The 144179-nt window shown below is 42.7% G+C and overlaps 3 protein-coding genes across 4 annotated transcripts in view; 1 reads left to right on the top strand and 2 right to left on the bottom strand.

Annotated features, from left to right (window-relative positions):
- Positions 1 to 6959, bottom strand: part of nup133 (nucleoporin 133) — an 85614-nt gene extending 78655 nt beyond the window's left edge. The window contains exon 1 of the mRNA XM_060899091.1: positions 6692 to 6959. Within this exon, the coding sequence (XP_060755074.1) occupies positions 6692 to 6816 (125 nt within the window). The 5' untranslated portion in view covers positions 6817 to 6959. The remainder of the gene's footprint in view (positions 1 to 6691) is intronic.
- A 27038-nt stretch (positions 6960 to 33997) lies between these two features.
- Positions 33998 to 104739, top strand: kif16ba (kinesin family member 16Ba). Of its 2 annotated transcripts, XM_060899089.1 has the most exons (31): positions 33998 to 34344; positions 38056 to 38125; positions 38298 to 38411; positions 46569 to 46685; positions 46988 to 47085; positions 51514 to 51623; positions 51727 to 51869; positions 53184 to 53352; positions 53565 to 53696; positions 55386 to 55561; positions 55671 to 55736; positions 56195 to 56254; positions 56437 to 56556; positions 56840 to 56891; positions 58300 to 58437; positions 61085 to 61167; positions 62464 to 62552; positions 68997 to 69050; positions 73619 to 73820; positions 74195 to 74412; positions 74509 to 74890; positions 75194 to 75442; positions 78577 to 78917; positions 79982 to 80140; positions 80227 to 80332; positions 85077 to 85124; positions 90784 to 90828; positions 92208 to 92330; positions 92548 to 92637; positions 92727 to 92810; positions 103435 to 104739. In XM_060899089.1, exons 1-31 carry the CDS (start codon positions 34298 to 34300, stop codon positions 103594 to 103596), a joined length of 4047 nt encoding a protein of 1348 aa, XP_060755072.1. In that variant the 5' UTR covers positions 33998 to 34297; the 3' UTR covers positions 103597 to 104739. The 2 variants fall into 2 exon arrangements, with proteins under 2 accessions (XP_060755072.1, XP_060755073.1); XM_060899090.1 differs by lacking the exon at positions 85077 to 85124.
- A 3503-nt stretch (positions 104740 to 108242) lies between these two features.
- On the bottom strand, positions 108243 to 133976 carry ndufaf5 (NADH:ubiquinone oxidoreductase complex assembly factor 5). The gene is made up of 11 exons (XM_060899576.1): positions 133563 to 133976; positions 130618 to 130658; positions 130110 to 130173; positions 129977 to 130024; positions 128037 to 128140; positions 127839 to 127878; positions 112725 to 112922; positions 112550 to 112610; positions 112370 to 112453; positions 108753 to 108835; positions 108243 to 108596 (listed from the first exon to the last, which is right to left on the bottom strand). The coding sequence occupies exons 1-11, from the start codon at positions 133854 to 133856 to the stop codon at positions 108489 to 108491; spliced, it is 1125 nt and encodes a 374-aa protein (XP_060755559.1). The 5' UTR covers positions 133857 to 133976; the 3' UTR covers positions 108243 to 108488.
- Between the last annotated feature and the right edge of the window lie 10203 nt (positions 133977 to 144179).

Genomic DNA, 144179 nt, shown 5'->3' with positions numbered 1-144179 from the left:
AGTGTGTTCATTGATAAGCTAACGCAATCTAAAAGTAGACATACCATCACACTGCCCTGGCGCTGTGTACAGTTTACCTTCTATGGTTTGTGCACTCACTATTTGCCATTACTTTCTCCAACCGTTGTTACGGATTACAGGGAACGGCCTGGATTTAAGAGACAAATACATGTTCCTCTTGTTTTGAACACTTATTTGTAGGCAGTGCTTAATTTGTAAAGTGGGAGGTCCCGGAGCGCAGAGGATGAGCGGCTCCGGTGCGGAAAAAAAGAGGGGGGGAGGGGGGCGCGGCGCTGCGCTGCGCTACGCTTCTGGGCATGTTTTGTAATAACACTGCAAATTAAGTTCATCTGCAGATATTTTGTGGATGTCGTTTCATGAGAGAAATCACCAACAAGACAGATATCAAAATCAGACATTAACACTAAATAAACTTGCATTTTTTTGTTTAATTATTTGGGGGGGGGGGGTTGTTACATAGTCAAAAGAGGTGTCGGATCACCGGATCCAGTGTAAATAGCTGCCGGAGCCAACGCCCGAGGTTCCGGAGCGCGCTCCGGCTTGCTCCCCCTCAAATTAAGCGCTGTTTGTAGAACACTGCCTCTGATCTGTCCTACAGTCTACCAACAGCAAAGGAACACAACGCTAGCTAATGTCGTTAGCTAATAGCTACTACAGAAGAACAAAGAGGTTACAATGGGTTATTTTAGCCTATTTGGTTACACACTCGCCGCCACAGAATGTTAACAGCAATGTAATGCCTTTTCTGGCTAATTTTATTCGTCTTACCTCCAACAAAGTGGTCACTACACAAGCGCTGGTATGCCGAGGGCTGCCAATCTGTTAATGGCTGCTATCCATCTTCTCCGTCAGGATCCGATAAAATGATAACCCTTGCCTTGTTTGTTGATGGTTACTACATCCAGGTGCACAACAATATAGTGGCATGATGGAAGTCTTGCTGAAAGTAAAAACTTTCTTTGCTGCCGTTCCTCAATGCTGGCTGTGGTAAACTACTGGTAGTACATGTCCAAAATGGTGGCCGCGTTTGTCGTGACGTCACGTGAAAAGGGTCTATATTGTTGTGCACCTGGATGTAGTAACCATCAACACACAAGGCAAGGTTTATCATTTTATCGGATCCCGACGGAGAAGATGGATAGCGGCCATTAACAGGAAAGATTGGCAGCCCTCGGCATACCAACGCTTGTGTAGTGACCACTTTGTTGGAGGTAAGACGAATAAAATTAGCCAGAAAAGGCATTACATTGCTGTTAACATTCTGTGGCGGCGAGTGTGTAACCAAATAGGTTAAAATAACCCATTGTAACCTCTTTGTTCTTCTGTAGTAGCTATTGTTGACTAGCTAATGTCAACAACATGGTAGCTAGTATGTTACTGTAGCAATGTTTACGTTCAGTCATTTGGATGACTGTTAAAACCTTTCAGTCTCAAGTTTTTCCTTTACTGGATTTACTAGTTTACTGTAATTATGATCCAGCAGCTATTTACACCGGATCCAGTGTAAATAGCTGCCGGAGCCAACGTCCGAGGTTCCAGAGCGCGCTCCGGCTTGCTCCCCCTCAAATTAAGCAGCGCGCTCCGGCTTGCTCCCCCTCAAATTAAGCAGTGCGCTCCGGCTTGCTCCCCCTCAAATTAAGCAGCGTGCTCCGGCTTGCTCCCCCTCAAATTAAGCAGCGTGCTCCGGCTTGCTCCCCCTCAAATTAAGCAGCGCGCTCCGGCTTGCTCCGGAGCAAGCCGGAGCGCGCTGCTTAATTTGAGGGGGAGCAAGCCGGAGTGCGCTCCGGAACCTCGGCCGGAGCACTCCTGGAGCAAGCCGGAGCGCGCTCCGGAACCTCGGACGTTGGCGTGTACGTGTATAGCGATGGGTTTTTAACGACATAGGTATACAGATCATGTGGGCCGAAGTCAGGTAAAGACGAGGGCTTCGTGTACTTCCGTACGTCAGTGAACAATCCTGGTGGAAGCAGTTAAACGTCGTTCTCTAAGCCTGCTAACCTCAACTTTTGCAAATACCTCTCCCTCTGCTCGCCCTGTAAATGCTCTACGTCGCCGGATAGTGAAGGTGTTTTCTGCATCTCGCTCCTTTTTTTATGTTTTTCGTTTGTCGCCTTCCTCGCATTCAAACCAATTCGAGCCGAAGTCCACTACATGTCCAAAATGGCGGTCGCGTTTACGAAGGTCACGTGACTGAAAAGGGTCTATATCTCAGAAACTAATGAAGGTACAAGCCTAAAATTTTGAACACTATTTACTGGGCACACTGACAATATTTCCAGAAAGTAAAGTATGAAGCAAATCTGAGATGGTCAGTGGCGAACATTTTTCTAAATCTGGTCATTTGGGGTGTAATTACCCGTAGTCGTATGGTTCCTCGTAAAATTAAGGATCAATTTCACTCGTGATTTCAAAGTTTTGAAATTACTTCGAAATCACTCGTGAAATTAATCCTTAATTTTACTCGGCCCTATACGATTACCTATACTTAACAATACTTCTTGGGACCAGAAGAAATTACAGAGGGTTTTTTAACATATAAAGTTTCAAGTGTGCATAAATTTAAAACCTTTGCCTATGGCCTTTAACATGGTGCAGTCTTGGGCTGAAGTGCCCTTGAGCAAGGTACCTGACCCCTAACTGCTCCCCGGGTGCTGTAGTGTGGCTGCCCACTGCTTTAGGTGTGTGTTCACTGCTTCAGATGGATTAAATGCAGAGGATGAATCTCACTGTGCTTGAGTGCGCATGCGACAAATAAAGGTTTCAAAAAAACGTATTCTAATTTGTTTGCAATACACCATAGGCTTACGTCACATGCCAAAATAAACACTTTCTCCCGTCTTCGCCGTCCTAAATTTCTCCGAGAGCAGTTTAAAGTGCATATTCTGGACCAATTTCATGTTTTTTATATGAAAGTATGTCCCTTTACACACTCATCCAGAAGGGTAATTTTGCACAAGGCCATCTGTCTCCAGCAGAAAAAAATAAAACGCGTCTGGAAAAATCCCAAGGGAGTCTGGAGCCAGATTCGTGACGTCACCTGCGGAAGCGCCAGCAGGCTGCGCGAGCTTTGCACGGTTTCAGTGCACAGCCTGTGTAGACCAAGCGCTCCCGTTTCTCTCTCATTGTCCGGTCTTTTGGGAAACGATGAGTACTAATCCCATCATGATTGGTGTTGCTACACCCTCCTACGATACATCTGTTAACCATTTTAATAATTACGCGATAACGTTGAAGAAATTTGCAGAAAACCACCAGGTCGTTTTCTCAGAAACAAACCAGCGCTGACGTAGGATTCAGAGGGAGGCGTCCCGCACGCGACGTCACGAAAATCAATGTTTGCCGGGAAATCCAAATGCCAAGTTTTTTCAGAGGCGGACCAATTCGCCTCAAATGGCTTGATTTCAACTGAATTTTTCTGGTATTGCGCAAGGTTTAAAAAAAAACAAACAAAAAAACACAGAGAATGCAGAATGTTACAGATATTTGACCAAAGTTTAATATAAAGTAGGAGAATTACATTGATCTTGCTCCTGAATTTACCCGTGATATGCACTTTAAGAACTGGTCCGACTTCCTGAATTATGGATTTTTGTAGCCTGGCAAGCCAGAGTAAATGTGAATATTTAGTCTGGCCTCGATCCGTAGACATTTCCGAAGCGGGTAGGAGGAACAACCCGCTGTCTTTCAAACTGTCTCTGTGCGTATAGGCCAACGCTCTGACCAATCAGCGCAACAGTGACTGTGACGTAGTCAGAGCGACAGAAAGCAGTGGGGGAGGCCTTGAAATAAATAATTTTTCAAAATGCGTATTAATTAATAAACAGGTTCTAGATATTAAGAAGTTTGGAGATAATGACCACAAGTTTGGAGTCTGTACCACATACACTCTTATTTTTTCCAAGTGTTTTTCAAGGGTTTGCTTAAACTGTTTTTGAGAGTTTTTATTTAGTGGTGTTTGGTGAAATAATTTCCCTTAAATTTAAAATAACGGGAAAATAAGAAAATCAAAAAGTAATGTTTCAAAGCTGTTTATTAATTCTTCGTACTGCACAAACTAGCCCCATCCTTTTGGCTACGAGCGGAGCCAGCTGGTAGATCAGACTTTTGCCATAGCCGGTCGGCAAACCAGAGAAAACGTCCTTCTTGAAAAGGAATGAGCGGAGAGCCTCTTCCTGCTCATGTTTCAACGAAAACTCCAAGTCTAATTCTTCTAAAACTGATTCCAAAGCGGAGTCAAACGCGCGCTGTTCACTAGCCGTAGCCATCTTTCCTGTTGCGCAGCTTTGTCGTCACTCCTGCAAAAGCCCGCCCAAAGAATCCAAACAAAAACCTTGCGTTGTGATTGGCGGGCACGATTTGATGCCCGGGGTGTTTGTTTATATGGTGCGAGGCTAGACCCACTCGCTAGGCAAAAATATTTTGGCCGCTAGGCGGGTGGGTCTAGTTTACTAGGCTAGGATTTTTGCGTCATAAAGGTCAGATTAAGGAGGCATCAGTTTGATTCCTGGGAAGAACTTCTTGAGAGGAACCAGACTCTAAAGGAAACCGTTCTCTTCTGGGTAAACTCGGAAAGAGGGATTATAAATCATTACTGTATCCTGTAAGGACAAATAACACTGTGTGTGTGTCCCAGGATGTTCAGTGAGAGCAGATTGTGAATAAGAGTGCTGGGATGAGCAGCAGGACAGTTTTTATGATCACAGCAGCAGCAGCTCTTAAGCACAAATCTGCACTATCCATTGTGCATAAACAAGTGATAGAAAGTGATTCATAGTGCAGGTCACTGATAAAATGGTCACTGAGTGCAGTTACACAGCAGGAGTTATCTAAAAATGAGTGAGAGTGTAATGTGTGCGTGTGTGTTTATGTACAACCCCGATTCCAAAAAAGTTGGGACAAAGTACAAATTGTAAATAAAAATGGAATGCAATGATGTGGAAGTTTCAAAATTCCATATTTTATTCAGAATAGAACATAGATGACATATCAAATGTTTAAACTGAGAAAATGTATCATTTAAAGAGAAAAATTAGGTGATTTTAAATTTCATGGCTCAGGTGGTTAAGGCGCCATACCATGAATGCGGGCGACCCGGGTTCGATTCCGGCCCGAGGTCATTTCCCGATCCCTTCCCGTCTCTCTCTCTCCCGCTCATTTCCTGTCTCTACACTGTCCTATCCAATAAAGGTGCAAAAAGCCCAAAAAAATATCTTTAAAAAAAAAAAAAAAAAAGTTGGGACAAGGCCATGTTTCCCACTGTGAGACATCCCCTTTTCTCTTTACAACAGTCTGTAAACGTCTGGGGACTGAGGAGACAAGTTGCTCAAGTTTAGGGATAGGAATGTTAACCCATTCTTGTCTAATGTAGGATTCTAGTTGCTCAACTGTCTTAGGTCTTTTTTGTCGTATCTTCCGTTTTATGATGCGCCAAATGTTTTCTATGGGTGAAAGATCTGGACTGCAGGCTGGCCAGTTCAGTACCCGGACCCTTCTTCTACGCAGCCATGATGCTGTAATTGATGCAGTATGTGGTTTGGCATTGTCATGTTGGAAAATGCAAGGTCTTCCCTGAAAGAGACGTCGTCTGGATGGGAGCATATGTTGCTCTAGAACCTGGATATACCTTTCAGCATTGATGGTGTCTTTCCAGATGTGTAAACTGCCCATGCCACACGCACTAATGCAACCCCATACCATCAGAGATGCAGGCTTCTGAACTGAGCACTGATAACAACTCGGGTCGTCCTTCTCCTCTTTAGTCCGAATGACACGGCGTCCCTGATTTCCATAAAGAACTTCAAATTTTGATTCGTCTGACCACAGAACAGTTTTCCACTTTGCCACAGTCCATTTTAAATGAGCCTTGGCCCAGAGAAGACGTCTGTGCTTCTGGATCGTGTTTAGATACGGCTTCTTCTTTGAACTATAGAGTTTTAGCTGGCAACGGCGGATGGCACGGTGAATTGTGTTCACAGATAATGTTCTCTGGAAATATTCCTGAGCCCATTTTGTGATTTCCAATACAGAAGCATGCCTGTATGTGATGCAGTGCCGTCTAAGGGCCCGAAGATCACGGGCACCCAGTATGGTTTTCCGGCCTTGACCCTTACGCACAGAGATTCTTCCAGATTCTCTGAATCTTTTGATGATATTATGCACTGTAGATGATGATATGTTCAAACTCTTTGCAATTTTACAGTGTCGAACTCCTTTCTGATATTGCTCCACTATTTGTCGGCGCAGAATTAGGGGGATTGGTGATCCTCTTCCCATCTTTACTTCTGAGAGCTGCTGCCACTCCAAGATGCTCTTTTTATACCCAGTCATGTTAATGACCTATTGCCAATTGACCTAATGAGTTGCAATTTGGTCCTCCAGCTGTTCCTTTTTTGTACCTTTAACTTTTCCAGCCTCTTATTGCCCCTGTCCCAACTTTTTTGAGATGTGTTGCTGTCATGAAATTTCAAATGAGCCAATATTTGGTATGAAATTTCAAAATGTCTCACTTTTGACATTTGATATGTTGTCTATGTTCTATTGTGAATACAATATCAGTTTTTGAGATTTGTAAATTATTGCATTCCGTTTTTATTTACAATTTGTACTTTGTCCCAACTTTTTTGGAATAGGGGTTGTGTGTGTGTGTGTGTGTGTGTGTGTGTGTTTGTACCCCGGAGTGAGGGAAGCTCTGCGCGGGGAGAACAGCAGTCCTGACGGCGTGTTGATGCTTTTCCTGCCGCCGGTCCTCGCTGTGTGTCGGCGTCCCGAGCCTGAGGCTCCGCGGGGAGTAAACATCCTGATTCACTCGCTTACTTTAACCACGAAACTCCCTTTAACACCGAAAATATAAATATAAAATCACGCTGAATCATGTACCGGGGGTTAGCTTCTTTTTAGCATGCAGCGCGCGCACAAATCGATGAAAGCGCGCACACGATTTACGTCACTCTCAGAGGGGAAAACGTGTCGCGGAAAATAAACGTCACTCGTTAGTGAAGCGGAAATGGACACAATTAGATGCTGAGATTAAAAAAAACAAATTTTACAGAACTTAGTATAGACATTAAACAGTATGTCACCACAATTTCTAGCAGCAATAATAAGAAGGCTGTCAAAACACAAACACTTTTTGTGCTATATAATGTTATGTTTTTATTATCTGTTTTTTGTTTATTTATTTTGTAATGTACATCCCCCTGGCGTAGTTGCACCAATGCTATTGTATTGTATACTGCTGTATACTTGATTCATCTCATCTCATCTCATCATCTCTAGCCGCTTTATCCTTCTACAGGGTCGCAGGCAAGCTGGAGCCTATCCCAGCTGACTACGGGTGAAAGGCGGGGTACACCCTGGACAAGTCACCAGGTCATCACAGGGCTGACACATAGACACAGACAACCATTCACACTCACATTCACACCTACGCTCAATTTAGAGTCACCAGTTAACCTAACCTGCATGTCTTTGGACTGTGGGGGAAACCGGAGCACCCGGAGGAAACCCACGCGGACACGGGGAGAACATGCAAACTCCACACAGAAAGGCCCTCGCCGGCCACGGGGCTCGAACCCGGACCTTCTTGCTGTGAGGCGACAGCGCTAACCACTACACCACCGTGCCGCCCTCTTTTGAAGATCATCCAACAAAAAAAATGTTTTCGAGAAGAACAAAATTGTGACATTAATCTTCATTTTCATCCTCATCTCATTATCTCTAGCCGCTTTATCCTGTTCTACAGGGTCGCAGGCAAGCTGGAGCCTATCCCAGCTGACTACGGGCGAAAGGCAGGGAACACCCTGGACAAGTCACCAGGTCATCACAGGGCTGACACATAGACACAGACACCCATTCACACTCACTCACATTCACACCTACGGTCAATTTAGAGTCCATTTTCATCCTATATTTTCTAAAATTGTTCATTTGGTTAATAGTCTTCCGATTCCAGCTTGTAATCCTTTGGATGATCCTTTTCCATTCCGGGAATCCCGATCTCCAAAAGTTGACTTGGATTTAGTCCTTTATAATAAATACATAGGGCCAAATTACTCAATTCTGATTGGTCAGTCAAGGAGGGCTTTTTTCCTTAACACGAGGCCGTCTTTCTGAAATGCTATTGGCTAGTTCGTTGCTTGGTTATGGTTACGGTTACAAAAATTAGCAAATTTTGTCAACAAAATGGCTGACTCAGCAATGCCGCGTTTCGCTGTATTTGACGAAGAAATGATAAACCAATTGAAAGCTGCAAGTGAAAATGAAAATACCAAAAAAAAGTACGAATTTTTGGTTTTCCATGTTTAAGAAATGGGCCGCAGAAAGACAAATAAACGACTTTCTAGTGGCATATGAATGCTGTGAGTTAGACAAGGTGCTATCGCTGTTTTATGCAGAAGTGAGGAAAGAAAATGGGGAAAACTACAAACCAGACTCTCTTAAAGTAATGCAGGCTTTTGTAAAGAAGTTCCAATAAAATTTTGTAAACCACTTTCAAAATCCTCGTGTCGTGTCATGATGAAAGACGCTTTAGAAACTGATTCAAACATGCAAGATAGTCTTGCGCCCTGATTGGTTCAGAAAACGTGAATGACAAATGTTGTGAACTTGAATGCAAGGGAGTAACTTTGATTTTGACATTGGTGGGGACACAAAAGTGATCCAAGGCAGAGCTTCCGAAAGGTGTTTTTTTTTTCCATTAGTAATCATAAACCTAATGCTTAGGGAGTTGGTCTTTGGATCCCAGGGTTGCAGGTTCAAATCCCACCCTTACATCTCCATCCATGGCTGAAGTGCCCTTGAGCAAGGCACCTAACCCAACATTGCTAGAATCTGATGATTTATTACTTTTACACCACACAATTCCTAATTTGTGCACTGTAAAAAATGTCCGTAGAATTAACAGTGAATTTATGTAAAATCATGACATAAAAAAACTGTAAATACAAAAACAATGAAGCAGTGTGTAATTTACATCAATATACTGTAAAACTCCGAACCAAATACCACTGTTAATTTAACAGTAAGAATGTTGAATTGATCATATTTTTTTGTAGAATTTACAAATTGTTGTAGTTTAAACACAGACAAACTGTAATACTAAAACAGAATGTGATAGTTAAAATTACATCATTGCCCTGTTAAAAAAAATTTAAAAAATGGCCACTGTTGTGGCTCAGTTGACTAAGGTGCCATACTATGAATCCGGGGACCTGGGTTCTATTCCCACCCAAGGTCATTTCCTGATCTCTCTCCTGCTCATTTCCTGTCTCTACGCTGTCCTATTCAATAAAGGTGAAAAAAGCCCCCCCCAAAATAACTGTCTAGTAGATCATTGCTTGTAACCATTTTGAATCATTGTTTATTGTACAATGAATATCCGTAAAATTAACAGTTATGTATTGATTATTGTACATTGAATACCTGTAAAATTTACATTTAGTTATCATTAATTGTACATGGAATCCCAGTGAAATGTACAAGTTATTCTGTAATGTTGTTTACATTTCACTGTATTTTTAACAGGATTATTCTGGCAACCACAGCTGCCAGTGTTTTTCCGTAAAAACAACGGATTTTTTTTTACAGTGTGTTTAAGCAGTCATTCTGTCTCTTCCACAGAAATACATGAAAATAAGAATTAAAAACTTTAAGCATTTTTAGCATTAAATATTGGGGTTTTTTTAAATTCAATATCTGTATTGTTTGACATTGGAGGGGGGGGTGTCTCAAAATTCACTGACTGCCTTATTGAGACACTCATAAATAGGTGCTACTGGTGGCATTTTCTATTCTGTAATTAAGCTCAAATTTAGTTAAAATGATATTTGGATATGAGTGATTCCACGCTTATGGGTACTGAAATGGGGACATGAACTTATGGCCCTTTTCCACTACCCCTTTTCAGCTCACTTCAGCTCGCTTCAGCCCGACACGGCTCGCGTTTCGACTACCAAAAACCAGCACGACTCAGCTCGTTTCAGCCCTGCTTAGCCCCTAAAACTCGCACCGTTTTGGAGTGGGGCTGAAGCGAGCCAACCCGTGCCGAGTGAGGCTGGGGGCGTGAGCAGACACTCCCCTGTGCACTGATTGGTGAGGAGGAGTGTCCTCACATGCCCACACACGCCCCGCGAGCGCGCTGGGATCTGTAAACACCGCAAACCCGGAAGAAGAATAATTATGAATTATGAGAATTTCTGAAGCCTTATGCGCCTCGCCTCATCTATACGCTCTTGCCAGTATCTGTCCGCGTTGTCGGTGACAACAAGCCACAGCACCAAGACCAGCAACACTAACGACACCATGTCCTCCATGTTTATTGTTTACTATTCGGGTTGTGAGACTACCGCTTAAAAGATCACTGAATCAGTGACATACAGAGCATCGTGCACGAGTTCGCGGAGCGCAAGGCTCGTCGTATGCCCTTCAAATAATGCGCGCAGTAGGCTATTGATGTTTTATTATGAGCCATGTACAGTATGTCGCCTAATGTTTTTTTGTTTCTGAGTTACATGTTCGTTTGAAGGACTTAATGTACAAAATAACATAGTTGCACCCCGTAGTGTTGAAATTGGTAAACACAGTGCATTCAGTGAGGTTTGCACCGCCCTCCTTTTATTTCTGACTCTTCCTGTCACCGTTGCAACCTCTGAGCGCTCATTCGTATGCCCTTCAAATAATGTGCGCAGTATAGGCTATTGATGTTTTATTATGAGCCATGTACAGTATCCTAATGTTTTTTGTTTCTGAGTTACATGTTCGTTTGAAGGACTTAATGTACAAAATAACATAGTTGCACCCGGTAGTGTTGAAATTGGTAAACACCGCAGTTGCGGACATTTTGTAGCCTAAAATGATGTTATGATAAGCTTTAATAAAGGGCCCGGTCATTTGCCCCGCCCCCGGCCCGGCTCTGACTTGTTCCGCCACTGTCACTGATGTCACTGTTTGCGCTGCTTAACGACATCACGTGACGTCCACCCACTTTCGCTAACTCCACCCAATGTGTCCACCCACTTCCAGCCAGCACGGTTCAGCGCGGTTGTAGTCGAAATGCAACTCCAACAGCCCCACTCAGCTCGACTCAGCTCGACTCAGCACGGCACGGCTCAGCCGCATTTGTAGTGGAAAAGCGGCATTATTCACCTAAAACCATTTCTTTTTTTACCATCAGGTCACAAAACATGTAATCTTTAATGAATGATATGTTAAAAGATAACTTTAATTTTCTGAGATGTAATAAAAACATATTTATATGCCAAAGTCAAGCCTATGAGTTCCAAAATGATGTCTGTTACATTACTTCTGTTACGATTGTCCATCTCGCGTCTGTTACAAATTAATTACAATCTAGCTCTATACCATGTTAATCTTATTGAAAGAATGTGTATGTTTATTCTACTACACATGTTTATTAATTATATTTGCTAAAACATCACCTTCCTATGTTTCAAAAAGTAATTCTACATTGTTAAAATTGAGAATATATAGGGGAGAGTGGGGTAAGATGAGCCACTTTTTACATTTTTCATCATAACTACATGTTAAAGCCATTTTTGCTTCCAGTCTACACACCATACCAAATTTCAAAGTGTACTGTTACTATCTGAGCAAAACATAATTGATAAGCTCTTATGGTTAGAGTGATATTACCTCTTGAAAAAAAAATGTCAAGTGGCTCAACTTACCCCATGCACGGGGTAAGATGAGCCACTGTGTGGGGTAAATTGAGCCAACACAAAACATGTTAGGTTAACAAAGTAAACAACTTTTATTATTAGAAATGCAATCAATGAATCAAGTCAAGTCAATCAAGTGGGGGATAGGGCCGTTGCATAGAGAAGGGGAGATGAAGAGAGAGGTGATAGAACGAGATGGGATAGGGAGGGATAGATAGATGGATAGAGAGAGAGATATGCGTAGATAGATAGAAAGAGGGATGGTTAGAGAGGGAATGAGAGATATACTATATTATAGAAATTACTAAAACAGTAGAACAGTGCCAAAAGAATCTTATTTCTTTCAGTAGGTTAAAACATTGCTAAAACATGCAGCAATCATTCCATCAATCATTCAATCATTTCATCATTATTCAATGTTCCAAGCGTTCAAATGGCAAGGGAACACCATTTGCCTCTCCCTCCGTGCTGTCCCCCCAACAGTAAAGGGGCGGGGCAATTTTTTCACAATATCCTGTCTTGACAGGACAGCCTCATCTTTCTCTTTGAAGACAAAGGTTGGCTTTCTTGCAGAGCCATGGCATGACCGGCTTCTTTTGAGAAATCTTGCCTCTATTTCGAAGACATCCAATTTGATTATCTGGCCAATGAAGAAATGCACTTTCTTCTTCCCCGTGTATTTTGCCACAACATAATCCCCCACATCTAACAACTGGTCTTCCTCATCTGATGTCATATATATATATATATATATATATATATATATATATATATATATATATATATATATATATATATATATATGTGTTGTTGTCATATATGACCAGTAAATGTGAAAACTTAAGTGTCATCCATATTGGGTAAGCTCAGCCACCAATGGGGTAAGTTGAGCCAGTGGCTCAACTTGCCCCACATCTAATGGCTCATCTTACCCCATGGCCACCATTTTGTAGAAAAATGCTAATAAAGGGGATTAGGCTAATCAAAATTATTTTTATTAGCATTCATATCATAGCTTAGAAAGCCACTAACTTAACCCTAATGTGTCTAAATATTATTCTACTTTTGTCTTCTCTAAATCATCTTCACTGTGGACAAACATGGAATTGACTTAGAAAGCACAAAAACACATTTTTATAAATATGTCCCTCACCTAGTTTGACATGTGGTGCTCTTCTCCACAAGTGTAAGTAAATGGTCCCGGCCCCCTTTGAATGTGGTCACATGGTCACATTTGTTTACTGTTTCTTAGAAACAGGGGGTGGCTCATCTTACCCCCTGGCTCATCTTACCCCGCTCTCCCCTATGTCCACAACACTTCTGTTACGTTCTGACTTTGGCATATAAATATGTTTTTATTACATCTCAGAAAATTAAAGTTATCTTTTAACATATCATTCATTAAAGATTACATGTTTTGTGACCTGATGGTAAAAAAAAGAAATGGTTTTAGGTGAATTTTTAAAAATAAGTTCATGTCCCCATTTCAGTACCCATAAGCGTGGAATCACTCATATATAATTTAGTGATTGTCTATTATAGCATGATTATGATTACATTAGTATTGCATTTGTAGTATACCCCCCTTTTTTGTCTTTTTGTTGCCTGTTTCTGTGTTCGTAACGTGTGTTATGATTTTCACTGCAGATGTGCTTGTGACGTCATGTTCATGCTGCAGTTACCAATATTCGTCTGTAGGTGGCAGTAAAGGACCATGGATTTGTTGTATCTAGCCTAGCCTAGTAGTAGTAGAAAGAGGTCTCTGTAAAACGGTGAACGCAGCAGCCTCAGTGGCTGTCACGCTGTTGATTCTGAAATGCAAGTCGCACATCTGCATGGCCATGCAGTAGCCTACATCTGACTACTTACATTCTGTAAAACCACTAGGTCTATAAATTTAACATTCATTCATCGAGGATATTATCTAACACCAAGTTACATTGCTCCAGCATTCCTTTTCTCTGCAGCTATGCAGTAGCCTAGCTCTGATGCGTCCTGTCACATTGCTAAACCTGCCTAAGGAGCCGCAGCAATACTTTTATGAAGGGTTTCCATACATCAAAAGGATTTTGTTGAGTTTTTAAAGCTCGACGGAAACCCTGCACTTACATTCTTGACTTTGAAGAAGAATGAACGAATGTCTCGTTTCTTGGGAGGGGGGCCGTCATCCATGATACTCAAGTCAGCATGCGAGTCGTAGGGCAAGCATGCATGGACATCGAAGTCCAGCTCAATTTGTAGGCTGACGGAGAGTGGGGGGTGCGTGGGGTAGGTCAGGTGTGTACGTGTGAGATACGGGGGGTTGATGGGCGGGTAGTCACGGCTGCTGTGGGAAGTGTGCTGCTTTTACAGCAGATGGAGTGACAGCTGGGATAGCCAACCATGTAAGTTAGCGAGAAACAGGTAGCTAATCAGAGAATGTATATCTACGTTAGAGGGGGGATTATTAGCAGTGTCATACATTTAACCCTTTGTGTGCCATATAATCATTGCTCAGGTTAGGACATCGGTTTTATTGATCGTGATTACACAGTAGCGGCTGAATATTGGTAGGGACACGTCCCTAGCGTCCCTACCCAAAATTACGCCCTAGCTTGAAAGGCTTCCGAAGTATGAATTTGGCCCTATATATTATAAACAAGTAATCATATGGTTCCTCATAAAATTAAGGATCAATTTCACTCGTGGTTTCAAAGTTTTTCAAAACTTCTAAATCACTCTTGAAATTAATCCTTAATTTTACTCGGCCACATACAATTACCTATACTAAACAAGAGGATAGTAGTTTCTACATGTTACACTCGGCATTAGAACACATTCAGCTCGAATACAATCAACACTTACTTACTGATGGTTCAAAAAAAGATTTCGATTGTGCATCTGGCATTGTAATTCCAAGTCTAAACATTCAAAAAGACTATAAAATCTCGAACGGTACTATTTTTAGAGCTGAGTTACTAGCAATTACAAAGGCTTTGGAACTTCTTATTGATAAACCTCCCTCTCAAAGTGTGATATTTGCTGATTCCTTGTCTGTCATACAAAAAATTCAAAAGGAAGATAATGACGTAGAATTATTAGATTTCCGATATCTTATCTCATGTACCAGTTTAATCTTAATAGGTGTTGAGGTTGTTTTTTGTTGGATTCCAGCTCATGTGGGTATTAAAGGAAATGAAATGGCTGATAAATTGGCCAAAAGATCAGTAAATAAAACCTATTATGACATTCATTACACTTTTACCACTTCTGATATCACAAAACATATCAAAGATGTTATTTTTACAATATGGCAAGACAGATGGGAAAATTCCCAAACTGGTAGATTCTTCTACCAACTTGAACCAAATATTACAACACACACCACATATTCTAACAAAAACAGAAACAAACAAAGGATAATTACAAGACTTAGATTTGGAAAATGTCTACTTAATGATACACTATTTCTCATCTCATCTCATTATCTCTAGCCGCTTTATCCTTCTACAGGGTCGCAGGCAAGCTGGAGCCTATCCCAGCTGACTCCGGGCGAAAGGCAGGGTACACCCTGGACAAGTTGCCAGGTCATCACAGGGCTGACACATAGACAACCATTCACACCTACGGTCAATTTAGAGTCACCAGTTAACCTAACCTGCATGTCTTTGGACTGTGGGGGGAAACCGGAGCACCCGGAGGAAACCCACGCGGACACGGGGAGAACATGCAAACTCCACACAGAAAGGCCCTCGCCGGCCCCGGGGCTCAAACCCAGGACCTTCTTGCTGTGAGGCGACAGCGCTAACCACTACACCACTGTGCCGCCCTACACTATTTCTTTAAAAAAAAAAAACTCCAATCAGTGTACAACTTGTGGTGTAAAAGAAAATGTCAAACACCTGCTTCTAGATTGTATCAAATATCCAAACTCTCATGATAAAATTATTCAAAAAATGAGAAATAAACAGTTAGAAATTAATATTAAAAATGTACTTTTACATAAATAATTTTATGATGACATTTATAAGTTTATTACTGAAAAAGAAATAAAAATTTAATTTTTGAAAAAAAAAAAGAAACTCGTATTTAATGTTTGTGTTCTTGGTCACAATATGAGAACTAGTAGTTCCAATCCTTATAGGACGCCAAATCACTTCGAGTGGGAGCGTCTCTAAAAGAAGCAGAAATGGAAGCAAAACACTGAGCCCAAAGGCAATAGCTCCATCACATTAAAAAAAATGGTTTTAAGAATTGGACATACAGGACTCAAATAGGGGCGGCACGGTGGTGTAGTGGTTAGCGCTGTTGCCTCGCAGCAAGGAGGTCTGGGTTTGAGCCCCGGGGCCAGCGAGGGCCTTTCTGTGCGGAGTTTGCATGTTCTCCCCGTGTCCGTGTGGGTTTCCTCCGGGTGCTCAGGTTTCCCCCACAGTCCAAAGACATGCAGGTTAGGTTAACTGGTGACTCTAAATTGACCGTAGGTGTGAATGTGAGTGTGAATGGTTGTCTGTGTCTATGTGTCAGCCCTGTGATGACCTGGCGACTTGTCCAGGGTGTACCCCGCCTTTCGCCCGTAGTCAGCTGGGATAGGCTCCAGCTTGCCTGCGACCCTGTAGAACAGGATAAAGCGGCTACAGATAATGAGATGAGGACTCAAATATTCTCTTAACAAAATAAGCAAACACCCAACCGGAAATTGTGAATACTGTAGCCATCTGGAGTCAGTAGAGCATGTAATACTTCACTGTAAGAAATGCAGTTCAGAACTTATGGCAATCCCTTCACAATTGGCTATCTTCCAAATCCATAAGTTAAGATTTCTTTAGATTTCCATCCAAAATATTCAGATGGGTGTGATTCTGAAACATTGAGTTTCTAGTGAATAAGCTAATTACAGTTGCAAAATATTACATACACAAATGTCAATCTAGAAAGTGCTCTCCATCATGTTGTTGTTGCTTTGTCTGTAGCCACTTATCCCATGCGGGGTCGCAGGGCGAGCTGGAGCCTATCCCAGCTGGCCATGGGCGAGAGGCAGGGTACACCCTGGACAAGTCGCCATATCATCGCAGGGCACATACATATCGTAGAGACACAAACAACCATTCACGGTCAATTTAGAGCCACCAATTAACCTAATCTGCATATCTTTGGACTGTGGGAGGAAACCCATGCAGACACGGGGAGAACATGCAAACTCTACACAGAAAGGCCTTCGTCGGCTGCTGGGTTTGAACCCAGAACCTTCTTGCTGTGAGGCAACAGTGCTCACCACCTCTCCATCATGGTCTGTACTTAAACAGGAATTATCTTTGTTTCACAAATGTCTCAAGAAAATAAACAATGCCCAGGCTAAGAACTTGTGCTCACTTATGTTGTCATATCAGTTGTGCTAACCCCTTGTTATATTTGTTTTCTTTTATTTATTTTATTTGTCTTACATACAGTGGTGCTTGAAAGTTTGTGAACCCTTTAGAATTGTCTATATTTCTGCATAAATATGACCTAAAACGTCATCAGATTTTCACACAAGTCCTAAAAGTAGATAAAGAGAACCCAGTTAAACAAATGAGACAAAAATATTATACTTGGTCATTTATTTATTGAGGAAAATGATCCAATATTACATATCTGTGAGTGGCAAAAGTATGTGAACCTCTAGGATTAGCAGTTAATTTGAAGGTGAAATTAGAGTCAGATGTTTTCAATCAATGGGATGACAATCGGGTGTGAGTGGGCACCCTGTTTTATTTAAAGAACAGGGATCTATCAAAGTCTGATCTTCACAACACATGTTTGTGGAAGTGTATCATGACATGAACAAAGGAGATTTCTGAGGACCTCAGAAAAAGCGTTGTTGGTTCTCATCAGGCTGGAAAAGGTTACAAAAGCATCTCTAAATAGTTTGGACTCCACCAATCCACAGTCAGACAGATTGTGTACAAATGGAGGAAATTCAAAACTATTGTTACCCTCCCCAGGAGTGGTCAACCAATAAAGATCACCTCAAGAGCAAAGCGTGTAATAGTCGGCAAGGTCACAAAGGACCCCAGGGTAACTTCTCAGCAACTGAAGGCCTCTCTCACATTGGCTAATGTTAATGTTCATGAGTCCACCATCAGGAGAACACTGAACAACAACGGTGTGCATGGCAGGGTTGCAAGGAGAAAGCCACTGCTGTCCAAAAAGAACATTGCTGCTCGTCTGCAGTTTGCTAAAGATCACGTGGACAAGCCAGAAGGTTATTGGAAAAATGTTTTGTGGACGGATGAGACCAAAATAGAACTTTTTGGTTTAAATGAGAAGCGTTATGTTTGGAGAAAGGAAAACACCATGCATTCCAGCATAAGAACCTTATCCCATCTGTGAAACATGGTGGTGGTAGTATCATGGTTTGGGCCTGTTTTGCTGCATCTGGGCCAGGACGGCTTGCCATCATTGATGGAACAATGAATTCTGAATTATACCAGCGAATTCTAAAGGAAAATGTCAGGACATCTGTCCATGAACTGAATCTCAAGAGAAGGTGGGTCATGCAGCAAGACAACGACCCTAAGCACACAAGTTGTTCTACCAAAGAATGGTTAAAGAAGAATAAAGTTAATGTTTTGGAATGGCTGAGTCAAAGTCTTGACCTTCAACCAATTGAAATTTTGTGGAAGGACCTGAAGCGAACAGTTCATGTGAGGAAACCCACCAACATCCCAGAGTTGAAGCTGTTCTGTACGGAGGAACGGGCTAAAATTCCTCCAAGCCGTGTGCAGGACTGATCAACAGTTACCGGAAACGTTTAGTTGCAGTTATTGCTGCACAAGGGGGTCACACCAGATACTGAAAGCAAAGGTTCACATACTTTTGCCATTCACAGATATGTAATATTGGATAATTTTCCTCAATAAATAAATGACCAAGTATAATATTTTTTCTCTCATTTGTTTAACTGGGTTCTCTTTACCTACTTTTAGGACTTGTGTGAAAATCTGATGATGTTTTAGGTCATATTTATGCAGAAATATAGAAAATTCTAAAGGGTTCACAAACTTTCAAGCACCACTGTACCTTTAATCCACTCATTAGAAGAGGTGGGATTTTGGTTTTTGATAGAATTGATAAATGTATTGTAGTGAGTTTGTCGTTGCATTGTATTCTTTTGTTTCAATAATAATTAAAAAAATTCTGAAGCCCGCGGTGGGGGGGACGACACGACGACTTCACGGTAAGAAATGTGAACGTGAGAGAAATGAGCTTGATAAATCTCTCAGAATGGTTAATCATCACAATTTCACTTTACCTGGTTTATTAGGAAGAGCATCAAGTCAGATGTATTGTTACATTATCACATTTCTGAAAGATTCAGAATTAGCTAAAAGAATATAAGTTATTTTGTTTTTTTTCCTCCCTTGTAGCTCCTGTTCCACACTCCAGCCCAGTCGGTGACCGTAATGCGCCTTTAAGTTGGTTTGCCAACCGCCATAAAAGAAGAAGAAGATTTGAATTACAGCAGGGCATCTGGCAGGGCTGCTCCGCATCTCCCTATTTATTCATTCTATGCACACAACTACTTTCCACCCATATTAAAAACAGCCCATTAAAAGGTATCTTCATCGCAGATCGAGAAATTATAATTAGCCAGCTGGCAGACGATACTACATTATTCTTAAAAGATGCTACCCAAGTTCCCACTGCTATCCAAACAGTAGATCTATTCTCTGCAACTTCTAGACTAAAGAATTTCCTCTTAAAGACTGTGACACTCCCCACATCTGCAACATACCAATCAAAGACAAGCTCAATTATCTCGGGATGACCAAGTTTATTTCTATAGCACTTTTAACAATAGACATTGTCGCAAAGCAGCTTTACAGAATTTGAATGACTTTAAACATAAGCTAATTTTATCCCTAATCTATCCCCAATGAGCAAGCCTGTGGTGACGGTGGCAAGGAAAAACTCCCCCAGACGACATGAGGAAGAAACCTCGAGAGGAACCAGACTCAAAAGGGAACCCATCCTCATTTGGGCAACAACAGACAACATGACTATAACATTAACAGTTTTAACATGAAGTCAGTTTCGTTGATGTTATAAACTCTTCATTGATGGAAACTTGAGTGCAAAACTGTTCATGACAACTGCAGTCCTAAAGTTAGCAGGTCAACTGTAGTCCTCAGCCATAAAAGCATTACCGTAAGAGTCCAGAGCGTCTTCCAAGCATCTTACCATACCATTGTGAGAAATCAGGTAGATAGATGCTCTGAAAACTTTAATTTAATTATTGATAAGACAAGGAAAAAAAAAACTTAACCAATGGCTTCAGAGAGATTTATCCTTGAAAGGACGTATATTGTTTATCCTTTCTGCTCGATCTTTTGGACAGTCCTCTTTCATATATACTGGTGCTTGCCTTTGGAATGGTTTACCTGCTCATATACAGTCTCAGTCCTCCAAAAGTGCTTTCAAACATCTAGTCCGGACCTTTTTATCTCAACAGCTTTTAGAGGAAGAACTCAACCCTTTTGTTATGTCATAATCTAACTAGTTCTTTGTTATTATATTGTCTTTGTCCTGTTCATTTTGATATTTGTTTACTCGTATTTTGCACAAAGTACTTTTGTACAGTATTATCTTTTTACATTATCATATTTATTTATATTTATTTATACTACTCATGTTATTTGTTATCAACATATACAGTATATACCATATTTTTCTTGATTTTAATTTTACGTTCTATATTTTTCCTTCATTTTGTCACTTGATTTTATGGACCACAATGGAAGTAAGTGTTTTCACTTTCTTGTGTCATCCATGTATTTTTAATGTATTTACAATTGTTTGTATGTATTTACGTTGAATTTACTAAATAAAATCAATCAATCAATATTACTGACAAAGGCAGAAGGATTATCCCGTCTTACATATACAGCTACCCCCCATCTGTCGACAAGCAGCTCTGTAATGCCATTGATAAGTTACTGTTCAATTTTTTGGGGAAAACAAGATATATATCTCTCATCTCATTATCTCTAGCCGCTTTATCCTGTTCTACAGGGTCGCAGGCAAGCTGGAGCCTATCCCAGCTGACTACGGGCGAAAGGCGGGGTACACCCTGGACAAGTCAAGTCAAGTCAAGTTTATTGTCAAATATGCTATCCATGCTCGACATACAGCACAGATGAAATATCAGTCCTCTCTGGCCCACGGTGCAAACTGGCAATGCAATAAAGTCGCCAGGTCATCACAGGGCCAACACATAGACACAGACAACCATTCACACTCACATTCACACCTACGGTCAATTTAGAGTCACCAGTTAACCTAACCTGCATGTCTTTAGACTGTGGGGGAAACCGGAACACCCGGAGGAAACCCACGCGGACACGGGGAGAACATGCAAACTCCGCACAGAAAGGCCCTCGCCGGCCACGGGGCTCGAACCCGGACCTTCTTGCTGTGAGGCAACAGTGCTAACCACTACACCACCGTGCCGCCCCCAAGATATATATATATATATATATGAGAAAAAAGTATTTTGTTATGAACACTTATGATTCTGGTGGTCTAAACTTTCTTGATTTTACTGCACTTAATAATACCTTTAAGATTGATAAAACAGTTTCTACATAATCCCACATCCACATGGAACTTTACACCCAGGTACATTTTCTTTACCATTGGAGGCCTTGAATATGTACTCTTGTGTGATTATACGTAAAATAGAGAAACTTCCCCTAATCCTGTCCAATTTCCATAAACAAATGCTCTTGGCATGGTCATTAATTTATAAACACAACTTCTCCCCACATAGATGCTTCATCTGAAATAATCAGCACATTAAATATAAAAATAAATCCTTATTTTTTCAATCCTGGTTCAATAATAACATAATTCTAGTAACCCAGCTACTCAGTGATAATGGAAAACTGCTAAATTATTCTGAGTTCCTCCAAACATTTGGTATTCCTGTTACCCCTTATGAAAATCTACCATGGTTTACTATGGTTTTACGATGGTTTTTATGTAGTAACCATGATTCTACCATGGTATCTCATGGTTATTCTAAGTACTATGAACCAACCATAGTATTACTATGGTTCATCCATGGTAGTAATCATGGTTCTACTATGGTGTTTCATGGTGATTCTAAGTACTATGAACCAACCATAGTATTACTATGGTTTATCCATGGTAGTAACCATGGATCTACTATGGTATTTCATGGTGATTCTAAGTACTATGAACCAACCATAGCATTACTGTGGTTTATCCATAGTACTGCAGTAGCTGTGGTAGCATCATAGTTGTATGTGTAATAGGTCATAGTAACTACGAAATTAGTTTAAAAAGAGATAGTATGGTTTTTAAAAGGATGCACTAACTGTAGTATTACCATGCTTTCATCCAACAGTCAATGCTGTAGAGAAGGATCTCGATCAACAGCCCAGATACATTAACATTTACTTAGAACCTAAAAATTTAAGTGAACATTGAGGTAAAATGCACCATGGTTTTCATGGTTACCCAAAAAACCATGAAAACCATGAATAACTATAAACCATGGTAAAACCATGGTTAGTTTTCATAGTAAAACCATGGTTAATTTTTGTAAGGGACCCAAAAAGAGTTTGCCATTGTAATGGATGCCATTCCCTCTGGTATCCTAACCCCTTCTAAGAGGGGCTGAAAACCAGTTTGTTTATCATCTCTGGACCCCATATTGACCTCAGTGGGTCATGGATGCTTCTCTGTCACATCCAAGAACAATAATCGCAATATTTGTGCATTATTCCAGGCAGATATCACCACTATCCCCTCTGTGGTTCAGTACTGGACTGGTCTTGTTGGTGACCTGAACCGGAGCAGTGTGTGGAACCTCCCATACAGATACTTCCTTACAAACAAAGTAAGGGAGGTGTCTTTCAAACTGATTCATAGATACTATCCTGCCAAGCATTATCTGGTTAAGTATAAAAGAGACATTTGTGTGGACTGTTCATTGTGTGAGACGGACCCGGAAACAATAATACGCCTGTTCTGGCAATGTCCCTTTACCATCACATTCTGAGTGGTAAGATGGCGGTCAGATAGCTTCACTCATCTCTACAGCGGGGAATGGGCGCAGAGCCCTCCAGATTTTATTTAGAGCTCACTGAGGATAAATAATAAATGATATGATGTGTTTATTACTTAAATAAAAAGTAGATTAAACATTTACTATTTTTGCTGCGGTCTTGAGTTAAAAAAGGACACTATTTATAATAAATACAAATAAAATCACTTAAATAATTCAAACAACACAGCTAGTCGCATCTACAGGGAAGGTTTCTCCTTTAATACTTTGACCTTTCCCCTGGTCAGATAAGGTTTGCACTGCTGAGTATCAGATTTCCTCAGTTCTCTACTGTACACTTGTGTTAAAAAAAAAAACAAGACAAAAACCCTGACTGTGTTTTGTATGCAGTGCCTCCTACAGTCAGAGTCCTGTTTCTACAAAAAACAGTGTAGACCCATCCATGTGCCCCCAAACAAACACAGCAACTTACTATTCATTCATTCATTTAAACGATTTACTTGCTTACTTCTTTAGTTCCTTACCTATCTACTTAAAATTAAAATTAATTAAAATAATTGAGATGGACTGTGAGGTATTTTGGAGCTTCTTCAGCAGGGATAATTGACCATCTGGAGAAATATGTATTCAGACATGTTTGTTTGTTTGTGCTACTTGCTTGCTTACTTACCTAACTACTCCCTTACTTTCTGAGTTCTTTACTTCCTTACCTACCTACCTATGCACTTGTTTACTTATCTATTTCCTTATTTTCTTACTTCTTACCTACCTACCTACATACTTACTTGCTTACCTACCTACCTACCTACCTACCTACCTACCAAGCTGTTTCCTTATTAGCCTACTTCTTACCTACCTACCTACCTACCTACATACATACATACATACATACATACATACTTACCAAGCTATTTCCTTACTTCTTACCTACAGACATACTTAATTACTTCCTTACTTACTCTCATACTTACCTACCTACCTACCTACCTACCTACCTACCTACCTACCTACCAAGCTGTTTCCTTATTAGCCTACTTCTTACCTACCTACCTACATACATACATACTTACATACCTACCTACTTACCAAGCTGTTTCTTTATTAGCCTACTTCTTACCTACCTACCTACCTACATACATACATACATACTTACATACCTACCTACTTACCAAGCTATTTCCTTACTTCTTACCTACAGACATACTTAATTACTTCCTTACTTACTCTCATACTTACCTACCTACCTACCTACCTACCTACCAAGCTGTTTCCTTATTAGCCTACTTCTTACCTACCTACATACATACATACATACATACATACATACATACATACATACATACATACATACATACCAAGCTATTTCCTTACTTCTTACCTACAGACATACTTAATTACTTCCTTACTTACTCTCATACTTACCTACCTACCTACCTACCTACCAAGCTGTTTCCTTATTAGCCTACTTCTTACCTACCTACCTACATACATACATACTTACATACCTACCTACTTACCAAGCTGTTTCTTTATTAGCCTACTTCTTACCTACCTACCTACCTACATACATACATACATACCTACCTACTTACCAAGCTATTTCCTTACTTCTTACCTACAGACATACTTAATTACTTCCTTACTTACTCTCATACTTACCTACCTACCTACCAAGCTGTTTCCTTATTAGCCTACTTCTTACCTACCTACCTACATACATACATACTTACATACCTACCTACTTACCAAGCTGTTTCTTTATTAGCCTACTTCTTACCTACCTACCTACCTACCTACATACATACATACTTACATACCTACCTACTTACCAAGCTATTTCCTTACTTCTTACCTACAGACATACTTAATTACTTCCTTACTTACTCTCATACTTACCTACCTACCTACTTACCAAGCTGTTTCCTTATTAGCTTACTTCTTACCTACCTACCTACATACATACATACTTACTTACCTACCTACCAAGCTGTTTCCTTATTAGCCAACTTCTTACCTACAGACATACTTACTTACCTACCTACTTACCAAGCTGTTTCCTTATTAGCTTACTTCTTACTTACCTACCTACCTACATACCTGCTTACTTACCAAGCTATTTCCTTATTTGCTTACTTCTTACCTACCTACCTACAGACATACTTACCAAGCTGTTTCCTTATTAGCTTACTTCTTACCTACCTACATACATACATACTTACTTACCTACGTACCAAGCTGTTTCCTTATTAGCCTACTTCTTACCTACCTACCTACAGACATACTTATTTACTTACTTACATACTTACCTACCTACCTACATACCAAGCTGTTTCCTTATTAGCTTACTTCTTACTTACCTACCTACCTACCTACCTACCTACCTACATACCTGTTGACTTACCATACTGTTTCTTTATTTATTTACTTCTTACCTACCTACCTGCTGACTTACCAAGCTATTTCATTATTTGCTTACTTCCTACCTACCTACATACTTCCTTACTTACCTACCTACAGTGGTGCTTGAAAGTTTGTGAACCCTTTAGAATTTTCTATATTTCTGCATAAATATGACCTAAAACAACATCAGATTTTCACACAAGTCCTAAAAGTAGATAAAGAGAACCCAGTTAAACAAATGAGACAAAAATATTATACTTGGTCATTTATTTATTGAGGAAAATGATCCAATATTACAGATCTGTGAGTGGCAAAAGTATGTGAACCTTTGCTTTCAGTATCTGATGTGATCCCCCTGTGCAGCAATAACTGCAACTAAACGTTTGCGGTAACTGTTGATCAGTCCTGCACACCGGCTTGGAGGAATTTTAGCCTGTTCCTCTGTACAGAACAGCTTCAACTCTGGGATGTTGGTGGGTTTCCTCACATGAACTGTTCTCTTCAGGTCCTTCTACAACAGTTCGATTGAATTAAGGTCAGGACTTTGACTTGGCCATTCCAAAACATTAACTTTATTCTTCTTTAAAAATTCTTTGGTAGAATGACTTGTGTGCTTAGGGTCGTTGTCTTGCTGCATGACCCACCTTCTCTTGAGATTCAGTTCATGGACAGATGTCCTGACATTTTCCTTTAGAATTCGCTGGTATAATTCAGAATTCATTGTTCCATCAATGACGGCAAGCCGTCCTGTCCCAGATGCAGCAAAACAGGCCCAAACCATGACACTACCACCACCATGTTTCACAGATAGGATAAGGTTCTTATGCTGGAATGCAGTGTTTTCCTTCCTCCAAACATAACGCTTCTCATTTAAACCAAAATTTCCATTTTGGTCTCATCCATCCACAAAACATTTTTCCAATAGCCTTCTGACTTGTCCACATGACCTTTAGCAAACTGCAGACGAGCAGCAATGTTCTTTTTGGAGAGCAGTGGCTTTCTCCTTGCAACCCTGCCATGCACACCATTGTTGTTCAGTGTTCTCCTGATGGTGGACTCATGAACATTAACATTAGCCAATGTGAGAAAGGCCTTCAGTTGCTTAGAAGTTACCCTGGGGTCCTTTGTGACCTCACTGACTATTACACGCCTTGCTCTTGGAGTGATCTGTGTTGGTCGACCACTCCTGGGGAGGGTAACAATGGTCTTGAATTTCCTCCATTTGTACACAATCTGTCTGACTGTGGATTGGTGGAGTCCAAACTCTTTAGAGATGCTTTTGTAACCTTTTCCAGCCTGATGAGCATCAACAATAATTTTTCTGAGGTCCTCAGAAATCTCCTTTGTTCGTGCCATGATACACTTCCACAAACATGTGTTGTGAAGATCAGACTTTGTTAGATCCCTGTTCTTTAAATAAAACAGGGTGCCCACTCACACCTGATTGTCATCCCATTGATTGAAAACACCTGACTCTAATTTCACCTTCAAATTAACTGCTAATCCTAGAGGTTCACATACTTTTGGCACTCACAGATATGTAATATTGGATCATTTTCCTCAATAAATAAATGACCAAGTATAATATTTTTGTCTCATTTGTTTAACTGGGTTCTCTTTATTTACTTTTAGGACTTGTGTGAAAATCTGATGATGTTTTAGGTCATATTTATGCAGAAATATAGAAAAATCTAAAGGGTTCACAAACTTTCAAGCACCACTGTACTTACCTCCTTACTTACTTACCTACCTACATACCTGCTTATTTACCAAGCAATTTCCTTATTTGCTTACTTCTTACCTACCTACCTATCTACCTACCTACATACAGTGGTGCTTGAAAGTTTGTGAACCCTTTGGAATTTTCTATATTTCTGCGTAAATATGACCTAAAACAACATCAGATTTTCACACAAATCCTAAAAGTAGATAAAGAGAACCCAGTTAAACAAATGAGACAAAAATATTATACTTGGTCATTTATTTATTGAGGAAAATGATCCAATATTACAGATCTGTGAGTGGCAAAAGTATGTGAACCTTTGCTTTCAGTATCTGGTGTGACCCCCTTGTGCAGCAATAACTGCAACTAAACGTTTCCGGTAACTGTTGATCAGTCCTGTACACCGGCTTGGAAGAATTTTAGCCCATTCCCCCGTACAGAATAGCTTCAACTCTGGGATGTTGGTGGGTTTCCTCACATGAACTGCTTGCTTCAGGTCCTTCCACAACATTTCCATTGGATTAAGGTCAGGACTTTGACTTGGCCATTCCAAAACATTAACTTTATTCTTCTTTAACCATTTTTTGTAGAACAACTTGTGTGCTTAGGGTCGTTGTCTTGCTGCATGACCCACCTTCTCTTGAGATTCAGTTCATGGACAGATGTCCTGACATTTTCCTTTAAAATTCGCTGGTATAATTCAGAATTCATTGTTCCTTCAATGATGGCAAGCTGTCCTGGTCCAGGTGCAGCAAAACAGGCCCAAACCATGACACTACCACCACCATGTTTCACAGCTGGGATAAGGTTCTTATGCTGGAATGCAGTGTTTTCCTTTCTCCAAACATAATGCTTCTCATTTAAACCAAAAAGTTCTATTTTGGTCTCATCCGTGCACAAAACATCTTTCCAATAGCCTTTTGGCTTGTCCATGTGATCTTTAGCAAACTGCAGATGAGCAGCAATGTTCTTTTTGGAGATCAGTGGCTTTCTCCTTGCAACCCTACCATGCACACCATTGTTGTTCAGTGTTCTCCTGATGGTGGACTCATGAACATTAACATTAGCCAATGTGAGAGAGGCCTTCAGTTGCTTAGAAGTTACCCTGGGGTCCTTTGTGACCTTGCCGACTATTACACGCCTTGCTCTTGGAGTGATCTTTGTTGGTCGACCACTCCTGGGGAGGGTAACAATGGTCTTGAATTTCCTCCATTTGTAGACAATCTGTCTGACTGTCGATTGGTGGAGTCCAAACTCTTTAGAGATGGTTTTGTAACCTTTTCCAGCCTGATGAGCATCAACAACGCTTTTTTTGAGGTCCTCAGAAATCTCCTTTGTTCGTGCCATGATACACTTCCACAAACATGTGTTGTGAAGATCAGACTTTGATAGATCCCTGTTCTTTAAATAAAACAGGGTGCCCACTCACACCTGATTGTCATCCCATTGATTGAAAACACCTGACTCTAATTTCACCTTCAAATTAACTGCTAATCCTAGAGGTTCACATACTTTTGGCACTCACAGATATGTAATATTGGATCATTTTCTTCAGTAAATAAATGAGCAAGTACAATATTTTTGTCTCATTTGTTTAACTGGGTTCTCTTTATCTACTTTTAGGACTTGTGTGAAAATCTGATGATGTTTTAGATCATATTTATGTGGAAATATAGAAAATTCTAAAGGGTTCACAAACTTTCAAGCACCACTGTATATACATACTTACCTACCTACCTACCTGCTTACTTACCAATCTATTTCCTTATTTTCTGACTTCTTTATTCCCTTACCTACCTACATACCAACCTACCTACTTACGTACCTACATACATATGTACTTACCTACTTACTTACATACCTGCTTACTTACCTAGCTAGTTCCTTATTTTCTTACTTCTTACCTACATACTTCCTTACTTCCTTACATACCTACCTACCTACTTACTTAGTTACTTAATTAAAGTATCAAAGTTTGAGATGGGCCTCTAGGTGTTTTGGAGCTTCTTCAGCAGGCACAATTGAACATCTTGGGATCTAAATATTCAGAGACGTATTTTTGGTTGTTATTTTAATAAAATGCTCCCAGTGTGTCCACTTCAAATTTACAGACATAATGCCTTTTTTTACTTTGAACCTATAAATATTAACAAAGAGTTATCTATTAATAAGCAAAAAACAAAGATATTTGTTTACAAATGAAAAGAAATTCATAGGCAGGAAAAAATTATTCAGACACCATAAATGAACAACATTAGTACTTTGGTGCAAGACTGTTGTTGGAGGTTACAACCTTGTGGCATCTGCAGTAAGCAGTAATGAACTTTTTGCAGTATAGTGGATCAGTGATGGTCCATTCCTTTTGGCAAACTGTCTTCCACTCCCTGAGGATATGAGGATCCGTCTGATAGACTCACAGTGTCAAAATTCTTTTCTTCTTCTTCTTCCTGTAAGAAATCTTGAATTAGTTTAGTGGTTTGTTTGGGGTTGTTGTCTTGTTGGAATGTCCATCTTCTCCCCAGATCCACTTTCTTGGCTGATGAGATTAAATTTTCCTCTAATATGTCCTGGTGCATCGCTCCATTCATGTTCCTTGGTGCAGTTTGCATTCAGTTATTATTATTATTTATTTTTTTTGCAGCACTTATATCTAGAACTTGATTTATTTTTATGTAATGTTTACATATTTATATTTTTAATATAGTTCCCAGATACTTTCCCCCATATAATTTTCATTTATCAAACATGGTTTTTGTTTATGCTTATGAATACATACAGTGCCTTGCAAAAGTATTCATACCCCTTGAACTTTTTCACATTTTTCCACCTTACAACCACGAACTTAAACGTTTTTTATTGAGATTTTATGTGATAGAACAACACAGAGTAGCACATAATTGTGAAGTGAAGCAAAAATGATAAATGGTCTTCAAAATTTTAAACAAATAAAAATCTGAAAAATGTGGTGTGCATTAGTATTCAGCCCCCTGTCCTCTGATACCTCTAAATACAATCCAGTGCAATCAATTGCCTTCAGAAGTCATCTAATTAGTTAAAAGAGTCCTACTGTGTGTAATTTACTCTCAGCATAAATACACTTGTTCTGTGAAGGCCTCAGTGGTTTGTTAGAGAACACTGAAGAACAAACAGCATCATGAAGACCAAAGAACTCACCAGACAGGTCAGGGATAAAGTTCTGGAGAAGTTTAAAGCAGGGTTAGGTTATAAAAAAAATATCCCAAGCTCTGAACATCTCAAGAAGCACTGTTCAAGCCATCATTCAAAAATGGAAAAAGTATGGCACAACTGCAAACCTACCAAGACATGGCTGTCCACCTAAACTGACAGAGCGAGCAAGGAGAGCACTGGTCAGAGAAGCAGCCAAGAGGCCCATGACCACTCTGGAGGAGCTGCAGAAATCCACAGCTCAGGTAGGAGAATCTGTGCACAGGACAACTATAAGTCGTACACTCCACAAATCTGGCCTTTTGGGAAGAGTGGCAAGAAGAAAGCCATTGTTGAAAGACAGGCATAAGAAGCCATGTAGGGGACACAGCAAACATGTGGAAGAAGGTGCTTTGGTCAAATGAGACCAAAGTTGAACTTTTCGGCCTAAATGCAAAGCGCTGTGTGTGGCGGAAAACTAACACTGCTCATCACCCTGCACACACCATCCCCACTGTGAAACATGGTGGTGGCAGCATCATCCTATGGGGATGCTTTTCTTCAGCAGGGACAGGGAAGCTGGTCAGAGTTGATGGGAAGATGGATGGAGCTAAATACAGGGCAATCCTGGAAGAAAACCTGTTGGAGGCTGCAAAAGACTTGAGACTGGGAAGGAGATTCACCTTCCAGCAAGACAATGACCCTAAACATACAGCCAGAGCTACAATGGAATGGTTTAGATCAAAGAATATTCATGTGTTAGAATGGCCCAGTCAAAGTCCAGACCTAAATCCCATTGAGCATCTGTGGCAAGACTTGAAAATTGCTGTTCACAGACGCTCTCCATCCAATCTGGCTGAGCTTGAGCTATTTTGCAAAGAAGAATGGGCAAAAATTTCAGTGTCGAGATGTGCAAAGCTGGTAGACATATACCACAAAAGACTTGCAGCTGTAATTGCAGCAAAAGGTGGCTCTACAAAGTATTGATGCAGGGGGGCTGAATACTAATGCACATCACATTTTTCAGATTTTTGTTTAAAATTTTGAAGACCATTTATCATTTTCGTTTCACTTCACAATTATGTGCTACTCTGTGTTGGTCTATCACATAAAATCTCAATAAAAAATGTTTAAGTTCGTGGTTGTAAGGTGGAAAAATGTGAAAAAGTTCAAGGGGTATGAATACTTTTGCAAGGCACTGTACTTTTTTGGATTATATTTATGAGTCCTCCTCTCAGTCTTTTACGTCCTGTCGGACAGTCTGTTCGGTGCCAATGGTCACGACCATGGGCAACTAGCCCAGCTCGACTCTTACAGAGCTTGCCGCAGGTTTCACAGATGAATTCTGTTGTTTGGCAAGGTTCATGTCTCTTACGTCTTCTGTCAGACTCCTTTGTCACCAGATCATTTTCAGTTTTTTTGGCGCCTTGGTGGAGCTTGTGCCGCCAAGAAATATGATCTTGGGCGAGGTTCTCCCAATCAGTTCCGATGTTGAATAATTTCAGGTTGGGCTTGCAAACGTCAACGAAGTGAAGCTTTGGACGCTGCCTGTCGCGTTTCCCATCTGTAATCTGACCGTACAAAATTTGGTGGGGGAGACGAGAGTGGGCCATGCGGGACATGTGGCCCAACCAATGCAGCCTACGTTGTTTCAGGATTGGATACAGGCTTGTGGTGCCACATCTTTTGTGGATCTCCAAGTTTGGAACTTCCATGTAACCCCACAGATCTTTCTGAGGCATCTAAGGTGGAAGCTGTTAAGCTTCCTTTCAACGTGAGCATGAGAAGCCCATGTCTCACTACCGTAGAGCAAAGTGGACAGTACGCAAGTTTGGTATACGCGGACTTTGGTATGGATTGTAAGATACTTGTTGTCCCAAGCACGACTTTTCAATTTCCGAACAGATCGGTAGCCTGGCCAATGCGTGAGTCAACTTCACGGTTTAGATTTCCAGAAGATGAGACCGTGGAACCTAGGTAACGGAAGTCTTTGACTGTGTCGAGAGGGCTTTCATTGATGGTGATGTGAAGAGGGGGTGCATTAGTTGAGAAGGCAACCGTCTTCTTCACACTAATTGTTTGACCAAATTTGTCACAGATATTGCTAAATGCGTCACACGTGCCTTGTAGCTCGGCTTCACTATGAGAGCAAAACGCGGTGTCATCAGCGAACATTAGTTCGCGTATCAGGACTGTGCTGGTTTTCGACTTTGCCCTGAGGCGAGCAAGATTGAAACGTTTGCCATCGCTCCTGGTGCTGAGGACGATGCCTTCAGGGTTTGGAAAAGCGATATGTAGCAGAGTGGATAAGAAGATGCCAAACAGAGTTGGCGCCATCACGCATCCCTGTTTAACTCTGCAATTCACTGTGAAGGCTTCTGATAGGTCACCATCAAAATCTACGCAAGCAGACATTCCGTCACGAAATGCCTTGATGATAGCTAGGAGTTTAGGTGGACAGCCTAACTTGTGTAATACCAGACACAGGCCTTCACGGCTAACCAAGTCGAAGGCTTTGGTTAGGTCTATGAAAACAGCCAGCAAAGGTTTAATTTGCTCAATGCATTTCTCCTGAAGCAGATGGAGAGTGAAGACCATGTCGATGGTGGATCGATGCCTTCGGAAGCCGCACTGAGATTCAGGATAAATTCTGTCTGCAAGAACCTGTAATCTCTTCAGAATTACACGGGCGAAGAGTTTACCGACCAGACTGAGCAAAGCAATGGCTCTATAGTTGTCACAGACTTGTCTAGACCTCTTGTTCTTAAAGAAGGTCACCAGCTTTGCGTCTTTGAGATCCTGTGGGACGTGGCCTTCACGCCAGCATGATAACAACAGGTCGAGCAGGTGTTCTTTCAAGAAAGTCAAAAGACACCATGTGTATAAATTTGAAGAGTTTATTTGCCCAATTAAAAGGTTAAAGTGTATATGTATATGCAAAATGTGTGTGCATGAGTCACGCCAGTGTGTAAAAGCCACGTTCATACCTGCAAACTGGAAGAATGTAAACCAGTGTTTATCTCATCTCATTATCTCTAGCCGCTTTATCCTGTACTACAGGGTCGCAGGCGTGCTGGAGCCTATCCCAGCTGACTACGGGCGAAAGGCGGGGTACACCCTGGACAAGTCGCCAGGTCATCGCAGGGCTGACACATAGACACAGACAACCATTCACACTCACATTCACACCTACGCTCAATTTAGAGTCACCAGTTAACCTAACCTGCATGTCTTTGGACTGTGGGGGAAACCGGAGCACCCGGAGGAAACCCACGCGGACACGGGGAGAACATGCAAACTCCGCACAGAAAGGCCCTCGCCGGCCACGGGGCTCGAACCCGGACCTTCTTGCTGTGAGGTGACAGCGCTAACCACTACACCACCATGCCGCCACCAGTGTTTATTTGTTTGTTTATTTATTGCAGTAGCTCGAGATGCTCATATGCCATTAGTCCCCTTTAGTCCAGACTATTTTCCACCCTGTCCTGTGCCTCACCTCTGGCCTCTGTTACAGTAGTTTGCTTGTGGTATTGGATGTTCCTGTTCCTCTGTGTGTGTGTGTGTGTGTGTGTGTGTATTGTGGAGGAACCTGTGGACCACACCCCTGACTATTTACCTACATGACAACACATTATAAACCCAGTATAAATGTCAGAGTTCAAATAGCCTTGTATTATTATTATTATTATTATTATTATTAATAAAGAATAATATCTGAGAACCCATGCCACCATGCACGAGAGCCTGTGTATGATTTCGTGCCCTAAATATGCAGTTTTATGACGCACACTGCAGGGGTGGCACCTGTAGAGGCGTTTCATGATGAACTCTTGAATTATAACTTCATTAAAGTGTTCTGTTCTGTTCTGTTCTGTCCTGATTTCCTGCACTGGATGAAACAGTGAGCTTCCACTCCCTCTGTAGGGAACTCAATATGGGTTTGAGACACAGCCGCAGTCAGACAGGCTCCGGTCCGACATGAGGCGGTAATGAGAGTGTGTGTGTGTTTTGAAGCGGCGCTGACACACACACACTCCAGTAAACAGAGGCAGGGAGAAGCTGTGGAGCGCTGCACTCTCTCTCTCTCTCTGTGTGTGAGCGGAACCGGGCTGCGCGGGTTTTACCGGGGAGGACAGGCAGGGCTGCGGCTGGAGGGAGATTAGTCCTCTGTTTCCGGGAGGAGGAGGACAGGGCGCTGGGTCATGTGCTGAGGAGCTGAGCGGGAGGAGACTGTCTGGAGCGGAGAAACACCGGGATGCGAACATGGCATCGGTGCGTGTGGCGGTGCGCGTGCGGCCCATGAACCAGCGGTGAGCGCGTGACTCTCAGTCCCTTTGATTTTCACCGCTGAGATGTAAATGAGGGACCGGACAGGACAGGGGGCTTTACCTAACACTGCGCTTCCGGGGAGCGCGTGCGCCTTAGGTGGAGTGAGGACTGTAGAGGAGTGAGTAGTGTGGAGTGGGGTGAGTAGAGGAGTGAGTAGTGTGGGGTGAGTAGAGGAGTGAGTGGAGTGAGTAGAGTGGAGTGAGTAGAGGAGTGAGTAGAGGAGTGAGTAGTGTAGAGTGGGGTGAGGAGTGGAGTGAGTAGTGTGGGGTGAGTAGAGGGGTGAGTAGAGGAGTGAGTAGAGTGGGGTGAGGAGTGGGGTGAGTAGAGGAGTGAGTGGAGTGGGGTGAGTAGAGGAGTGAGTAGTGTGGAGGGTGAGTAGTGTGGGGTGAGGAGTGGAGTGAGTAGTGTAGAGTGGGGTGAGTAGTGTGGAGTGAGTGGAGTGAGTAGTATGGAGTGTGGAGTGAGTGGAGTGGGGTGAGTAGAGGAGTGAGTAGTGTGGAGGGTGAGTAGTGTGGGGTGAGGAGTGGAGTGAGTAGTGTAGAGTGGGGTGAGTAGTGTGGAGTGAGTGGAGTGAGTAGTATGGAGTGAGGAGTGGAGTGAGTAGTATGGAGTGGAGTGAGTAGTATGGAGTGAGGAGAGGAGTGAGTAGTGTGGAGTGGGGTGAGGAGAGGAGTGAGTAGTGTGGAGTGGGGTGAGGAGAGGAGTGAGTAGTGTGGAGGGTGAGTAGTGTGGGGTGAGTAGAGGAGATAGGAGTGGACTGAGTAGCGTGGGGTGAGTAGAGGAGAGTGGAGTGAGTAGTGGTGAGTAGAGGAGTGAGTAGTGGAGTGGGGTGTGTGGAGTGCGGTGAGGAGTGAGTAGTGTAGAGTGGAGTGAGTAGTGTAGAGTGGGGTGAGTAGAGGAGTGAGTAGTGTAGAGTGGAGTGGGGTGTGTGGAGTGCAGTGAGGAGTGAATAGTGTGGAGAGTAGAGGAGTGAGGAGTGGAGTGAGTAGTGTGGAGTGGGGTGAGGAGAGGAGTGAGTAGTGTAGAGTAGAGGGGTGAGTAGAGGAGAGAGGAGTGGGGTGAGTAGAGGAGTGAGTAGTGTAGAGAGGAGTGGAGTGGGGTGTGTGGAGTGCGGTGAGGAGTGAGTAGTGTGGAGAGTTGAGGAGTGGAGTGGGGTGAGGAGAGGAGTGAGTAGTGTGGAGTGGGGTGAGGAGAGGAGTGAGGAGAGAGTAGAGGAGTGAGTAGTGTAGAGAGGAGTGGGGTGAGTAGAGTGGGGTGAGTAGAGGAGATAGGAGTGGAGTGAGTAGTGTAGAGTGGGGTGAGTAGTGGAGTGTGGTGAGGAGTGAGTAGTGTGGAGAGTAGAGGAGTGAGTAGTGTAGAGAGAAGTGGAGTGAGTAGTGTGGAGTGGGGTGAGTAGAGTAGTGTGGAGAGTAGAGGAGTGAGTAGTGTAGAGAGAAGTGGGGTGAGTAGAGGAGTGAGTAGTGTGGAATGGGGTGAATAGAGTGGAGTGTGGAGTGGAGTGAGGAGAGGAGTGGAGTGGAGTGAGGAGAGGAGTGGAGTGGAGTGAGGAGAGGAGTGGAGAGTTCCCTCAGCAGCAGTGCAGTGCCCCTGGGTGGGGCAGCAGGGGGCATTTAGGATTTTACCCAGGGGTGATTTTTCACTGTTCAAGTCAAGTGGATTTTAGTTTATCATCTGGTTTTTTATTTTATTTTATTTTATTTATTTCTCCTCCATCTCTTTCCTTCCTTCCTTCTTGTTTTGTTTGTTGTTTGCTTTCTTTGTATGTTCCTTGCTTGTTCTCTCTCTTTTGCTTTCTTTTCTTCCCCCTTTCTTTTTGCTTTCATGCTTTTTTTGTATTGTGTTCTTTCCTTTCTATGCATGCATTTTTTCTCTCTCCCCTGCTTTTTTCTTGCTTCCTATTTACTTCCCTTTACTTCCTTTTTCTTTTTTCTGTTTATCTTTATTTTCCTTTCTTGTTCTCTTTTCCTGCTTCCCTTTCACTTCCTTTTCTTTCCTGTCTCTCTATTTTCCTTCCTTCTTTCCTTTTTTGTTCCTTTTATTTTTCCTGCTTACTTTCCTTGTTCTTTCTTTTTTCCTGCTTCCCTTTGTTTCCTTCCTGTCTATCTGTCTTTCCTTCCTTCCTTCCAATTTTTGTTTCTTGTTTGCTTTTTTGTGTGTTCCCTGCTTGTTGTCTCTCTTGCTTTCTTTTCTTCCCCCTTTCTTTTTTGCTTTCATTCTTGTTTTTTGCATTTTCATTCCTTTCTGTGCATGCATTTATACTCTCTCCTGCTTTTCTTTCTTTCTTCCTCCTCTTTCCTGCTTCCTATTTACTTCCCTTTCCTTCCTTCCTTCCTTTTTCTTTTTTCTGTTTATTTTCCTTGCTTGTTCTCTTTTCCTGCTTCCCTTTTACTTCCTTTTCTTTCTTTCCTGTCTATCTTCTATCCTTTCTTTTTTGTTCTTTCTTTTTCCTGCTTCCCTTTGTTTCCTTCCTGTCTATCTGTCTGTCCTTCCCTCCTTCCTTCCATTTTTTGTTTCTTGTTTGCTTTTTTGTATGTTCCTTGCTTGTTCTCTTTTGCTTTCTTCCCCCTTTCTTTTTTGCTTTTATGCTTTTTTGCATTTTCATTCCTTTCTATGCATGCATTTATTTATATTTCTCTCTCCTGCTTTTCTTTCTTTCCTCCCTATTTACTTCCCTTTCCTTCCTTCCTTTTTTGTTTTTTTCCTTGCTTGTTCTCTCTATTTCTGCTTCCCGTTTCCTTTCCTCCTTCCTTCCTTCCATCCATCCATTTTTTTGTTTGCTTTTTGTATGTTCCTTGCTTGTTCTCTCTTGCTTTCTTTTCTTCCCCCTTTCTTTTTTGCTTTCATGCTTGTTTTTTGCATTGTGTTCATTCCTTTCTATGCATGCACACATATATAAAATATTTCTCTCTTTCCTGTTTCCGTTTACTTCCCTTTCCTTCCTTCCTTTTTCTTTTGTTTTTTCCTTGCTTGTTCTCTCTTCCTGCTTCCCTTTTACTTTTCTTTCTTTCCTGTCTCCATCTTCCTTCCTTCTTTCCTTTTTTCTTTCTTTTTCCTGCTTCCCTTTGTCTGTCCTTCCTTTTTTTTCTTGTTTGCTTTTTGTATTTTCCTTGTTTGTTCTTCCTCTCCTTTTATGCGCATTCTCTCTCCTCTTTCCTGCTTTCCTTTTACTTCCTTGTTCCCTTACTTCTTTCCTTCCTGTCTGTCTGTTTTTCCTGTTTTTTTCGTCCATTCTGTCTGCGCTTCCTTCTTTCCTGTTTTTCTGTCATTCCTTCCTTCCATTCTGTCCATCCTTTGTTACCTTCTGTCTTTGATTCAACTAATAAGCTAATTAACAGCTCTTAGAGTTGAAGTGTGTGTGAGAGAGAGAGAGAGCGCGCACGAGTGAAACACTACACCGTGTGTTCTCTCAGGAGTTCTGTCCAGGCCGTGGGTTTGGATCCTGCTCTGTAGAACTCTAACCCGCTGGACTGAAGCGCTGCATGACTCCTGTATCAGATCAGTCCTGCAGCAGTGACGCGTCCCGTCGCCTGAATAAATCCCGACTCGGTTTCCTGGGTTTTATTTAAACTGTGATGTACAAGTGTTATTTTGACTGATGGGTCCCTTTAAAGTGCCGGGGTGGTGTTTATAAAGCCGCTGCAGCTCTTCGTGACTCATCTTCTCAAAACCGTGTTTTTGTTTCTCCTCCGCAGGGAGAAGGAGCTCTCTGCCCAGAACATCATCAAGATGGAAGGAAACAAGACAACCATTACCAGCTTAAAAGTAAGAAACCCACATCGTGCCTCGTGCTGCTTTTAAAAGATGAAATAATAAGACAGAATGGTTCCATGTGAACAGCACCAAAGTCTTTATCACAGTTCATGATTCATAATTTAAAAAAAACAAACAAACAAACTGATTTTGTCCTAAAGCTTGTCTTTCTCATGATCTCCAGATCCCTGACGGCGTGACGGGCGACTCAATGAGAGAGAAAACTAAAACATTCACGTATGACTTCTCGTACGACTCGGGCGACCACACGAGCGCCAGATTTGTCTCGCAGGAGAAGGTGATTTAAAATAAAATATTTTGTTCCTAAAGTGTGATGTTGCTTCTCACTCCGATAAAACATGACCGTGTTGAGATGGGGTTTTAAATGTCTTACTCATGGCACTGGACTTGAACTTGTGCTATCCTGGTTATAGACAAAGTTCTGTTCATTTCCTCGGGACAACTCAAATTATCCTGAGATATTCTGAACTGTCTTGAGGGGTTATAAAATGTTCTGAGAGATCCCAAGATATCTTTTTTTTTTTTTTAAAGGCATCATGAGATGTCCCTGAGATAGTATGAGCTATCATGAGATATTGTGAACAATCCTGAGCTATCCAGAGACACCCTGGATTCTCCAGTGATCGCATAAGCTTGTTTTTGAGATACCTCATGGTACGTCATGCTATCATGAGAACCCAGGGTAGTTCACAACATCTCATGATGGGTTGTGGTATCTTGTGCTATCTTAGGAACAAGCTTATGCTATCTCTGGAGAGCTCAGGGTATCTGTGGAGATATTGTGAATTGCCCTGGGCTCTCCAGAGATAGCTCGTGGTATCTCATGCTATCATGAGAAATGGTGAACTAGCCTGGGCTCTCCAGAGATACCCGGGGCTCTTCAGAAATAGCATAAGCTTGTTCCTGAGATAGCATGAGATATTGTGAACTAGCCTGGGCTCTCCAGAGATACCCGGGGCACTTCAGAGATAGCATAAGCTTGTTCCTGAGATAGCATGAGATACCACAAGCTATCATGAGATATTGTGAACTAGCCTGGGCTCTGCAGAGATAATTTGGGGCTCTCCGGAAATGGTATAAGCTTGTTCTTGAGATAACATGAGCTACAATGAGCTATCATGAGATGATAACATGAGATACAACAAGCTATCATGAGATGATCTGAACAATCCGGGACTCTCCAAAGATAGCATGAGCTACCACGAGCTATCATGAGATATTATGAACAATCCAGGGTTCTCCAGAGATAGCATAAGCTTGTTCTTGAGATAGCGTGAGATACCACAAGCCATCATGAGATATTATGAACAATCCGGGGCTCTCCAGAGATAGCATAAGCTTGTTCTTGAGATAGCATGAGATACTACAAGCTAGCATGAGATATTGCGAACTATCTGGGGCTCTCCAGAGATAGCATAAGCTTGTTCTTGAGATAATGTGAGATACCGTGAGCTATCATGAGATATGAAAAACCCTGGGCTCTCCAGAGATGACATGAGATACCACGAGCTATCATAAGATATTGTGAACTATCTGGGGCTCTCCAGAGATACCCAGGGCTCTCCAAAGATAGCATAAGCTTGTTCTTGAGATAGCGTGAGATACCCGGGGCTCTCCGGAGATAGCGCGAACTTGGTTTTTGAGATGGCATGAGATACCATGAGTTATTGTGAACTATCTGGGGCTCTCCAGAGATACCTGAGGCTCTCCAGAGATAGCATTAGCTTGTTTTTGGGATAGCATGAAATACCCTGCGCTATCGTGAACAGTCCTGAGATATCCTGAGATACTGCGAGCTTATTCTTGATATATCATGAAGTGTCCTGAGAACTCGTGGTGTCTCATGAGATCTCAATATCGATCATGAGATATTGTGAACAATCCTGAGATATCCAGAGTGATCAGTAGTTATGCTGACTTATCCCAAGCTATCTCGAGTTCTATCATGAGATATTCTGTCTTGAGATCTATCTGAGATATTTAACTGAGAATGCTTGATGGACTTTATGAATCAGAATATAAGGATAAATTGTTGTGAAGTTGATTTTTTTTTTGTGTGTGTGTGCAGATTAATATATCCTGGCCTTCTTAATGAGAGGACGCTTTCAGGATATCTCAGGCTCTTAGGCCATTTTTAATTAGTTTCTCACAGTTGAGGGTTTGGGGTTTGTTTTTTTTTCACTGTGATTGAGTTGTGGCCTGTTAATAAACTGCGCTGTCGTGTTTAACAAAGTAACACAAGCTGTGTTTAAAAGCATGGTGTGTGTGTGTGTCTATACCGAGGCACTGAGAAGCTGCAGAGTGATGTAGATTTATACACTGTTCATATGTTTAAGAAATTATTTAAACAGTCCAGGAGCATCTCTACATATTTATTCCATAAATAACACCAGGAACTATGAATATTAATGAATATGCAAATTAGAAGGGCGGCACAGTGGTGTAGTGGTTAGCGCTGTCGCCTCACAGCAAGAAGGTCCGGGTTCGAGCCCCGTGGCCGGCGAGGGCCTTTCTGTGCGGAGTTTGCATGTTCTCCCCGTGTCCGCGTGGGTTTCCTCCGGGTGCTCCGGTTTCCCCCACAGTCCAAAGACATGCAGGTTAGGTTAACTGGTGACTCTAAATTGACCGTAGGTGTGAACGTGAGTGTGAATGGTTGTCTGTGTCTATGTGTCAGCCCTGTGATGACCTGGCGACTTGTCCAGGGTGTACCCCGCCTTTCGCCCGTAGTCAGCTGGGATAGGATCCAGCTTGCCTGCGACCCTGTAGAACAGGATAAAGCGGCTAGAGATGATGAGATGAGATGCAAATTAGAAATGCGCTCTTGTCCTCCTGTCATCTCAAATACTTCGCTAGGTAGATATTATTTGCATAATTTTCTTCTCAGTAGCCAATTCTGATGAAATATTACCATAACATCTACGTTAACGAGCCTGGAACACTGATGCTATGGCTAAAAGCTTATGCTTACCAGATCATCTTTTATCTTTAATAATTTGCATATTAAATTATGATGGTCAAGTCAGTTTGTGACATCACAACATTGTGCTAATATATAGCCCCGCCCACAAATCGGTTTTTAGACAGAACTGTTCAAAGTTTTCCCCCTTTGCCCTCAAGGGAAGCCATGGCCAAATGGTTAGAGATTAAAAGGTCACTGGTTCAAGTCCCTGAACCAGCAGGACTGGCTCAAGTGCCCTTGAGCAAGGCGCCTAATCCCCAGTTGCTCCGGCAAGAGTGGTGGCGTACCTTGTGTCTGATTAGCCTGAGAAAAATTGATGTGATTATCAGTTCGGGCATTGAACCTGACCATGATTAACAAGCTCAAAGTTTCAAAAGGGGGGAAGAAATGTGAATAAATTTGACTCAAAATGGCACCAGGATGAGAGTCCAAGCGGAGATAATTATTCACACATCATGGTTTTTGAAAGCAGGGAGACTTTAAAGCTTGTTTTTTTTTGGAAACGTAAGCTAACTGAAATCGGAGATGGCTTTCTTGCTGTGGCTTTAACAGAAAGTGGTCGATAATTATTAGGTCTGTTCTGGGAATGTTTGTTCTTAGACTCCTAAATCAGCTTACTGTTTGGTCTCCTGCCTTTGGGTCATGGCTGCTTTAGTATGAATGTAGGTCAGAGTATGATATACTCTACGTTGATCCTGTGGGTGCCACCAAACTGCACAGTTCAGTGTTTTCCTGCTTTAACAAAACACACGTGCAGATTATCAAGGAGAATTCGGTGTTTGGGAACAGGGAAATCCCTGAAGCTTGAAGCAACTGACATGGCTTTGGCGTCCAATTTTAATTCTGACCCTAATCTTCTCCTTAACCTGGCTAATTCAGGTCTCCAGGAACATAAGAATTCGTGCGTTAGCTATGTTCGATTGCTAACCTTTGGTAGATTTGGCCACCAAAGAAGTCCATTTCTTTATCTTCAGTCCAACACCAACCCTCCTGATCACGAAACCTTGGCTATTCCTGGGTTTCACATGACATCACTTCCGCCTCATTAGTTATTCAGAACTTTAGCTGGTGGTCTACTAAAGCTCAGTTGACAAAGCGTTTGTACGGAGAAGGTGCATTGCTAGCGTGAAAAATGCCTTACGCTTGCGTTGTTCGAACCAATCAAACCGTGAAACTGATGAGTTTCTTCAGGGTTCTCCGTGAACTAATAAAAAAGGCTGAACAAACACAGGATTTCATAAAAAGATGTCGAGAAAGGTGGCTTTCGAACCTCTCAGCGAAACCGAAGGGAGCCGAGCCGAAGCATGTTCGAGTTTGCAGTGATCACTTGGTGAAAGGTTTGTATTTCCCTCTCAGCTCTGTCCTTAGTGTTTTCCAAGTACTTTTCTTGCTACCGTATGTGTTGTTATTTTATGGTACTTTTTTTTAGTCATGAAGCGCTAAAGTCCCCAGCTGTTTCTTTGTTTCCTTCTCAGAAAGTCCATATGTATGAAGGTCGTGACAAAATTCTTCCCCAGCCGTACAGTTCCAATGCGCCATGATCTCTTCTCCGTCTTGTTTAGAATAGAATGCCTTTATTGTCACTATACACATGTACAATGAGATTAAAGCATCTCCGATAACAGTGCAAACAGCGTGTAGAGAGAGAGAGAAAGGGGGGGAGGGTGTAAGGGGGGTAAGGTGCACAGTCCTGAGGTGTATGTGTTGTGTTACACATTAGAGTAAGGTATTGCTCATTGCACATATAAAGTATTGCACAGAGAGTGTCACATTATAAAATAAAATATTACACATTTATGAAGTATTGCAAGGTAAGGTAGGTGCACAGACTACCTTATGTAGTCTACAGTATGTGCTGTGTGTAAGGTGCACAGTCCCGAGGTGCATGTGCTGTGTTGCGTTTCACATTATGGAGTGAGGTATTGCACATTATAAAAGTATTGCACAGAGAGAGTCACCTTATAAAGTATTGCACATTATAAATTATTGCACGAAGAGAGTCACATAGTAAATAAATAGACTATAAAGTCAGGGCATATCTGAGTTCAGGGCGGTTATGGCTTTTGGAAAGAAGCTGTTTTTGAATCGATTTGTCTTTGTCCTGATGCACCTGTAGCGCCTCCCTGAGGGCAACAGGTCGAACAGATCAAAGCCAGGGTGGGAGCTGTCCTTGATAATGTTCTGAGCTCTGCTAAGGCAGCGGGAGGTGTAAATGTCCATCAGGGAGGGGAGAGGGCAGCTGATGATCTTCTGTGCTGCCTTAACTACTCTCTGGAGCCTCTCCCTGTCTACAGCAGTGCAGCTGCCGTACCATACCGTAATACAGTACGTCAGCAGGCTCTCGATGGATGAGCGGTAGAAGGTCAGCAGCAGGTTGGAGTTTAGGTTGTACTTCCTGAGGACTCTCAGGAAGTGTAGCCACTGCTGAGCCTTCTTAATGACTGCTGTAATGTTCTCTGACCAGGAGATGTCGGCGGAGATGAGGACGCCGAGAAACCGGAAGGTGTGGACCCTCTCCACATACACGTTGTTGATGTAGAGGGGGGCTAGGTCTGTGCTGTGCTTCCTGAAGTTAACAATAACAATGAGCTCTTTGGTTTTCTTGGTGTTCATAGCAAGGTTATTTTCTGAACACCAGGCTGCCAACTTCAGGACCTCCTCTCTGTAGGCTGCCTCGTCTCCGTTTGGGATGAGTCCGGCCACTGTGGTGTCGTCAGCAAACTTGACGATAAGGTGGTTGTTGTTGTGGGTCGCAGTACAGGAGGGGGCTCAGCACACAGCCCTGTGGAGAGCCGGTGCTCAACGTGTGGGTGGAGGAGAAGTGGGGGCCAAGTCTCACAGTCTGGGGCTGGTTTACTAAGATCCAGGTCTTTAAAGGGGTTTCTGATGATCTTTGTGAATGATTTAGCTGAGAGATAAGAGCCAACACAAGTGAGAATCAAGCCAACTGTTGTTTGTTTACACTTCAACTTGCAGCACTTCGTTGTAAAGATGTGAACGAAAAGCTTAAAAACGTACTTACACTGGCAAAAACAATCCAGGATTCATTCAGCAGCGACTTGATCCCGAGGTCCTTTACCCAGCCACATACAACAAAGTTGTAAGCCTCTGTACTCTTCCACGCGTTCATCTGTTTTGCGGTGTAGAAGGATGTCTGCAACACCAGATAGTTCAAGATGTCGGGGAACTCGACTGAAGGGTAGTTTTCGATATCGTATGACACATCTTTCTTTTCCAGACTGTAGGGGTCGATTCCATTGCACACAGCAACCTTCTGAATATATCTAAAGCCAGCAGTGGCTTCTAGATCACGAGCGTACTCTGATAACTTATCACTAGATGTTTGCATTACAGCAGCTGTTTAGACCACCAGCTATTTCACTTCTGGTAAAACTGCTAAGAAAAGTTACGTGACTGAAACTCAGCAATATCAGTGGTGTTTTCAGCTAATTCGCTCATTAGCTAACGTGGAGTGGCGATAGCAAGTCAGCCTGACGAAATACTAGCTAACGATATTAGCAATTATTCCATCCACATTCATTGGATATGAGCAATCATGTGCTCTGATTTGGCTACTCTACTACTAGGCTATTAGTTCATATACCACGAGTCGAGAAAAACAAAATGGCAGCATGCATCAAGTCACATTGATCACTTTTATCAGGTATTTAAAAGAAACAAATAGCTAAAAGAGTAGTTTTGTTGTTTTTTGGTTGTTTTTTCCCCACCCCCAATAGCTCTTGTTCCACACTCCAGCCCAGTTGGTGGCAGCAATGCACCTTTAAGTTGGTTCGCCAGCCGCCAAAAAAAAAAAAAAACCGAAGAAGAAAATGACGGCGCGTTACTGAACCAACCGAGGACGAAATAAAAACTCAAAAACAAAACCCCCCAAAGTACAAAAAAGCGCAACAAAATATGGAATGAAAGTATTTGATGGTAAGAGCGTATCCCCCCCCAAGAATTATCGCATTTTTCACAAATTGCTCTTGTCATTTTGCCGGTTTGTTTATATTCTAAGCGGAAATGATTTTGTCAGATGTTTTGTACAAAGATTTTATTTATCGAATTTGCAGAAAAATAAAAATGCTCTGTTTCTCAAAATCCAGTGAATGTAGAGAGAATAAAACGGTTATTCCGCTCAATCTCGTTGTACATGGATTATAACTAACTCGGTGCTACACGCCTCGTCAGCTATCAGCTCATGTACGACTCGATTTCGTGGAATAACTGTTAAGTATTAGCTAGCTGGGTAGGTCATATCCATTTATACGCCCACTAATTGGAAAGGTACCAATTCCACCAGAAATGGACGACCAAAGATAATAACATGCTAAGCAGAACCAAAGATTGGTCTCAGACTTGTTAAAAATCTCTTCTGAATCTGAAAAGCCATACCAGTGTTCATTCTTGTCTTGTTTTGTCCAAATCCTTTGTAGTTTTGGTCAAACATCAGACTTCTGTTATTGATTTTTATAAGACGTATGAGTAACTCCTCTGTAAATCTATACTTATCTCCTCGTCTCCTACTCCATCACTTCCTGTTTTATTTATAGTCTTGTCCTGTCTCAGGGCAGCAGGAAGCAAACGGATCTTTTTGTGCATCGTTTTGTCTGGCGAATTTCATGTCCAAGGGGCTGAATATTAAAACAATATCGGGCTTAAAACTGAACCTTGTGGAACACCATATTTGTTTTTTGTTTTGTTTTTTTGTTTAAGGATTTTAGCAATCTTCACCATACTGGTAATGTCCTGTCAAGTAAGTTTCCACCCTGTTCTTCAAAAAACAAAACGGAAACATATCAACAATACAGTGCCCTCCACAATTATTGGCACCCCTTGTAAAGATTAGTAAAAAGGGGTTATGAAAAAAAATCCCACCTTTTGGTGAAGTCGCCTCATCTCGCGCTGAAAAAATGAGAAGAATCCAGCTTTTAATTGATTTATTCAGAGGAAAACAAAGCTGTCATCCAGAAATATTCAACAAATACACGTGCCACTATTATTGGCACCCCTGCATTTAATCCTTTGTAGAAACTCCTTTGGCAGTAAAACAGCACTGAGTCTCTCCTGTAACGTTTTATAAGGTTGGAGATACAGAGCAGGGCTTCTGACTGAGTCTATTCCTCTTTACACAATCTCTCCGGATCATCCAGGCTCCTCGAACCCCTCTTGTGCTCTCTCTTTCCTCTTCACAGGTTTTCACTGGGGTTCAGCTCAGGGGACTGAGATGGCCAGGGCAGAAGCTTGATTCTGTGCTTCGTGAACCATTTTTGTGTTAATTTGGGCTTCGGATCATTGTCCTACTGGAAGATCCAATGATATAAGGGGTGCCAATAATTGTGGAGAGCATTGTAGGTTATTGACAGACTGACTGCTTTGGCTAGAAACACTGATGCTTCTAGAAACCAGACTGAAGTATATCATCCTAGCACATGTTGATGAGTGAGTACCTGTGGATCGTGTGTGTGTGTTTAGGTGTTTAAGGACCTGGGCTCCGATGTGCTCAAGGCAGCGTTTGAGGGCTACAACGCCTGCATCTTCGCATACGGACAGACGGGTTCAGGGAAGTCCTACACCATGATGGGCAACCAGGTAAGAGAAGTAACCTGTTCCTCTTCTTGCAAATAATTTTACATACAATAGCTATTTTAAATGCCTCTCTGGGTTTTTTTTTTTTAACTTCTGTAAAATCGCACATAAAAATCACACCCTGATATTACAAGGTTCTTATGCTAAATGGGTGTTTTATTTGTTTGCTACCTTTGCCTCGTGTCTCCAGTGCAGAACTGAATTATAAACCAGTGTTAAACACCAAACATGTCTTTGCTGGTTGTCTATATAACTTTTTCTGTAACGCTGCTAGCTCTCTTGCTCTGTTTGTGTTTGCACCGCAGGCAGATGTGGGGCTCATCCCAAGGATTTGCGAGGGCCTGTTCACCCGGATAACTGGTATGACCCGTCGTGATGAAGCCTCCTTCCGTACGGAAGTCAGGTGGGTGAAGCGAGGCTTGGAGAACAACGTTTAAGTCAGAAGGCAGCCGTGAAGTAATAAAGTTCTTGTGTAATGGATGTATTTGGCCTTGCTGGTATGTGATCTACAAACCATAGTTCTGGGTGATCTGTGAGACCTGGAAGTTAGAGAACTGTAGAGGAACTGGCCACTTTTTCAACAGCTTGAGATCTGAGAGTCTGGGATGAGTATAGCACTAGAAGAAGAAGCCTTGTTTGTTCACTCAACTCCCCTCACGTTTTTCCTGCTGGCCCTGGGAATCAAACCAGCAACCCTTTGGGCCCAAGGATGCTTCTCGAACCTTCAGGCCATGGCTGCTACCAAATTCCTTCTGGCAGCAATGGGCTTTGAACCCACACCTCCAAAGACATCAATCCATCCATTTTCTGCCACTTATCCGGGTCCAGGTCGTGGGGGCCTAAGCAGAGCCTAAGCAGAGCAGCCCAGACTTCCCTCTCCCCAGCCACCTTTACCAGCTCTTCTGGGGGAATACCGAGGTGTTCCCGGGCCAGCCGAGAGATGTAATCTCTCCAGCATGTCCTGGGTCTGCCCTGGGGTCTCTTCCCAGTGGGGCATGCCCAGAGAACCTCCCCTGGGAGGCGTCCAGGGGTCATCCTAACAAGGTGCCCAAACCACCTCAGCTGACTCCCTTTCGATGTGGAGGAGCAGCGGTTCTACTCGGAGTCTCTCCCGAATGACCGAGCTTCTCACCCTGTCTCGAAGAGAGAGCCCAGCCACCCTGCGGAGAAAACTCATTTTGACCGCTTGTATCTCCAATCTCATTCTTTTGGTCACTACCCACAGCTTGTGACCATAGGTGAGGGTGGGAATGTAGATGTAAATTGAGAGCTTTGCCTTTTGGCTCAGCTCTTTCTTCATCACAACAGACCAGTTTAGCATTTGCATCACTGCTGACGCTGTCCCGATCTGTCTGTCCAGCTCCCGCTCCCCCCTACCCTCACTCGTGAACAAGACCCTGAGATACTTAAACTCCTCCACTTGAGGTAGCAACTCCACCTTGACCCGAAGTAGGCAGTCCACCTGTTTCTGGCTGAGCGCCATGGCCACGGACTTGGAGGTGCTGATCCTCATCCCAGCCGCTTCACGCTTGGCTGCAAATCGTCCCAGCGCATGTTGTAGGCGATAGATCGATGAAGCCAACAGGGCCACATCATCTGCAAAAAGCAGAGATGCGATCCTGAGGTCACCAAACCAGACACCCTCCACCCCTCCAAAGACACTGGAGCTTAAATCCAGTGCCTTAGACCGCTCGACCATGCACTATATTGTTAAGTAGCTAGACGGTTAGCTTGGCAAAAACAATGAAACATTAACAACATTTCTAGAATGATAGAATTTTATATACAACCCTATTATAGGTTATGCACAACATTTTCAACAACATTTCCATCCCCCCTCTCTCTCCCAAAAGAAACAAACAAGAAACCCAAAACGCTGAACTTGTACAGTAATATAAGTGACATTCTATCCACATTCACTGGACATGATCAATCGCACGGTCGAATAGCCTAGTAGTAGAGTAGCCAGTCAGCTTGTATACTGTGAGTAGAGAAAAACAAAATGGCAGAGTGCATCAAGTCAAATATAACACATTATCAAGTATTTAAAAGAAACAGAAATGGCTAAAAGAATAGTTGTTTTTTTTCCCCACCCCCCAATAATTCCCTGTTCCACACTCCAGCCCAGTGGGTGGCAGTAATACACCTTTAAAGGGCTGATGGCACGTTTTTGACATCTTTGGCGACGTTTTATAACATAAAAAGTAATTCCCAATGATCCATATATTAATTCACGAAGGCGCCTATTTTACAAGTTATGATAAAAAACGCGGCTATTTGGGCAAATTTGACGGGGCTGCAGCACCCAGGAGACGAAAGAGGAGGAGGAGCTATATGACGTCAGCGAAAGAACCTTCCTCCTAACTTACCAGTTTGTTGTTGATGCGACAGGTGTTCAGTTTATCATTATTATTATTATACATTATTATAATATTATATATAGTTATTATGCCTTCGCGTTGTGTTGCCGGCTTTTGCTCCAAAACCCACAAGGATGGGGTAAGTTTATTCAAGTTTCCCAGAGATCCCGAGCTGCATGCGAAGTGGGTGAAGCAAGTCAGGCGCACTCGTGACAAGTGGGAGCCCTCACCAACATCCATCCTGTGCTCTGAACACTTCGATTTGGATTGTTTTGACACCCTTCCCAGCTTAAAAGAATCTCTTGGGTGTTCAGTTCAGCACAAACGTGTGTTACTACCATCAGCAGTGCCTACAGTATTCCGGAGGGGGTCTACTAGTAGCTATGCCGGATCCAGCAGTCGCCTGGGACAAGGCGACTCCTCCAAAGACAGTCCTGTCAGAACATGTTGAGAAACGACATAAGATAAAGGTACGTAGAGCTATAGAGTGCTCCGACATGATGCTAAAAATAGTAACCATGCGGTCTGCGCGGCCATCTTGGAAGTGACTCGCTGCAGAGCGCTCATAGAGTACACATCATAGAGTACACATTCATGATAATCATAAATGTAATCATAAAGTCGGCGTGATATCAGTCATGTATTTGCTTGTGAAAGCTTGCGCTGTCTTTGATGGTGTTGGATGGTTTGTTTACGTCTTAGTACTAATACAAAAAAAAACCTGATCTATGGGTATGGGCATCATATCGCCTAGTCTTCCTCCTCACTTGCTGGTTTGTTGATGTGACAGATTTGTAGTAGCAGTTGTAGTATTTTGCCTTTGCATTGTGGTCTCTTATTGCCAAGTTGAAAGAATTTGTTTCTCAAAGCGGGAAAGCTAACTTAGCCAGACAAGTAGGCTACAGATTATCATTTGCTTACGCTGATGTAGGTTATCAAATATTTTGCTTCATTCAAGGATAAAACTAAGAAGCCATAAACTAGAAGACGTGCCTGCCAATATTATCCTAAATGTATCACGGATCAGGCATAGTCGTAAGCTTATTACGTTAGCCGTTTGCATGCTCCATTAGGAACTATGTATTCAGTGTAGCATACGGCTTACATGATATAAGCAGTGTTTACACATGCAAGACAACAATACACAATATTAAAATATTGATTCCGTAACATTTTGAACAAATACGGGTTGACCTACCAATCCTTGTTATGCAACCTTGTGGTGTTCAATGCTGGGCTGTCTGCCTGTCCGCTGTCCATCTCGGAGTCGGAGTCGCTCTCGGATTGCACAGTAACAGGTTCAAACCTGTACGGTTGGATGCACCCGTGTTCGTCATCACTTGATTCTTCCGATCTATCCCACTCGCAACACAATTCTAGACTCCCAGAAGAGGAAGAGCTAGAGAGTTCACTGGCGTTTTCGTGCGCCATTTCCATTGAGTAGAACAGCCAGTGAACCGCAGCGTGTTCTTCCGCTGACGTCACAACATGGCCGCAAGCCACGGACCCAGTTTTCTTGCGCTGTGCAATTAAAAGTTGGATATTCGTGTAACAACAGCTTCTTTTCACGCAATTATAACAGAAATCTAACATGTTTGCCATGTTGTATAGTTTATTTAAGAAATTGCATAGAGTCATGTTCGTGTCATCAGCCCTTTAAGGAGGTTTGCCAACTGCCGAAAAACCCTAAAGAAGAACTTCATGGCGGAGCGTGTTGCTGAACCAGAGGACAAAATAAAAACTCGAAAACAAAACCCCAAAAAATAACTAACAAAATATGGAATGAAAGTATTTGATGGTAAGAATGTGTATCTTTTTTTTTCCAAGAATTATTGCATTTTTTTTCACAAATTGCTCCTGTCATTTCACCGTTTTTTTAACATTCTAAGCAGAAATTGTCAGACGTTTTGTATAAAGTTTTTATTTATCGAATTTGCAAAAAAAAAAAAGAAATAAAAATGCTCTGTTTCTCAAAATCCAGTGAATCTGGATAGAAAAGTTATTCCACTCAATCTCGTCATACATGGATTATAGCCAACTTGATGCTACATGCCTTGTCAGCTATCAGCTCACGTACGACTCGATTTCATGGAATAACTCTTAAATGCGTAGTGGGATCAGCGGTTACTTTCCTTATTAAGCACATTTAATGTCCTGAAAAATCAGTTGGACGAGTCCCGATTTATTTTGTAGCGGATTCGTTTGTTTCTGCACATTTTAAAATTTTAACGTAATGAATTTCCTGAAATGCACAGTAACCTTTTGTTTACTTGTTAAAACGTTAATGGAGGCTTATGGATGCGTAAGTCCATTTATGGTGTTCCACAAGGCTCTGTTTTAGGGCCGCTGCCTTTTTTCCTGCTGCAGTCTATTCTGCCTTGCTGTGAACATTCGCTACGTTGACGACACAGCTGTATGCCTCAGCACCATCAGATATCTTTTGACTTTTTCGTTATTGTTTTTAAATGTAGTTATTTGGAGATCTATAACGAGCGTGTGCGAGACCTGTTGAGGAGAAAGATGGCTAAGACGTATAACCTGCGAGTAAGAGAGCACCCTAAAGACGGCCCTTATGTTGAAGGTAGGAAATTATTTTTTTTTTAAACACAATTATTCGGTGCTATTGTTGCTGTATATGAAAATGTGGATGTCGAGGGTTACAGTGTTGCTCTGTTGGGTCTCAGACCTGTCAAAGCACCTGGTTCAGAACTACAGTGACGTGGAGGAGCTGATGGAGGCAGGAAACATCAACCGCACGACGGCTAGCACCAGCATGAATGACGCCAGCAGCCGCTCGCACGCCATCTTCACCATCAACTTCACACAGGTATCCAACTTTTAGTGAAATGAATTTCTAGCTAGCTAGGTTTTTAAAAAAATAATTGTTAATAGGCAAGCAAAGAGCTTTGCTTTGGGGAAAAAAACAAAACAGTATTTGCATTATTTTATATGCGTTATATGCTAAGTTAGCTTGATTTATATGACCTATCTAGTGCTACGGCAAGGGTTTGCCATTAGTGTGTTCGCAAAATATAAATAGTTAGGTAATAATCATAAAATATAAGGTACCACATATAGTTAGCTGGCTGCCTTTACATTAAACAGTATTTTTTTTTTTTTAATGAAGGAAAGTTTATAATTCATTTCATGCTAAGTTAGCTCGCTCTAGCTAGCACTAGAACAAAGGCTTGTGATTGGAGTATTTAGTTAAATGATAATCGCTAGCTGGAAGCCCCGTGACGACAAGTATGAAAAACAGCTAGATGACAAGTTACAGTGCGGGGTTGTAATGGAAATTGTTAAACATAAACCTCTGTACAGCTGGGGCGGCACGGTGGTGTAGTGGTTAGCGCTGTCGCCTCACAGCAAGAAGGTCCGGGTTCGAGCCCCGTGGCCGGCGAGGGCCTTTCTGTGCGGAGTTTGCATGTTCTCCCCGTGTCCGCGTGGGTTTCCTCCGGGTGCTCCGGTTTCCTCCACAGTCCAAAGACATGCAGGTTAGGTTAACTGGTGACTCTAAATTGACCGTAGGTGTGAATGTGAGTGTGAATGGTTGTCTGTGTCTATGCCAGCCCTGTGATGACCTGGCGACTTGTCCAGGGTGTACCCTGCCTTTCGCCCGTAGTCAGCTGGGATAGGCTCCAGCTTGCCTGCGACCCTGTAGAACAGGATAAAGCGGCTACAGATAATGAGATGAGATGAGATCTGTACAGCTAGCTAGTTTGGTGGTAAGGTATAGTCACACTGTAAAATTAAGCATTTAATTAGCTTGCATATGGGAAAGCTGTGGCCAAATGAGAAGCAGCTTTGGGACCGAAAGGTCACCAGTTCAATTCCCTGGAGCCTGCTGCTCAGGGTGCGTTGTACATTGCTCTGGGTAAGAGCACCTGCTAAATGCCATTAATGTAATATCAGAAAGTATTTCGCTGTAGAATGTGGATGGCGAAGAGTTAGTTTTGTAGAAGTGGTGGAGGTCTCTTAATGGGCCAAGTCAGTAAATTTAAAGACAAGAAGTGAAGTGTTGGTCAAAGTCCTCTAAAATAAAATAACAGCAGGAAGAATCGAACAGCAGTGAAATAAAGCAAAAGAAGACTAAAGCAATAAAAAGCATCAAAAGACTGTGTGTCTCTCTCTCTCTCTCCAGGCGAAGTTCGATACGGAGATGCCGTGTGAAACGGTGAGTAAGATCCACTTGGTGGACCTGGCGGGCAGTGAGCGAGCCGACGCAACGGGAGCCACCGGGGTTCGCCTCAAAGAAGGAGGGAACATCAACAAGAGCTTGGTTACCCTCGGCAACGTCATATCTGCCCTGGGTAAGGGCAAAATTTTAATCATGAAGGAGCCGTCCCGTTTTGGAGCTTGTAGCAACCTACAACTGTGATGTTTATTTATTCGCTATCGCTTACTGTTTTTTATATTGAGGTGGAGCTCGGATACGTGGCAGATATTTTTATAGTGATGAACACGAGTAGACAAGCGTCTAACACCACTACCTTGCTAACTCTGTCTCGGTCTGTCCCTGTAGCTGATATGTCTCAGGACAGCGGGAACGGCCATCTGAAGAAGAAGCAGGTGTTTGTCCCCTACAGAGACTCGGTCCTCACGTGGCTCCTCAAGGACAGTCTGGGAGGAAACTCCAAGACCATCATGATTGCAAGTCAGTAGCTCAAGACACAAGTGGACACGCATACAGTCGTGCTCTTAAAGTCTATTTGGATAAATATATGACTGAGATGTACAGCCAGTAGCCGACACTAAATTCTGTACCATGTTTGTTGAAAATGAATTTACATGTCGCATGCTCGGCTTCGGTCTCGCTTTGTGAGCAGATTAGCGGTGCGAGATGCCCCTCATGTAGGTGTCCAGGTATCCAGGCTTTGGAGTTATTGTTTTCTCTAGTGTATCACACTAAGAAGAGTGACCATTCAATAATTCTTGGACAAGCTTTGAAGTCTAGAAAAAGAATTTGTTCTCCTGTACACCACGGTAAGAAGACAGACATTCTAGAATTCTTGGGCAAGCCTTTGGCTCCAGAAAAAGATCCTGTTCCCCTGTACACCACAGTAAGAGGTATTCTAGAATTCTTGGGCAGGTGAGCTCTAGTAAAGGAATTATTTTTCTTAAATACATCACAGTAAGAGGAGAGGGATTCTAGAATTCTTGGGCAAACCGTTGGCTCTAGAAAAAGGGGGGGACTTTTTCTCTAGTACACAACAGTAAGAGGAGAGCATTCTAGAATTCTTGGGCAAGCTTTGAACTCTAGAAAAAGGTCGTGGTTTCCTGTACACCACAATAAGAAGAGGTGCATTCTAGAATTTTTGGGTAAGCTTTGAGCTCTAGTAAAGGGAATTTTTCTCTAATACATCATAGTAAGAAGAGAGGCATTCTAGAATTCCTGGGCAAGCCATTGGCTCTAGAAAAATTACTTTTTCTCTAGTACACCACAGTAAGAGTAGAGGCATTCTAGAATTCTTGGACGAGCATTGAACTCTAGAAAAAGGTCTTGTTCTGTATACCACAGTAAGAGGAGAGGCATTCTAGAATTTTTGGGCAAGCTTTGAAATCTGGGGGGGAATTGTGGCTTTACATCAACTCTAGAAGAGATGAATTCTGGAGTTCTTATGTAGCTTCGAAAATAAATTTGCCTGGACATCACAGCTCTGAACTCCATTAAAGAACTTTTGCTTGTACATGACGGTGAGATGAAAGGCATTCTAGAATTCTTGGGCAAACTGTTGGCTCTAGAAAAGGGGGGACTTTTTCTCTAGTACACAACAGTAAGAGGAGAGCATTCTAGAATTCTTGGCCAAGCTTTGAATTCTAGAAAAAGGTTGTGTTTTCCTGTACACCACAATAAGAAGAGGTGCATTCTAGAATTTTTGGGCAAGCTTTGAGCTCTAGTAAAGGAAATTTTTCTCTAATACATCATAGTAAGAAGAGAGGCATTCTAGAATTCCCGGGCAAGCCATTGGCTCTAGAAAAAGGTCTTGTTCTGTGCACCACAGTAAGAGGAGAGGCATTCTAGAATTCTTGGGCAAGCTTTGAAATCTGGGGGGGGGGGGGGGGGAATTGTGGCTTTACATCAACTCTAGAAGAGACGAATTCTGGATTTCTTATGTAGCTTCGAAAATAAATTTGCCTGGACATCACAGCTCTGAACTCCATTAAAGAACTTTTGCTTGTATATGACGGTGAGATGAAAGGCATTCTAGAATTCTTGGGTGGTTTTGAACTTGAGGTCAAAACCCATTTCACCTGTACATCATGGTAAAAAGGGAGGCATTGTAGAATGTAATGCTGTGTAATATGTATGCGTTTTTATTTTTTTCATCTGCTTTCCCCTCAGCCATCTCTCCTGCAGACGTGAACTACGGCGAGACCCTGAGCACGCTACGCTATGCTAACCGCGCTAAAAATATCATCAACAAACCCACCATCAATGAGGACGCCAACGTGCGGCTGATCCGCGAGCTCAGAGCCGAGATCGCTCGCCTCAAAGCCCTGCTCGCACAGGGAAATCAGGTCAGGGTTTTTTTGTAAATAAAAATGCAATGTCCTTGTCATAACTCGGAGCACTGGGTGAGATTTTGAGAGTTCATGGCTGTAATTTATTTGTTTTTCCTTTCCGCAGATAGCACTTCTGGATTCACCCACAGCTCTGAGTATGGAGCAGAAACTACACCAGAATGAGGCTCGGGTAAACAATCGGCAGCGCCGCCAGAAACATGTTCCTGCGCTATTTCTTTCTTAATTCTCCTGTCTCATATTGCTTCTTTTCCTTTCTCTTTTTCCGTCTTTCCTTTTTTATATTAATTCTCCTGCTTTTTCTCCTCTTATTTGTTTTCCTGCTTATTTTCATTTTACTTGCTTTTTCCTTTTCTTGTTGCCTTTTTTTTTTTTTTTTAAATCCTGCTTGCTTTTTTTATTTCTATTTTTCTTGTCATTGCTATCTTTTCTTATTTCCTTCCCATTCCAAATCTTATCTCCCCCCCCCCCCGGATTACATTCTTGCTTTTTCATGTTTTTTTCTGGTTTCATTCCTTTTGCTTTCTTTTCTTTCCCGTCTTCCTTTCTTGCTTTCATGCTTTTTTTTTTTTTAATTTTCATGCATGCATTTTCTTTTTCTTTTCATGTATTCATTCTTTTTCCCCTTAGGTGCTAGAACTGACAAAAGAGTGGGCAAACAAATGGAATGAAACACAGAACATTCTTAAGGTACTGCCAATCTTCAGCACTGTTTCTGTAAATAAAATAATTTTTAAAAACTTTAGATGCCATCTTTATACACAGAGTTTGAGGTCATGGTTATCTTCAGTAGTTTTAGTCACTGAGGGCCGAGCTCGGATTTTCTCTGACCAGTTGATGTTTCTTCACTGACCGCGCCCTGTGTGTGGTAGGAGGAGACTCTAGCTCTGAGGAAGGAAGGAATTGGTGTGGTCCTGGACTCCGAACTTCCTCATCTCATCGGCATCGATGATGACCTGCTCAGCACCGGCATCATCCTCTACCACCTGAAGGTGTGATTTGTCTCAGGTGTTATAAAGTGTGAAGCCGTTAGGCATCGGTTTAGATTTACTACTGATGTCTGATAGTTTTGGTCGTAATGTATGCGTACAGAGGAACTTTCCATAACCCAGAGTAGAGGAAGTATGTCGTGTTATGAGGAATTTAGAAAGTGACATATTAGTTCATAAATCCAGCCTAATCGTGTTGGAAGCTGATCCAGGCTTTTTAGATTAGAGTACCGATTGGAGCAGAATCTTTCGTAATTTTGATCTGGGTTTTGGTGTGTTGTTGCAGGAGGGGAGGACGTGCGTAGGCCGGGAAGACGCCGTCAACGAACAAGACATCGGTAAGCTTGTCTGGGTTAAAACTCCGCTCTAAATAGAGCATAGTGTTGCAGCGGAGCTCTTGCTGTTGCAACGGGAAGGATTAATGACTTTTCCATTTTCAGTATATTATAAAATGGAATAAAATCTCTTTAGGTCATTGTCTTACGATTGGATCTTTTTTTTCCCCCCTTCATGCATGTCCTGAGGTCAGACCACAAAGTCAGACTCGTTAACCAAATAATCCATACAAGATCACACTGACTACCAGTTATCCAACCAATAACACAGTAAACCAAACATCTGCCTTTTCAACCAACCAGACCCAACAGTCTTTCCATCCCTGCAATCATTCCATCCAGCCAAACCTACTGCCAAACAAACTCAACTAATCTACACGCGGAAAAACGGCTATCCAAACATCAACCTTTTCAACCAAGTAACGGTTTGACCCAGCTAAACCAATCACCAAACAAACTACCGAACCAGTCTACACAAGAACCAACCAACCAACCAACCACATGAACAGCAGCTATCCAAATATCAACCTCTTAATCAACCAGTCAACCGCGAGTTGGCCTAGTGGTTAGCGTTTCTGCCTCTCGACCGGGAGACCACGAGTTCTACTCGCGGTCGGGTCATACCATGGACCATTATAAAAATGGTACCTGTTGCTGTCTGGCAAGGCACGTGGCAATACAGATGCGAGTGGGGAAGTCAAACTCTCGTGGTTACCAGAGGACACCCCCACCCCCCACCCCCACTGTAACCCTAGCTGTATAGGTGAGAGGCCGAGGGCTATCGAAATGGAGATCAGCGCCGTACCCATACGCCTTAGAGTTGGTTAGTACTGGGACAGGAGACTGCCTGGGTAGACCAGATTCTGGCATGAGAGGGACTTTGAATCACCAAAACAACCACCCAACCAATTCACCCAAGACCAATTCAACCATTCTACCAAACGAATTTACACAAGTCCGTACCAACCAGTCACCCCACAAACTATCCAACAAGCCAACCAACAGATCACCCAAACAACCGGTCCACACACAACCAGTCTAACCAACTACTCAAAGAAACTGATAGATCTCTCAACCAACCAACACTTTCGTTGTCCCACAAGAAAACAATGTTTACATCACAAAGCAAAAGATTACACAAGCTCTCAAACAGCTTCCCATACTGTATGGTCAAATATTGTTAGGAGCAAAAGAATAAGCGTTTTGAACCCTCTCACTTGCCCCGTGTCTTCGACAGACCGTAGGGTCCTCCTGCAGAGTCAGAGCATGGTGTTGTGGTTTATTCTCAAAGGTATCGGTCATTGATCTCATCCTCCAACTGACTTCTTTTGGCACTTATCCCACACCCCCACCCCTGGACTGTATCACGTTAGATCATAGTGTGGTAAGATTTCACTGTCTCTCTCTCCAGTTTTGCACGGCTTGGGACTGGAGAGCGAACACTGTCTGTTTGAGAATCAGGATGGCACCGTGACGCTGATCCCTCTGAACGACTCCCAATGCTCTATCAACGGGGTTCACATCACTGAACCCTGCCAACTCAACCAAGGTCAGCACGCTATTGGCAGGCAATGATGATGATCTATCACTTGTATAACCAGTTTCATCCTGATGTACCTTCTGAACCTATAGAACTGTCTTGATATGCTGTGGTAGTCCGATTCTGCTCATTTTACATCAGTCTGGATATTGATTTTACTCAATCTGTGATTGTTCAAATGGTCAATATGACAAGTTCCTTCACGATGAATGGGAAGAAGTAAGAACTTCGATCTTGCCAAGTGATTTTTGTCACAATTCAGAAGGGGGAAAATAATAACAAGGTCAACACCCCTTCCCTGAACCATATGAAAGGTTACTTTCTGTACAACTGCCTTGATTTTAAAAACAAGACCGTGACCATGTAGTGACCTCAGTGTTGAAGATTGGAACTTGGTGAAAATTTTTTTGGGGGGTGGAACAAATCTGAAACAAAATCAGGCTTGAAATCCTGAAGTACGTCTGTGAAGGTTCTCAGTCAGCCAGGTCCGAATAAACCGTAGGTGCTAAAGAAGGCAACTGGACTTGCTTGAGATCCTTGAAGACGTTTCACCTCTCATCCGAAAGGCTTCTTCAGTTCTGTCTGTCTGACTAGTGGGGAATTCCAGGTATTTACCCCTCTAGTGGACCAAAAGCAACCTAAAGGAGAGTCGTTGAGGTCACATGGGTCGTTGACCCTCTGTCATCCTGTAGGATGTTAAGCTAGCCGCACACTACGCCGATCCACGCGGTACCGAACCGACCCATTTCAGAGCCGACTCCCGACAGGGCACGCACATATCCCCGACTAACTCACGACTGAAAGAAAGCAGAGGTTAATATCTTGGGCCATTATTAAAAAACGTTCTGTTTCCGGTCCACCAGCCGGGTGAGTGCCGTTTGTGCGGGTGAAATTTTTTTAATGCCGGTTTTTCGACATTTTTTTCGGGTTCATGAATCTAAAATCGAACTTGACATTTCCGCATTCCCAGGGCTTTCCACTAAGGCTCATACTAGCCAGCCATGACAAATAAGTAGCCGGGGGGGAGTAAACACAAAATAAACTCCTGTGCACGCAGTTCCCGGGGTTAAGTGTATTTTCCACAGACCATTTATTTATTCACTTTACTCAAATACAAAGTAAAATGGCAGTAAATCTTTTCTTTTCTTGCGTATTGCATCATGAGGCGTTCCTGGCTTGTAAATCTCTTATTTTCGGTGCATGACCCATTCACGCAGCTGAGCATGCGCCGAGTGCGCGCGCACACCGCATGTCGGGGCGCGGATCTCCCTTGATCAACCGTTCAGTTTGACATTGTCAGTCCGTTCGTTTTTTGAAAAGATAGAAGTCACATGATCACGAAATATCACGTGTTATATGCGAAAGATATGATTGGCTATTGCTAGCGACTCTCGCCGATCAGTCTGGCTCCCGATTAGTTTTTCGAATCGGCTGTGAGATGAGTCGGTACCATCGAAAACTAGTCTTTATGCCTGACTCGCGACTTCAGTTGGCTCGGTACGCTGAAAATCGGCGTAGTGTGCGGCTAGCTTTAGGGTCACTGTAGGCCGGGTGTGAACGGTGTTGGCAGTCTACCTGGCTTCCAGTGACCCTAACATCCTGCAGGATGACTGAGGCTACGTTTACATTACATCGAATCAGCGGATCATCAGATTAACGTTCTTAAAACGATTCGCGTTTACACTAAAACCGTTAGCCGTGCACACAGCAACACCAATACACGGATACGCTCGGCTCCGCAGGCATCCTGCGCTCCAAATCACTCCACCCTGAACAGCGAGTGCTCTCTGGAGGGTGCGCACTCCGGCCCTGCGCAGCTCACACAGCGCGCGAGTGAAGTGCACAAGCTACGATTCGGGACTGAGCCGCTGTGTGTGTGATCCCAGCGCAGATCACTTACTACTTGCAAGTGGAAGGATGGCAAGCCTAAAGACAATCATAACTACACAATGGGCAGTATTTGCATCAGTATTTGCAGTATTTTCATACTTTTATACTCTTTAATGAAAGGTGGTACAAGGCGGAAGTCCGCGCCGTTTTTCAGCAGTCGCGTCACATGACCAACGCCAGCGAATCAGGAAGGTGGATGTCACAGTGACGTTGTCCAATGAGACGCCAGCTAGAGCTCAGCACAGCGTATCCGCGTATTCTCAATGTTTACACAGCACCGGAGCTGACACGATCTGGATTGAATACGTGGACGCTGGCGGATTCCCGTTTCCCGGCGGTTTAATGTAAACGGACAGTGCATCCGCGAAGAAAACGAGACAGATACGGTCTACTGTAAACGTAGCCCAAGAGGGTCAGCGACCCATGTGACCTCAACAACTCAACTTTAGGTTGCTTTTGGTCCACTAGAGGGGTAAATACCTGGAATTCCCCACTAGTCAGACAGAACTGAAGAAGCCTTTCGGATGAGAGGTGAAACGTCTTCAAGGATCTCAAGCAAGTCCAGTTGCCTTCTTTAGCACCTCTGAAATCCTGGAGTGTATATCAGCCTTTACTTGGTATCTCAATCTGTCTTAGTCGTATCGTAGAGTGTTGGGTTCTTGTCTCTTTTGGTTATCGTTCATTCCTCTGTGTGTCTGGTCAGCAGTTTTGGCCGTTCTGCTCGTTTGTTTGTATTGATCTGGACTTTGAACATCTCTCGTCTAAGGTGCTGTAATCTTGCTGGGCAGGACCAACATGTTCAGGTTTAATCATCCTAAAGAGGCAGCCAAACTGCGTGAGAAGAGGAAGGTCAGTCTCTCCTTTTCTTTTCTTTCTTGCTTTTTTCTTGTTTTCTGCTTGCTTTGTTTCTTGCTTTTCTTTTTCTTGTTTTTTCTTTGTTTCTTGCTTTTTTCTTTTCTGCTTGCTTTGTTTCTTGCTTTTCTTTTTCTTGTTTTTTCTTTTTCTTGCTTTTTTCTTGTTCTTTTTCTTGCTTTTTTCTTGTTTTTTCTTTGTTTCTTGCTTTTTTCGTTTTCTGCTTTCTTTGTTTCTTGCTTTTCTTTTTCTTGTTTTCTTTGTTTCTTGCTTTTTTCTTGTTTTTTCTTTGTTTCTTGCTTTTCTTGTTTTCTGCTTTCTTTGTTTCTTGCTTTTTTCTTGTTTTCTGCTTGCTTTGTTTCTTGCTTTTCTTTTTCTTGTTTTTTCTGTTTCTTGATTTTTTTTCTTGTTTTCTGCTTGCTTTCTTTGTTTTTCTTTCTTGTTCTTGTTTACTTTGTTTCTTGCTTCTTGCTTTCTTTTTCTTTTTTCTTTCTTGTTTTTTTTTTTCGTTGACGCACACTCCAGTATCTCCTCCTCCTCCGTCAGTTCTCCAGGGATTTCCGTTCCGATTGTTTTGTTTGAAAGAACTCATCAGTCTGCACAAAACCTGGTCGTTGTTTTGTCTCATTTTTTGCTAATGAGTTACGACTTGGGCCAAATTAATGAATTTTCCAGCCCTCTCACTAGAATTGTATCTCCTCTCCGATTTCTCATCTGATTCCAGTTCTGATTGATGTTTTGGGTCGATCTTCCCTCGAGGAACAAAACTTGGTCATTTGTTTGTTGATTTTTCCTGTTGTAAACAATTTGTTTACAACTTTGTTTATTTTCAGTTAAATCGTGTCTTCTCCCTCCCTCCCTCCCTCCCACAGTTCTCGATGGATTTCAGTTCGTATTGTTTTATTTGAAAGACATTAACCTTCTGCACAACACTTGATCATTGTATTGTCAATTTTTTTGCGAACAAATTAGTAATTAGGTCACTTAATACGTTTTCTTCTGATTAGAATTGTATCCCCTCTCTCATTTATGATGCAAATTCAGTTCTGATCGATGTTTTGGGTTTAGTCCTTTGTTGATTTTCCTGTTGTGAACGGTTTGTCGTGGAGGTTGGTCCTCTCACACATCGTCACATTTCAGTTCTGTTTGATGTTTTGGTGGTCATCGTTGTTTTGATGGCAGGCCAGATGAGCTCCTATGTCCTTGACGTTCTGGTTTATTTATCCAACATTTAAGGTTTACAGTTTATTCTTCTCATTCTAATTGATTTTATTGATTTTTTTTTTTTTAAAGAGTGGTCTTCTCAGTACACTGAGTCTCTCTATGACGGATCTCTCCAAGTCGTGTGAAAACCTCTCGACGGTTATGCTCTACAACCCTGGGTAAGCAGCTCCGCTCTGTGTGTGTGTGTGTTCTTGTTCTTCCTCCCATCTCCATGCTCCTCCCCTATTTCCTGTCTTCCCTCCATGCTGTCCTTTCCCGTGCCATCCTTGGTACTTCACCCAGATATGCTAACAACAAGCGAAAGAAGTTAGCTTGCTAGCTTTGAGCTAACATTTGATGATGTTAGAATTTTGGGTGATGTATTATTTTTGAGATGTCAACGTTTGGCCAAAATGCACCTCAAATAATTCAGTTATTCCACGAAATCGAGTTGTACACAAGCTGATGGCTATAATCCATGTATGACGAGATTGAGTGGAATAACTGTTTTATTCTATCCACAGTCACTGGATTTTGAGAAACGGAGCATTTTTATTGTTTGAAAATTTGATAACTTTTATTGAGGTTTTTCACCCACGTGACCAAGTCATGTGAGGCTGCCATTTTGGACGTCACGGCTCGAATCAGTTTGAATGCGAGGAAGGCGACAAACGAAAAACATAAAAGAAAAAGGAGCGAGATGCAGAAAACACCTTTGCTATTCAGCGACGTAGGGCATTTACAGGGCGAGCAGAGGGAGAGGTCTCGTCTCGTCTTCTTCCGCTTATCCAGGACCGGGTCGCGGAGGCAGCAGTCTAAGCATGGAAGCCCAAACTTCCCTTTCCCCAGACACCTCAGCCAGCTCCTCGGGAAGAACACCGAGGCGTTCCCAGGCCAGCCGAGAGACATAGTCCCTCCAGCGTGTCCTGGGTCTTCCCCGGGGCCTCCTCCCGGGGGGACATGCCTGGAACACCTCCCCAGGGAGGCGTCCAGGAGGCATCCGAAAAAGATGCCCGAGCCACCTCAGCTGGTTCCTCTCGATGTGGAGGAGCAGCGGCTCTACTCCGAGCTCCTCCCGAGTGACTGTGCTTCTCACCCTATCTCTAAGGGAGCGCCCAGCCACCCTGCGAAGGAAACTCATTTCAGCCGCTTGTATCCGCAATCTTGTTCTTTCTGTCATTACCCAAAGCTCATGACCATAGGTGAGAGTCGGAACGTAGATCGACCGGTAAATTGAGAGCTTTGCCTTTTGGCTCAGCTCCTTCACCACGACGGACCGGTAAAGCGACCGCATCACTGCGGAGGCTGCACCGATCCGCCTGTCGATCTCACGCTCCATCCTTCCCTCACTCGTGAACAAGATCCCGAGATACTTAAACTCCTCCACTTGAGGCAGGACTTCTCCACCAACCTGGAGAGGGCAAGCCACCCTTTTCCGGTCGAGAACCATGGCCTCGGACTTGGAGGTGCTGATTCTCATCCCAGCTGCTTCACACTCGACTGCAAACCGCCCCAGTGCATGCTGAAGGTCCTGGTTTGAAGAAGCCAACAGGACAACATCATCCGCAAAAAGCAGAGATGAAATCCTGTGGTTCCCAAACAGGATTCCTTCCGGCCCCTGGCTGCGCCTAGAAATTCTGTCCATAAAAATTATGAACAGAACCGGTGACAAAGGGCAGCCCTGACGGAGTCCAACATGCACTGGGAACAGGTCTGACTTACTGCCGGCAATGCGAACCAGACTCCTGCTCCGTTCGTACAGGGACCGGACAGCCCTTAGCAAAGAGCCCCGAAGCACCCCCCACAGAATACCACGGGGGACACGGTCGAATGCCTTCTCCAGATCCACAAAGCACATGTGGACTGGTTGGGCAAACTCCCATGAACCCTCGAGCACCCTATGAAGGGTATAGAGCTGGTCCAGTGTTCCGCGACCAGGACGAAAACCGCATTGTTCCTCCTGGATCCGAGGTTCGACTATTGGTCGAATTCTCCTCTCCAGTACCCTGGAGTAAACTTTCCCTGGGAGGCTGAGAAGTGTGATTCCCCTATAATTGGAGCACACTCTCCGGTCCCCTTTCTTAAAAAGAGGGACCACCACCCCAGTCTGCCACTCCAGAGGCACTGTCCCCGACCGCCACGCGATGTTGCAGAGGCGTGTCAACCAAGACAGCCCCACAACATCCAGAGACTTGAGATACTCAGGGCGGATCTCATCCACCCCCGGTGCCTTGCCACCGAGGAGCTTGCAAACCACCTCAGTGACTTCGGCTTGGGTAATGGACGAGTCCACCTCTGAGTCATCAGCCTCAGTCTCCTCAGTGGAAGACATGACGGTGGGATTGAGGAGATCCTCAAAGTATTCCTTCCACCGCCCGACAATGTCCCCAGTCGAGGTCAACAGCTCCCCACCCGCACTGTAAACAGTGTTGGCAGAGTACTGCTTCCCCCTCCTGAGGTGCCGGACGGTTTGCCAGAATTTCTTCGAGGCCGACCGATAGTCCTTCTCCATGGCCTCCCCGAACTCCTCCCAGTTCCGAGTTTTTGCCTCCGCAACTGCCCGAGCTGCAGCACGCCTGGCCTGCCGATACCCGTCGGCTGCCTCAGGAGTCCCGGAGGTCAACATGGCCCGATAGGACTCCTTCAGCTTGACGGCATCCCTTACTTCCGGTGTCCACCACCGGGTTCGGGGATTGCCGCCACGACAGGCACCGGAGACCTTGCGGCCACAGCTCCAAACAGCTGCATCCACAATGGAGGTAGAGAACATGGTCCACTCAGACTCAATGTCCCCCGCCTCCCTCGGAAGCTGGGAAAAGCTCTCCCGGAGGTGGGAGTTAAAGACCTCCCCAACAGAGTGCTCGGCCAGACGTTCCCAGCAGACCCTCACCATACGTTTGGGCCTGCCAGGTCTGTCCAGCTTCCTCCTCCGCCAGCGGATCCAACTCACCACCAGGTGGTGATCAGTTGACAACTCAGCCCCTCTCTTCACCCGAGTGTCCAAGACATGGGGTCGGAGATCAGATGACACGACTACAAAGTCGATCATCGACCTCCGACCTAAGGTGTCCTGGTGCCACGTGCACTTATGGACACCCCTATGCTCGAACATGGTGTTCGTTATGGACAAACCGTGACTAGCACAGAAGTCCAATAACAAAACACCACTCGGGTTCAGATCGGGGAGGCCGTTCCTCCCAACCACGCCCCTCCAGGTGTCACTGTCATCGCCCACGTGAGCATTGAAGTCCCCCAGTAGCACAATGGAGTCCCCAGTCTGAGCACCCCTCAGTACCTCTCCCAGGGACTCCAAGAAGGCTGGATACTCTATACTGCTATTTGGCCCGTAGGCACAAACAACAGCACGAGCCCTCTCCCCAATCCGAAGGCGCAGAGAGGCGACCCTCTCGTTCACTGGGGTAAACTCCAACACATGGCGGCTGAGCTGGGGAGCTATAAGGAAGCCCACACCAGCCCGCCGCCGCTCACCACGGGCGACTCCAGAGAAGTGGAAAGTCCAGCCCCTCTCGAGGAGCTGGGTTCCAGAGCCCAAGCTGTGCGTGGAGGTGAGCCCGACTATCTCTAGCCGGTACCTCTCAACCTCCCGCACAAGCTCAGGCTCCTTCCCCCCCAGCGAAGTGACATTCCATGTCCCAACAGCCAGCCGCTGTGTCCGGGGATCAGGTCGTCGAGGCCCCTGCCTTCGACTGCCACCCAATCCACACTGCACCAAACCCCTACTGCTACCTCTGTGGGTGGTGAACCCACAGGAGGTCGGGCCCACGTCACCTCTTCGGGCTGAGCCCGGCCGGGCCCCATGGGCAAAGGCCCGGCCACCAAGCGCTCGCATACGAGCCCCAACCCCGGGCCTGGCTCCAGGGTGGGGCCCCGGCTGCGTCCTACCAGGCGACGTCACGGTCCTGGATTTTTTTCTCCATAGGGGTTTTTTGGTGAACTGCTCTTGGTCTGGCCTGTCACCTAGGACCTGTCTGCCTTGGGAAACCCTAACAGGGGCATAATGCCCCCGACAACATAGCTCCTAGGATCATTCAAGCACACAAACCCCTCCACCACAATAAGGTGGCAGTTCTAGGAGGGGCAGAGGGAGAGGTATTTGCAAAAATTGAGGTTAGCAGGCTTAGAGAACGACGTTTACCTGCTTCCACCAGGATTGTTCACTGACGTACAGAAGTACACGAAGCCCTCGTCTTTACCTGACTTCGGCCCACATGATCTGTATACCTGTGTCGTTAAAAACCCATCGCCATACACAGGTATTGATCTGAAAGCGTATACGAGTTTGGATGCCTACAAATATTTTGTGTCAGGCTGGGTAACATGCCTACATCAGCGGGTCGTCCCTGGAGCCGGTGGTCGCCATCTTATTACAGCTAAGGTTTGTTCACATTTTCATTTACTTTCGGTCCTCAGGATAAACAAAATGTTATTAAATGTCATTGAAATAACTTCTTAGTCTGTTGAGACATGGCCCGTTATAAATTTGCTGTTACCAGGCAATGACCAAGAACTGTATTATTAGGGTCGGTGTCTGTGTTGTAGCAGTGCACTAGCAGCTAGCTGTTAGCACTAGCTAATGTCAACAACATAGTAGCTAGTATGTTACTGTAGCAATGTTTACGTTCAGTCATTTGGATGACTGTTAAAACCTTTCAGTCTCAAGTTTTTCCTTTACTGGATTTACTAGTTTACTGTAATTATGATCCGGCAGCTATTTACACCGGATCCAGTGTAAATAGCTGCCGGAGCGCGCTCCAGCTTGCTCCCCCTCAAATTAAGCAGCGCGCTCCGGAACCTCGGCTGGAGCACTCCGGGAGCAAGCCGGAGCGTGCTGCTTAATTTGAGGGGGAGCAAGCCGGAATGCGCTCCGGCAGCTATTTACACTGGATCCGGTGTAAATAGCTGCCGGATCATAATTACAGTAAACTAGTAAATCCAGTAAAGGAAAAACTTGAGACTGAAAGGTTTTAACAGTCATCCAAATGACTGAATGTAAACATTGCTACAGTAACATACCAGCTATGATGATGTTGACATTAGCTAGCTTGACCTTCAAAATGGCGGACACCGGGGCGTCACGTGACCCTGTGACGTCAGGTGAAAAACCTCAATACAAAACGTCCAACAAAATAATTTCCGCTTGGAATGTAAACAACCCAGCGAAATGACAGGAGCAGTTTGTGAAAAATGCGATAATTCTTGAGAAAAAACAACAACCTTTTTTTTGGGGGGGGGGGGGGGGGCTGTTTTCGAGTAGAGTTTTTTTTTATTTCGTCCTCGGTTGGTTCAGCAACACGCGCCGCCATTTTGTTTTTCTCTACTCGCGGTATATGAGCTGATATCCCAGTAGTGCAGTAGCCAATCAGAGCACGCGATTGCTCATATCCAGTGAATGTGGAGAGAATAGCTACATTTACATTTCTGTGCCTCAAATTTTGCAGCAAGTCTTTCATTCCTAAAGCATCACGTTTTCGAATAGAAAGACTTTTTTTCTGAACACATCTAAAGGTGTTTTTTAATCCCCCCCCACATTATTTTGAGTGTGAGTCTTGAGCCGCAGTGTTTAATCTTATGTTTCTGGACTTCCCCGATCACAGTCTCTACACAGAGAAGGGACCGGTCTTTCTCAGGTAGACCAACCAGTGACCGTGACCGTGTCCTAACATCAGCTGTCTTATTTATTTCAGTGTTAGGTGTCAGTTTTTGTTCTTTAATGCAGTTCATTGCTTCCTGACCTGCTGATAACAACTTTATTCACCTTTTTTTTTTTTTTTTTTTTCAGTCTGTTGCATTGATGATTTGATTTTTTTTTAATAATTCTTGCTTAAGGACATTTTAGTATTTGTTAAACTCGCCATTGAGACGTAAACGTTATGTTTAAAAGTTCACCAGAGTTGTGGGTTGGGTTTTTTAATGGATTAAACATTTGATGGAACAATGTTTGTCAGTTAGGGATGTTCTAGGATGTGATTTATCCCTTTTTTTTTTTCTTTTGGTCACATGATTACTGAAGTCCTTCCCGCACCGTATGGCGCATTAGGTGGCGCCGATCTCCGTTTCCGTGGCCCTCGGCCTCTCGTCTATTACACAGCTAGGGTTACAGTGGGAGGCGGGTCCTCTGGTAACCGCGAGAGTTTGACTCCCCACTCACATCTGTATTGCAGTGTGCCTCGCCAGACAGCAGTAGATACCATTTTATGATGGTCTTTGGTATGACCCGACTGCGAGTAGAACTCGCGATCTCCCGATCAAGAGGCGGACATGCTGACCAGTAGGCCAACTCGTGGTACATGATTATTGGTCTGAGTTTTAAAATTAAAAAAAGGGGAAAAATATCCACAAACACGTAAGATTATGATACTAAAATGTTCTTGTGAATGGAGTTGTGATGCATGTTGTATATAAATGTGTGGATGCTCATTGCTTTGTATGAAGCAGCTCATTTCCTGTGTGTCTTGTGCAGTGTGGTAAAACTGTCCTTTCTGACTTTTTATTTCCCCTCTTTTCTGGATTAACATGTGCGCGTGTGTGTGTGTGTGAGGGAGAGAGACACACACGTGTCTATACTTATTTGATTTTGGTTAACAGTGTGTTATATTTTACAGACTGGAGTTTGAGAGGCAGCAGCGGGAAGAGCTGGAGAAGCTCGAACACAAAAGGTCTGTGATTTTTAACTGCAGAAAAAACAAACCAAAAGCATGTGCATGAATTGTAATGCAGGGTGGCCGCGGGTCCTTAAGTCTTAAATTTAATTTTCCTAAAATAAGGCCATTAAAAAGTCTCAGGGTGTATTCAGACCAGGATAGTTCGATAGTTCACTTGCTTTGGTCCGAACCAAATGTTTTTTTTATTTTTTCATTTTGGTGCGGTTCGCTTTCACACTGTACATTTTAGTAAGCGGACCAAAATCTGTCAACAAAGCCACGCGCCCTGAGGTCGTTCAGCTATTGGTCAGAGACGACACGCGCACAAAGCGTTAAGTTCAAAAGTAGTCACGGAGGATAGCGCTGATGAGCGCACATCATGTTGTGACAGTTCTGGCTCTTCACGCAAGTCGCTAGTACCGCCACTTTTTGAAAGAATGTCCCTGATTTTAATGTACCGTAGGTCTGACGGAGTTTCTTCACTTTTAGCCGACATTGTTCCGGCGAGCGCGTGAACCCCTTCTCCTTCATTTTCTCACTGAATACAGCAAACACGTCGGCATTTTTGTGTGTTCTCTCCAAAAGCTCAGATATGTGGACATCTGCCCAGATCTCCACAAGGGTACGCGTTTCTTCCTCGGCCCACGTTTGCCCCCTACTCATTTTTTGTACTCTGTAGTCTAGCCTACCACTGGTCTGAATGACTGAACGACTGTTGTAAGGTTCCTTTGACAACCGAAACAGTGTTTGCACTTTGCGGTGGAGTGTCAAGACTCTGTTTCCCATAATGCTCGACAAACGACGGAAGCTCCCGAGGTACAAAAAAAGCAAAACTGTCGGATTAGGTCCGGTCTGCTTTCACACCTCCAAAAGATCCGCACCAGGGTTCCTTTGGTCCGGACCGAGTCCGACCTTGCAGCTCGGTCTCGGTCCGCTTGTTTGGTCCGGACCAGAGTTCGGTGGTTTGTATTCGGACCAACCCAAAAGGTCCGGACCAAGGGAAATTTGGTTCGTTTGGTCCGGACCAAACAACGTAGGTGTGAATACGCCCTTAAATTGTCTTAAATTTCAAACCCCGTGGTCTTAAATTTATGGAGATTTTACTCAGTCATATTGTTAAAATGTGGTACACTTTGGATGGGGGAAAAAGTTTAATCGTTTTTGATGCTCACAATTATACCGCGCAGGCTCCGAATCCACCGGTTGCTAGACACACGCGTGCTTGACAACCACTCAGTGCCTGATCTGTTGATGGAGGGTAGTCCGAGCCACAATGGGTAAATGTAAATTTAATGATAACTGGCTGCAAGATGCAAAATACTCGTGGTGGCTGAAAGCTGTACCCAAAGATGCCAACGAGGCATACTGTGTAGCATGCTGGAAGACTTTTAAGTCGGGCACAGTGGGGATAAGAGCGGTGGACTCTCGTATGAAGAGCGCCAAGCACGTTGCTTTTGCTAAAGGCCGCGAGCATCAGCCTCAAATATCCGACTTCGGCGCTGCCACCACTAACGGTCGTGGAGAAGAGGATAGATCTGCGAGATGGAAGAGAATATTGTGTGCGTGTGTCGAGTCATGGAATCCACGGACACATGTTGGCCGAAACGAATCCGGGAAAATCGCAAAAGAAGCATTAATTAATGCTGCTTTTGCGATTTTCTCGGATTCGTTTCGGCCGACGTGTCCATGGATTCCATGACTCGTCACTATTGCGTGCGTGTGAGAGAATGGTATTGTTTGTGTGTGGGTATCGTTGCAAGTGAGCAGAGCTTTCAAGTGAGTGAGCCGAAGTTTCAGGTGTACGTGCATTCACATTTGTTTAACTGTTGTTTGCTGCATTGTTGTTTGACCAAAGATGGAATTGAACAATTCTGCTTACAGTGCGACTCCCCAAGCAGAGAAAATAATTAAAAAAACCTGTTGCATTGGATTCTGTGTGTGACTTCATTCACATTGGATTCAAACGTTGTGACTGCATTCTGATTGTCACATACGCTACGTTCACACTGCAAGGCTTAATGCTCAATTCCGATTTTTTTGTGAAATCCGATTTTTTTGTGAGGTCGTTCACATTAACAAATATACGCGACTTGTATGTGATCCTCAGTATGAACGAAAAGCGACCTAAAAGTGTTCCGCATGCGCATTGCAGGATACGACGACGTCACACGCAGTGAGCATGGCCAGTGTTTACGGAAGTAAAACCGCCCGGTTGCGGTATGACCCATCCAATCTAGCTTGAATAGCTGCATCCCCCCAAATGGAAATCAGCTCCCTAACCTCTGCGTCCTTCCATTGAGAAGATTCAGAACCTTCACAGCCCGAAGCGTCCCTCGCATTGATGTCATGCGCAGGGGTGCAGATACGGTTTTTGAACTGGGGGGGACAAAGCTGCCAGCAAACCAACCCCAACCCCGATATGCCTGTCAAACTTGTTGTTAGTAAACATAGCAACCAAGCTCGAGCTCGCAACCTGTGCAGTCTGCGCAGCTCAACCAACCGAATATCAGTCTGTGTTTTGTTTTATGTGAGTTGTTGCAACTATGTATACACTGCCGTGCACCTCAATAAACCGAATGGTAATTAGTCTTTTGATTTTTCCGTGAGGTTTGCCTTATGCAAAGAAAGACAGCATAGACGGTTTTTCCTCCCTATAAGTGGGGGGGACCGAGTGAGGTGAATTTAAATCTGTCCCCCCCTCTATCTGCGCCCGTGATTATGCGCCATGTTGTTGTAACTTTTTTTGAGAGACCCGCCGCCTACTTCAGCGCAGAATAGTTACGTTTGTGGCTTGTTGATGACGTGTAAGTCGGATGAATGCGACCTGGCGGTTCAGACTGAAGTCGCATATGAAAAGAGCGGATAGGAATCGGAATTAGGACCACATATCCAAACGGCCTGGGTCGGATTTGAAAAAATCGGATCTGTGTCGTTCATATTGTCAATAAAAGATCGGATACAGGTCACATATGGGCGAAAAGATCGGATTTGAGTCACTTCAGCCTGCAGTGTGAACGTAGCCATAGTTAGAAGTTTATCCGATCCTTATATTGTGTTCTGAGTGTGTGAATGCCTGTCAAGGAAAAGAAATGAAGTACTTCTACTAGAATAGTGTTTTCTGGTGAATGTTTACAAGAACAATAAGTTACATTAAATTATATAGTTTTTTTTTTTTCTTTTCAAAAGAGTACGTTTTTGCGTGACTTAAGATTTGGTCTTAATTTTTTTTGGAACATGGTATGAAAAAGTCTTAAAGGTCCCATGGCATGAAATTTTCACTTTCTGAGGTTTAACGTTAAAATGAGTTCCTCTGACCTTCTTAAGTCACCCCAGTGGCTAGAAATTTCATAATGTGTAAACCAAACTATGCCCAACATTTGAGAATGGCGCGTCAAAACGGCGCGTTGATAAACTCTTCCCTTGCCGACGTCAGCAAGGGAGATGATCCCCATGCCCCCCCTCTGGATTCCCACCCACTGTATGGATTGCCCCGCCCAGTTGTAGTGAGGAGACCATAGAGGGAGGACACAACAACATGGCATCACCTAAGCGAGCGAAACATGGAAGTTGTGCTGTACATGGATGTGACAACACAGAAAGGAGTCTGTTTTTACTGCCGACGGGAGAGCCCCTGAAGACGCAGTGGCTTAATTTTATTTACTCCAATAATACGCCATCGAGTCTACCTAAGACGGTGTATGTTTGTCGGAAGCATTTTCCTGAGGAATGTTTCCACAACTTGGGACAGTACAGGGCAGGTTTTGCACATCAACTGTCACTGAAGCCTGGGTCTGTACCAAGCATCCCTGCCGCATCAGCCACAAACACCGAACAAGTAAGTGTAGAACTGTTAAGTCGTTTTGCCGTGTTTTAAAATCGGTGCGTTAGCCTAGCAATGGGTACATTAGCTGTGCAGCTAACCGCTTCCTGCAGTTAGCCAGGTACTCTGCGCTACAAAACCAAAAAGCATGCAGCATGCTCTGTTATAATAGCCAGTCAAAACAGTTTTTACAAAAACACCCACATTCTTTTTTTTTTTTAAGTCACTCGTTCATTTTATTTGTTTGTTTGTTCAGTAAAAACCCAAACATTTGTTGAATTTATTTTATTTCCTTGCGTCGCACCTTAATGACGTCAGCGCGCGGTATTTTTCCCTTCGCGGTTTGTTCCTTCTCTCTCACCATAGTAAGACACCCACATCCGCTTGTTCTGACCCACTGGAGGTAGCGTCACAGTGCTGTTAGCCAATCAGAGGTAACACGTTTACATGTCATGAATATTAATGATAAGACCCGCCCCCACCCTCTACCCTTCCCCGCCTCCTGCTTCTCATTAGCAAAACGACGCACTGGGAAAAGCGCTGAAATGGGGCTTTCTCCCAGGAGGCTATATCTACGTGCCGAGGGTTCATTTCGAGAAAGGCTGCGGATATAACATCCGGAAACCTCCACAAGCCCGTTTAAAGCATCAACAAACCACCATGCCATGGGCCCTTTAAGTCTTAAATTTAACTTGGACAAACCTGTAGACACCCTGGTAATGTAAGGTGTATGTATGTGTGTGCATGTGCGCATGCACCACAGGCGTCTGATAAAGGAGATGGAGGAGAAGCAGAAGTGCGAGAAGGCGGAGCTGGAGCGCATGCAGCAGGAGGTGGAGTCTCAAAGGAAGGAGTCTGAGCAGGTGCAGCTGCGCATCTGCAGGCAGGAGGAGAGTCTGCGCAAACGCAGCCAGGACATCGAGAGCCGCATGAGAGACCTTCTGGCTGAGAAGGAGCGCTTCCAGGTGTGCACAGCTGGCAGTTCATGGGGGCGGGGTGGACTCTGAATGTGATCTCATTGGTTATAGTGGCATAAGGGGCGGGAACTTTGTAAAAAAAAAAAAAATACTTACTGTAGAATTAGGGCTGGGACTTGCTCTCTGATTGGTCACAGGGGCATTAGGGGAGGGACCTGTGCTGCAATTGGTTACAGTGGTGTTAACAACAGAAAAAGTTATATAATGAGCAGGACAAATCGTCTGGTTGGTTAGGGTGGGGTCCGTATGTTCATGTTTGGAGAAACGGTGTGTGTATTCAAACAAAAAAACCACTGTAACCAAAAGTGTTTTTTGATTTTATTAATTTAGTTACTAAAGTGAGATGATTCAACCCTTGCTAGGAGGAGCGTTATAGGGAACAACAGGAGCAGAAACAGAGGAGAAGACGGCAGCAGCTGGAGCAACAGCTGGAGGAGGAGTTGGAGGAAAAGGAGGAGGAAGAGGAAGACGAGGAGCAGGCCAGGAGAGAACGCGTCGAGCAGACGGAGCTCTTCAAAGAACTGGAACGTCTGAAACGGGAGCGAGAGGAGCAGGTTGTTAAAATCCAGCTGGAGAGGAGGTAAAGCCAGACAACACTTAGACTTCGTTTATAACCTCACAATTTTTTTTTTTTTTAAATAGATTGTTTTTGTTTGTTCTAAATGCGTACGTCTAGACGTCTGGAGGCTCAGGAGCGGGAGCAGCTCTCTCTTGTGGGTCGTCTGGAGGAGCAGTTGCGGGAGCGGAGCGAGGAAGCGGCGGCACTCCTGAGCCGAGATGAGGCTCGCCGTCTGGAGGAGGAGCAGCGAACTCTGGCTGAGATCCGGGAGGGTCTGCTGCTCATGAAAGATGCGCAGGTGGATGGTGAGGACGCGGGTGAGGAGGCGCTGAGAAGTGCCAGGGAGCGGTACGAGGTTTTCAAACAGGGGCAGGTGCAGGAGCTGGGCATGTTGGTCGAGGGGCTGTCGCAGCAGAAGGAGCGGCTCGAGAAGGAGGTGGCCAACGATCACGCTGCCCTCGGAGTCATGCAGCACGCACACAGGGAGAAACAGAGACTGGTAGGATGACGCGTTGTCTCTCGTGGAATGTCCTCAATCTGTGCTTTTTATTAAGGATAACCTTCAGAATAAACGGTAACAATTACATGCCTCAGTAAAGAATTTCTAGCTTCTTGATGTCAAGTGGGCGGGGCTAATCTTGCGTAAAGTTAACCAATCTAGCAAGCAAGAACTAAACATGAAAATGAACCAACAATGAAGGGCTAACCAAGCAAGTGAAATCGAACTGATTATCAAACGTAAAGGTTCAGATCCGTCTTGTTTCTCTTTGTCCTCTGTCCCACTGACCACCTCCTGTTGTAGGGGCGTGAGACGGTGGGGTGGGGAGCGCAGGACTCCTCGTCTCTCCTGCAGGAGGAGGCTCAGCTCTCTCAGGCCGAGCACAGGCTGCAGTGTAAAGAGCGCCAGCTGCTCTCTCTGCGTCAGAATCACCTGCCCGCTGTGTCGGAGGAGCTGCACCGAGCTGAGGAGGCGCTGGAGCGAGTGCGGGGCAGAGAGACGGGGGGCAGCCCCGAGCAGGTGGAGAAGGAGCTTGACGAGATGCTGTATCAGGTCGGCAAAAAAGTGTTGTGGTGGAATCGTGGTGCAAAGTCTTAATTTGTATATAAATGAAAAGTTGAGACTCGTCATTATATACTCCTATTACTACGAGGGATGACTGAGTTTTGGGTCTCCAGGAAAAGATAGCCAGTAGAAATATTTTAATGCCTTTATTTATTGATTGATTGATTGATTGATTGAAATTAATATAATCTCCCTTCAAGTCAACACACTTCCACCGGTGGTGGAGTGCCTGGATCCCACTGGAGTAGAAGTCATTATGCCCAGGTCAGACGGCAGGCTGCAACTAGTTTTCAACTACAGTGGTGCTTGAAAGCTTGTGAACCCTTTAGAATTTTCTATATTTCTGCATAAATATGACCTAAAACATCATCAGATTTTCACACAAGTCCTAAAAGTAGATAAAGAGAACCCAGTTAAACAAATGAGACAAAAAATTATACTTGGTCATTTATTTATTGAGGAAAATGATCCAATATTACATATCTGTGAGTGGCAAAAGCATGCGAACCTCAAGGATTAGCAGTTAATTTGAAGGTGAAATTCGAGTCAGGTGTTTTCAATCAATGGGATGACAATCAGGTGTGAGTGGGCACCCTGTTTTATTTAAAGAACAGGGATCTATCAAAGTCTGATCTTCACAACACATGTTTGTGGAAGTGCATCATGGCACGAACAAAGGAGATTTCTGAGGACCTCAAAAAAAGCGTTGTTGATGCTCATCAGGCTGGAAAAGGTAACAAAACCATCTCTAAAGAGTTTGGACTCCACCAATCCATAGTCAGATAGATTGTGTACAAATGGAGGAAATTCAAGACCATTGTTACCCTCCGCAGGAGTGGTCGACCAACAAAGATCACTCCAAGAGCAAGGCGTGTGATGGTCGGCGAGGTCACAAAGGAACCCAGGGTAACTTCTAAGCAACTGAAGGCCTCTCTCACATTGGCTAATCTTCATGAGTCCACCATCAGGAGAACACTGAACAACAATGCCCTTGCATGGCAGGGTTGCAAGGATTAAGCCACTGCTCTCCAAAAAGAACATTGCTGCTCGTCTGCAGTTTGCTAAAGATGACGTGGACAAGCCAGAAGACTATTGGAAAAATGAGAGCAAAATAGAACTTTTTGGTTTAAATGAGAAGAATTATGTTTGGAGAAAGGAAAACACTGCATTCCAGCATAAGAACCTTATCCCATCTGTGAAACATGGTGGTGGTAGTATCATGGTTTGGGCCAGGACGGCTTGCCATCATTGATGGAACAATGAATTCTGAATTATACCAGCAAATTCTAAAGGAAAATGTCAGGACATCTGTCCATGAACTGAATCTCAAGAGAAGGTGGGTCATGTAGCAAGACAACGACCCTAAGCACACAAGTCATTCTACCAAAGAATGACTTGTCGTAACAGCTTAAAAACTCTGCATCTGCAGTACATCTGACTACAATGAAGGATTTGACACACAATGCCTGCGTCCACCTGTGATCAGTTGTCACCCGACCAATCGCAGGTCGCAGGATGTGTCTTTCTGCCATCTGACTTGGGCATTAGTTTGGGCCCCGAGGTAGGCGTCCACGGTCACCATGATCAACTCATTGGTGGCATAACGTTGTCCAGCCAGATCCTTTTTCAGGTTCGGGAACAGGCGGAAGTTGGAGGGTGTGAGGTCTGGTGAATATGGTGGGTGAGGGATGAGTTGGAAGCCACGGTCAAGGATTTTTTGCTATTGCCACTACTGAGGTGTGGGCCGGAACATTGTCCTGATGGAACAAGATCCCTCTGGTCACCATTCCTGGCCTCCTCTTCTTGATGTTCTTGCGCAGGCTTGTCAGCAGGTCGGCGTAGTATTGTCCAGTGATGGTGTGGCCCTTTTGGAGATAATCCCCCAGCAACACTCTTCATGCATCCCAGAAAACACATGCCATGACCTTTCTGGCTGAGACCATGACCTTTAGCCTTCTTTGGGGTGGGAGAGGAGGGGTGCTTCCACTGCTTCGACTGCCGTTTGGTCACAGGCTGGTAGTGATGAACCCAGGACTCGTCCATGGTAATGAATCAAGCCAGGAAATTTTCCAGATCAGCTTCAAAGAGTTCCAAATTGTTGGTGGACAGGGTGCACCATGTGCGCTTCTGTTCCTAGGTCAGGAGACGTGGTACCCAGCGAGTGCACACACCTTTGACAAGCCAAGCTTGTTCCTCAGAATGTTTTTGGCTCGCTCCTGGGACACACCCAAACTGTCTGCTATTTGACGAGATGACAGTCGCCGATCCTTCGTAACCATCCTGAGGAAAAGGTTGAGGTTCTCTGGTGTAGTCATGGTCGATGGCCCTCCCTGCCACACTTGTTCTCTGACCCAACATTTGACCGTGGCATACGAAGGAGCATCTTCACCTAGTGTGTTCACCATATCCTCATGGATCCAAAGATGGAGTCATGCCTTTCAACTGAAAATACTTGGTCATGGACTGGTACTCGAGTTTCTCCACTTGAACGATACCGGTCAAGTGCATTCACGTTGAAAGCCCGCAAAAAGGAAATGAACTGTCAGGATCAAGAAACTTGGGTAGGACAATAATCTGCCAAATAACATCTCATCTCATCTCTAGCCGCTTTATCCTTCTACAGGGTCGCAGGCAAGCTGGAGCCTATCCCAGCTGACTACGGGCGAAAGGCGGGGTACACCCTGGACAAGTCGCCAGGTCATCACAGGGCTGACACATATAGACACAGACAACCATTCACACTCACATTCACACCTACAGTCAATTTAGAGCCACCAGTTAACCTAACCTGCATGTCTTTGGACTGTGGGGGAAACCGGAGCACCCGGAGGAAACCCACGCGGACACGGGGAGAACATGCAAACTCCGCACAGAAAGGCCCTCGCCGGCCCCGGGGCTCGAACCCAGGACCTTCTTGCTGTGAGGCGACAGCGCTAACCACTACACCACTGTGCCGCCCTCCAAATAACATCATGTCGACTAAATTTTAATTCACCTATCTCACTGTTTTCTGGGTGAGGCTCAAAACTTATCAGTTACCCCTCATATTTTATGCACTTTAAAAGGTTGGTTTATCCCCTGATGAACTCTCCTCCTTTCCTCACTGTCCTGTCCTCCATCAGATAGAGAAGGAGCTGGAGGAGAAGCAGGAGCGTCTGTCTCAGCACGGCGCCAGTGCAGAGCAGCTCCTGCAGCTGCAGCAGACCTACGAGTTCACAGCCAACGTGGCTCGGCAGGAGGAGAAGGTGCGGCGTAAAGAGCAGGAGATCCTGGAGACGAGGGAGAAGCAGCAGAGGGAAGCGCTGGAGCAGGCGGTGGCCCGGCTCGAGAGGAGACACTCGGCCCTGCGACGGAGCCTCAGCCAGGAGCCTGAAGCAGAAGAGGCCCGCAGGAGGAGCATCGTGGCCTCCATGGGACACAACGGCACACGATGCACTGTGGTGCCTGAGCTCGACCAGGAGAGGTGTGTGTTTTTTTTTTTTTTTTTTCCCTCCATATTTGTGAATATTTAGTGTTCACCACAATCCCAAGTGAGAACTAGCCTGAGCTAAACATGAGTGTATCCCACTGTGCTAATACTATAAATTGTTGTTGCTACATATAAACAATCCTGATTCTCATGCTGTTGTGTTTGGTTGCTTGAAAAATTTCACAGGTGGGATTTTAGATAGCGGTCTGTCAGTGTGCGATTCCTCACATTTCGTTCATGAAGCTTTTTTTTTTTAATAATCTTTGCTAGATAATTGATCTAACAGTCAGTGAGATGGCCTTTTGATTTTCATAAAATTGGTGAAATTTACATGTTTATTTCTGTAATATATCACAAAATATCAGGCCATTCTGTGGCTGGGAAGTTATTTACTTTGAGGGGATTAAAGCAAATAATGTGCATGAAATCGCTCACTTTGCACAGTCAAGCAGACAGAGGAAATCTGTGTGTGTGTGTGCACATGCACAGGTTTACCTTTGAGCGTGCGCTGACCGTTCCATCATTCTGTTGCTAAACGAACAGCTGCTCACACTGAGGTGCTCGCTGAGTGCCGATATTTATTAGTTTGGTCCTGCGTTTCCTTTCCTTCCTATATAACATAACGTCTTTTCTTCTCGCTTTCCGTTACTGTACTCAGTCTTTCACGTTTCATTCACACGCTCACATCCTCCATTTTTCTCTCCTGTTTCAAATTTGTATCCCACAATGCCTTGCGTGAACAGGGAAAGCCCACCACGTGATGTGATGCATGATGTAGTATCTTGTATTGGTTCATGGTGAAGCAGGAAAAAATAGAGAATTTAGGGCCACGTGGAGATAAATTCATTAATTGTTCTATTTAAAAAAAAAAAAAACTAATAAAATTGGAAGTCTGTGATTTGAATTCAGTAGCTTTCGGTCCACTAAACAAAAATAATCAGGTGTCGGGGAAAATTCTTTTTATGACCTACACTTGAAAAATCTGAAAGGCGGTCTACCTTTTTACCCCATACTGCCTGGGTGGGACTTGCATACAAATAATTGTGTGCGTGTTTCAGGATGGAGAGAGAAATAGCTCAGCTAAAGCAGAGGATCAGTGAGAGTGAGACGAGTGGGCGGAGCCTCTCTGTGAGCAGTGATGACAAGAACAGTGTGGGGAACTGTCCGATGAGCCCCATCCAGAGCCTTAACGCAGTGCTGCCGCTCACTGATGACCGGTATCTTCCTCACACACACGTTATTATGCTATTATATGCATCATCACATCTTTGAAGTGTATTCCTTCGTTATTTTGTGTGTGTAGGTTAAAAGCATACATTGAAGAAGAGGTTCAGAAGAGGCTGCAGCAGATGAATCTGCTGAACCCTGACAATAAAAACGGTCTGCCGCTGTCCTCTGAGCCGCTGCAGGTATCCTCCATTCTCACAACCCCGAAAACACTTAAGCTGGGCATACACTGTGCGATTTTTGGCCCGATTTTGACACGATTTTCACTCGTGCGACTATTTTGGAGATCGGGTCGAGTTTTGGCTCAATCATGCGTCTCGGATTGTGTAGTATACATGGGGTAACGACAAGCGATTAACACCTCACAACCTCCTCCCGATCGATCGGATGAAAATCAAACCTGTTTGAAATCCTGAGCATCGCACCAGAGCATCGGATCGTATAGTGTGAGAACAGGAATTGTAAGTTGCGTGCTGTTTACCCCTGCGATTCACTCGTACAGTGTGAGCAGCAGCTGAATACCGCGATTGAAAAAATCGCACAGTGTATGCCCAGCCGTAGTTACAGTCACGGTTACCATGGTGATCATAGTGTTACACTATAACTCACTATCTGTGTTTTAGTACTTAAAAAAAAATAAATAAATAAATAAATATATATATATATATATATAAATAAATAAAAAATTAGGGCTGTCAAACGATTAAATTTAATCGCGATTAATCTCAGAATTTCATATACAACCCCGATTCCAAAAAAGTTGGGACAAAGTACAAATTATAAATAAAAACGGAATGCAATGATGTGGAAATTTCAAAATTCCATATTTTATTCAGAATAGAACATAGATGACATATCAAATGTTTAAACTGAGAAAATGTATCATTTAAAGAGAAAAATTAGGTGATTTTAAATTTCATGACAATAACACATCTCAAAAAAGTTGGGACAAGGCCATGTTTCCCACTGTGAGACATCCCCTTTTCTCTTTACAACAGTCTGTAAACGTCTGGGGACTGAGGAGACAAGTTGCTCAAGTTTAGGGATAGGAATGTTAACCCATTCTTGTCTAATGTAGGATTCTAGTTGCTCAACTGTCTTAGGTCTTTTTTTTGTCATATCTTCCGTTTTATGATGCGCCAAATGTTTTCTATGGGTGAAAGATCTGGACTGCAGGCTGGCCAGTTCAGTACCTGGACCCTTCTTCTAGGCAGCCATGATGCTGTAATTGATGCAGTATGTGGTTTGGCATTGTCACGTTGGAAAATGCAAGGTCTTCCCTGAAAGAGACGTCGTCTGGATGGGAGCATATGTTGCTCTAGAACCTGGATATACCTTTCAGCATTGATGGTGTCTTTCCAGATGTGTAAGCTGCCCATGCCACACGCACTAATGCAACCCCATACCATCAGAGATGCAGGCTTCTAAACTGAGTGCTGATAACAACTTGGGTCGTCCTTCTCCTCCTTAGTCCGAATGACACGGCGTCCCTGATTTCCATAAAGAACTTCAAATTTTGATTTGTCTGACCACAGAACAGTTTTCCACTTTGCCACAGTCCATTTTAAATGAGCCTAGGCCCAGGGAAGACATCTGCGTTTCTGGATCATGTTTAGATGCGGCTTCTTCTTTGAACTATAGAGTTTTAGCTGGCAACGGCGGATGGCACGGTGAATTGTGTTCACAGATAATGTTCTCTGGAAATATTCCTGAGCCCATTTTGTGATTTCCAATACAGAAGCATGCCTGTATGTGATGCAGTGCCGTCTAAGGGCCCGAAGATCATGGGCACCCAGTATGGTTTTCCGGCCTTGACCCTTACGCACAGAGATTCTTCCAGATTCTCTGAATCTTTTGATGATATTATGCACTGTAGATGATGATATGTTCAAACTCTTTGCAATTTTACGCTGTCGAACTCCTTTCTGATATTGCTCCACTATTTGTCGGCGCAGAATTAGGGGGATTGGTGATCCTCTTCCCATCTTTACTTCTGAGAGCCGCTGCCACTCCAAGATGCTCTTTTTATACCCAGTCATGTTAATGACCTATTGCCAATTGACCTAATGAGTTGCAATTTGGTCCTCCAGCTGTTCCTTTTTTGTACCTTTAACTTTTCCAGCCTCTTATTGCCCCTGTCCCAACTTTTTTGAGATGTGTTGCTGTCATGAAATTTCAAATGAGCCAATATTTGGCATGAAATTTCAAAATGTCTCATTTTCAACATTTGATATGTTGTCTATGTTCTATTGTGAATACAATATCAGTTTTTGAGTTTTGTAAATTATTGCATTCCGTTTTTATTTACAATTTGTACTTTGTCCCAACTTTTTTGGAATCGGGGTTGTAGTTAATCGCGATTAATCGAATTTTTTAAAATCTATGTAAATGAATAAGGCTTTTAAAGTGAAATGTTATAATTAAAATGGTGAACACATTTTATGCTAAAAGTACTTGTTAAAAACTGCTGGGACCAGAGAAAATGGTAAGGGAGTTTATTCACTCACATACTAGGCAGTACTGAACATACAAAACACAAAATTGGATTTTGTGATGGATTAGGGAGCTGTAGTCTCAAATATAAAACATGTAGTCACATACTACTGTGTCTCAGTTCAGACGTGTGACAAAATAAAATAAAAATGAAATAAAACTTCAATTGTGCAGGAGTTGTATTCAGTCACAGCCTATAGGACTTCACAGTGCTGTGCAAACAAAAATAAATTGCAGTTGGACTTCAAGAAAGACATTTAGTGTCATATCACAGTGCTACAGCATACTGAAATCTCACTTTACAAAAGTATTTTAGAACTGCAAAGTGCATACCAAAACCAACTCGATCACACTTCTTTTGAAATGAAACTTCCCGTTTAACAGACCTTTCTCCATCACTCACACTTACTCTTACTGATCAGTCCCCCCAGGATTCCGCGGGCCTTTTTTGTGATTGTTGCGGGCTAAAATGTCTGATGTTGCGGGGTTTTTCCAAAAAATTGCGATGAAAGTTGCGGTGTTTTTTAGGTTTTTGTTGTGATTACATTGCGGGAGGAAGTGAAAGTTGCGAGAAATTGTTGCGATTTTCTCTTTTTGTGATTTAAAATTGAGTGATATGTTAAATATTAAGTTATTACTGAAAAACTATTGATTAAAAAAACAGACACTGAGAAATGGTCCTATAAACAACTTTACCAATATAAAAGATGACCAGGACTACAAAAATGCAGAAAAATAGGCTTTACTTATCCAAATGCTCCTGTTGGTTCAAAAGTTAAAGTGCAGAGAACCTCACAGCACAACATGAAGTTCCCTTAAAATATAATATAAATGCCTCAGCTTTCATGTAAGAAAAAAAAACTATTAATACTAGTACTGTGTGCAGGCAGTCTCTCCTGAAGACTAAATTAAACAATAATTATAAACTAATAAAATAAATGGCTCAGGCTTCATAGAACAACAATGTGAACAGAATCTCACAGTATGATACTGAAGCTGCCTAAACAATGGAAAATAAAATACCATTTTGGCAAAAATGTTGGCATCCATTAATTTCTTGTATTAAGTAAAAAATAATGTAAAGTGCACACAGTCCTTCACTGTAAACATAACACACTTTCAGTAACAGAATTTAAGCCTATATAAACACTGACTCGCACATGCAGTGTTGCCAGATACTGCTGACGTTTTCCAGCCCAAAATATGTCCAAAATCCGTCAAAATGCACTTGAAACCGCCCAATCTGGCAACACTGCGCACATGCTGCTTCTCTTGAACGTATACACGGAAGTAAGGCGGAAGGTAGTTTGTCGACGTCACCTCAAGACGACGCCAACGATTGGTCAAATTTGCGGGAAAGTTGCGGTGATTGGATATAATTGCAACACCGCCCTGAATTCGCGGGGATTGGTTGAATTTGCGTTGAAGTTGCAAATCGCAACATCGCGAAATCCTAGAGGGTCTGATTGAAGCAGCACGCGACAAGCCTCAACATGAACTACGGGTGACTCACAGGGCCAAATTAGAATTTGCGTTAACGGCACTATTTTTTTTAATCGCGATAAATTGAGATCGCGTTAATGCGTTATCACGTTAACTTCGACAGCCCTATATAAAATATATGGTTTGTATGGTATATTGTAACCTAGAACAGGCAGCCAGTCAGCAGTGAAGAGTACTATTAGCCAAGCCCCAAATGTGTTTGGTTCCTGTTAGTACAGATCAGGTGAACACGCTGCTGCTTGGCAGAATCAGAAATAAACTGTCATGCCCCCATCGTGTTGTCTCTCTGGACCTCCAGACCTGATGCCAAGTGGTGCACAAAAGTGCCACGGACCTGGCAGGTATGGAAGTTGCCCCGCAGTGACGACTGACTTGCCGAGTGATGGCATTTGAGTGGCTCTTCCGCATGTCATCTGGTGGTGCGTCTTGACCTTGTTGGGTTCATCGGCACTGAAAAGCGCCCTGCTGCCAGCGCCTTATTGGCGATGTACTATTTAACCCATAGCTGGAAGCCAGGCAGGTGCTACCACTCTGGGTCAGAGCGGACCTGGGAGCAATGGTGATTAAGGGGTAACTCCACTTTCCCCAATATTCAAGTCCTCCTGGAACTGAGACTCACCACCGGTTGCAGTTTAAAGTCATACCCAGGACTAAACCACGCTGGAAGTGGAGGATGTCCTTCACATATCCACATCTACCTCGTTAAAACTTTAGCATGCTAACATCACGTAAGGATAAATCGGCTTAGCATTAGAATTCTGCAAATGTCATTACGATTAAGAGAACATTTTATATACCCAAGTCTTCGGTGTTCACTCAGACTTTCTTCCGACCAATCAACCGGAACCTTTGGCACTAGACCAGGAAATGGTGGTGTATAAATAAAGCTTTGCTTTACACTGGTTTAATGAGTTGTGTTCAACCCAACAGGAGGATGAGGAAGTTGGTGAGCATAGCTCTGTTCGAACAAACATGCAGGTAAGCAGAGGCCTCGTCCAATCAGCAGTGGAGATCTGTATCTGAGAATGAGAGTGATTTGCATGCTCTGAATCGACATAATACCAACAGATCTGTCTGTGCAGCAGATACATAAAGATAATCAGGGTGTGTTCTGCTTCTTGGAATCACCACAGACTCTTTGCATGCTCCAGAACGACTACATTTAAATTGTAAAAATGATTTTTTTCTGAATAAATTTTACAAGGGTGTTTTTTTTTTTTTTTTTAAATGTTAGTGTGTAGAATTTTCTATATTTCTACATAATATGACCTAAAACATCAGATTTTTCACACAAGTCCTAAAAGTAGATAAATGAGACAAAAATATATTATACTTGGTTATTTATTTATTGAGGAAAATAATTCAATATTACATATCTGTGAGTGGCAAAAGTATGTGACCCTCTAGGATTAGCAGTTAATTTGAAGGTGAAATTAGAGTCCGGTGTTTTCAATCAATGGGATGACAATCAGGTGTGAGTGGGCACCCTGTTTTATTTAAAGAACAGGGATCTATCAAAGTCTGATCTTCACAACACACGTTTGTGGAAGTGTATCATGGCACGAACAAAGGAGATTTCTGAGGTCCTCAGAAAAAGTGTTGTTGATGCTCATCAGGCTGGAAAAGGTTACAAAAGCATCTCTAAAGAGTTTGGACTCCACCAATCCACAGTCAGACAGATTGTGTACAAATGGAGGAAATACAAAACCATTGTTACCCTCCCCAGGAGTGGTCGAGCAACAAAGATCACTCCAAGAGCAAGGCATGTAATAGTCTGCGAGGTCACAAAGGACCCCAGGGTAACTTCTAAGCAACTGAAGGCCTCTCTCACATTGGCTAATGTTCATGTTCATGAGTCCACCATCAGGAGAACACTGAACAACAATGGTGTGCATGGCAGGGTTGCAAGGAGAAAGCCACTGCTCTCCAAAACGAACATTGCTGCTCATCTGCAGTTTGCTTAAGATCATATGGACAAGCCAGAAGGCTATTGGAAAAATGTTTTGTGGACGGATGAGACCAAAATAGAACTTTTTGGTTTAAATGAGAAGCGTTATGTTTGGAGAAAGGAAAATACTGCATTCCAGCATAAGAGCCTTATCCCATCTGTGAAACATGGTGGCGGTAGTATCATGGTTTGGGCCGGTTTTGCTGCATCTGGGCCAGGACGGCTTGCCGTCACTGATGGAACAATGAATTCTGAATTATACCAGTGAATTCTACAGGAAAATGTCAGGACATCTGTCCATGAACTGAATCTCAGAGAAGGTGGGTCATGCAGCAAGACAACGACCCTAAGCACACAAGTCGTTCTACCAAAGAATGGTTAAAGAAGAATAAAGTTAATCTTTTGGAATGGCCAAGTCAAAGTCCTGACCTTAATCCAATGGAAATGTTGTGGAAGGACCTGAAGCGAGCAGTTCATGTGAGGAAACCCACCAACATCCCAGAGTTGAAGCTGTTCTGTACGGAGGAACGGGCTAAAATTCCTCCAAGCCGGTGTGCAGGACTGATCAACAGTTACCGCAAACGTTTATTACAGTTATTGCTGCACAAGGGGGTCACACCAGGTACTGAAAGCAAATGTTCACATACTTTTGCCACTCACAGATCTGTAATATTGGATCATTTTCCTCAATAAATAAATGACCAGGTATAAATTTTTTTTTTTGTCTCATTTGTTTAACTGAGTTCTCTTTATCTACTTTTAGGACTTGTGTGAAAATCTGATGTTTTATGTCATATTTATGCAGAAATTATAGAAAATTCTAAAGGGTTCACAAACTTTCAAGCACCACTGTAGGTTAGCTTTGTATCACTTCTGTTTTGTTGCATCTCGGTAGGCGTTTGGTACTCTGGGGAGGATCTGGCTATGTAACAGTTGAGACTAAGTCAAAACCAAGTCAGGGTGAGACCGAGTCAAGACCAGAACCAGACCAGTGTGTGTGAAGGGGGGGCCGGGGGAGGGGTGACAGCTGTTAACAGGAATAAAATTTTCAAATTAGCAATGAGTCATGTTCTTGGTCGCATTTGAAGCAAGAAATTTTCCATCCAATCACAGTAACAATGTTAACAAATAAATCAGACAATGCACAGGCAATTTAGTGAAATCCCCCACAGTTGTGGTCTTGAAATAAAATCCCGAGACCGAGTAAAAATGCGGTTGATTCAGAGATGAAACCAAGACCTTCAAAAAGTGGTCTTGAGACTGGACTTAAGAACTACAACACTAGTTAGTGGTCAGTGCTAGGTGCAGTTACACTCAAATTTCAGCCTTATAATTTTATGTGAAAAATATCGATATTTCAAACAGTGTTGTCTGATGTCCAGAGTTAGTTACACAATGGCTACATCCTAGCTAGCTAAAACGTGTCTTGGTTATTAGCTAGCTCATGCAGAAAGCATGAGCTTCTCAAGTGTTCTAATGCCTTTAACTACTCAAAGATCTTCCCGTACTGACTGCAAAGTCATCTGAATTTTTTTTTTCAAAGATTATTTTTTTGGGCTTTTTCCACCTTTATTGGATAAGACAGTGTAGAGACAGGAAATGAGCAGGAGAGAGACGGGGAGGGATCGGGAAATGACCTCAGGTCGGAATCGAACCCGGGTCCCCGGATTTATGGTATGGCGCCTTATCCACCTGAGCCATGACGCCCCCAAGTCATCTGAAATTTAATTTTTTTTTTATTGTTCATGGCATTCTCCTTTGTCTTGCAAGAACAATATCACATGGACAAACTGGATGTGATCATTTTGGTGTCCTGAGGGTCGCTTTTCTCCGTTTTGGGACGGTTTTCCTCCCTCTTGAAGTAAACAGTACAGCCCTACGGAAACAGTCGAACGCAAGGGAGGAGTTTTAACTAATTAGCATAACTATGGAACTGCGTCACACCAAGATGGCGACACCACCAAGACTCTGCATCAACCTCTGAGAGTTTTGAGTCGCAGGGATGTAATCTGTGGTTGACGTTCGCGAATAGATCCGTGAAACAAAAGACGAATATACAGTATCTTTTCACTGTTCCTGATTTTGTGTTTTCGTTTCTTTCTCTGTAAGATCAAAACATTTGGTGTATAACTCCATCAACTCGTTCCCGTGGAGTCGAGCCCATGCACTCTAAGGCTAAGATAGCTAAGCGCTAGCTAGAATGATTCATCTGTCCAGAAAAATGACATCATCTAACCATGCTCTACCTTGCAGTCGCACTCGCTAGGCAGGCTTTCCTTTTCTTTTCCGCTGGCGAGAGAGCCGAGTCCGCCATGTTTGCCCACGCCGACTTGTTTTGGTTAAAAGTAGGTCAAACAGACACGCCCCATGGTGGTCACGTGATCGTGTTGCTCACTTGCTTCGGCAATTTCCGGAATCATAAAATGCGGGACGCTTTTGATCTCGGCAAAACATTTACACACAGGATACACTGTGTGTGCAGCAGTGAACTATCTCAAAACTCCAACAGTGGTAGAAATGGAACATTTTACCCAGAATTCAACTTTACAGTCAGAAACTTTAAATTTGAACATGATATCAAGTCAAACCTTCAGAAATGTTTTCACATGATTGCTGATTGAACAGCATGATGGAAGGCTATTACGCAGTTGCAGCACCAGAGACTGAACATGCTGCTGCTTGGCAGAATCAGAAATAAACTGTCGTGCCCCCATCGTGTTGTCTCTCTGGACCTCTAGACCTGATGCCAAGTGGTGCACAAAAGTGCCACGGACCTGACGGGTATGAAAGTTGCCCCACAGTGACAACTGATTTGCCGAGTGATGGCATTTGAGTGGCTCTTCCGCATGTCATCTGGTGGTGCGCCATTGACCTTGTTGGGTTCATCGGCACTGGAAAGCGCCCTGCTGCCAGCGCCTTATTGGTGATGTACTATTTTAACCCATAGCTGGAAGCCTGGCAGGTGCTACCACTCTGGGTCAGAGCGGACCTGGGAGCAATGGTGATTAAGGGGTAACTCCACTTTCCCCAATACTCAAGTCCTCCTGGAACTGAGACTCGCCACTGGTTAGTCATACCCAGGACTAAAACTGAAAACCTTCAGAAATGTTTTCACATGATTGCTGATTGGACAGCATGATGGAAGGCTAATAATGTGGCTTTTTTTTGTAATTTATTTATTTATTTAGTGCCCTTTATTTTGTTAAATGTGCCTTTTTAGATGGCTTATAGGGTTTGCTTCATTTGAGTTAATTAAAAAAAAAGTGGTCTGAAAGATAGCTAAAACATGTACAGTATTTTACTTTGGAATGTACGACATGTTGAAACCCATTTGTTAGCACAGGGCTTTTCAAAGTGTGGGGCGCGCCTCCCCTAGGGGGCGCCAGAGTTCTTCGGGGGGGCGCAATGTGAGGAAAAATAAACCAGAATAAGTTACTACTGCGGACATTTAGCGAACTTCAGCTAGCCTTTGCCAGAGACAAAATGGATCGATTTTTAGTACCTAAAGCTACAGTGAGTGAGGAGACAGAGTCTGGGCCAAGCAAAAAAAAAAGAAGCAAGTATGACCACGATTATTTAAAGTTTGGATTTTCATGGACTGGATCTGAAGATGCTCCACTGCCACAGTGTGTTGTCTGCCAAGAGGTGCTAGCTAACGATGCTATGAGATGTTTAAAATGTGTAAAACAAGACGTTTTAAAAAAAGCACGTTTAAAATGTGTAAAAGAAAAAAAAATGTGTACAACAACCTTTTTTTTTTTTTTTTAAATACGAATGGAATATTAAGTATAGCAACAAAAATTGTAAGGGGGGGTTCTGTTGGTTATTTGCTCTCTGAGGGGGGGCTCACTCTCCCACACTTTGAAAACCCATTTGTAGGGGGTTCATGGTTGCCTGGAGGAGGCACTACGCATGGACATCAACCTGGACTTTAGAACCATGTATTTATGCGATCTTGAGGAACTTGACTGTGGGAGAACGTTGAAATATTTGCTGAGGGTATTACTGGTGGCGGCTAAAAAGGCCATAACTAGAAAATGGCTTCAAAGAGACCCACCAAGTGTGGATGAATGGCTAGATGTGGTGTACGATGTGTATAAAATGGAAAGGATTACCTACGCAATGAGAAACCAACAAGACAAGTTTAATGATGATTGGATGATTTGGCTATACTTTGTGCTACGCAAGAGACCAGATTTTCTTTAAAGTTTTTGTTTCCTGTTTTTGTACTATTGTCTTTTTTTTTCCTCCTCAGAATGTGAAGGTTTGGTTTTAAATATCTCCCCTGGTTCCCTTTTGTTGTGTGTGTTTTTTTTTTTTTTTTTTTTTTTTTACTTTATTGTTTTCGTGTACAATTTTGAATTGAAAAAGGAAAACTTCAATAAAAATTTAAATTACAAAAAAAAAAGAAAACCAATTTGTTAGCATATTTACAGCAGATGTGCTCCTCAAGCAGGGTACTATTCCCCAACCCTAATGACCTATTCAAAATCTCCGAGCCATTGTTCAAGCAGGAGTAATCAAGCAAACGATGTTCCAACGCTAAATGTTGCTGTATAACGATGTTTCAGTAAAGATCGCTGCACTGATGGATAAAGGCTTCAGCTCTGGAAACATTAATACACTAAAAACCGGTTTAGTTTGTGTATCTTGGATCCTGGAGCAACTTGTCTTTTTATTTTGTTACAGAACAACTGCACACATCCTGTGGATCCTCGTAGACAGAAGTATGAGGTATGGTCTTTGCTACCAGTGTGTGTAGAAATAATATTAATTTGATGTCAGAGTTGTGAAAGGAGGAGGAGGTGGCTATATACAGTCCTGTGCAAAAGTCTTAGGCACATGTAAAGAAATGCTGTCGACCAGCATGGCATGGCTTAAAAAATACGATAATTTATATAGTAAGCCACCATAAATTAAACGAAGTCAGTATTTGGTATGAGATGACCCTTTGCTTTGGGGGGGAAAAAAAAACAGTAGTCTGAGGTCGAATGAGTGCAGCTTTATAAGGAAATGAGCTGTAGGTTTTACTGACCATCTTGCAGAACCAGCCACGGTTCTTCTGGACACTTTCACACTAGAGGTCTGCGCGGGTCGGATTTTTCAGTCCCGCTCCTGCCCGCATTGTGCAGTCCCACTCCCGCCCGCGCCCGCAAAGAATTATGATTTTTCAGTCCCGCTCCTGCCCGCGCCCACAGAATTATGATTTTCAGTCCCGCTTCTGCCCGCGCCTGCCATATTTTGTCCTGCTCCTGCCCGCAAATCCCGCATGATGCAGACGTTCGCGTTATTTCTCAGGAAAGTTCTTGTCTTGACACAGCGTGATGGTGCCCTGCCCCCTACTTTGAGTGGATTTGAGCATAAATATCTACAGCTCACGTTCATGTTTATTATTTACCTTGTTTCTGAATTCAGCATGTAGTGTCTCTAATAATAATAATTAGTGCTGTCAAGCGATTAAAATATTTAATCGCGACTCGCACATTTTTGTCACATGAGAAACCATTGTAATTCTCTGATCAGCATAAAAAAGTGAATGGGCTTGCTTTGTACCATGAGTGAAGTGATTTACTGCTTGAGTTAGTCTACAACTCTAATCAGAGAGACAGGTTACACAGTGCCGGTAGGCTTGACTCAATGCTATCCCAGAAATCCTTCCTGTAATATGCAAATTTGGCCGCCTCTGATTGGACAGCCAAATTTGCATATTACAGGAAGGATTTCTGGGATAGCATTGAGTCAAGCCTACCGTCACTGCGTAACCTGTTTAAAACACGTTTTTAGTTAGCGGGACTGCAGCTTATCACCGCTCCCACCCGCGCCTGCATATGTGCACTTCCGGTCCTGCCCGCGCCCGCAATGAGCTTTCAAAATTTGTCCCGCGCCGCACTGCTTTGCGGCAGGTCCCGCGGGACTCCTGCGGGAGTGCAGGGCTGTATTTCACACCTGCTTTTTAATTTTGCACCAAAAAGGCATAAAATAGTTTGTATGAAAAAAAAAAAAAGGTGGGGTGCCAAGACTTTTGCACAGTATGGTGTATATACTGAAAAAGAAGAAACCAAATCGCTTTAAATTGTTGCCTTTGCGTTCTTGTGTGTCTTCCCTCATTTTAGCGTTTTGTGTCAATCCCGTTAAGTCCAAGTCCAGACCGCTTGAAGGATCCGGTGAAGATCAGCATCCCACGCTATGTCCTTCGGGGACAGGGCAAGGATGAGCACTACGAGTTTGAAGTCAAGGTGCTGTAGTAGCAGTTTCAGGGCCAAAGGCCTCCAACCTTAATGATGTGACCAATGACATTACTTCTTTAGCTTTGTACTGTTTTAATAATCATGCAAACTGCACATGTAAATCACACATTCTCTCCAAACTCCATTGTTTATACCGTAATATCCAGTAGTACCATCTGGAGCGTGAGGGTTCTACAGCATCATGTGACATTCTGTGTGTTATTAGATTACAGTTCTGGATGAAACATGGACTGTGTTTCGACGCTACAGCCGCTTCAGAGAAATGCACAAATCCCTGAAAATGAAATACCCCGAGGTAAACTCGCTAACCTCCCAGCATCACACACAAACACACAGTGGTCTAATGGGTTCATTCATGTTCCTGCTTTTTTTTTTTTGCTTTAGCTAGCAGTACTGGAGTTCCCGCCGAAAAAATTATTTGGCAACCGGGATGAAAAAATGGTGGCTGAGAGACGCAATCACCTGGAGGTAAGACCATAGTTTAACCTGGTGTTGTGAACCTAGCAAGGTGATGGATTTTTTTGTTCTAGGTGTTGGACCAAAAGAGGACTTGAAGCGTCGTCAGCACTGCTATACGCTAGCAAGACTTGGAGCCTGTCAGTAGAAAAGGCTACGTAAATACATTCCATGTACAAAATCGCTGACCTATGTCCTCGCATGATAAAATCTCAAACTGCTGTCTTGGAACGCGTAGGCACCACATCAACATTTACAGTGCCTTGAAAAAGTATTCATACCCCTTGAACTTTTTCACATTTTTCCACCTTACAACCACGAACTTAAGTTTTTTATTGAGATTTTATGTGATAGACCAACACAGAGTAGCACAGAATTGTGAAGTGAAACGAAAATGATAAATGATCTTCAAAATTTTAAACAAATAAAAATCTGGTGTGCATTAGTATTCAGCCCCCCTGTGTCAATACTTTGTAGAGCCACCTTTTGCTGCAATTACAGCTGCAAGTCTTTTGTGGTATATGTTTACCAGCTTTGCACATCTAGACACTGAAATTTTTGCCCATTCTTCTTTGCAAAATAGCTCAAGCTCAGCCAGATTGGATGGAGAGCGTCTGTGAACAGCAACTTTCAAGTCTTGCCACAGATGCTCAATGGGATTTAGGTCTGGACTTTGACTGGGCCATTCTAACACATGAATATTCTTTGATCTAAACCATTCCATTGTAGCTCTGGCTGTATGTTTAGGGTCATTGTCTTGCTGGAAGGTGAATCTCCTTGCCAGTCTCAAGTCTTTTGCAGCCTCCAACAGGTTTTCTTCCAGGATTGCCCTGTATTTATCTCCATCCATCTTCCCATCAACTCTGACCAGCTTCCCTGTCCCTGCTGAAGAAAAGCATCCCCATAGTATGATGCTGCCACCACCATGTTTCACAGTGGGGATGGTGTGTGCAGGCTGATGAGCAGTGTTAGTTTTCTGCCACACATAGCGCTTTGCATTTAGGCCAAAAAGTTCAACTTTGGTCTCATTTGACCAAAGCACCTTCTTCCACATGTTTGCTGTGTCCCCTACATGGCTTCTTATGCCTGTCTTTCAACAATGGCTTTCTTCTTGCCACTCTTCCAAAAAGGCCAGATTTGTGGAGTGTACGACTTCTAGTTGTCCTGTGCACAGAGTCTCCCACCTGAGTGATCATGGGCCTCTCGGCTGCTTCTCTGACCAGTGCTCTCCTTGCTCGCTCTGTCAGTTTAGGTGGACGGCCATGTCTTGGTAGGTTTGCAGTTGTGCCGTACTTTTCCCATTTTTGAATGATGGATTGAACAGTGCTTCTTGAGATGTTCAGAGCTTGGGATATTTTTTTATAACCTAACCCTGCTTTAAACTTCTCCAGAACTTTATCCCTGACCTGTCTGGTGAGTTCTTTGTTCTTCATGATGCTGTTTGTTCTTCAGTGTTCTCTAACAAACCACTGAGGCCTTCACAGAACAAGTGTATTTATGCTGAGAGTAAATTACACACAGTAGGACTCTATTAACTAATTAGATGACTTCTGAAGGCAATTGATTGCACTGGATTGTATTTCGAGGTATCAGAGTACAGGGGGCTGAATACTAATGCACACATTTTTCAGATATTTGTTTAAAATTTTGAAGACCATTTATCATCTTCGTTTCACTTCACAATTATGTGCTACTCCGTGTCGGTCTATCACATAATCTCAATAAAAAACTTTTAAGTTGGAAAAATGTGAAAAAGTTCAAGGGGTATGAATACTTTTTCAAGGCACTGTAGCAATTTGAAGCAAAGCTGTAGGTCTTGGATGGGTCACGTGGTTCAAATTGCAGACGGTAGGCTCCCCAAGGATCTTCTGTACGGTGAACTTGATTGGTAGGCCATACCTGCGCTGCAAGGACGTCTTCAAACGTGAACTCTTGGGAAGCGTGCACAAGGGATCGGGGCTGCTGGAAGCAAACAGTGACGCACAGGCCTGGGCAGCAGAAGAAAAGCGCTCAAAGCGATGTACTCAATCGTAGCCTGCCCGCCAGCCCAGAAACTAGGCTATGACTGGGCCTTACAATTGTAATGCATGTGGAAGAGTAGGTGATACTTGTATAGGACTTTACAGTAACAGCAAGAAGTGTGGCTCAACCTCCAGATGGTCTCTCAAGACTGAACTTGCCTGCTAGGAGTTGAAGTGGCAGTGTGTAGTGTAATGTTATGAGAGCTAAGTACATTTGTACTGTCTCGTTCTTTGTGCTGTGTTCTGTTTTCGGTATTTCATTATAATCGTATGACCTTTCTTTCTTTGTAACTTCTCCCTCTGGTTATTTTTAAAATCCCTTTATTCAGCTGAATTTCTTTACATCTGTCTGTCTCACACTTTACCTTTGGCAGGCTGGTTCTTTACATTAATCTGCATGCCCCCTGGCTCATTCTCTTTTTACATCTTTGTCTCTTTAGTTCATCTACCTGACTGGCTCGCTTTTTCAACCGTCTGTTCTGCAACTAGCTACAATCTAATTGTCTGCCTGCCTGTCCGTCCGTCAGTCTAAACATACACTACCGTTCAAAAGTTTGGGGTCACTTTGAAATGTCCTTATTTTTGAAAGAAAAGCACTGTTCTTTTCAATGAAGATCACTTTAAACTAATCAGAAATCCACTCTATACATTGCTAATGTGGTAAATGACTATTCTAGCTGCAAATGTCTGGTTTTTGGTGCAATATCTCCATAGGTGTATAGAGGCCCATTTCCAGCAACTCTCACTCCAGTGTTCTAATGGTACAATGTGTTTGCTCATTGCCTCAGAAGGCTAATGGATGATTAGAAAACCCTTGTACAATCATGTTAGCACAGCTGAAAACAGTTGAGCTCTTTAGAGAAGCTATAAAACTGACCTTCCTTTGAGCAGATTGAGTTTCTGGAGCATCACATTTGTGGGGTCGATTAAATGCTCAAAACGGCCAGAAAAATGTCTTGACTATATTTTCTATTCATTTTACAACTTATGGTGGGAAATAAAAGTGTGACTTTTCATGGAAAACACAAAATTGTCTGGGTGACCCCAAACTTTTGAACGGTAGTGTATGTCTGCCTGCCTGCTTAACCAGCCATCTAACCGTCTGTCCTCTATCTATAGGGCTGGCTGGCTTTCTACATTTATCTGGATGGCTTGCTTTTTAGCAGCACGCCCGAAGCGAAGCGCCATACTTAAGATAATATAATAATGCATCGACCTGATTTTTGATGGCTTTTGTCTTCGTACATACGTACAAACAACGTACGTGTACCATCACAAGAGCAAAGCAACGTATCTCAAACATTTGACCACCAGGCAACTAAATTGTGTATTTTTATTTGCATAAGATGGATGGGTTATTATCCAGCACTTTATTTTTAATTTGGTGGTAGTTTATTCGATTTTGAAGATCAATAGGAAGGTAACAACTAACATGTTTTTGATGCGAGTGTCAGCACGTGCAAGCCATACCCACTCTTTTGGCCCAGGGGCCTGGCTACAGTAGCTCAGTGAGCTGAGACGACTGACGTTGACCATCCAGGCTGTACCATTCACGTGCGTGTTCACCCCTGTGGACAATTTAGAGTAGCTAGTTAACCTAACGGCATGTCTTTGGACTGTGAGGGGAAACCGGAGCACCTGGAGGAAACCCATGCCGATACAGGGAGAACATGCAAACTCCACACAGAAAGGCTCCTGTCGGCTGTGAGGTTCAAAAACCAAACCTTCTTTATAGAAACTAAACTTTTGTTCCAACACATAAGGACTCGGACTTACCCGAATTTTCGACTTGCTTACTCCAGTCCTCGTCAAGGAATGACCCTCTGCTTCCAGCATATGACTTTATGCAATTGGAGCAGAGGATCAAAGTTGTCGATAACCGGAACCTCCCGCCGTCTTTGTTTAGAGTTGGTTGAAGGGCCCTGATCTAGATGGCTTCTTTTACTGCTCTGGCGAAGAAATCTGGTTCACGGTCTAGTATTTCCACTCTGTCGAGCGTGACTGTACGTCCCGGTGATTCTAAATGGATGTGTTGTGATACCTCTGACGTTGTCGAGCTGCGTCGTTTGTGTTCTGATTCTCCGATGTAACTTTCTCTACACTGGCCTTTTGGAAGTTTTTTCCTGGCAAGGAATCCTGTACTTTTCCTCCTTGGGAGTTTTATCTTTGGGGGCAACAAGAAGACTTCTCAGGGTGGAGGTGGGTTTTATGCAAGTTTTTATCCCATGGGATCTGAAGATCCTCTGGAGCACTTCAGAGTGTCCTCTGATGTAGGGAAGGACAATAAGGCCTCTATTGTTCTGTCCTGGGGTTTTTTGTCGATGTTGTTCCCTAGGTTGACGGGGTTTGGGTTGAGTAGCCCTGTCAATTGCCCACTGGGGATGCTCTGCTCCATTCGCATAAAGTTACATGCCGGAAGCAGAGGGTCATTCCTTGACCAGGACTGGAGTAAGCCAGTGAAAAATTCGGGTAAGTCCTTGTGTGTTGGAACAAAACTTTAGTCTCTATAATGTCGTTTACCAACGCGGATCAAACCTTCTTGATGTGAGGCAACAGTGCAAACCACCATGCTGCCCTATGAATGAACTTAAGAATCATATTTTTAAGTATTTGGTTGTCTGTGAAGGTTCAGTCATCCAGGTCATAGTAAACCGTAGGTGCTACAGAAGGCAACTGGACTTGCTTGAAATTCTTTAATGTCAGCATGTTAGGTTGAAACGCAGGGGGTTTCTGTAATCTGCAAGTTTTCTGGAAGTCCTCTCATACTCCCGCACCAGTCGAAGGGTTCTCATCCCAAAATGTGTGGAAAGCAGCGAAAATTTCAAGAAAGTCCAGTTGCCTTCTTTAGCACCTACGGTGTAAGTATTTGATTAAATCGTTTGACCAGCCTGTCCGTTTGCAGATGATTATTTACTAACACATTTTACACTCGTCAGGAAGTCCACTTTTAGGCAGTGCCTATAAATATATTACACGTATCTGAATGTTTACATCTAACTGGCTCTCTTTTCATAAACCTATCTCGTGGTCTCATGCTACATTTACCCCCGTGGGGACCCGGGGTAGAATAGGTCCCCAGCACCCCCTTGCTGTTCGTAAGAGGCGACAAATGGGGCGACTTGTTTGCCGTGAGTTGCGACCTGTGTCGGTGGAGGAAGAATGCCTGGTTCTTGAGGAATGTGGCTTGTTGCGACTTCCACACATCCAACACAGTGCTTTGGCTCCTACTTCACCTAGACAGGAGGTTGGAAGGGCCCAATCCAATCAATCGGCTGGTCAAAGTTCTCTGAAATATTTTTGGGACCATGCTTTTATTTTTCCAGAGACTCTGGCTGAGGGTCAATCGGGTGATATGAACTTTTTTGTTTAATTCACTCGAGTATACCGTCGCTGTATCCTTGATGCATATCTGGTGGAGAACCGCAGCGCTGTGCATCCCCTAGTTGGGCTCCGAGGAGGGTGAGGAGCAGAGACGATGAATGTTTCAATACAAAATATGGCTACTTATCAACCCCATAAGAAAAGATTCATGGATCGAGACTCGGATGACGCTTCTGAAATGGCTTTGATTTACCCCTCCAAATCCAATACTTGGCCTAAATTTATAGTTTTGGAATCTGTGACGCCAGACATGCCCCTCACTAAGTTATCCCCTTTTGCAATTCAGAAAGGAATCTCAGGAATAGCAGGGACTGTCAAGGATGTTAAAAAAATAAGATCCGGTCAAATTTTGATCGAATGCTCTAAAAAATCCCATGCTGACAATCTACTACACTGCAACAGTTTAGGGGGAGTCCCAGTGCGGGCCCTCCCTCATCCCCATCTGAACAGTTGCAAAGGCGTAATCCGCACTAGGGATCTCCATGATATGGAAGAAGATGATATAGTCACAGAATTAAAAGATCAAGGAGTGACTCATGTGAAGAGGATAACCATAAAAAGAGATGATAAAATCATTAAAACTGGTACTTATATCCTGACATTCAAACTCCATGATCTTCCTGGAAAACTCCTGATTGGATATTTAAGTGTACAAGTGGATAAATGTATCCCTAACCCTTTGAGATGCTTTAGCTGTCAGAAATTTGGCCATGGCTCTGCAAGTTGTAAAAATAAACCAGTTTGCTGTACATGTGGTGAAGATGGCCATGAACTGATTTGTACAAGACCACCCAAGTGCTGCAATTGTCAAGGGAACCATCCAGCCTCATCAAAGGTCTGCCCAGTCTGGATAAAAGAAAAAGAAATTCAAAGAAAATAAATTATCCACAAGCAAGAAAGGAGGTGGAAGGGTTTTGTGGATACAAGTTCCAGCAGTCCTTTGCCTCTGTTGTAAAACCCACCATGAAGGAAATTGACTGTCAAACAGACTTCACCTGGATGTATAAGGACAAACCACAATTGATCAGTGGAAATAAATCATCAACCTCCAGTAAAAACAAAACAAACTCCCAGTCTTCTGCCAGCCAAACTTTGGCCATGTTGGAATCATCCCAACCGTCAAAAGAAAAAAAGAAATCAACTACTAATTCTTCCCAACCTAAATCGAGTCAAGTCAGGAATGGAAGTTCTATGGATGTGGAAATGAAGGAACCCTCAACCCATCGCAGCTGGAGCTTCTCCCCCAAAAGCAGGAGCAAAGGTCCTGTTCCAATCTTTCCCACATGACCATAACCAACCATATTATTCAATGGAACTGTCGTGGTTTTAAAGCCAATTGTTCTGAGCTGCAGCGACTAGCTGCTCTTTTTAATCCTTTGGCCTTCTGCCTTCAAGAGATATACCTAGCTCTAAGCCACACTATGACTTTAAAGAATTACTCAATGTTTAATGCTTATGGTCCAAATGTTCAGCGTCCCTCTGGTGGGGCAGCTATATTAGTGCGAAATGACATAATTCATAGTCATCTTGTAGTCACTACCCATCTACAAGTAGTTGCAGTACGACTAACACTTCATAAGGTAGTTACCTTGTGTTCAATCTATATTCCACCTGATGTCACAGTAACCTTGCAGGACCTGGACAATTTATTGGCACAACTGCCTCCTCCATATATGTTTTTAGGAGATTTTAATGCTCATAATCCTGCATGGGGAGGGACCTCCTCAAATGCTAAAGGCAAGGCTATGGAGGACTTCATTACTAAAACTGACTTATGCCTCTGGAATGATGGATCTTTTACCTATTTACATCCAGGCCATGGCACATACTCAGCAATTGATCTATCCATATGTGATCCTGACCTTTTTCTTGACTTTTCCTGGCGACCACTGGATGACTTATGTGGGAGTGATCATTTCCCCCTGATCATGTCATCAACTGATACAGATGCACAGTTCAGACCTCCAAGGTGGCAACTTCAAAAAGCAAACTGGAGTCTCTTTCATTACCGTTGTGATGTCCTACTGGGTCACGTGCCCCAAGATATTGACAATCCAGTCGATCACTTCACTAAAACGTTGATCTCTATTGCAGAGGAAGCTGTCCCAAAAACTTCAGGAAAGCCCCACCGCAGGTCAAACCCATGGTTTAATGATGATTGTAAAAAGGTCATTGATGCCCGGAAAAAGGCAGAGAGGGTGTTCAACAAGCACCCAACAACAGCAAATCTCACCAGATTGAAAATTGCACGAGCCCAAGCACGTAGAACTATGAATGATGCAAAATCACAAAGCTGGAGACAGTATGTTTCAAGCCTTACAAGGGATGCATCCTCAAAAAAAGTCTGGAGTTTTATTAGAAAGATGAAAACTAAAGGGGGAACTGCAAGAGTTCAACATCTAAAATGTCACACAGGTCTTTTGACATCCAAGCAAGACATTGCTGATAAACTTGCAGAGACATTTGAAAAGAATTCCTCTGTGGAAAACTGCAATCCTGAATTTCAAGCCATGTGCAGAAAGGAGGAGGCCAAAGCCCTGAATTTCTTATCAGACAACACCGAACCATACAACCAGCCATTCTCTATGGATGAACTCCTATGCGCCATAAGAAACTGTCATGACACTGCAGTGGGCCCTGATATGATTCATTATCAATTCTTGAAACACTTACCGTCCATTGTGCTATTTCATCTCCTCGCAATATTTAATGTGATTTGGGAATCAGGAACAATACCTGAGTCCTGGAAGACAGCATTTGTGATTCCCATTCCAAAACCCGGCAAAGATCATACTGATCCCACCAATTACCGTCCTATTGCATTAACTAGCTGCCTATGCAAAACTATGGAAAGAATGGTGAATAAAAGACTTGTGTGGATGATCGAGTCAGAACGACATTTGAGTGCATTTCAATGTGGCTTCAGGCAAGGAAAGAGCACCATCTTATTAGATTGGAGGCCTATATACAGGATGGATTTGTCAAAAAGGAACATGTTATAGCAGTGTTTTTTGACCTTGAAAAGGCATACGATACTACTTGGAAATATGGCATTTTAAGGGACTTGTATTACATGGGGTTCAGAGGTCGTCTGCCCATTTTTATCTCAAATTTTTTGTCTAATAGATTTTTTCAAGTTCAATTGGGTACAACTTTCTCAACACCACACTTGCAAGAACAAGGAGTTCCCCAGGGAAGCATCCTTTCAGTCACTCTATTCAGTATTAAAATCAATAGTATTGTGAAGGAAATCAACCCAAATCTTTTTTGCAGCCTGTATGTTGATGACCTCTGTATTTGCTATAGAGGAAAATACATGAGTATAATCGAAAGGCAACTCCAGCTGTGCATAAATAAAATCAGCAATTGGTCCATTGAAAATGGCTTCAAATTCTCTAAGTCCAAGACTGTTTGCACTCATTTTTGCCAACTTCGAGCTTTACATCATGACCCATTGCTGTATATGGAAGGTGCCACAATCCAAGTTGTGAAAGAGGTTAAATTCCTTGGTCTGATACTTGACAATAAACTATCTTTTATTCCACATATAAAGACTCTTAAAAAGAGATGTTTTAAATCTTTGGACATTTTAAAGGTACTGGCAAAGACAAAGTGGGGGGCAGAGTGGACTATACTGCTACGCCTGTATAGAGCACTTGTGAGATCCCGTTTGGATTATGGCAGTATTGTCTATGGATCAGCAAGACAATCTTACATTATGATGCTGGATACTGTTCACCACCAAGGTTTAAGACTGGTCCTAGGGGCCTTTAGAACCTCTCCAGTGCAGAGTCTTTATGTAGAAGCAAGAGAACCATCCCTTAAATTGCGACGCTTGAAACTTGCACTTCAATATGCAGTCAAAATCAAAGGGAACAGAGATAACCCGGCATACCCCACTGTCTTTCAGCCACAGTATTTGGACTTTTATGAAGCCAGACCGCGGTCTATCAGACCTTTCGGATTAAGAATTAAACCTTTCCTTCAGGATCTGAATGTTGATCTGGATGGACTAACATCCTCTTCCCTTTGTTCCATTCCCCCTTGGACCTTGAGAAAACCTGTAATTGTGCAGGACCTGAGTCACAGAAAGAAATCTAACACACACCCAAACGAGTACCAGAGTTGCTTCCTTGATGTAAGACAGCGCTTCCCTTTGCACACTCCGATTTATACTGATGGCTCAAAAACTGATACCTGTGTGTCCTCAGCAATGGTAGTCGCCTCTAATCAGTGTGGAATACGCATCCCAAATCTGTGCTCAATTTTTACAGCCGAAGCCCAAGCCTTGCTCTTAAGTCTTGAATACATTGAAGAGTCCAAACTGCAAAAAGCCTTGATTTGCACAGATTCTAGATCATGCCTACAGGCATTGGAGTTCTTAAAGACTGACCACCCTCTTATTGTCAACATACTTGAAAAAGTGGAATACCTAACTAAAATCAATATGGACATTATTTTTTGTTGGGTCCCTGGCCATGTGGGTTTGACTGGTAATGAAAAAGCAGATAATGCTGCTAAAGGAACCCTGAATGAAGAGATTTCTGAATGCCAAATCCCTGTCTCTGATATCAGACCTGTTCTTTCTTCCTACATAAGTGACAAATGGCAAGCCGATTGGACTAACTGTGTTGGCAACAAGCTGAAAGAAATGTGCACTAATGTGAAACAAGTGACTATTCAATCTTTTTCATGTAGACATGACCAAGTTGTCTACACAAGGGGTAGAATTGGACACTCTAGACTAACACATGGTTTTCTGTTAACTGGAGGTGAACCTCCACTTTGCGATCTTTGTGGTGATCTCTTATCAATTAAGCACATTTTGTCTTGCCCTGCTCTTAGAATACAAAGGCAGAAGTTTTTTTAAAGAAAGCACAATGCTAAATATTTTTAATAAGGTTTCACCTTTAAAGGTTTTAACCTTTTTGAAGTGCATTGATGTGTACAAACGTATTTGATGTATTTATTTATTTATTTCATTATTGGTTTTAATTTTGTGATATTTATTACCTGTATTGGCCATGAAATAGCCATAGATGCTTAAATGGCAATAAATGTAAACAAACAAACAATCATGCTACATTTATCTGAACGTCTTTCTCTTTACATATCGTTAACTGGCTTACTCTTTTTTTTTTTTAGTTTCGCTGATGCCCTTATTTCTGACCAGCTGGCGCTCTCTTGTGGTTAACGTGTACATTTTTCTCTCTCTCTCTCTCTCTCTCTCTCAGCGCTACTTGAGAAACTTCTTCCAGATCATGTTATTGTCCTGCTCTTCCTCTCCTTTGCGAGTCGACGACTCAGGCCTGCAGCTCTCCAAACATGCCGTGTGCGACATCTCGCCTTTCTTCAAGAAAGGAGTGTTTGATTACAGCAGTCATGGAACAGGATGAGCATGACCGCAACCATCTCCACTCGTGCTCCGTCACTCCACACTGTCCCAGGATAGCACCAGGGTGGATTGCTAGACACAAGCTCAAAGCCAAAGTACTAGCCTTGGTGCCTTTGGTGGTCCCATAGTTTAGTCTATCATCAGGGTCTGAGTTAGATCCCTACAGACCTGGTAGTATAGCAACCAGAAGAATAACATGCTGAAAATTGTGTAGCTATTCGGTTTGGTTGTCATTGAGGTAAAAATGATGCATGAGTCAGGACAAAATCAAATTTTATCCATCCAGATGGTTGGGATGAAAACCATAATGGTAACGTATACACAGGCTATTGATGTAATTGTTCAGACCGCTTAGAGCGGTATTGCTGTATTTTGGTGTAGTGAATATCCGCTTGGACAGCAGGACGCTAATCCTAGCCCAGCACGTTCCCTATGCAAGTACACTGTGAAGTCCAGCCTCCCACACGCTAACACTCGGCCATGTCATAATTTGAACTGTTCTCTACCAACATGACTGCCGTTACTGTTTATAGCGGTCTCAATGTACGCTCTTGGAATTAAGTAAAACGTTTCAGCTGACGTCTTCCAAAAAGAGTGATTTAAGCGACCACCACTGAATAACTATTCCAGAACGTGTAGTTAACAGATTTAGAATCTGATTGTATAGCAAGATGAACATAATTCATTTTAATATAGTCTTTGTACTGAAATTAAACAATGACTTGCACACGCACAGCCAATAATATTTCTCTGAAAGCCATATGTGTAGATGATGATGTGTAAGACTATTGATTATTGCGCAGTGTGTAAAGTTGTTCTCATACAATATGAAAGGGAAAGAGATTGTACAGTTTGGAGAACTACTTCATGTTTTGACTTTTTTTTTTCTTTTTCGGATGATGGCTCTTCATATGAATTTGACTTGAGTTAAGTTATGATGCAGGGTTAGACTATTAAAAAGCCAAGACATTTAAAAAAAAAAAGTACTATTTTTCTCTTCCGAGAGCTGATGGTTTGCCAGCAGTGATTGAAGACCCGAAGGTCTTTTCAGTTATTTATACATTTGTATGTATATATGTTATCAAAACATTTTATTTTAGAATTGAGGAAATTGTTCGAATTATGATTTGTTCACTGACATTAAATCCAAAATGTACTATTTGATGTTTTGTGATTCGGTGGCATTTTTGCATAATACAGTACAGTAGTTATGTACATGGAGGACATTGCACAGTTGCGTGAAGATAAACTTCATATCTTTGCTCCACTGTGTAATGTTCTTTTATATTTTATAGAAACATCTCGTCTCGTCTTCTTCCGCTTATCCGGGACCGGGTCGCGGAGGCAGCAGTCTAAGCATGGAAGCCCAAACTTCCCTTTCCCCAGACACCTCGGCCAGCTCCTCGGGAAGAACACCGAGGCGTTCCCAGGCCAGCCGAGAGACATAGTCCCTCCAGCGTGTCCTGGGTCTTCCCCGGGGCCTCCTCCCGGGGGGACATGCCTGGAACACCTCCCCAGGGAGGCGTCCAAGAGGCATCTGAAAAAGATGCCCGAGCCACCTCAGCTGATTCCTCTCGATGTGGAGGAGCAGCGGCTCTACTCCGAGCTCCTCCCGAGTGACTGTGCTTCTCACCCTATCTCTAAGAGAGCACCCAGCCACCCTGTGAAGAAAACTCATTTCGGCCGCTTGTATCCGCGATCTTGTTCTTTCGGTCATTACCCAAAGCTCATGACCATAGGTGAGAGTCGGAACGTAGATCGACCGGTAAATTGAGAGCTTCGCCTTTTGGCTCAGCTCCTTCACCACGACGGACCGGTAAAGCGACCGCATCACTGAGGAGGCTGCACCGATCCGCCTGTCGATCTCGCGCTCCATCCTTCTCTCACTCGTGAACAAGATCCCGAGATACTTAAACTCCTCCACTTGAGGCAGGACTTCTCCACCAACCTGGAGAGGGCAAGCCATCCTTTTCCGGTCGAGAACCATGGCCTCGGACTTGGAGGTGCTGATTCTCATCCCAGCCGCTTCACACTCGACTGCAAACCGCCCCAGTGCATGCTGAAGGTCCTGGTTTGAAGAAGCCAACAGGATCCGAGGTTTATAGAAACATCCACAAAATAAAAGGCAAGTTGACGAAAAGAATTTAAATTTTGAACAGGTTCGTCATTTTGACAACGTGTATCTAATCAGCGGCAAAACACTGAGTAACATCGGAGTGAAATATCAGGAATTATTATTATTATTATTATTATACATACAGGACACTTGTTCGATGGAATAAAAACAGGTGGTTTATTCCCTTCTAGCAGGTTTGATAGCATGCAATAGTGTTAGCATAGCGCTTATCCTACGTGTATGACGTCACTCTACCCAATGGAGAATGAGCACTGAATATGGTTTACGATATTGCATGGTTGTCAACATGACGTCACACGTCAGAGCTTATTTCTGCTGCGTATGCATTTTTTTTTTGTTGTTCACTGGGAAAAAGAAAGACGCATTGACGCCTGAAAGGCTACCAAAACTTCATCGGACATTCTTTATGTATATTTACAAGCAGTGGTGAATTGTTACAATTAGAGCTGGGACTTGGACACCAGACACCAAAAAAGCAACAGGGTAAATGATTTTGCAAGGGATTAGCGGCAGGCTGCCGGGTTGCTCCGTTGTGTGTAGATGTTGATTTTAAAAGTAATTCAGTAAATTACACAGGAAAATGAATACTTAAAGCTAGACCGCCTTTCAGATTTTTCAAGTGTAGATCATAAAAAGAATTTTCCCCGATGCCCGATTTATTTTTAAGTGGACCGAAAGCTACTGAATTCGAATCACAGACTTCCAATTTTATTAGTTTAAAAAAAAAAAAAAAGAACTACTAATGAATTTCGGGCCACGTGGCCTTAAATTCTCCGCTATTTTTTCCTGCTTCACCATGACGCAATACAAGATACTACATCATGCCACCATCCCGTGGTGGGCTTTCCCTGTTTGCGCAAGGCATTGTGGGATACAAATTTGAAACAGGAGAGAAAAATGGAGGACGTGAGTGTGCAAATGAAACGTGAAAGACCGACTACAGTAATGGAAAGCGAGAAGAAAAGACATTTGTTATATACGAAGGAAAGGAAACGCAGGAAATATCAAACTAATAAATATTGGTGGTCAGCGAGCACCTCGGTGTGATCAGCTGTTCGTTTAGTGACAAAATGAAGGAACTGTCAGTGCACGCTCAAAGGTAAACCTGCGCATACGCGCACAGACTTCCTCTGTCTGCATGAAGCGAGCAATTTCATGCACATTGTTTGCTTTAATCCCCTCAAATTAAATAACTTCCCAGCCACAGAGCAGAACGGCCTGATATTTTGTGAGATATTACAGAAATAAACACATCACAATGACCACATTTCCGAAGGAACTAAATTTCACGAACTCAAAAGGCCGTCTTGCTTTAAGTCTGAGTGAAAAAATACTGTAGTGAGCGTGCGACGAAGAGGAGTCTGGAGACAGAAATCTTAGTTTCTCAGTCGCTAGCCTGTGCTACTTGCACTCGATAGATAGCACTGGCTTGGTGACTTCACTGCTGCGCTGACTCACAGTTAAGCTCATGTTGGCCTTTGAGAAGGTCTAGGGTAATATATTTTTGGTCCCTCCGACTATAAATCAAAATCTGATTGGTTAATTCATCTGTCACTTCCTACAAAAACGTACACTGCCACGGCCTTTTGTCTCAGCAATGAAGTCCTAACTAATGAGTGAGCAGCTCTAAACTCTTCTCAGCCTAGACACAACAAACAAAAAAACAATCTCACTGGATGACTTGATTTTAATGTTTTCAGGACAGTAACCCTTTCATTTCTGAAGCAAAGTTGATAGAAAATGAGGCCGAAATAGAATTAGAAGAGAATAATTATAATGAAAGAAATCAAATGACATTTGAAATGCTGATATGTTTCGGCTCTGTTTACAAGAGAAAAACATCACAACCGACATCGAAAACTGGAAGAGCTTGTATTCCCATCTCATCTCATTATCTGTAGCCGCTTTATCCTTCTACAGGGTCGCAGGCGAGCTGGAGCCTATCCCAGCTGACTACGGGCGAAAGGCGGGGTACACCCTGGACAAGTCGCCAGGTCATCACAGGGCTGACACATAGACACAGACAACCATTCACACTCACATTCACACCTACGCTCAATTTAGAGTCACCAGTTAACCTAACCTGCATGTCTTTGGACTGTGGGGGAAACCGGAGCACCCGGAGGAAACCCACGCGGACACGGGGAGAACATGCAAACTCCGCACAGAAAGGCCCTCGCCGGCCACGGGGCTCGAACCCGGACCTTCTTGCTGTGAGGCGACAGCGCTAACCACTACACCACCGTGCCGCCCAAGAGTGTGTATTATTATTATAATAATAATAATAATAATATTGGCTGGCTTTTTTTCATGGTCTATCAGATGTATTCCATTCAGCTACTCGTCTTCAACTCGTTCAGTATCATGCTAGCTGAATGGAATATATCTGATAGACCACTCAACGCCAGCCAATATAATTTAAATATGTCACTCAGATCCGCGATGTATTTCGTATGAAAAATGCGAGTTTTTCAACACGAGAAGATAAACTTCATATCTTCAAGCCAACATGTGATTTTTCTTTTTATTATATCGACACATTCACAAACAAAGTCCCCAAATTTATCAAAACAACTCCCTCATCAATTTCTTCACGAGTCACAGATGGAGTTTTGTCAGGGTTTTGGTTCTCCATGTCCCAGATGGAGCTCGTATGAAAAACACGAGTGGTGTATTTCCCAGTAAAACACTCGTGTCTATATAATATTTCATGAAACATTACTGTTTCTATATTAATATTGATGAGGTGGGTTGGGTCAGCTAGTACTTGATTTGTCTGTTTTGTTGCTCGTCTGTTTTATTTGACTGATTTTTGACAAATCGGCGAAGGACACAGTCGCCGAGCCTCTTTTTGCTGGTTTTGCCTGTAACGAAAGGAAATTTATACCAAATTAATGTTGACATAAAATACTAACAGTACAGATGTAATTTTGTTACACAATATCCTTTTCAGGTTTAAATTAATTCTGAAAAAAAAAATTATGATATGATCATTTAGAGCCACTCAAGCAGCAGCAAACCTGTGACTCATGAGGCTTCCAGCCAATCATAAACAGGATATCAAATGTGGCTGGGACGGATCCATCTTCATAACCGTACATCTCTAGGACGCAGAACAGATTTCTTTCAGTAAAGCTTTAAAAAAAAATTCTGATCACTTCAAGAGGAATTAGACTTTCAGACAACTTTTGATTAGAGAACTTTGTTGTAAACGGCATCAAACACAGTATGACTATTACAAGCCTTAAAGGGGAACTGAAGTCATTTTTAAACTTGCTTTATTTCTTAATTAACGTGTTATTCAGTTACGTTTTCGGTTTTAGTAACCTTATATCGTGACTCGTATTGCAACTAATTGCAATTAAATATTATACTTATCGGCCTATTCGGTTTTTAGCCGTGTTGAATTTAGTTCGTTTGGTCCACGGCAGGCGTCGCTTATCCGCGCGATCTTCACCAGACTTGTGCGAGACTTCAAAACGTCAAGTGTCCGCGCCGCCATTTTGAAAACTGTTTTCCAAACGAAGTATTGCACAAAAACGAGTTTAAATGACGATTACTGCCGACTTTTTTCAAACTTTCCTGATTGCTATCAAAACAAACACAACTTCCGGCTTAATTACATCAGCATTCGAAAGAAAGCGCGCACGTCTTTTGACAACCCTGTGTCTGAAATCGCTCCCTACTCACTATGTAGTGAGGACGCCATTTTGTAGTGCTGTCCAAAACCTTAGTGAGGATTATTTACACCCTATATAGTGCACTCAAAATATCCCACAATGCATCACGAAAAGTAGTGTACAACGATGGTCACTAACCAAAGCAATATATCCCATCATGCATTGCGGTCGCGCTGAAAGAAATCAAATTAAAAGTCTCAAATGTGATTTAATAAAAGGCAGCGGCAAAGAAGAAAGCATTCAGGCTTGATTTAAAAGAACTGAAAGCACTTTGTATTGATTAATGTGGGAAATGCGCTCAGTATAATATGGATTTATCACAAACACGCGCATGGATTTATTATTTTGAACGAAAACCCACCAGCCGACTGATCTGGCACGTTTTAATTGTGTGACAGTAATGACGTAAATACCAGCGTGACGGAGTAGTGTCCGAAAGCGTTTGTTCATTTTACCAATGAGCTCACTGTATAGTCCTCTATAAAGTAATTCCCTATATAGGGAGTAGGGAACGAGTGAGCGATTTCAGACACAGGGTTTGATTTCCGCTGTATGTTTTATTTCCGTCCTACGATGTCTCGCACAGGTCTCAACGAATCTCGTTTACGGCCATTGCTTTGACATATGGACTGATATACTACTGCATCTCAAAAAATTAGAATATTGTGAAAAAGTTCAACATTTTCCATCAGTTATTTAAGAAAGTGAAAATGTTATATATTATAGACTCATTCCACAAATGTTTCAAGCATTTTTCTATTTTAATCAGTATGGCATACAGTACAAAAACATAAAAAAAACGCATCTCAAAATATTAGAATATTTCATTTCGAGTTTGAGTAAAACAGTATGAACACAGTGCATCTCTCGGTCTAGTTCAGTACACACAACCACAATCATGGGGAAGACTGCTGACTTGACTGTTGTCCAGAAGATGATCACTGATGCCCTCCACAAGGAGGGTAAGCCACAAAAGGTCATTGCTGAAAAGGGTGGCTGGAAAAGGTGCACAAGCAACAGGGATGGCCGCAGTCTTGAGAGGATTGTCAAGAAAAGTTGATTCAAGAACTTGGGAGAGCTTCACAAGGAGTGGACTGAGGCTGGTGTCAGTGTATCAAGACCCATCATGAACAGACATCTTCAAGAAAGGGGATACAACTTTCACATTCCTAATATCAAGCTACTCCTGAGCCAGAGACAATGTCAGAAGTGTCTTATCTGGGCTAAGGAGAGAAAGAAATGGACTGTTGCTCAGTGGTCCAAAGTCCTCTTTTCAGATGAAAGTACATTTTGCATTTAATTTGGAAATCATGGTTCTAGAGTCTGGAGGAAGAGTGGAGGGGCACAGAATCCAAGGTGTTTGAAGCCCAGTGTGAAGTTTCCACAGTCTGTGATGATTTGGGGTGCCATGTCATCTGCTGGTGTTGGTCCACTGTATTTTATCAAGTCCAAAGTCAACACAGCCATCTACCAGGAGATTTTAGAGCACTTCATGCTTCCATCTGCTGACGAGCTTTTTGGAGATGCTGATTTCCTTTTCCAGCAGGACTTAGCACCTACCCACAGTGCCAAAACTACTACCAAATGGTTTTCTGACCATGATATTACTGTGTTTGATTGGCCAGCCAACTTGCCTGACCTGAACCCCGTAGAGAATCTATGGGGTATTGTCAAGAGGAAGATGAGAAACACCCGACCCAAAAATACAGATATGCTGAAGGCCACTATCAAAGCAACCTGGGCTTCAATAACACCTCAGCAGTGCCACAGACTGATCACCTCCATGCCACACCGCATTGATACAGTAATTCATGGTAAAGGAGCCCCAATCAAGTACTGAGTGTATAAATGAATATACTTTTCAGAAGTTGGACATTTCTGTATTGTAAATCCTTTTTTTGATTGATCTTAGGGAATATTCTAATAATTTGAGATACTGGATTTCTGATTTTCATGAGCTATAAGCCATAATCATCAAAATTAAAACAAAAAAGGCTTTAAATATTTCACTTGTAATGAATATAGAATATATGAAAGTTTACCTTTTTGAATTAAATTATGGAAAAATAGGAACTTTTTCATGGTATTCTAATTTTTTGAGATGCACTAGTATATGTTATTTACCAGCTGGGAGGTCCGTATGGTGAAATACCGTGACCGAGGTCTTGAAAGTACTGAGCGAGGCGCTCTGGGCCGAGGTCACGGTATTTCACCATACGGACCGACCTTAAGCTGGTAAATAATATATTTATTTTTTTCTTTACCAAATTCTAACAGAAAACGAGAGCGCCCAAAAGGGAAAACCGAGCTGAGCCACCATTTTGAATCCTCATTCACGGCTGTAATGCAAATGGCTTCCTCCTCGGTATACAAGTGCACTTCCATGGCAGGAAAAAAAACTACATTTTGCCACCTATGTAGTCCCCTATTTATACAAATAGGAGTCATTCAGGATTCAGCCATGTTTTTGCTCGGCGTTTCAGCTTTCTCCTGAAATGTTTTCTTTTATTTCTTCTTCCTCAGGGTAGTAAACCTCGCTTTCGCTGTGAAGACTGTCGTTATCGCTATCCGTGCTGTAAAATTAATGCTATTCTTCTGAGAAATGCTGGCAAAAATTATCAAAAATCTTATTAAAAAAAAAGATAAATGTTGACAACAAATGCTACCATGTTCGTTGTTGTGAACGAGCGAGTCGCCAGAGGTCCGTAACCGGGGTCCGTATCGTAGGATACGGACCCGCTCGCCAGCCAATCAGAGCGCAGGATTTGGACCGCGAAAAAAATAAATTCCTATATTTAATAAAATGAGAGAATTTTGATGATAAATTTGCCTTCAGTTCTCCTTTAAAATTTCAAAAATGTTTAACATTAGTACTGGAAATGTCCTGTTTCTTCACAAGAGGGTGAAACCGTCACATGGTCTTTTGTTTGGTTCCTGCAAAGTGTTCTCCAGCTTACCTTTATAAATAGCAGCAGCGGCTAGAATGGTGTCTCTGTGCAACAGCGCCTTCCTGTTCCACGCACAGTTACTCTCGCCCATTCCTTTACACACACACACACACGACAGAAACAGAGGTGTGGAGATGCGTCTATGTACGACTCTGCTTCATTTGTATGAAAAATGGTGTCGAAATTCACCTTGTAAATCGCACATGACTTCAAACATGCCCGGGTAATGAACCTGAATCTCATCGACGTCCTATGTTTGACACGGAAATTTATATTAGGCACTATACAGTCACTTCGAGATAAACACAGCTGTTGAGAATAGCGAATCTGATCTGGATGCTAGCTAGCTAGCTAGCTCACTCACCACAGTGAGCATGTTGAAGCCAGCTTGTCCCAGCAGGTTGCCCAGGTCGGTGACGGCTGTGTAGGGGGAAATGTGTGGCGCAAACCCTCCCTCCCTCTCCAGCTCAGCTAGCTGCAGAGAACAGCGCAACTCATACAGAGTCTCGCCTCCAACCATGGCGCCGACAAACACACCGTCTGGCTTCAGCACACGATGGATCTTAAAAAGAGAGTAGGAGCATGATTTTAGGATTAGCTTTGTCCTTTGAGAGGACCAACAGAAACTCTAACTCGGGGAAATAAATATAACATGACAATATTGCAATAAACTTTTACCCAATACACCGTTCTGAGAGTACGGTGGGGTTTGCTAAATCCTAAAGTCTCCATGTAATACCACACCAAACCAAACCTGATACCTACAGTGCTGAGCGTAAATGAGTGCACCCCCTTTGAAAAGTAACATTTTAAACAATATCTCAATGAACACAATTTCCAAAATGTTGACAAGTTTAATAGAACATCTGTTTAACTTATAACGTGAAAGTAAGGTTAATAATATTTAGATTACGGTACACATTTTTCAGTTTTACTCAAATTAGGGTGGTGCAAAAATGAGTACACCCCACAACAAAAACTACTCCATCTAGTACTTTGTATGGCCTCCATGATTTTTAATGACAGCACCAAGTCTTCTAGGCATGGAATGAACAAGTTGGAGACATTTTGCAACATCCATCTTTTTCCATTCTTCAACAACGACCTCTTTTAGTGACTGGATGCTGGATGGAGAGTGATGCTCAACTTGTCTCTTCAGAATTCCCCATAGGTGTTCAACTGGGTTCAGATCAGGAGACGTACTTGGCCACTGAATCACTTTCACCCTGTTCTTCTTCAGAAATCCAACAGTGGCCTTAGATGTGTGTTTAGGATCATTGTCATGTTGGAAAAGTGCACGATGACCAAGGGCACGGAGTGATGGTAGCATCTTCTCTTTCAGTATAGAGCAATACGTCTGTGAATTCATGATGCCATCAATGAAATGCAGCTCCCCGACACCAGCAGCACTCATGCAGCCCCACATAAGGACGCTGCCACCACCATGTTTCACTGTAGGCACCATGCAGTTTTCTTTGTATTCCTCACCTTTGCGACGCCATACAGTTTTGAAGCCATCAGTTCCAAAAACATTTATCTTGGTCTCATCACTCAATCACTTTATTAATCCCCGGAGGGAAATTCAAATTTGCAACCAAGCTCCTGAATCAAGGAAGAAGTAAACGTGTCTAAAAATAGAAGATAAAATAATAAGTTAAATTTATATAGCGCCTTTCAAAAAACCCAAGGATGCTTTACAATTATAGACAAAGAAAAACAAAAACAAAAATAAATAAATAAATGAATGAATGAATAATAATAAAAAAAAGTAAAAAGTCCACCAAGTAGGGGTCAAGATGTAATTACCGTGGTGTAGCAGTCACAGTCCCACCAAAAGGCGCATGAAAACGAGTCCCACATCTCCAGCACAGCCGCCGTGACGCCGTCAGCCACATCGCTCAAACACCACGCCGTGGATCCACAAAGCGAGCAGAGAAGCTCCGCCACGCAGAGCGCTGGTGTGTCCCAGACCGCCTGCACAGCCGCCGCGACACCACCGAGCAACATCGCTCGGAACATCACGCCAAGCGTTAAAGCGCAGAGCGCTGGACAACCACGATGTAAAATGAGCAGGGAGCTCACTGCAGTCCACAGCCGGGAGCGCAGGCATCACCTACGGCGAACCAAGGCCTGGAGGGAACCGACGCCCCAAACTGGGTCCGGAGCTACACCACAACCCGCGGACAAAACACTCAAACAAACATCAAACTACACAAACACAAAAAAAAAACAACAAATAAAATGAAAATTGAAAAAGAAAGAAAATAAAAAATTAAATTAAAAAAAGTTCTTTAAAAAAAGAATAAAAAGAATAAATAAAACATTTAAATAAGTTCAATAACTTAAGTAAAAGCAAAATGATTTTATATACAATTATTCCTATATACTAGTGCATCTCAAAAAATTAGAATACCATGAAAAAGTTCCTTTTTTTCATAATTTAATTCAAAAAGGTAAACTTTCATACATTCTATATTCATTACATGTAAAGTGAAATATTTAAAGCCTTTTTTTGTTTTAATTTTGATGATTATGGCTTATAGCTCATGAAAATCAGAAATCCAGTATCTCAAATTATTAGAATATTCCCTAAGATCAATCAAAAAAAGGATTTACAATACAGAAATGTCCAACTTCTGAAAAGTATATTCATTTATACACTCAGTACTTGGTTGGGGCTCCTTTACCATGAATTACTGTATCAATGCAGTGTGGCATGGAGGTGATCAGTCTGTGGCACTGCTGAGGTGTTATTGAAGCCCAGGTTGCTTTGATAGTGGCCTTCAGCGTATCTGTATTTTTGGGTCGGGCGTTTCTCATCTTCCTCTTGACAATACCCCATAGATTCTCTACGGGGTTCAGGTCAGGCAAGTTGGCTGGCCAATCAAACACAGTAATATCATGGTCAGCAAACCATTTGGTAGTAGTTTTGGCACTGTGGGTAGGTGCTAAGTCCTGCTGGAAAAGGAAATCATCTCCAAAAAGCTCGCCAGCGGATGGAAGCATGAAGTGCTCTAAAATCTCCTGGTAGATGGCTGTGTTGACTTTGGACTTGATAAAATACAGTGGACCAACACCAGCAGATGACATGGCACCCCAAATCATCACAGACTGTGGAAACTTCACACTGGGCTTCAAACACCTTGGATTCTGTGCCTCTCCACTCTTCCTCCAGACTCTAGAACCGTGATTTCCAAATTAAATGCAAAATGTACTTTCATCTGAAAAGAGGACTTTGGACCACTGAGCAACAGTCCATTTCTTTCTCTCCTTAGCCCAGATAAGACACTTCTGACATTGTCTCTGGCTCAGGAGTAGCTTGATATTAGGAATGTGAAAGTTGTATCCCCTTTCTTGAAGATGTCTGTTCGTGATGGGTCTTGATACACTGACACCAGCCTCAGTCCACTCCTTGTGAAGCTCTCCCAAGTTCTTGAATCAACTTTTCTTGACAATCCTCTCAAGACTGCGGCCATCCCTGTTGCTTGTGCACCTTTTCCAGCCACCCTTTTCAGCAATGACCTTTTGTGGCTTACCCTCCTTGTGGAGGGCATCAGTGATCATCTTCTGGACAAGAGTCAAGTCAGCAGTCTTCCCCATGATTGTGGTTGTGTGTACTGAACTAGACCGAGAGATGCACTGTGTTCATACTGTTTTACTCAAACTCGAAATGAAATATTCTAATATTTTGAGATGTTTTTTTTTTGTTTTTGTACTGTATGCCATACTGATTAAAATTAAAATAGAAAAATGCTTGAAACATTTTAGTTTATGTGTAATGAGTCTAGAATATATAATATTCACTTTCTTAAATAACTGATGGAAAATATTGAACTTTTTCACAATATTCTAATTTTTTGAGACGCACTAGTACATATATTGCACCTGAGTTAAGGATGCATGGTAAGACAGTGTACCACAGTTATACAGTGGCATTGTACAGCTTGACAGCAACACGTAGGAATGATTTCCTGCGTGTCTCAGTTGTGCAGCGTGGAAGAATCAGCCGTTTACTGAACGTGCTCCTGTGGCTGATCAGCTCCTCATGTACAGGGTGGGAAGGAGGACAGTCTAAGATTGTTTTTATTTTGGACAGTGTCCTCTTCTCCAACACGACTGTCAGAGAGTCCAGTTCCACGCCTACAACATGGCCGGCCTTCCTGATGATCTTACTGAGTCTGTTAGTGTCCTTCACCTTCAAGCTGCTGCCCCAGCAGACGACAGCGTACAGGATGGCACTGGCCACCACAGACTCATAGAACATCCACAGCATCGTTCGGCAGATGTTGAAGGACCTTAGCCGTCTCAGAAAACAGAGACGGCTCTGGCCCTTTTTGTATACAGTGTCCACGTTTTTGGACCAGTCCAGTTTATTGTCCAAGTACACCCCCAGGTACTTCTATTCCTCCACCACGGCCACACTGACCCCTTGGATTTTTGTGCCTGGTGTGACGGCCTCCTATGCTAGGGCCTGGCTATGTGCAGTTTCCTGTTCCTCTCTGTCTTTTTTGCAGGTCTGATTGACAGGTGTTCTGAGAAATGGGGTGCACTTGCTTGATTGGGTGCCTGGTGATTCGGGTGTACCTGAGGAGACAGCACATCATAAAATGGCTGCTGCGGGTTTCCATGGAGTCTCTCTCTCCTTGTCTTCCCGGCACCACGTCTTTTGTTTGTGTTGGCTTTGCCCTTGTTTTTGTTTTTTAGTTTTGCACCTTACAACATTCTGCATTCAACACTTCACGATCATTCAACAACAAACATACTGATACCACTGACTTTATATACATAAAGTAGATATTTGTGTTATTTTGGGTTAAATAAATTGTTATTTTTAAACGTTTGCGTGTCTCCCCCGTCTTTTGTCTTGGCCAACGAGCCGGGTCATGACACTGGGCTTTAGGAGAGGCTTCATTCGTGGACGGCATCCATGCATGCCATTCCTCTGCAGTGTACGCCGTATTGTGTCACGGGAAATAGCCACCCCAGTTTGGCTTTCTACTTCTTTAGATAACTGCAGTGAACTTGCAAGCCGATTTTCTTCAACCCTTCTCATCAGAAGACGCTCCTGTCGAGGTGTTAACTTCCGTGGACGACCTGGACGTCTCTGTGAGATGGTTGCAGTTCCATCTTTCTTAAATTTTTGTACCACTTCTGCTACAGTATTCTGACTGATAAGTAAAGCTTTGCTGATCTTCTTGTAGCCTTCACCTTTGTGGTGGAAAGAAATTATTTTCTTTGGGGAATTCTGAAGAGACAAGTTGAGCATCGCTCTCCATCCAGCATCCAGTCACTAAACTCCTAGGACTCCTGAAGCGTACGTGTTCATTACTCACGGACGGTTCGGTGAGACGAACATTATATCTCTCCCTCGTCAAGTCCCAGCTATGCTTTGCTACTCAAGTCTGGTCACCAAGCCAACAGTACTTGAAAGCAAGGATCGAGCGAGTGCAAAGAAGGGCCACGCGATGGATACTGAGAACCCGTGTCGGTGAACTCTCATATGGAGAGAGGCTAAACCTCCTACCTCTGGTGTATGATAGAGAATTAAAGGACTTAATTTTTTCTACAAATGCCTGTATGGTCATACTGACCTAAATGTACACAACTTTGTCTCTTTTGTAACACACGGCCGCACAAGGCAAAGTAATGCTCTAAATCTGAAAACCCCTTTCTGCAAAACTTCAACATTCCAGGCCTCATACTTCAATAGAATTGTGAAACTATGGAACTCTGTTTGCTACGCTGCACCCAGCGCTATTTTCAGCAGCCCGAACTCTTTTAGAAACTATGTTGTAGGATTTCTGTGTAAACTACTCAAAACCTGCTACGATATAGAGAGACCGTGCACCTGGTCCGCCGTCCGATCTTGCGCGTGCCATCAAACTTAGCGCACTGACTTTATTATAAATCATATTTATCATAAATGTACAACCCCGAAAAGTTGGGACAAAGTACAAATTGTAAATAAAAACAGAATGCAATGATATGGAAGTTTCAAAATTCCATATTTTATTCAGAATAGAACATAGATGACATATCAAATGTTTAAACTGAGAAAATGTATCATTTAAAGAGAAAAATTAGGTGATTTTAAATTTCATGACAACAACACCTCAAAAAAGTTGGGACAAGGCCATGTTTCCCACTGTGAGACATCCCCTTTTCTCTTTACAACAGTCTGTAAACGTCTGGGGACTGAGGAGACAAGTTGCTCAAGTTTAGGGATAGGAATGTTAACCCATTCTTGTCTAATGTAGGATTCTAGTTGCTCAACTGTCTTAGGTCTTTTTTGTCGTATCTTCCGTTTTATGATGCGCCAAATGTTTTCTATGGGTGAAAGATCTGGACTGCAGGCTGGCCAGTTCAGTACCCGGACCCTTCTTCTACGCAGCCATGATGCTGTAATTGATGCAGTATGTGGTTTGGCATTGTCATGTTGGAAAATGCAAGGTCTTCCCTGAAAGAGACGTCGTCTGGATGGGAGCATATGTTGCTCTAGAACCTGGATATACCTTTCAGCATTGATGGTGTCTTTCCAGATGTATAAGCTGCCCATGCCACACGCACTAATGCAACCTCATACCATCAGAGATGCAGGCTTCTGAACTGAGCGCTGATAACAACTTGGGTCGTCCTTCTCCTCTTTAGTCCGAATGACACGGCGTCCCTGATTTCCATAAAGAACTTCAAATCTTGATTCGTCTGACCACAGAACAGTTTTCCACTTTGCCACAGTCCATTTTAAATGAGCCTTGGCCCAGAGAAGACGTCTGCGCTTCTGGATCATGTTTAGATACGGCTTCTTCTTTGAACTATAGAGTTTTAGCTGGCAACGGCGGATGGCACGGTGAATTGTGTTCACAGATAATGTTCTCTGGAAATATTCCTGAGCCCATTTTGTGATTTCCAATACAGAAGCATGCCTGTATGTGATGCAGTGCCGTCTAAGGGCCCGAAGATCACGGGCACCCAGTATGGTTTTCCGGCCTTGACCCTTACGCACAGAGATTCTTCCAGATTCTCTGAATCTTTTGATGATATTATGCACTGTAGATGATGATAATGTTCAAACTCTTTGCAATTTTACACTGTCGAACTCCTTTCTGGTATCGCTCCACTATTTGTCGGCACAGAATTAGGGGGACTGGCGATCCTCTTCCCATCTTTACTTCTGAGAGCCGCTGCCACTCCAAGATGCTCTTTTTATACCCAGTCATGTTAATGACCTATTGCCAATTGACCTAATGAGTTGCAATTTGGTCCTCCAGCTGTTCCTTTTTTGTCCCTTTAACTTTTCCAGCCTCTTATTGCCCCTGTCCCAACTTTTTTGAGATGTGTTGCTGTCATGAAATTTCAAATGAACCAATATTTGGCATGAAATTTCAAAATGTCTCACTTTCGACATTTGATATGTTGTCTACGTTCTATTGTGAATACAATATCAGTTTTTGAGATTTGTAAATTATTGCATTCCATTTTTATTTACAATTTGTACTTTGTCCCAACTTTTTTGGAATCGGGGTTGTATGTGTTGTGAACAATAGTTTCATGATTTCACTTTTTTATTGTTAAAAGTGGGCGGTACCTCGCATGGGTTTTCACGTTCGTGCTGACCCCTTTGGGTGACATTACCTTTTTTCCTTTTTGTGAATTTTTTGTGCAACTTATTATGTATTTCATACGGTTAATGTTCCCAATAAAGCTGAAAAAAAAAAAAAAGAGGTCATTGTTGAAGAATGGAAAAAGACTGATGTTGCAAAATATCGCCAACTTGTTCATTCCATGCCTAGAAGACTTGGTGCTGTCATTAAAAATCATGGAGGCCATACAAAGTACTAGATGTAGTAGTTTTTGTTGTGGGGTGTACTCATTTTTGCACCACCCTAATTTGAGTAAAACTGAAAAATGTGTAATCTAAGTTACATTATTAACCTTACTTTCACGTTATAAGTTAAACAGATGTTATATTAAACTTGTCAACATTTTGGAAATTGTTTGTGTTCACTGAGATATTGTTTAAAATGTTAGTTTTCAAAGGGGGTGCACTCATTTACGCTCAGCACTGTACATTAAATATTCAGCAAAGTTTAAAGGTGCTGACTGCAAAGTCATCTGAAATTAAAAAAAAAAAAATATTTTTTTTAAATTGTGTATGGCGTTCTCTTGTGTCTCACAAGAACAATATCATGTGGATGAATATCATCGGATGTGATCATTTTGATGTCCTTTTCTCCGTTTTGGGACTGTTTTCCTCCCTCTTGAGGTAAACAGTATGGCGCTACGGAAACAGGAAACGGCCAAACACGAGGGAGGAGCTTTAACTAATGAGCATAACTATGGAACTGTGTCACATCAAGATGGCGACGCCACCAAGAAAACATCGTGACACTGCATCAACCTTGGAGAATTTTGAGTCGCAGGGATGTAATCTGTCGTTGACGTTTGCGAATAGATCCGTGAAACAAAAGTATCTTTTCTCCGTTCCTGCTTGTGTGTTCTCGTTTCTTTCTCTGTAAGATCAAAACAATAAGTGTATAACTCCATCATCGACTTGCTACCATGGAGTCGAGCCCATGCACTAAGGCTAAGGTAGCTAAGCGCTAGCTAGAATGATTTAGTTATCTAGCCAGAAAAATGACATCATCTAAATCTAACCTTGCTCTATCTTGCAGTTGTACTCACTAGGCAGGCTTTTATTTGCTTTTCCGCTGGCGAGAGAGCAGAGTCTGCCATGTTCGCTCACACCGACTTGTTTTGGTTAAAGGGCTGATGACACGAACATGACTCGATGCAATTTCTTAAATAAACTATACAACATGGCAAACATGTTAGATTTCTGTTATAATTACGTGAAAAGAAGCTGTTGTTACGCGAATATCCAACTTTTAATTGCACAGCGCAAGAAAACTGGGTCCGTGGCTCGCGGCCATGTTGTGACGTCAGCAGAAGAACACACTGCGGTTCACTGGCTGTTCTACTCTGGTTCTACTCAATGGAAATGGCGCATGAAAACGCCGGTGAACTCTCTAGTGCTAGCTCTTCCTCTTCTGGGAGTCTAGAATTGTGTTGATCTCTTCCGAATAGAATCTGTGATAGCCTACCCTCTTTACCCTTTGCCTCTCGTTGCTAGGCGGCAGTTACATGAAAGCCGCAAGCTTTCACAAGCAAATACATGACTGATATCACACCGACTTTATGATTACATTTATGATTATCATGTAGAATCTATAGCTCTATGTACCTTTATCTTATGTCGTTTCACAACACATGTTCTGACAGGAGGACTGTCTTTGGATCCGGCATAGCTACTAGTAGACCCCCTCCGGAATACTGGCAGTGTTGCCAGATTGGGAGGTTTCCCTCCCAGTTGGGCGGTTTCAAGTGCATTTTGGTGGGTTTTGAACATATTTTGGGCTGGAAAACTTCAGCAGTATCTGGCAACAGATACTGCTGAAGTTTTCCAGCCCAAAATATGTTCAAAACCCACCAAAATGCACTTGAAACCGCCCAACTGGGCGGGAAACCTCCCAATCTGGCGACACTGTGTAGGCACTGCTGATGGTAGTAACACACGTTTGTGCTGAACTGAACACCCAAGAGATTCTTTTAAGCTGGGAAGGGTGTCAAAACAATCCAAATCGAAGTGTTCAGAGCACAGGACGGATGTTGGTGAGGGCTCCCACTTGTCACGAGTGCGCCTGACTTGCTTCACCCACTTCGCATGCAGCTCGGGATCTCTGGGAAACTTGAATAAACTTACCCCATCCTTGTGGGTTTTGGAGCAAAAGCCGGCAACACAACGCGAAGGCATAATAACTATATATATACAGGGTTCCTACAGATATTTTATGTTGAATTTACTACCTTTTTACTACCTTCACAATTTTTTTTACTACCACAGCGACAATTTGGATTTGGACATTTTCTCACAATTTAACAAGGTAATCTTTGAGTGTATATGTGTTAGTCCAAGTGAATGTCTCATTCTCATCTCATTATCTCTAGCCGCTTTATCCTGTTCTACAGGGTCGCAGGCAAGCTGGAGCCTATCCCAGCTGACTACGGGCAAAAGGCGGGGTACAGCCTGGACAAGTCGCCAGGTCATCACAGGGCTGACACATAGACACAGACAACCATTCACACCTACGGTCAATTTAGAGTCACCAGTTAACCTAACCTGCATGTCTTTGGACTGTGGGGGAAACCGGAGCACCCGGAGGAAACCCACGCGGACACGGGGAGAACATGCAAACTCCACACAGAAAGGCCCTCGCCGGCCCTGGGGCTCGAACCCGGACCTTCTTGCTGTGAGGCGACAGCGCTAACCACTACACCACCGTGCCGCCCCAAGTGAATGTGCTACATATAAGTTAGTGACAACTCTACCCAAAGAGTTGGATTGATGAGACAAGATAGAAAGAAAATCTGAACGTACCGGTAGTGTAACTCTTTCCCTTTGGACGCATAATAGAACCTCCCATTGCTAGGGCTACACATGGAGTAATGCATATTTGCATAAAAGAAAACAAACTTCCACATACAAGTTATAATTTTATTGAACTGTGAAACTGTGGCCCATAACCTCTTAACGGGTACACAGATTTGCACTAAACCTTGTGTGTCAACACTTCACATTAGGTACAAGATCTGATTACATTTTGTCGGCCAACACTTTCAAGATGGCCAACCTTTTGTTTGTGGAATAATCTTTTGAACAGGTGAACTGATTTGCACAAAAAATCTTATGTGCTTAGGTACATCAACTCATTACATTTAAATCAGGTCAAATGGCAAACACAAACCCACACACACACCCACACGCACACATGGGTGCAAACACACATGACAAAGACAAGACACACACCCTAAAAGGTACAAAACACACATAACCCAAGCCCTATTTTGGCAGTCTCTCAACACATTGCCAAGTTTGCTTAAGATAGTCATTTGCACCAGTCCTGTAGTCGTGAAGGCCCGTGGGCAGAGTCAACACCTTCCTCCCAGAGATCAGTGTTTTAGAGGGTTAATCTTAATCATTTCAACAGTTCAACAGATTTGCTCATCACATTTTGGATGCCTCAAATGGCGCACACAACGCACCAGGCGCGCGCGCACACAACGCACCACATGTGCCTCAGTTGTTTGACCTTTTCTTCGATCAACTTTTCAATGAACGCCTCTCGCCGATTGCCATCTACCGCCTTTAGCCAGTCTTTAAAATCAGGTTCCTCCAGCCAGACGTCTGAAAATTTGCATTTCCCCATTGTTTAATTCTCGTGCAGATGTCGCCAGTCGGGTCAACAGATAGATTCGACTAGAGCCGTATAAACAAAGTCAGTCTCGTACTAAACAATCTCTGGTATAAATTTATACTGGATTCGAACAGTATGGTAATGCTCACTGACTACGACGCAGGAGATCGGGGTTCGAATCCCGGTCGGGGCAAAACATCATCCAGTAAGGGTCCTTAGGCAAAACCCCTCATGATATATCAGCCTACCTCAGGAATGAGTGAAAACATAACTGATAGAGTCATACCGGCTCAGACGTCGCCCGGGTCAACAAGGTCTGCGTCAGTTGCTAGGGAACCAGGGCAAACTGATGAGAAATGGGCTACTGGAACAAGACATCGATGGACGAGGACAGAAAATACGGATTTGCTGGAATGCTACTATACAAGCAATCCCAGAGAGAGGGGATACATGCAGAGAATGTGGGACCATTGGATACTTCGAAACCCACAATCAAGGCTAACAAAGAAACAGCTATTAGCCCAGTGTTCCAACATCCATAATCGAAATCTGCTATCACAACTAGAGATTAATGAAATACAACAACGATGCTACGGCAAGGGGGAGCCAGGAAGACAGGTCAGCGGGGAGATGTCATCATCCCCACAACCAGAGATTGGGTACCAAGCCCCAACAGCTAACAGCCTCAACACAAGAGCTGCTGACCTGAGAAGCTCAACTGGAAACCTGGAGCCCCCGACGAATACCGAAGCTGAGTTGCCAAGTACCTTCAGAAGATCTACTAGTAGATGTGAATGCTGCTCTGAAGACAATCTCCACAAGAACCATCACTGAGACCAACAAGCTGATAATCATAAACAGTAATCATGGAGATGCTTGGACACAAGGTGGGCTCGGGACATAACAAACAGTATCCACCATGGAAGAGACGATTAGAGGCCAAGATAAAGGCAGCAAGGAGAGAAGTTAGCCAGCTAGCTGAACTACAGAAAGGGAACATGGTGAATAAAGGGGCGCCTAGGAAGTACAACTCACTCTCCATACCAGAGGCACTCGAAACTGCCAAACAGCGACTAACAGCTCTGGCCACCCGGTTGAGGAGATGAAGAGCTGGACAGCACCAGGCCCCGATATGATCCATACGTACTGGCTGAAGAAGCTAACTGCACTCCATGAACGCCTAGCAGCACAGATGAACCAGCTGCTGAGGGATGGAACCCACCCAGAATGGCTAACCCAAGGCAGGACAGTCCTAATCATGAAGGACCCCCAGAAGGGACCCATCCCATCCAACTACCGGCCAATTACCTGTCTCTGCACAACATGGAAGGCCCTGTCAGGCATCATTGCGGCAAAAATGAGTAAGCATGTGGCTCAATACATGAGCGAGGCACAGAAAGAAATTGGCAGTAACACCAGAGGAGCCAAGCACCAGCTACTGGCCGATAGAACAGTCGCCCGAGACTGTAAGAAGAGACAGACCAACCTGTGCACTGCCTGGATTGACTACAAGAAAGCCTACGACTCAATGCCACACACATGGATACTGGAATGTCTGGAACTGTATAAGATCAACAGGAACCTAAGGACCTTCATACAGAACTCAATGGAAATGTGGAAGACAACCCTAGAGGCCAACTCAAAACCCATTGCCCAAGTCAACATCAAGTGCGGCATATACCAAGGAGATGCGCTATCACCACTGCTGTTCTGCATAGGCCTGAACCCCCTCAGTCAGATCATCACGAAGAGCGGCTACGGGTACCGATTCCGTAGTGGGGCAACAATCAGCCACCTGCTCTACATGGATGACATCAAGCTGTATGCCAGGAACGAGCGAGAAATAGACTCGCTGATCCACACCACCCGGATCTACAGCGATGACATAGGGATGTCATTCGGATTGGACAAGTGTGGCCGGATGGTCTCAAAGAGAGGCAAGATGATCCGGACTGAGGGGATTGACCTACCAGAGGGCAACATAGGTGATATCCAAGACAGCTACAAGTACCTTGGCATCCCACAGGCTAATGGAAACCATGAAGAGGCCACAAGGAAGTCAACCACAGCCAAATACCTCCAGAGAGTAAGGCAGGTCCTGAAAAGTCAGCTGAATGGTAAAAACAAGGTCCGAGCCATCAACATGTACGCACTACCAGTCATCAGATACCCCGCTGGTATCATAAACTGGCCAAAGGAGGAGATAGAAGCCACAGATATCAAGACGAGAAAGCTCCTCACCATGCATGGAGGGTTCCACCCCAAGTCCAGCACCCTGAGACTATACACTAAGCGGAAAGAGGGAGGCCGAGGGCTAGTGAGCGTCAAGACCACGGTCCAGGATGAAACATCGAAAATCCGAGAATACATCAGAAAGATGGCCCCAAAGGATGAACTGCGAAGTGAATGTCTCAGGCAGCAGAACCCTGATGAGAGTGCAGAGGAGGAGGAGGAACAGACAACCTGGAGAGACAAACCCCTACATGGCATGTACCACCGTCAGATAGAGGAAGTGGCTGATATCAAGAAATCCTACCAGTGGCTGGATAATGCAGGACTGACAGACAGCACAGAGGCACTAATCATGGCAGCACAAGAACAGGCCATAAGCACAAGAGCCATAGAGGCCAGGATCTACCAGAGTAGATCAGACCCAAGATGCAGACTGTGCAAAGAAGCCCCTGAAACAGTCCAGCACATAGTAGCAGGGTGTAAGATGCTAGCTGGATCAGCGTACATGGAGAGGCACAACCAAGTGGCTGGGATAGTATACAGGAACATCTGCAACCAGTATGGAATAGAAATACCCAAGTCCCAATGGGCCATACCACAGAAGGTGGCTGAGAACAACAGGGCCAAGATTCTGTGGGACTTCAGCTTCCAGACTGACAAACAGATCCTGGCTAACCAACCGGACATAGTGGTGGTGGACAAAGAGCAAAAGAGGGTGGTGGTGATAGATGTGGCGATCCCAGCTGACGCCAACATCAGGAAGAAGGAACATGAGAAACTTGAGAAGTATCAAGGGTTGAAAGAGCAGCTGGAACGGATGTGGAAGGTCAAGGGTTGCGTGGTCCCCGTGGTAGTGGGGGCACTTGGGGCAGTAACCCCCAAACTGGGAGAGTGGCTCCAGCAAATCCCAGGAACAACATCTGAAGCCTCAGTCCAGAAGAGCGCAGTCCTAGGAACATCGAAGATACTGCGCAGAACCCTCAAACTCCCAGGCCTCTGGTAGAGGACCCGAGCTTGAGGATGACATGGATACCACCCCCCCGTCGGGGGTGAGAAGGAGATGTATAATAATGACAAACTGAACACCTGCCGCATCAACAACAAACTGGTAAGTTAGGAGGAAGGTTCTTTCGCTGACGTCATATAGCTCCTCCTCCTCTTTCGTCTCCTGGGTGCTGCAGCCCCGTCAAATTTGCCCAAATAGCCGCGTTTTTTATCATAACTTGTAAAATAGGCGCCTTCGTGAATTAATATATGGATCATCGGGAATTACTTTTTATGTTATAAAACATCGCCAAAGATGTCAAAAACGTGTCATCAGCATTTTAAAAGTAGGTCAAACAGACACGCCCCACGGTGGTCACATGATATTATTGCTCACTTGCTTTGGCAGTCTCCGGAATTGGAAAACACAGGCGGGACGCTTTTTATCTCAGCAAAACATTCACACACGGTGTGTGTGTGTGCGCAGCAGTGAAACATCTCAAAATTCCAACAGCGATAGAAATAGAACATTTTACCCAGAATTCAACTCTGCAGTCAGAAACTTTAAATAAAGCAGCAAGACGAACAAGAGAGGTGTTCAAACCCTCCTCAAACACCAGCTACATTTGATCAGACTGTCTGTCTGTATGGGTGTGGCCTAATATTTTAATCAGCATGCTTGATTGACATCCCTCAAGCCAAGACTCCCAGCCTGCTACACTAAATGCCAATAGGTCCCGACCCTCCCAAAGACAAAGCTCTCTCAGGACACTATGCTTTGATAGATTAGCTCTGGCTTGTGTGCGAGAGCGACATCAACTTACTGAGAATGAAGCTTATGCAAGTTGTACCCAAGCCCCACCCACTTTTAAATCACTAACCTGTGTTTTCAATGCTTTGCTAGAATGAAATATTGTGCATAATAAAAATGTTTAATATCATGATACTTAATTTTTTTCTATATGCTAACACCTTTCAGAATAAAATGGCAGAAGTGTAACATGCAGTACCTGCTGCAAAGCTCCTGGAAGATCATTGATCCAGTGCAAGCTGAGGGGAAGATATGACCACGGTGATTTTACTAGTAACCTTGGACATAATTTGTTTTCAAATTACCAAACATTAAGAATTAGTTATTAAACATGCTGGGAAGGGATCTGGCCCTGACTTAACGAGTGAGAGAACCTGCCACAGTAACAGTGAGTTACCTCAGACTGCTGACCACCAGATCAAACGTGTTCTCCTGAAACGGCAAGAACTCCTCATCAGCCATCACACAGTGTGTAGGCATCTCACTCTGCCTCTTCTGCCTCTAAAATACACAAGCCAGTTTCAACACACACTCCTCAGTTCAAACACACTATACTGAACTCATTTATTCTAGATTATTCAGTATGCTTGTCAAATTTCCTCAAAATTATCCTCTACTTCTGACCAAATATATTCTAGATAAGCCATTATACTGGAGAAAACAATTTTGGATTTTTCAGTACACTCAAATTTATTCTAGATTATCCTACATGCTTCACCAAATTTATTCTAGATTATCCAGTAATTTTGACTAATTTTATTCTGCATGATTCAGTATGATGGGCAACGATATTCTGGATCATCCAGTATGCTTGACAAATTTACTCTAGATCCTCCGGTATTCTAGAAACATTTATTCTAGATTATCCACTTTTTTTTTTTTTGCAAAATGTATTCTAGATTTATCCAGTGCGCTTGATGACAAGTCTACTCTAGATTATCCAGTATGCTGGAAACATTTTAGATTACGCAGTAATTTTTGACAATTTATTCTAGATTATCTAACATGTTTGACAAATTTACTCTCAATTATCTAGTGTGCTGAAAATTTTTATTCTAGGTTATCCAGTACTTTTCATTTAAAAAAATTATAGTTTATCCAGTATGCTGGAACATTTATTCTAGATTATCCAGTACTTTTTGACAAAATGTATACTAGATTATCTAGCATGTTTGACAAATTTACTCCCGATTATCTAGTATGCTGGACATTTTTATTCTATGTTATCAGTACTTTTGGGGGAAAAAAAAATTCTAGATTATTCAGTACACTGGAAACATTTATTCTAGATTATGCAGTACTTTTTTGACAAAATGTATTCTAGATTTATCCAGTACACTTAAATTTACTCTAGATTAGCCAGTATGCTGGAAACATTTATTCTAGATTGTCAAAACACTAAAGTACTGGATAATTTATTCTAGATTTATCTAGCACGCTTGACAAATTCACTGTAGATTATCTAGTATGCTGGACATTTTTTATTCTCGATTATCCACTACTTTTTGACAAAAAAAAATCTAGCTTTATCCAGTATGCTTGACAAATCTACTCTAGATTATCTATGGGTGTGCTGGAAATATTTATTCTAGATCATCCAGTGCTTTCTGACAAATTTATTCTAGATTTATCCAGCACGATTGACAAATTTACTCTAGATTATCTAGTATGCGGGACATTTTTTATTCTAGATTATCCAGTACTTTTTGGCAAAAAAAAAAAATCTAGATTTATTCAGTATGCTTGACAAATCTACTCTAGATTATCCAGTGTGCTGGAAATATTTATTCTAGATTATCCAGTACTTTGACAAATTTATTCTAGATTTATCCAATATACTTAACAACGTTACTTCAGATTATCTAGTATGCTGGACATTTTTATTTTAGGTTATCCAGTACTTTTGACAAAAAATTATTCTAGATTATTCGGTATGCTGGGCAATTTTACTGTGGATTGCCTGATACACTGGACAAATTCATTTTGTTTATCTAGAATCTCATCTCATTATCTCTAGCCCATTTTATTTCAGATGATTCAGTACACTCGGCAAATTTACTCTAGCTTATCCAGCATCCTGGAGAAAGCTACTTTAGGTTATCCAGTACGGTGAACAAGTTTACTCAAGATCCAGAATGCCTGACAAATTTATTCAAGGTTATCCAGTGTGCTGGAAATATGTATCCACTGTCCTGCAAAATTTTAATTGAGATTATCCAGTACGCTGGTCAGATTTACACCAGATTATTCTAGATTATCCAGTACACTACAAAGTTATTCGGGATTATCTTCCTTTGGTAACACTGCCTCACTTTAGTTCTCAACAGCATTACATACCAGCGAAGCGTCTGAGATGTCTGTAAGGAAAAGGCGCTCCACAATGTCCTGTAAACAAGAAAGAGTCCAAAGATTTAACAGGTCCTGATTTGACTGATGCGGAGTGAGTTGATGCTTAGAGAAGAACCGGTACCTTGCTCAGATGTTCGGCAATGTGGCTTTTTCCACAACCCATGTCTAGTGCTAACGGGAAGGTCCTGCAGAAACACCAGAGAGGCCGTGAACACTGCTGCAGTCAAGTGGGTCAGACCTTATAGAGCCATAGCTCTGCTGACTAAATTAAATGACAGTGCTCTAAAGCACGCTCGTCTCATTTTAGTCCTGGAAAGTTTCGCTAACTTCTTTATTCAACACACTAATTAATCAGCAACTAACCAGAGCTGGCCTTCATGAGACACAAGAGGGAACTCCATACACTCTGTTAAGGCTGCACATTCTTTGTCTTTTTAGGAAAAAAAAAGGACAAGTGGCAGGACAGAATGTTATGAGCTAATTTCTGGGCAAGAAAAATGTCACAAATTAAGAGACCAAGCAGATCCAGCAGATGGCAAAACTACGAATCTGACTTTTCTGACCGTGTATTTCAGAATATATGAACATTACAGATACAAATCAGACCACAAGAAATAAATAAAAATTACCTGGCAATGTCATAAATTCTGTCTGCTATTCTGCTCCCAACCTGCAATATAAAAAAACAAACAAACTGACATTCAGTGATACAATCTTTAAAGTGCACAAACAAAAGAATGCAATATAAGCAAAGCAAATCCAGGGTGATTAAAAAGGTCATGCAAAATATCTTCAGGACAGAGGAGCTAACACTTTCTGGTTTTTCAGTAACATAAGAAGTTGTGTATTCTTTGTCTTATTAACTCAAACAAAATTCATGAAGAAATGACTGTTTAAATAGCATTTTGGATCACAGTATAGATGAAAATCCTCTGACACAGTCTGAGGTAGAATCTGAGGTAAAATAAGTCCTCAAGTGAATTTGACTGACATGCAGTATAGTCATGTGACCTTGTTGTACAGCGAATGAGAATATGTCTCTACTTGCATACTAAGAGGAATAGCATGTAGTGTATAGTGAGCCCATTTATAGCAAAATACACTTATAGGAACATTAAAAGTAAAATATAATGATTAAAGCATAGGCACTGAGACAAAAAAAAACGTGGTGTGTAAAAGAAGTAAATAATTTTGTAAACAATGTAAATAATACTGTAAATGAGGTGAAATAAAGCTGTAAACAAGGTAAATAAAATCCTAAAATGAGGTCAAGGTATAATGATGTAAATAACGCTGTAAAAGAGATAAAACTGTAAATTGTGTAAACACTGTAAATGAGGTAAATAAAGCTGTACAATGATGGAAAAAAGCTTTAATATGAGGTAAATAATACTGTAAATGAGGTAAATAAAGCTGTAATATGAAGATGATGAACCTGTAAATGATGTAATGTAAATGAAGCAAATAAAGCTTTAATAAGGTAAATAAAACTGTAAATAATGCTGTAAATGAGGTAAAAACTGTAAATGTAAATAAAGTCATTAAATGAGGTAAATCAAGGTATAAATGATGTGAATAATGCTGTAAAAGCGATAAAACTTTAAATGATGTAAATAACACTAAATGAGGCAAATAACTATAAAAATGTGGTAAAAGCTGTACTATGAGGTAAATAAAGCTGTAAATAATGCTGTAAATGAGGTAAAGAAAGATGATGTACAGGATGAACCTGTAAATGAGGTAGATACTATAAATTACGTAAATAAAGCTGTATAGAGGTAAATAAAACTGTAAATTATGTAAATACTGCTGTAAATGAGGTGAAATAAAGCTGTAAATGTAAAATTTTTGTAAAATGAAGTAAATAAATGATGCAAAATACATTGTAAATGAGATAAATAAAATTGTAAAGGATGTAAATAACACTGTAAATGAGGTTAATCACTATAAATGTGGTAAACAATGCTGCAAAGGAGGTGAAATAAAGCTGTACTATGAGGTAAATAAACCTGTAAAATAATGTAAATAAAGCTTTAATATGAGGTAAATACTGTAAATGAGGTAAATAAAGTTGTAATGAGGTAAATAAAACGTGATGTCAATAATTCTGTAAATAAGATGAAATAAAGTTGGAAAATGAGGTAACTCAAGGTATAAATGATGTGAATAATGCTGTAAAAGCGATAAAACTTTAAACGATGTAAATAACACTGTAAATGATGTAAATGACTATAAATGTGGTAAATAACGCTGTAAAGGAGGTGAAATAAAGCTGTACTGTGAGGTAAATAAACCTGTAAAATGATGTAAATAAAGCTTTAGTATGAGGTAAATAATACTGTGAGGTAAATAAAGCTGTAATTATGTAAATAATACTGTAAATGAGGTAAGTAAAGCTTTATGAGGTAAATACTGTAAATGAGGTAAATAAAGTTGTAACGAGGTAAATAAAACTTAATGATGTAAATAATGCTGTAAATGAGGTAAATAAAGCTATAATATGTCAATAATTCTGTAAATGAGGTGAAATAAAGCTGTAAATGAGGTAAATCAAGGTATAAATTATGTGAATAATGCTGTAAAAGTGATAAAACTTTATAGGATTTAAATGATGTAAATAACACAATGAGGCAAATAGCTATAAATGTGGTAAACAATGCTGTAAATGAGGTGACAAGGCTGTACTATGAGGTAAAGCTTTAACATGAGGTAAATAAAGCTGTAATGAGGTAAATAAAGGTATAAATGACGTGAATAATGCTGTAAAAGTGATAAACTTTAAATGATGTAAATAACACTGTAAATGAGGCAAATAACTATTAATGTGGGGCGGCACGGTGGTGTAGTGGTTAGCGCTGTCGCCTCACAGCAAGAAGGTCCGGGTTCGAGCCCCGTGGCCGGCGAGGGCCTATATGTGCAGAGTTTGCATGTTCTCCCCGTGTCCGCGTGGGTTTCCTCCGGGTGCTCCGGTTTCCCCCACAGTCCAAAGACATGCAGGTTAGGTTAACTGGTGACTCTAAATTGAGCGTAGGTGTGAATGTGAGTGTGAATGGTTGTCTGTGTCTATGTGTCAGCCCTGTGATGACCTGGCGACTTGTCCAGGGTGTACCCCGCCTTTCACCCGTAGTCAGCTGGGATAGGCTCCAGCTCGCCTGCGACCCTGTAGAACAGGATAAAGCGGCTAGAGATAATGAGATGAGAACTATTAACGTGGTAAACAACGCTGTAAAGGAGGTGAAATAAACCTGTAAAATGATAAAGATTTAATATTAGGTAAATACTGTAAATGAGGCACATAAAGCCGTAATGAGATAAACAATACTGTAAATGAGGTAAATAAAGTTGTAACGAGGTAAGCAAAACTTAATGATGTGAATAATGCTGTAAATGAGGTAAATAAAGCTTTAATATGAGGTCCATAATGCTGCAAATGAGGTACATTAAGCTTTGAGGGAAATAATACTGTAAATGAGGTAAATAAAACTGCTAATGATGTAAATAATGCTGCAAATGAGGTAAATTAAGCTTTAATATGAGGTCAATAATGCTGTAAAATGAGGTAAATAAAGCTGACCTCGTCTCGCAGGTAGTCATATTTATGGCTGTCCGGTAAAGTCGCTGCCCATTTCTTCTGCTTTCTCTTCATATTCCTGTTAAACACGTTCATGGCACCTCCAGGACGGCTGGACATGTTTCTTACCCTCCTAATATTTCTCACAGGTTGAGTGTTTTCTGGAGAATAAACTTCCTTTCCTGAGGTAAAGTTGAGGTTAAGGGTAGTGATGCTTCTGTGAGGTAAAACAACCCGAGCTGTTACTCTGAGAAACACGCCGTGACAAAGACAAACACCATTCATGAGATTATTCATGGTTTTATCTTAAAAAAGGCAGAAACCTATAAACTAAAATAGAAAATTTAAGACGCATATAAGAACGTTTTGTGTGTGTGCACCATGTCTTCTTCTTCTTTTTAATGGCAGATTATCACAATCTGTGTATACCGCCACCTACTGTACAGGAGTGTGTGAAGGGACTGGACAGATTCTATGTCAGATTACTAGACTACAAAAAAAAAAAAAAAAATATATATATATATATATATATATATATATATTCTTTTCATTAGACATGTATCATTAAGATAACTGATTAGTGCTTTAATTCTATTTCGCTGTATTCCTTCTTCCTTTAGTATGTTGTGAATGTCTGAACCTGCTTCAAGCTCCAACCATTTCTGTCTTTGAGAACTGTATTTACTACAATGAAATAAAACATGCTCAACATCTTCCTTAACTCTACATCCTTGACAAAGACCATCATTTTTACCTAATATCTGTAATGTTGCATTAAGACCTGTGTGTCCCAGTCTTAATCTTGTATACTACCTCCTCATTTCTGTTAAATCCCATTGACGTTATTCTTTTCCCCCATACCTGACTCTGCATATTAAAGTATTGTCTACCTTTGGGTTCTGTTTCCCACTCTTTTTGCCATCTTTTCATAATCTCTGTTTTAATTAAAGCTTTAGCTTCTCCTTTTCCCAGTGGAATATGAATGTCTATCTGTTCTTTATCAATGGATTCTTTGGCTATGTGGTCTGCCATTTCATTACCTTTAATTCCTATATGGGCTGGTATCCAACAAAACTCAATAGTAAGTCCCATATTCCTTATGTGAGCTAAGAGATGTTTAACTTCCATTACTAAGTCTTCCCTTGTTGAGTTACCTGATAAAAAACTTTGTAAAACTGACATTGAATCTGTACATATAACTGACTTGAGTGGTTTGATTTCTTCAATCCATCTTAATGCAGAAAGAATTCCAGCCATTTCAATTGAGTAAACTGATAGGAAATTGTTCAGTCTATAGCCATATGTTTTTTTGAATTCTGGAATATAAATTCCAATGCTACATTTACCACTTAATACATCTTTTGATCCATCAGTATAAATTTGGAGATATCCATAGAATGAAGAAGTCAAGTATTGTTTGCAAAATAATGCAAAACTCTTTTGATTTGGATAATCTTTCTTTACCTCTAGCAGTTCTATATTAACCTCAGGAGTAGGCAGAATCCATGGAGAGACACCACTTAAAGCTAATGCAGGGCTGTATGTTAATTCCTTCAAACCATACTGGTTTGCAGTATTGTCAATGTTCCACCCAAACCCATTATGCTTCTTGTAATATTCCCAGCAATCTTTAAGTACTGATATGGCTGGATTGTTAATACTGCCCTGCAGTCTGACCCAATACATTAGAGAAAGCTTGTTAAACCTTAAATTAAGTGGGGTTTCCTCTGACTCCACCAGAAGAGCACATGCAGGAGTTGTTTTAATAGCACCCAAAGCTATTCTAATGGCCTTTAATTGTATTCTTTCCAGTTTCAGAAGGGATGTTTTACAAGCTGAGCTATATGTTATACAACCATAATCAATAGTTGATCTTATCAATGCTTTGTAAATATTCAGCAAAGATTGTCTGTCTGCTCCCCAGGTAAGACCAGATATCATCCTCATCAAGTTCAGTACCTTTTTGCATTTAGTTTCAACATGTTCAGTATGAAGTTTCCAGGTCAGTTTACTATCCAACCACATACCTAGATATTTAAATGCATTCCCCATTTCAATAATATGATTATAGAGCATTACTTTAACATTTTCTGGAACTTTCTTTCTTGTAAAGTATGTGACTTGAGATTTTTGAACAGAGAACTTAAAACCCCAATCTATCCCCCATTGTTCTAGGATGTGTATGTCCTTCAAATCAAATCAAATCAAGTTTATTTGTACAGCGCTTTTAACAATAAACATTGTCGCAAAGCAGCTTTACAGAATTTGAACGACTTAAAACATGAGCTAATTTTATCCCTAATCTATCCCCAATGAGCAAGCCTGTGGCGACGGTGGCAAGGAAAAACTCCCTCAGACGACATGAGGAAGAAACCTCGAGAGGAACCAGACTCAAAAGGGAACCCATCCTCATTTGGGCAACAACAGACAGCCTGACTATAATATTAACAGTTTTAACAGGTATAACCCTCAACTGTCCTCATGGGGCCGTCCTTCACAGGAGTGGGGCGACATGTCCTTCTGGATTGATTCAGTAATGTGCGATATGTTACGTCCCCTTTTCCATATAACAGCATCATCTGCATATAGTAAACCTTCATTCATTTCACCCAATTTCTCAAAAATATCATTAATCATAATGTTAAAAAGTATTGGACTAATGACACTCCCTTGGGGTATTCCATTTTCAACAGTAAATTCTTCTGAAACAGCTTCACCCACTCTGACCCTTAAGGTACGTTGAGAAAGAAAGTCTAATATGTAGTTGTACATCTTCCCATTAATTCCCAATTTTCCTAATTTTATTAATAATCCTTCCCTCCACATGGTATCATAAGCTTTCTCTATATCTAGAAAGACTGTTACCATAGCCTCCTTCATAACCAATGCTTTTTCAATTTCATTCGTAAGTTTGATTAATGCATCAGTTGTTGATTTCTGTTTCCTGAATCCAGTTTGATAGCTGTGAAGTGAACAATTATATTCTAAATAGTAGTTTAATCTTGACACAATCATTTTCTCCATCAGTTTCCCTAAATGTGAGGTGAGAGCTATTGGTCTATAATTCCCTGGGTTGCTTGGGTCCTTGCACCATGTCGTCTTCATTCACTGGCGTTATTGACCTTTTTGCAGGAAACACAGGCTGTGTCCCAAATCGATACATAGTGAACTTTATTTTCCCTACCAAGTCCAGACTTCCTCAATAGATAGTGCTTCAAAATATAGCAAAACATGTGTCTGCTGTCGAAACTACAGTGAAATAATTCTGACGTGTTATTTTAGTATTTTGGGGATATTTCCGAGCCTAGGTAGTGCGCATGTCTAGGGAGTACAGGGTCATTTGGGACTGAACCGTGAAAAGGGCCGTCGCGTGTAAAACCCGGAACTGGATCTTGCACAGGAAATGGCGTCAGAGGCGCGCACAAGCAACATTCAGACAGCTAATCTGTTATCTCACTAAAAAAAAAAAAAGTACTTTCAGATTAGTAATAAACACGAAAAGCCTAAAACTGTTAACATTTATGACGATATTATGATTGTCACATAACTGTTTTTTTCTGTAGTTGTAGTTATGCATGTTTTCATTTGTTTAGATTGTATATGCCTGTCATCCATGTTCCTTGTTTTCCCTTGTGGAGAAATGTAAAACTTGATGCTCCCCAGACCCACATCCATCCATCCATCCATCCATCCATTATCTGTAGCCGCTTTATCCTGTTCTACAGGGTCGCAGGCAAGCTGGAGCCTATCCCAGCTGAATACGGGCGAGACGCGGGGTACACCCTGGACAAGTCGCCAGGTCATCACAGGGCTAAAACAGCCACCGTCAAATGGTGCGGTTGGAGTTCTCGGACTCGACTCGATTGTTTTTAATGACTTGGACTTGAACACTGGGGACTTGAGACTGGACTCGGACTCGAGGTTTAGTGGCTCAACTACAACACTGCATGGTGCCCTGTGACGCACTAGTATCCCATCCAGACTCTGGATGACCCCGAGCCTGACCGTGAGAAAGTGACGACTGAAGATAACGGAATAAGCACTGAGTTCTATAAAAATGTGTATAACATTTTTAACACATAGACACAGACGACCATTCACACTCACATCTACGGTCAATTTAGAGCCACCAGTTAGCCTAACCTGCATGCCTTTGGACTGTGGGGGAAACCAGAGCACCCGGAGGAAACTCACGTAGACAGCATGCAAACTCCACACAGAAAGGCCCTCGCCGGCCACGAACCCAGGACTTTCTTGCTGTGAGGCGACAGTGCTAACCACTCCACCACTATGCCGCCCATCCCAGACCCACATTAAACACGATATACGGTATAGACCTGTGTAAAACACACTGATACATTTTTATACACATTTTTAAAGAACTCAGTGCTTTTATCCCGTTATCTTCAGTTGTCACTTTCTCATGGTCAGGCTTGGGGTCATCCAAAGTCTGGATGGGATACTAGTGCGTCACAGGGCACCATGCAGTGTTGTAGTCGAGCCACTAAACCTCGAGTCCGAGTCCAGTCTCGAGTCCCCAGTGTTCAAGTCCAAGTCATTAAAAACAATCGAGTCGAGCCCAAGAACAAGACTCCAACTGCACCATTTGACGATGGCTGTTTTAGCGCCATTAACATTAGTTTGTTCCTGAACATGACATATGAACAGGTGAATGTGCTTCTCTTTACCAGGGAGTGTGAAGTATTCTGTCAGAGGTGGTTGGGAGACGGATGTAAGTGCAGAATGTGTGTTTATTAATACAAGTGAAGACACATAAACAATCCAGAACGGCAGGCAAAATCATAAAACAGTGAAACAGGCGATAGGTCAAGTGATGCACAAAGAGGCTATCGTAGACTTGGCAGAATCAAAGGCAAGAAACAGGAAATCAGGGATCAGGAAACCAAACAAGGAAATAAGGCTCGGTAATGTATCAGCAACACAACTCAATACTTCGCAAAGTAAGTGCGTTTTCACAGTTTTTATATTGGCGCGCTGATTGCGCCTTAATCCTGTGCAGGTGCCAGTTGTTTACGGTGCGTGCGTGAGTTCTCTTGGTGCGTGTGCTCTGTCCGGAGCACGCCCAAGAGTCTATCTGATGCACGCACCAAGGCGCACAGGTATGACACTCTTGCATGAAATTAGTACAAAAATTAATGTAGATATAAATATCTTATGACAAATTATTATGGCATGTTACAAAAACTAAAGAAAAAATCCGAGTCCTCGTCTCCAATTTACGAGTCCTGATGCAGTTAAAATTAGGGCACGAGTCGGACTCAAGTCCGAGTCCTGGACTTGAGTACGGCAAGCCTGGCACACACACATTCACACACTCGTTCACACACAGGGACACTTTAGTGTAGTCAGTCCACCTACTGGCATGTTTCTGGGAGATTGGAGGAAACCGGAGAACCCAGAGGAAACCCACACAAACATTGAGGAGAACACACCCAGAAACTCTGTACAAAGAGGAGAAGCAGTTCAGGAGTGTATGTGAGTGAAGATATGAGTCAGATGGGAGACAGTCGATGCGGCTACGCATATCAGCCACCAGCCCAACACCTGTCCGTTTGTTTCTTTTATCGCTGTCATGGTTTCTGACATCGACGGAGATGTGACGTATCCAAAACCTCGCGAGCGCCCTTTCTCCATCATCACCTGTAGGGGACAGCGAAGAGATACAGAAAGCAAGGAATGAGCGTTACACACACACACACATGCTCAAATAAAAACAGAACAGCTATGCTAGGTTAGTTTCAGGTTACTGGTGTTGCACCTACGCATAGTCCATATGTACGTCTTCTATGTTAAAGGTCATTTCAGGCTTTACAAAATAAACTACATGAAATAAACACCCCACTGCACTCTCGTCTCCTTATGCTGAAAGTGCACATTGGTTAAGGGGAAGTGAACACAGGTTCTCGGGAAAGGAAGAAATTGTAGGGATTAGTAGCTGACCTTTGCGCTGATGATGCCTCCGAATAGGAGGAACGCTTCGCACAACCGATTTCCATCGACATTGGGATCCAGGCTCCTTCTGAACAGTTCCACTGTCTACAGAACAGAGGGCAAAGTGAACATCCAGTGTGTTCATTCAACCAATCAAACAACTACACATGTGAAACAGCATCACACAGCTGTGCAAGACCTGGTCCAAAAGCATCAACGTAAAAGTCACAAAGCAGCACTGGACTCTTTGAGTAAACCTGTGCTTTGTCTTCATGAGAATCAGATTTACTGTGGAACATTAAACACCTTCAGCAAGGTAACTCATAATTAGTCATTTCTCTGAACAAGTACACACAGTTCCACATTGTGATGTTCCTCATTTCCCATGTTCTCAAAGTCTCAAAAAGACCAAAAGACATGCCAACATTTCCATCCACAGACCAACTCACAGACACACCCCATGTCCATATATGGACACAAAGGTACGCCCTCTCAGGCCTGTGATCTTCAGACAGACTTTACTGCTGTACCTTGGTGTTGTTGCTGGAGCTCAAGTTGTCCATAAGGAGCCTCTTGTTCTCAGGAACTGGCTACATCTTCTCCACCTCTTTAGTGTTCTCCTTCTGCTCTTAATCTTAATCTTCTCCTTCTGCTTTATGATCTCCTTATCTTCCTGTTTCTCATCCTCAGGCTCCTCAATTTGCTTCTTCTTCTCCACATCCTTCTCAGCCTCTTCCTTCTGCCTCTTTACCTCCTCCATCTCTGTGTCTTCCAAATCCATAATGTCCCCTGAGGGAAGTACTTGAGGTGATGGTGGTGTTGAATTTTCAACCTCCTGCTCCACAATCTCCTGATTTTTTGTTTTCTGGTGCTCAACCTCTTCAATCTTCTCCTCTCACTCCACAGTCTGTTTGTTCTTCTCCAAATCCTCAGCCTCCTCCTTCTGTCTTTCTGCCTCCTCCATCTTGGAATCTTCCAAGTCTATTACGTCCCCCCAGATAGGAGCTTGAGGTGATGCTAGTGTAGATTTTTCATTCTCCTGCTCCACAAACTTCTTCTCTTTCTCATTCTCATCCTCAGTCTTCTCCTCTCCCTCAGCAATATGATTCTCCTGCTCCACATCCTTCTCAGGCTCCTCCTTCTGCCTCCTCCATCTTTGTGTCTTCTAAATCCATACTTTCTCCCCAGGTAAGTCCTTGAGGTGATGATGTTGTAGATTTTTCATTAACCTGTTCCACAATTTCCTTATCTTTCCCTTTCTGGTGTTCAACCACCTCAATCTTCTCCTCTCCCTCCACAATCTGTTCCTTCTTCTCTGAATCCACCTCAGCCTCCTTTTTCTGCCTTTCTGCCTCCTCCATCTTTGTGTCTTCCAAATCCATACTTTCCACCTCGGGAAGTAGTTTAGGTGATGATGGTGTCCATTTTTCATTCTCCTGCGCCATAATCTTCTTCTCTGTCGCTTTCTCATCCTCAACCTTCTCAATCTTCTCCTCTCCTTCCACAATCTGTTCCTTCTTCTCCACATCCACCTCAGCCTCCTCCTTCTGTCTCTCTGCCTCCTTCATCTTCGTGTCTTCCACATTCATAATGTCCCCAAATGTAAGTGCTTGAGGTGATGGTGGTGTCAATTTTTTATTCTCCTGCTCCACAATCTCCTTATCTTTCTCTTTCTGATGCTCAACCTTCTCAATCTTCTCCTCTCCCTCTACAATCTGTTCCTTCTTCTCCACATCCTCCTCAGCCTCCTCCTTCTGCCTCTCTGCTTCCTTCATCTTTGTGTCTCCCACATCCATACTCCCCCCAGGGAAGTCCTTGAGGTGATGGTGGTGAAGATTTTTCATTAACCTGTTCCACAATTTCCTTATTTTTCCCTTTCTGGTGTTCAACCACCCCAATCTTCTCCTCTCCCTCCACAATCTGTTCCTTCTTCTCTGAATCCACCTCAGCCTCCTCTTTTGGCCTCTCTGCCTCCTTCATCTTTGTGTCTTCCACATTCATAACGTCCCCAAATGTGAGTGCTTGAGGTGATGGTGGTGTCGATTTTTCATTCTTATTGAGAACTTTATTAGGAACACCTCGACACCTACTCATTAGCTGAAGCTCTTGATCTGTATTTGTATGATTTTTGCATCCAACATTTTGTATTATTTTATCTTTGAACACTGGTTCTTTGGACATTAAGTGCTTGTGTGGATGAACACATTTTTGTGCTTCATCTCAGGTTTATACTTCTGCATCTGTGAAGATGTCTTGAGCGCTCGGCCTTCATCCTGCACCACAAGCTACATGTGTCCACAAGAGGCAGCATCGCACTAGTCGTACCAGAGTGACACGAAATAAAGAAGAAGAAGAAGAAGAGGCCGACGATGGTGTGGTGTTTTCACTTCACAGCTTCTGGGACTCTGGTTCCATCCTGAGCTTTTATGCATGTTCTTTCTGCGATCTTGTTGGTTTCCTCCAGGTTCTCTAAATTGCCCTTCGGTGTGAATGTGTGTGTGTGTGTGCATGGTATACTGACATGGACTGATGGACCATCCAGGATGTATTCCCAACCCTGAGCAGGAAAACGTGCTGATTGAAGATGAATGATGCATCAAAACTTAGAATGGGGCATAAATTTTCAAACCCGGTGCTGGAAATCTGCAGAACTTCTGGTGAAACATGCTTTATGATTTGCTGAGTCGTTGTCCTGACTGGAACCTGTCTTATCTTATCCTATCTTATTGCAGATCACAGATTCACTGTGCTCTCAGATGCATATCAGAGCTCCTGAAGGAAACTGGTAGACTGGATTGCAGCCCAACCACTCATCTGAACTTTGACACAACAAAATGTCATGCGCCAGACATTTGATCCACTGTTTAAAGTGGAGGACCCTGTTTTCAGAATCCGGACTTGTAAGTCAGTCAAAACAGGAAGAGCAGAGAGACAGAAACTTGAGATAAATGCAGACAGACAGGATATAAATTTAGAAAATTTACGATCAAATTTTTCAACAGTGACGACATGGAAATGTGATTAGAACAAGGTTTCAGTATAACTGGTTTTGTCACAAGGGCTTTGTGTAACTTATTACAGTGCAATGATCACGCGTGAAGCTTTTATTCATTCATTCATCTTCTGGAAGAAATTTACCCTTGTAAGGGTCATGATGAATCCAGAGGTAGCTCAGTAGATAAATATTGGACTTTTGGAATATTGGAAGGTTGTGAGATAAATCCCAATACTGCCAAACTGCCACTGCTGGGCCTTTGATCATGGCCCTTAATCCTCAACTGCTCAGTTATATAAAAAATGAGATAAATGTAAGTCGCTGTAGGTAAGAGCATCTGCCAAATGCTATACACGTAAATGTAATCATAGCCAGTCCACCTACTGACATAGTTTTATGAATGTCAGAGGAAACTGGGGACCCCATTGGAGACCCCACTGGACACCCACTGAGACATGAGGAAAACAGTATCAAACCAGTGACCATGGAACTGGTCCCCACGTTGCACCACCATAACCCAGCATAAAGTATTCATCAGGTTTGCGCTTGTTTTTTGCTTTAAAATCAGATACAGTAAAGCTTTTAAACTGGCAAAATGAACATATTTTCCTTTAAAGATTAAACCTATATATTACACAGACATGAGTGTTTTACTGGGAAATATGCCACTCATATTTTTCATCCGAGCTCCATCTGGGACATGGAGAACCAAAACCGTAACATAAATCTCTGTCACTCGTGAGGAAATCGATGATAAATTTGTTTTGACAAATTTGGGGGCTTTTTGTTTGTGAATGTGTCAATATAATAAAAAGAAAATCACATGTTGGCTTGAAGATATGAAGTTTATCTACTTGTGTTGAAAAACTCGCATTTTTCAGATGAAATACATCGCGGATCTGAGTGACATATTTAAATAATATTGGCTGGCGTTGAGTGGTATATCAGATATATTCCATTCAGCTAGCATGATACTGAACGAGTTGAACACGAGTAGCTGAATGGAATGGAATGTATCTGATATACCATGAAAAAAAGCCAGCCAATGTTATCATTATTATACATACACATTCCTTTTAGGGGCGGCACGGTGGTGTAGTGGTTAGCGCTGTCGCCTCACAGCAAGAAGGTCCTGGGTTCGAGCCCCGTGGCCGGCGAGGGCCTTTCTGTGTGGAGTTTGCATGTTCTCCCCGTGTCCGCGTGGGTTTCCTCCGGGTGCTCCGGTTTCTCCCACAGTCCAAAGACATGCAGGTTAGGTTAACTGGTGACTCTAAATTGAGCGTAGGTGTGAATGTGAGTGTGAATGGTTGTCTGTGTCTATGTGTCAGCCCTGTGATGACCTGGCGACTTGTCCAGGGTGTACCCCGCCTTTCGCCCGTAGTCAGCTGGGATAGGCTCCAGCTCGCCTGCGACCCTGTAGAAGGATAAAGCGGCTAGAGATAATGAGATGAGATGAGATTCCTTTTGGGTGTTCAACGCGTCTTTCTCTTTCAAAATTCTCTCAAAATCTTCCTTATTTAACGAAGCAAACCTGGCGGCCATGTTTGTTTACAAATTTGCTCGCTCATGTGACATCATGTTGTCTTGACAACCATGCAATATCATAAATCATATTCAACGTTCATTCTCCATTGGGTAGAATGATGTAATACACATAGCATAAGCAATATGCT

This window comes from Neoarius graeffei, chromosome 18 (assembly GCF_027579695.1).
Source record: "Neoarius graeffei isolate fNeoGra1 chromosome 18, fNeoGra1.pri, whole genome shotgun sequence".
NCBI lineage: Eukaryota > Metazoa > Chordata > Actinopteri > Siluriformes > Ariidae > Neoarius > Neoarius graeffei.
This window is presented reverse-complemented; position numbering and strand designations above follow the sequence as displayed.

Bases quoted from the DNA above. Each gene is read 5' to 3' on its own strand.
- kif16ba (XM_060899089.1), top strand. From the start codon at position 34,298: ATGGCATCGGTGCGTGTGGCGGTGCGCGTGCGGCCCATGAACCAGCG. The intron at 46,686-46,987 runs GTAAGAGAAGTA...TTTGCACCGCAG, and splicing joins ACACCATGATGGGCAACCAG to GCAGATGTGGGGCTCATCCC. The intron at 51,624-51,726 runs GTAGGAAATTAT...GTTGGGTCTCAG, and splicing joins AGACGGCCCTTATGTTGAAG to ACCTGTCAAAGCACCTGGTT.
- ndufaf5 (XM_060899576.1), bottom strand. From the start codon at position 133,856: ATGAATAATCTCATGAATGGTGTTTGTCTTTGTCACGGCGTGTTTCTC. The intron at 130,174-130,617 runs GTAATTTTTATT...GTGTTTCTGCAG, and splicing joins AGAATTTATGACATTGCCAG to GACCTTCCCGTTAGCACTAG. The intron at 128,141-129,976 runs GTATGTAATGCT...TGTGTATTTTAG, and splicing joins ACATCTCAGACGCTTCGCTG to AGGCAGAAGAGGCAGAGTGA.